General features: G+C 51.5%; 1 protein-coding gene across 4 annotated transcripts; it reads right to left on the bottom strand.

The window, feature by feature from the left end:
• Positions 1-55,628: 55,628 nt before the first annotated feature.
• Positions 55,629-118,560, bottom strand: TBC1D16 (TBC1 domain family member 16; the record flags this gene model as incomplete). 4 transcript variants are annotated; one of them, XM_079725127.1, is made up of 11 exons in its annotated part: positions 55,629-55,877; positions 56,738-56,884; positions 59,480-59,659; positions 61,730-61,916; positions 62,643-62,777; positions 63,520-63,668; positions 64,169-64,336; positions 65,237-65,384; positions 66,404-66,601; positions 114,867-115,464; positions 118,383-118,560. In XM_079725127.1, 11 exons carry the CDS (start codon positions 118,558-118,560, stop codon positions 55,629-55,631), a joined length of 2,337 nt encoding a protein of 778 aa, XP_079581253.1. The 4 variants fall into 4 exon arrangements, with proteins under 4 accessions (XP_079581253.1, XP_079581254.1, XP_079581255.1 ...); XM_079725128.1 differs by having other exon boundaries at positions 66,404-66,565; XM_079725129.1 differs by having other exon boundaries at positions 64,169-64,333; positions 66,404-66,565.
• Between the last annotated feature and the right edge of the window lie 300 nt (positions 118,561-118,860).

Here is a 118,860-nt window from a genome sequence, read left to right as displayed (position 1 = left end):
TCCCTAACTCCAGGCTCCTTGTCTGTGAAATGGATGGGATGGAACCCACCTCCCAGGGATCTGGGAGAGTGAGAAATCGGAGGATGGTAAGCCCTTAGGGCGCTGTATTGCTGCTCTGTGCTATTGTCAGAATTCCTGAACAGGTTGAAGCTCTAGACTGGGTCACTCTGCAGAAAGCAAGGAAAGAAGACAAGCTGATGGCTGCTCTCCGGCACGGTGTGGGGGCTGTTGGAGGACGGGCAGTCGGCGTAGAGATGGACTCAGGTCAGGCAGGACGGGTCCGACGCACACACGTGCACGCATGCACACACACACACACACGTGCATACAGGCTGCAAGGTCGGCCACTGACCACGTCAGGGCAGGCTGTCAGTTAAGAGAAGGTGAAGGGGACTTCCCTGGTGGTGCAGTGGTTAAGAATCCACCTGTCAACGCAGGGGACACAGGTTCGAGCCCTAGTCCGGGAAGATCCCACATGCCACGGAGCAGCTAAGCCCATGCGCCACAACTACTGAGCCTGCGCTCTAGAGCCCGCGAGCCACAACTACAGAAGCCCATGCGCCTAGAGCCCGTGCTCCACAACAAGAGAAGCCATCGCAATGAGAAGCCTGCGCACCACAACGAAGAGTAGCCCCCCCTCGCCGCAACTAGAGAAAGCCCGCGCACAGCAATGAAGACCCAACACAGCCAAAAATAAATAAATAAAAAATAAAATAAAATAAATTTTAAAAAAAAGAGAGAGAGAGAAGGTGAAGGAAGGGCTGTGGCTGGAGGGGCCAGCAGGGGCCAAGGAAAGGTATGTGTGTTTCATGATGGGAGAGAGGGTGGGGGTAGGAGTGGAAGAAGCATTGATGATCAGGGGAAGGGGGTGCTGGGAGTACGAGTGGGGTCCACCTGGGAGAGGAGGAGGTTGGCCAATCCAGAGAGTGGTGGGAAGGAGAGAGGATGAGGCCAGATGTTCTAGAGCGCCAGGAGGGGAGGGTGTGGAGGGGAGGCGCTCCCCCTGGCAGTGGTCTTCTCAGAAAAGCTGGAGACAAGGTCATCTGTGGGGTGTCTGGGGGGAGATGAGGTTGTAGTCAGGGTCACCAGGAGATTAAGGGGAGAATGGCTGCTCAGCAGGGGAGCTGGGCTGTGCTGGAATCTATACACACTACACTGCCCACGCAAAGACCTGCAACCTCCAGACCGAGTGGACGAGGCAGGTCCTGGAACAATGGCCTGGCCTGGCTAGAGTCCAAGGGACCAAGAGCCTGGGTGTCACTGGCGCCTGGGTGTCACTGGGTCGGGCTGGAAGGGATCCTGTTCCCCGTCTCCTCTCCTTGCCTGTTTGGGACCCAGGCTGCTGACAGAGGGATCAGGCTGACCTCCGAGGGGAGTGCAGGTAGCACTGTATACATGTGTGTGTTTACACAAGGAGGTGCCTGGAGGGATGGTCGCCCCTTGTCATCACTTCTGGGCAGTGGTGTCTAGTGATTTTTATTTTCCTCTTTTGGACTTTTGAATTTAGTTTACAACCACCATGCACTGTTTTTTCCAAAAACAATAAAGCAATTTAAGATGTCCCCCACAGGACCCATCATTGGGGTTGAGCTGGAAGGTGGGCCTTCCTGCTTGTGCTGATTATTACACATTCTGTTCCCTGCGAGGGACTCTGGAGCCTCCCAGGTCCTTGTGTGCAAGTGAACTTGGAAGAGGGGGCAGTCAGCATCACCCTGAAAACAACACTCCTGCCCCCAAGCGCTTCCTAGCTGAAAATGCCCTCTCCTTGAGAAATAGGTGACCCGGGTGGGAACTGCGCACCCTCTCTGCACACCCTCTAGCCTGCCTGGCTCTGCAGCCACGAGGCCTCGGGGTCTCATTCCTTCTCGCTCCTCTGAGGACTTTGCCCTTTGCCTGCTGTCTCTTGTCTGCATCACCACTCCTCCCAGTAGAAGGATTTCTGTTCACAAGCTAACCCGCTCTGAGAGTCTCCTCCTGTCACCCCACGACCTTCTCTAGCTGACACCCTTTTCCTCTGCTTCCTCCAATTTCTGATTCAATTCATCTCCAGTGGGGTCTGGGCTTTGGAATTTGATAAAGGCTCCTCAGGTGATCCTCACATGCAGTCAGGGTGCAGACCCACCAAGCTCACAGCCTTCTAGAAATTTCACCCATCCTCATCGCCTATGTTAAAGACACGCAGATAAATGTTTAATAATCAATTCTGGGGGATGAGGACAAAAACCCCAATTTATATCATTTGCCAATTCCTGTGATGTAAATATTCCCACGTGGCCAATTTCAAGCTACCATCATGAAGTTTACCAGCCAGCAAATTCCCCAAAATTTAACCTATGGGGTGGTATCTCCCTGTGGCCTGGCTTTACTCTGAGCTGACTGACCCTGCCCTCTGGATCCTGGTTTGGTGGTGGATGGAAACCAGGCAAGATCACACAGTAACTTGATTATAGAGGCAGCAGCAGGCTCAGGTGCTCTGAGCAGCAGCCCAGGGCCACCACCCTCACCTCCTGAAGGGCATTTCCTGGGCTGGTAGATGGTCAGTTCTGTCTCTCAGTCCAGTTCTCACCCAAGCCTCCTTCTCAAAACCTTCTGTGCAGGATGTGCAGCTGGCACTCAGCAGCCATTCTGCCACCTTCCACTGTCTCAGAGAGGAGGGCAATAAGTTGCCTTCCCAAGGCTTCTCTGCCACTCAGTTTGGCCAGTCAGATGCATTCTTGGGGATTTGGAAGTGGGAAGCGATGGAAAGGCCACACTTCTGCTTTTTTTCCTGGCATGTTTGGTGGTGGATGTGCTGGGCAGCATTCCGGGGACTGGTCACCAGCCCTGGGATTGTTGAGATGCAGGGTGAGGGCTGCCTAGTTTTTGGCCAGTGTGGGTTCAGCAGGTGTTCCAATTACTCCAGATGTTCTGAAGCCTGTGTTTCCACAGCTGTCCTCTTGGTCTCCCACCTTCTTGATGGGGAGGGGGGTGGCTCTCTTTGTGGGCCAGTTTGGTGGTGTCCAGGGCCCCATTTAGGAAGCCAAGGTATAGCCTGCTTCTCCAGTCCTTCCAAGGATTTTTGTAAGCACGTAGTTTCATTTTCTGCCAAACGTAGCCAGAGTGGCTTCTGTTCTCTCCATTTGAACCCTGACTGACACATCTTCTCACCTTGGTCACCTCAAATCCCATGTCCTGTGACCTTCATTCAAGTCTCGGACCCCCAACTCCATGGGGTATGTCCATGTTCTTTCATCGTAGTGGGATTTGGTAATGCATCTAAAAAAATGTAGACTCTGAGATGGGACCTAGAAATATTTTCAATATGTCCACTTATCAGGCAAACACTTCTGGAAAAGTGCAATAATCCAACACCACAGAGAACTCGGAGGTAAGAAGCATTACCACTGTCCTGAGTGACTGTGGAAGCCCAGAAGGACTCATGAAGTCGTGCCCTCACGGCACCCCACTTTTCTCTTAAGAGAGCAACTGTGGTCTCACTCTGAGCCTGCCTGCCCGAACTTCACATACAGTCTCAACCACGGCGTTCACAGAGGTTTGGAAGGAAAACACAGAAGTGAGAATGGCTGTTGGGGGCAGGCATGCAGACGGCAGTGAGTAATGACAGTTGACAGTGATCGAGGAAACTGAACACTATAAAAACAAAAGAAAGTGCAAGGCTCAAAAAGCACAGGCAGGAGGGGGGAGGAGGGGCTGGAGCTGTGAGTCCTTTTCCCCGGCCCCCAGTGGGCTGTGAGGTCATCAGCACCTGGGCCCAGTCCTGATGTGCTGTTGGTGCCCATGACACAGACCCATCAAGAGCAGGATAAAGTACGTCGGTGCCTGTGGCTGGGGAAGCACTGTGCATTTTTTATAAGGATGTTTAGGATGTAGCAGGGTAAGAGGATGGCGTGTGAATTTTTTCTTTCTTTTATTCACTCAGCGGTTAACAATGCAATAGCGATTTTAACAGACTCTCCACATAAGTGATTGACTTAAAATGTATTTTTTTTAATCAAGCAACACTTGTTTACTGAAAAATGTTGGAAAATTTTAAAAAGTGAAAGCGAGAAACCTGCAGTCCAGAGATAGTCACCCTTAACCTATTGGAACTTTCCTCCCAGCCTTTCTTCTGTGTCTGTCCATCTCCTCTGTCTCCATCTCAGGCTCGGTCAGTGTCTGTACCTGGGTTCCTCTCTCTCTATGCGAATGTATATTAAAATTTAAAAACAAGTAATGATCTGTATCCAGCTTTTCACTTAACTTGATCTTGCCTCCTCTCATCAGGGAATTAAAAAAAACAAAACAAAACCCCTTGTTACTGGATAGACTTCAGTTAAAACGGACAGATTTGGGGACCTCCCTGGCAGTCCAGTGGTTAAGACTCCATACTCCCAATGCAGGGGGCACATGTTCGACCCCTGGTCAGGGAACTAAGATCCTGCATGCCTCATGGAGTGGCCTAAAAAATAAAAAATAAAATAAAATTGACAGAATTTGCAAATGAAAATAGAGAGCACCCAATTAAATTTGAATTTAGGATAAACAGTGACCATCCCATGCAATTTCAGGACATACTTAAACTAAAAAATGATTTGTTGTGTATCTGATATTCAGATTTAACTGTGTTCTATATCTTGTCTGGTAGCCTTAAATTCTAGGTGCTGGGTGGCTTCAGACACCGGGGGGCTCAAGCATCCTGGAGGGAGAGTTGGCTCACACCTGGAAGACTGAGTCTGCTCACACCTGGAGGGACTGATACTGCTCACACTATTCCTGATTCCAGGTGATTCTTTGCTTTGGCCTTGTACCTTACTGTCTTCCAGGTACCAGGCCCGGGTATCATTCATTTAACCCTCACAAGAGCTCTGAAGCCCGTTTTGCAGAAAAGGAAGTAATTGCCCAGGGAAATAATTAGGTTAAGTGATTGCCCAGGGATTTCTCAACCAGGAAGGGCATCTGGGTCCAGGTATGCCCGACTTGGGTCCCCCTTGATTGGGCCAAAGAAAATTAAAGGAAGCTAACCAGGTGGACAGCGAGTGGTCCACTAGAGACCTAGACCAGGCTTTGGGGTACTGATGCTACCCTTCTGGGGGATCCTCCTCCCCTGGATAGCAGGCTTGGGCCTCTGAGCTGTGGGAAGGCCTCTGGTGACAGCCTGGAACCCGGGGGGCAGCTGGACAGAAAGCCACTGACTGCCCTCAGGGTTCAAGGCTTTTGAATTGCTGGCAACAATTTCTTCTGAGCCCTCAAGGGCTTATTTAAATGGAGTTGAAGTGCCCGGCCCCTGGTGGGAGAGGTTAAGTAGCAGAGATGGAGGATTAAGTGCTGGTTTGGGGGATGGGCCAGCCTTTGGAAGGCTCTGGCATTGGTCTTTCTGTCTCCCAACTCTTCCCCGGCCCCCTGCACCCCCTCACCCTGCTACCCCCACCAGGCAGACTCCTGGTGTTCACCTCTTTCTCTCTGGTCCTCACCAAGGTTTTTGTTTTGTTTTGTTTTGTTTTGTTTTGTTTTTTGCGGTACACGGGCCTCTCACTGCTGTGGCCTCTCCCGCCGTGGAGCACAGGCTCCAGACGCGCAGGCTCAGCGGCCATGGCTCGCGGGCCCAGCCGCTCCGCAGCATGTGGGATCTTCCCGGACCGGGGCACGAACCCGTTTCCCCTACGTCGGCAGGCGGACTCTCAACCACTGCGCCACCAGGGAAGCCCCCTCACCAAGGTTTTTAAACATGGGTGTACCTGTGGGTCACCTGCAGAGAGGCGGGTACAGTGTGGGGCAGAATAACCTTATTTATTATTATTATTATTATTTTTTTTTTTAGCCTTTTTTATTAAGCGCTTGTCCGTGAGACCCTGCCTGGTAGGCCCGCTCTGGGGGTGGGGAGGGGCTTACCTCTATACCTCCACCCACCAGCCCATTCTCCTTCCTCCCTCCCTCCTTTAGGGAGATGCCCACCTGATTTTGAGGATTAGACATCTCTGGGGAGGAGGGCTGGCTGGGTGGGCACCTCCCAATGGGACCCTGGCCTGGCAGGCTCTCCTCCTCTTCTCCCAGCAACTACTAAAGAGGCAGATGGAGGTGGTCTAACTCTGCCAGCCCCTCCCTGCCCCATGCCTGCCCCTCAGGCACACACACATCCCTGGCCCTCTGCCAGCCTCAGCCTGGAGGAACAGGGCAGGGAGGGACCATCAACACGTTGGAAACCAAGTAGGCATATAGCCCAGCTCTGACTGAGGGTCAGCCTGGGGTGGGGGGCATGGGGGACTGGTCCCTTTGGTCTAGGCCCACATGTCTCAGAGGAGCTGCAGCAGCCGGTGTGGCAGGGGGTTTAATCCAGGGCTCTGAAACTGAGGTCTGTCCCCTGCAGGGTGTGCCAAAGTGCTCGGAGCTCTATCGGAAAATGTTCTAGTGAGATAAGCAAGGGAAGTGGTTAGGCTAACATTGCAACAGCTCAGCCTGGGAGGCTGGTGGCTGGAACCTGGGGCAGGGGGTGGAGAGAAGTACAGGGAGTGGGTCCTTCTGCAGGGTTTGTTGATGAGAAGGTGGGGAGGAATCAAGGTGACAGTACCCATACTCTGGGCACGTGCAGTGGGTAGAAGGTGCGGCCGTTCTGTGCTGGGAAGGCACTGAGGGTTCAGCTCCAAGGTCTGGACTAAGTGTTATTACTGGCTCTATGAGAAAGCCCCGCCTACCACTTGGGCCAGAGGAGAGGGTTGACAGTGCAGCAAGAGGGATTTGAGTGGCATCAAGTGAAGGCCTTGCCTCCTGGACCACATGCATCTAGAAGACAGGACCCAAGTGTGTTTTTTTTCCTCGCCAAATCTCCTCGCAGACTGTCCGGGTCTTGAGTGGGTCAATGAACAGCTCCTCTTAGCTCCACTTAAATTTCACGAACAGAGAGTGAGAGGCAGGCTCTGAAGGGCAGAGGGAGGCACGCTGGGTGGGAGAAGACGGCTTGGTCTGCTTGCTGCTCTCTTCCCACTGTGTCATTAGCTGAGCTGGACCCCTGCCGCTCCCCTGGGTCAGGGCGGCTTCACCGCAGGTGACCTGCCCAGTGGGACGGGCACCCTCCTGCCACCCCTGTTTTAGTGCTCTGCCATCGCTGTCTCGGCATTTAAAAAAAAATATTTATTTTATTTATTTATTATTTATTTTATTTATTTATTTTGGCTGTGCCGGGTCTTAGTTGCAGTACGCGGGACCTTTGTTGCGGCATGCAGACTTCTTAGTTGCGGCATGCAGGATCTAGTTCCCTGACCAGGGATCAAACCCTGGCCACCTGAATTGGTAGAGCAGAGTCTTACCCACTGGACCACCAGGGAAGTCCCTGTCTTGGCAATTTTAATAATTTTTGAACAAGAACCCCAAACTTTCATTTGCTCCGGACCCCATAAACCCCGCATCTGGTCCTGCCCTGGAGGCTGTGCCTGTTTTCCTGGCCCGGGGGACCAGAGGCTCCTGTGTGCCGGGTGCAGCTGGTGAGTTCCACAGAGGGAAGGGGGAGGCTGAGTCAAGTATGGTTCTCTCTTTCCTCCAAACTCACCAGCCAGACCACCTGCTGGAGGGGAAGGCAGGCCAGAGGCCAGGAGAGTTACCCAAGGGAAGGCCGTCTAATGGAAGGTGGGACATGAGCAGCCCCTGACACAAACCGTGACTGAAGGCCACCTGGAGGCAGCAGAAAGAGCCCCAGAGGGATCGTGAGCCGGGGAGGTGAGGAGGCAGAACCCTTCTGGGCCCCACCCGTTTCTGCATTCTCACCCTTGAGGCCCCTTCACTCCTTTGGTCTCATTTAGTACTGGGAGGTCATTGTTATCACCCCATTTCCCAGAGGGGAAACCAAAGGCTTGGCTTTAATGTAGTGGACCCCAAGCATGGGTGTCTGGCTGGCTGTCTCCAGTACCTAGTGTTCTGGTTAAAATTAAAATGCTAGGGCACTTCCCTGGTGGTGCAGTGGTTAAGAATCCACCTGCTAACGCAGGGGACACAGATTCGATCTCTGGTCCGGGAAGATCCCACATGCCAAGGAGCAACTAAGCCCGTGCGCCACAACTATTGAGCCTGCACTCTAGAGCCCATGAGCCACAACTAGTGAAGCCCGCATGCCTAGAGCCCATGCTCCACAACAAGAGAAGCCACCACAATGAGAAGCATGCGGACCACAACGAGGAGTAAGCCCAGCTCGCCACAACTAGAGAAGGCCCGTGTGCAGCAGCAAAGACCCAATGCAGCCAAAAATAAATAAATTTAAAAAAATAAATAAATAAGAATAAAAATGCTAGGGTAAAAAAAAAAAAAAAAAAGCTAGGATTCTTCTCCCAGACAGTCCTTATTGAATAAGCCTGGGATGGGGTGTGAGTTTCATATTTTTAGGAACTCTCCAGATTTGGGACCTCCTATGGTCTTTGCCCAGAGTCACACAGCTGGAAAACAGCATCACAGGATTTGAACTCAGTGCTGGCAGTTCCAGCTCCCAGACAGCATAGCTGCCTCGGAACCCAGGACTTGGACCACACAGGGGAAGGAATTTCGGGGTGGGGGGAGTGGGGGCACTCATTATGGGGTCCCTGCTTAGGCCCAGACACCTGCCAGGGTTTTCCCATTTCACATCCCTATGAGGCAGGTGTCGTGTTCCCGTTTTACAGATGAGCACATGGAGGCCTTTGAGACGTTGGTAACGTGGTAGCAGTAGCTCGAGCTGCAATGGCCCTGCTGACTGGAGTGGGGTCTCCACCTGGGCTGCACAGTAGAAGCATGAGGGCACTTTAAAATAATATCAGCCCAGGGCCCTGACCAGACCAACTGCTTCAGAATCTGGGGGTGGGGGGGGTTGTACAGAATTGCCCAGGTGGTCCTGATGGCATCCAGGGCAGTGAACTGTGATTCAGAGGAACAGATTCCCCATCCTGCTGTGAAGACACGGGTGGGGGGCAGTCTAGATGACCCCGGATGATCTCAGGCTGGGACTCCACAGTTTCCTAGTGGCCTGCAATCTCCACACACCCTTTCTTCTTGGATTTGCAGAAAGATGCCTGGGAAACCCTGGAATGATTTGGGGCCTTGGGTGGATTGGAGGTCCTCTCCTTTCTCTCAGGACACACACATGCCCACCCCACACGTCCTGGATCAGGGTAGCCTTCACCAAGCACCCCCAAGCCCTGGCTGCTGTGCTTTGGGGGACACAGAGTCTGGAAGACATGGAGTGTAGAGACAGACCTGTAACAGAAACCCCGACTCTTGCTTGGCAATGCTGGACACATGCCATAACCGCCTCCCCGATGGGGCTGTGACCCATGACCTGGGGGAGCTCTTGCCACGGTGCTGCAGCCAGAGCCACTGTCCACCCTCATCCTTGACTGACGTACTTTGGGAGCTCAGCCCTTCAACAGGCATGGATTCAGTGAATTCCATCTGCCAGGCCCCTGCTGGCCTCCTGGGTTTTTTTTTTAGGTAATCTCTGTGCACTTTCACTGTGCCGGCCAGGTGCACGGAGACTTTTGATCTCTCTGTGGACTTTTATCTGCGGTGCGTGGCTCGAGTGGGTGGGCATGTGCTGGGGGACACAGGAAGGATTCTACAGAGACTTCAGCTGGGCTCCACATCTTCCCGCCCATGGAGTTTACCAGCAGTGTGGGCCCCACCCCCTTCCCCCAGACCCTGGAGCTGTGGCCTATGGCAAGAGAAGTCATTGGCTTTGAGCTTGACCATAGGTGGAAGGCTCACCATACAACTACTCACGCCAGACGTGGCTGCAGGAAACACCCGGCTTATGAGGCTGCTGTCCCTGACACCCAGTCCCTCCTCGCTCACAAAGTGTTGTCCCCCACATGCTTCCCACCCTGGGGACTGTCCATCCTGGCCTGGGGCAACCTCAGGCTCACCAGGGCAAGTTCTGCCCCGCTCTCCAGCACAGAAGGCCAACTTCAAAGCTTGGGAGGTAAGGCTGTGTGCTTACCAGCCGGCCCAGCCTTGTTGCTCTGGCCTGACATCCCGGTCCCCCTTCCATCGGCATTGGGCCAGCTCGGCTTCTGAGCACTTCTCTCTTGGCTGGATTCAGTCGCTCTAGCCCCTCGTATGGGGGCTTGGGAGCAGGACACACCTGGGTTCCATCATCTTCTTACTTCCTTGGAGAAGCTTCTTACCCTCCCTGGCTCTGGCTCTCTCAGACTGCATGGCGGAAAGGATGCTTCCTGGGCAGTGGCTGAAAGCACAAGGTGCCAGAAAGTGTGAGACAGTTCGTAAGTCAGTGCCCAGCACAGGTAGGCATTCAACCAACATTTACTATTTGCTAACTTTGCCAGTGTCTGAATCAGATAAATGTGTAATTACTAAGCATGACCTGTCCTGTGACCACTGCAGTTGGGCCCTGTTGGGTGGGCTGGCTGGTCAAGAAGGCCCCTCTTAGGACGTGGCCCTTAAGCAGATGCATGTAGGATGGCGCTGGCATGTCCTGCAGGCTGAGGCCGAAGCTGGGGAGGATGGCCGGCTACCTGGCCAGTTTGGAGGGGAGGAGCATCTGTAGTGGGAGTCGGAGGCCGAGGCAAGTAATTGCATTTTGTTCTAAAGCCCACAGACACCATCAGGGGCTCTGTGGGAGGACACGCCCAGCGCTCTGCAGGTTAGAAAGCCCTGCTCTGGCTAGGGTGGGCAGAATGGAGTAAAGACCAGGAGCAGAAGCAAGGAGGCTGGTCAGGGCCCCAGGAGACAGTGGTTGGACAAGGACAGGCGTGGGAGGACAGATGTGGACAGAAGTTCAGCTCTAGTGATGTCTCTGAAGAAGGGTTGGGTGCAGTGAGGCTCTTGGGCTCTGCTGAGCATCTGAGTGGATGGAGTGCTTTCTTGGGAAGAGAAGCCCAGCAGGGGCAGGCTTGTGGGGGAAGCTTGCCAGATGTGCCATGTGCTGAGGCTCCAAGGGGCACCATGGGAGGCTGATGGGTCAGAGGCCAGAGGTGGACACGAGCTTTTCCCTGACTTTCAATCCTGGCCCTTCTCATCTGCCCAAGGTGGGGGAGCCCAAGGGAGCTCCCTCAGCACCCACACACGTGCACCCCACAAGTATGCCCCTCAGGGTCACCCTTGACCGAGAAGGTATCTACGACAAACAAAAGCTTCTCCCCGCTGTGCTCTGTAGGGCCCCCAGGACCAGGCACCGTTGTCCATGGCGATGGCAACTCCATAAAGCTTCCTCTCACTGGGTCGCCTCCTTTCCTGTTTCACGCTTACTCCTCTTCACTTCTGCTCCCTGATCACTTTTCCAAATAAAACACTTGCAAATCAAGCCAAACCCAGGACACGCTTTTTGTTTGGGAGAATCCAGGATAAGCCATAACCTTGAATTTAGTGACATGCTGTAGTCGTTGGGGGCTGCAGCAGGACCGAGCTGGGAGCGGCTGGGGAGCACTGGGGGTGGGGGAGTAGGGGAAGCACAAGGCAGGACTGAAGGTCAGTGCTGTCCGGAGGGAGTTTCATTTGGTTTTGTTTATTTTTTGTTCATTTATTTTTTTAAATTGACCTTTTTATGTTGAGATAATTGTAGATTCACATGCTCTTGTAAGAAGCAACACAGAGAGATCCCGTGTAGCACGTCTACCCAGGGTCCCCCAATGGTAACATCTTGTAAAACTACAGCGCGATGTCACAAACAAGATATCACTATTGATATAATGCCCCCATCTTACTGTTTCCTCAGTTTCACTCGTACTCATCTGTGTGTATATTTAGTTTCAATAATTCTATCACCTGTGTAAGTTCATGTATCCACCACCACAGCCAAGATACTGAACGGTTCCATGACCTCAAGGATCTCTTGTGTTGCTCTTTTTTGTAACCATTCCCAACCCCCCTCCTCCACTCTCCAGTGGCCCCACCCCCACCCCCAGGAGCCACTAATCTGCTCTCCGTTTCTATAATTTTGTCATTTCAAGAATGTTTTATAAATGGGATCATACTCTACGTAACCTTTTGGGATTCCCTGGAGATGAATCCAAGGTGTGCTATGTGTCAACAGTTCTTTTTATCGCTGAGTAGTATTCCATGGCATGGATATGCTGTTCAACCATTTGCCCTTTGAAGGTTCAATTTTTGGCTATTAGGAATAGGCTGTCATGTACATTCATGGACAGGTTTTTGTGTGAACATAAGCTTCCATTTCTCTGGGGTAAGTGCTGAAGAGTGCAATTGCTGAGTCATATGGTAAATGCATGTTTGGTTTTGTAAGAAACTGCCAATCTGTTTTCCAGAGAGGCTGTCTCATTTTGCATTCCCACTCACAGTGCATGAGTGACCCAATGTCTCTGCATCTTTGCCAGCATGCGGTATGGTCAGTATTTTTTATTTTAGGTGTGTAGCGACATCTCATTGTGGTCTGAATTTGCATTTGCCTCATGGCTCACGATGTTGAAGGTCTTTTTCTGTGTTCATTTGTTATTTGTGGATCCTCTTCAGTGAAATGTCTTTGTTGAATTTGAAGTGAGTTTCCTGTAAACAACATATTGTTGGGTCATTCAAAAAAATAGACTCTGCCAATCTCTTCCTTTTAATTGGGGTATTTAAATCATTTACATTAAGGCAAATTATTAATATGTTAGGACTTATGCCTGCTGGTTTTTTTTTTTATGCCTGCTGTTTTATTATTAATTTTCTGTTTGCTTCCTCGGTTCCTCTTCTCTTGCCTTTCTGTGGATTACTTGAACATTAGGGTCCATCTTGATATATTTATAGTGATTTTATATGTATCTATTTGTATGGTTTTCCTAGTGGTTGCTCTGGGTATTACTACACACATGCATAATTTATCTGTCTATGGGTGTCAGCGTTTTAACACTTGCAGTGAAGTGTGGACACCTCCCTCCCACTTAGTTTCCTTTAGCTTTCTCACTTAAAATTTTTTTTTTAGATGGGCTGGGAGGTCTGAGAACACAGAAGGAGTTATATGATGGCGTGAATCCTGGCACATAACGGTGCCCACACCCGAGGGCCCCTCCTTGCCCCACTTTGCCCCTGGACCTGCAGCATGGCGGCGAGAGGAGCTCACATCCTTGCAGAAGCCCCCTGGCTCAGCTCTGCCAGGCGCTGTGAACTGATATCACCTGCACCTGCCAGGCTGAGAGAAGCACTCGCCACGCCCAGAGCCTCTGCGATTAAAGTCTTAAGCGTGGAATCTCATGAGCAGGAGGGAAAAAAAGCAATTTCTCATTCAACATGTCAAAACCTGCTCACACAAAACACCCCAAAGAGACATCAGGCAGGGAAGAAGTCTGCATCGAGGCTCCTCGAAGGGCCCAGCCTTGCTTGCTCACCTGGTGCTGCAACCATCCTCTTGGCAGGGGGTGGGGAGGGTGGAAGCCAGGTGAGGTGGCCAGGGGTGCTGGGGTGTGGGGTGCAGGAGCCCCAGGGCCTCACCATATGGGGGCCAAGAGGTGGTGGAGGCTGTCACAGTGGGCCAAGTTGTCCTCAAAACCCCTTCCAAGGGCTGGGGTGGCTGCTTAGTCCACCCACGGCCCATCTGCCTGCCCCCTGCCTTCCTGTGGCTCCCTGCCTCACCCTGTCCAGGCCCTGGATCCTCCTGCTGGAATGGGCCCTGGGACCCACCCTTCTCCACATGGTGTGCGTGTGATGCACGTGTGTGTATATATGTGTATAAGATGCATGTGTATGTGTGTGCATATATGTGTGTGTAGGCATGTATTCGTACATGCGTATTGTACGAGCATGTGTATATGTACATAAGATGCACATGTATGCATATGTATATATGTGCACGTGTGTATGCATGTGCATACATTTAAGTATATATGTGTGCGTGCACGTACACATGACGTGTGTGGGTATGTGTATACTGGTGTATGATGCATGCATGTAGCTGTGTGATACGTGTGTATGTGTGTACAATGGTTGTGCACATGTGTGACGTGTATGTTTTGTGCTTGCATGTGTGTAATGTATGTGCATATATGTGTGTATCATATGTTTAATTTCTTCAATATGCAAAAAGCTAATACAATTTGATAAGAAACATTTAAACAACCCAACAGAAAAATAGACAAAGGATATAAACAGGTAACTCATAGAAAATAAGATTTAAATGGTCAATTGAATTTAAAACATATATAAACCCCAACAAAAGAAAATAGTATTGAAGGATATGGATACAATGACCACATTGTGTCTAGTGGGCAAAATGAAATAACATTTCACCTCACTGATAGGAAAATTCAAAATGATATATTGTTCAGTCTTTAGGTTGCAAAAATTTAATACAAACACTAAGTTCCACTGAGGCAAAAACATGGGTGACATAGACACCTCATACATGCCTGGTGGAAATAATCTGGCAATATCTACTAAGAAGAAAATAATTCACATACTTTCTGACCCAATGATCCCACTGTGGGAGCCTCTTCTATAGAGATAAAGACAATAGTCTGTGAAAATAAACATAAAAGAATGCTTTTCAGCATTGTTGATGGTGGGCAAAACCAAAGCAAAACAAACAAACAAAACACTGAAGCAACTAAAATGTGCATCTTTAGAGGAATGATTATGCAAACTGTAGTAAATTCACACCATGGCTTATAGAGCAGCCCTGAAAAGGAGTGAGTTAAATCTGTGTTGGTTCAGATGGAAGGAGATGCCCATCAGATATTTGGTAAATAGGGAAAGACCCAACAAGTGGAAGCTGTAAGCCATGATTCCCATCTTAATATTATCAGACAGTAATAATCCCCACCACCTCCGGAGACGGCAATATGAATGTGAGAAACTTGTGGCCAAATCCCAAACTGCCTGATACTGGAAACCTTAGAGAAGTGAGAATGGAGGAAAAGAGGGCACAGTGATTCTGTTTTCATTTATCTTTGCATTGTTTCGCTTGTTAAAATGAAGATGTATTACTTTTTAAGAATAGCTTTGGTGATGCATAATTGGCATACAAAAACTCACATTACTATTTAAAGGGTATAAGTTGATAAGTTTGGACATATGCATTCAAGACAGTGAACACATCCGTGATGCCTCCCCCAGTCTCTGCCCCCTCCCCGCTCCCTGCCTCCTCCTGCCCAGACCTTCCCCAGGCAACCCCTGATCTGCTCTCTGGCACCGCAGATTCTTTTCCATTTTGGAGAGTTTTGTATAAATGGAATCACACAGTACATACTCTTTTTTTGTCCAGCTTCTTTCACTCAGCCTAGTTTTGAGATTTGTTCACACTGTTGTGTGTATGAATAGCCCATTTCTTTTTATTGCCGAACAGTGTTCCAGTGCATGGAAATAACACAATTTCTTTACCCATTCACCTGTTGATGGGTTGATTCCAGCTTTTTGTTATTACACATAAAGCTGCTAAGAACATTTGTGTGCACGTTTTTGTATGGATTTATGCTCTCATTACCTAGGAATGGAATGGCTAAGTCATTTGACAGGGTATCTTTAACTTTCTAAGAAACTGTCAAACTTTCCCAAAGCAATTATGCCATTTTGCATTTTCGCCATCAGTGTTGGGAAGTCTAGTTTCTCAACATCCTCATCAAACACTTGACGTCATCAGACTTTAATTTTCGTCATTCTTATAGGTGTGTGATGCTATCTGATTATGGTTTAATTTGCATTTCTCTAATGACTAATAGTGCTCACCATCTTTTCATGTGCTTATTTGCCATACATATATCTTTTTTGATGAAGTGTCTGTTCAAATCATGAGAGGATTTTTTTGGGTGGGCGGGGAAAGGGGGTTGTCTGTTTTATTATTATGGAGCATTGAGGGTTCTTTCTATATTCTTCATACACATCCTTCATTGGATACGTGATTTACAAATATTTTTCCCTTGTCTGTGTCTTTCCATTCTCTTAACAGTCTTCAAAGAGTGGAAGTTTTAATTTTTTCTTTAAAAAATTCTAACAGCTTTATTGAGATATACTTCGCATACCATGCAATGTCACTTAAGTGTACAACTCAGAGATGTTTAGATATTCACAGATATGTGCAAACACCACCACAGTGACAGAACCTTTAGAAAATTTTCATTGCTTCATACGCATAAGCAGTCACCCCCAGCCCTAGGTAACTCCTAATAAAACTTTTTTACTTTAATGACTCCTATTGATTAAGTTTTTCTTTTATGGATTTTGGTATTGTATCTAAGATATCTTGGCCTAACTCAAGATCACAAATTTTTCTCTCTCTCTCTTTTTTTTTTCTGTAAGTTTCACCGTTTTAGGTTTTCCATTTAGGTCAATGATCTATTTTGAGTTGCTTTTTGTAGTGGTGGGTGGTATGAATTGGAGTGCTCTTTTTGCATATGGATGTCCAAATGTTTCCTTTGTTGAAAAGACTACTCTCCTCACTGAATTGCTTTTGCACCTTTGTAAAAAATCAGTTGTACAGGGATGTAAAAATCTATTTCTGTTCCATCAATCTATTTGTCCATCTTCACGCTAATATCACGCTGCCTTGATTAGTGTAGATTTATGATAAGTCTTGATATTGGGTAATGTTAGCCCTTCAACTTTGGTTTTTTTTTTTTTTCCAAAGTTGTTTCAGCTATTCTAGGTCCTTTTATATTCTAGAATCAGCTTCTCAATTTCTACCAAAAAGAGCCTGCTGCGATTTTGATTGGGATTGCATTGGATCTGTATATAATTTGGGGGGAAGGGAGAGTTTAGTGATACTGAGTCTTCTAAGCTATGAACAAAGTAACTCTCTCCATAGACTTAGATCTTTTAAATTTCTCTCAACAATGACTTGTGGTTTTTAGTGTACAATTCCTAGACATCTTTTGTCAGATTTATCCCTAAGTGTTTCATATTTTTGGTGCCACTGTAAATGATATTTAAACTTTTTAAATTTCTGATTGTTACTATTATATAGAATACAGTTGATTTTTATATACAGATGTTTCTCCTGCGACCTTACTAAACTCACTTTTAAGTTCTAGCAGGTTTTTTTTTTTTTTTGTAGATTCCATCAGATTTTCTACATAGATGATTAATGCTGTCCACAAATAAAGACAGTTTTGTTTTTCCTTTCCAATTGGAATGCTATTTTTCCTTTGCCTTGCTTCACTGGCTAGAACCTCCAACACGATGTTGTCTTGTTTCTGATCTTAGGGGGAAAGCTTTTAGTCTTTCACCATTTATTTTGATGTTAGCTGTGGGGTTCATAGATGCCCTTTACCAGATTGAGGAAGTTCCCTTCTTTTCCTAGTTTACTAAGAATTTTTTTTGTCATGAATGGATGTTGGATATTGTCAAATGCTTTTTTCTGTCTCTATTTTGAGATAATCATATGGCTTTTCTTTTTAGTTTTTCAAAATGAACTATATTGATTGATTTTCAAATGTTAGACCAGTCTTTGCTCCTGGGATTCCTCCTTGGTCATGATGCATTATCCTTTTAATATATCATTGGATTGGATTTTCTAAAATTTTGTTTAGCTCTTTTGCACCTTGTTTATGAGGGATATTGGTTGGTTGGTTTTTTTTTTTTTTTTCTTGTAACGTCTTTGTCTGATTTTTGTGTCAGACTAACACAGGCCTCATAGAATGAACTGGCAAGTGTTCTCCTGCTTCAGTTTTCTGACAAAGCTTGTGTACAGTTGGTATTACTTATTTCTTCAATGTTTAGCATATTTAACCTGTGAAGCCATCTGGTCCTGCGTCTTTTTTTTTTTTTTTTTTTTTTTTTTTTTTTGCGGTACGCGGGCCTCTCACTGTTGTGACCTCTCCCGTTGCGGAGCACAGGCTCCGGACGCGCAGGCTCAGTGGCCATGGCTCACGGGCCCAGCCGCTCCGCGGCATGTGGGATCCTCCCGGACCGGGGCACGAAGCCGTGTCCCCTGCATCGGCAGGTGGACTCTCAACCACTGCGCCACCAGGGAAGCCCTGGTCCTGCGTCTTTTTTGTCGGAAGTTTTCCCCATGGTGTTTTAACAAGTCCAGGAAGACTATTTCTTGAAAGCGAAATGCATAGGGCCAAACCAGCTCATTTATTTGTTTGTTTTTAAAAACAAACTTTAAAATCAAAGTAATACATACGCACAGATTTTTAAACATGGTGCAGAAGGCTTATGATGACCACAGTTCCTCCTTCATCCCTTCCCCTCTTTTGAGCCCATTCTCTGGAGGCAATCACTGTGAGGGCCCTTAGCTCTTTCATAACTTCAGTTGGCACACTGGTCAATAACTTGACAAATATTTATGAAGGGCCTACTGCATGCCGGGCACTGCTCGAGGCCCTTGTGGAACTCTGAACAAGACAAAGGTCTCTGCCCTGCAGGAGATTGACGGGGCTGCCCTCATCCTGGAGTGAATATAATTCCAGCAGGGGCAGACAGACAACAAACAATAAACATCATGAACATGTAAGGTGGACACTCCCCGAAAATGCCCCAGGCAGAGGAATCAGCCCGTGCAAAGGCCCTAAGGTGGAAGGGTACATGGTGTGTTCAAGGATCAGCAAGGAGGTAGGTGAGCTGGAGCAGGGGCTGGGGGAGAGGGTCAGAGATGAGGTCAGAGAGAGGATGGGGAGGGGTGCTCCAGCACTTAGGCCTTGTAGGCAGTTGTAAGGACTTCAGCCTTTTTTTTTTCCCCCCCTGAGTTAAAGGAGTTATTGATGGATTCTGAGCATGAGCTGATTTGGGTTTTCAGAGGAGTGCTCTGGCTTCTCTGTTGAGGGTAAGCTCTGGGGCAGGTAAGGACAGAAGCAGGAAGACTGGCTAGGACAGCAGTCCCCAACCTTTTTGACACCAGGGACTGGTTTCGTGGAAGACAATTTTTCCATGGACAGGGGTGGGGAGGTGGGGATAGCTCAGGCACTAATGTGAGGTATGGGGAGCGATGGGGAACAGCAGATGAAGCTTCACTCGCTGGCCCACTGCTCACCTCCTTCTGTGTGGCCCGGTTCCTAACAGGCCGACAGACCGGTACGCATCCGTGGCCCAGGGGTTGGGGACCCCTGGGCCAGGAGACTGGTCAGTATTCTAGCCAGGATGAAGGCAGTCATGGACAATGGAGGGGAGTGAGAAGTGGCCAAGTTCTGGGTCGATGCTGAAGGCAAAGACTACAGGGCTTGTTGATGGATGGGGAGTGAAAGAAAGGGAGTCAAGGATACTTCAAGTTTTATTTACTTGACCAACTGGCAGGATGGCCTTGACAAAGTCAAGATGGAGAAGCTTGTAGGTGAAGCAGGTATGGGAAAGACTGAGTGTTCAGTTTTGGATGTGTTGAGTTTGGGTTGCTTCCTCGTTGACCTAGTAGGAATGTCAGCTTTATTGTTGGATGTGGTTGACTGGAGTTGGGACTGTGTTTTGGTACAAATTAAAGGTATAAATTAGGAGTTGATGTACAAAGATGCTATTTAAGGCCATGGAACTGGAATAAACCACCACTTACATCTTATCTCTTAATTCATGTTGAGACATTCTGTTGGCTGCCTGCTGTGATGGTTGAGGATTAAACCCAGTTCCACCCAGTTTTTCCAATATAGGTGGACCGCTGCTTTTAGCTCACCTGTTACCCATGTCACTTTGTCCCACCCCATTTCTGGAGCCACAGACGACACTGTCCCAGCATGTCTCGACTTCCCTCTGGGAAGGTTGAGGATATTAGAATTCCTGCCCTGCCCTTCGGGGCTCCCCTCCCTGCACACGTCCCTCCACAGCTCTGCTTCTTGGGCATTGCCAAGGCTGTTGACGTCGGTCATCTACTCTGTAACCATTTATGGTCGATGCTTTCTTTATAGGTTGGTACTAAAAGTGGAAGATCAATAACAGTTATATTATTATGACTGTATATAAAAATTCAGTGCACAGCTGAGCGGCATATAATGATTACGGCTTTGGTGTTTTCCTTGGGCGTCTGTCTTCCCTTTTGCTGGCACTGCCTGCCTCTATCGCATTCTGGGGTTCTTCCAACTTGTCAATAATAGATAAAGTCTCTGAAATGCCTCTATTATGTGAGAAGACCCTCTGGAGTCCTTGCCCCTGCTCTAGCCTGGAGGGTTGCCGGTGGGCGCAACTGCTCAGCTGGCTTCCGGGAATGACCTCCCTTTGTGCCTCACCTGGGGTGGAACCAAGGAGTCCAGGCCCCACTATTCCTACTACTAACTAGTACTACCGATACTACTAACACTGCCAATACTACTAGTACTACTACCACTGCTAATAGTACTAGCACTACTAGTATTATAATACTACTACTATTACAATACTACAAGCACCACCACCACCACCAGCCCTACTGCTAGTTAGCACTACTGCCCCGTTTTTCTAAATTGAGGTGAAATTCACATAACAGAAAATGAATCGTCTTAAAGTTTACAATTCAGTGGTATTCAGTACACTCACAATGTTGTGCAATCATCCCCTCTATTTAGTTCCAGAACTTTTCTTCACCCCAGAAAGAAACTCTGACCCCACTAAGTCATTACTCCCCATGTATCTGCTCTCCCAGCTTCTGGAAACCACTGCTCTACTTTTGCCTCCAGGGGCTCTGCCTATTCTGGATGCTTCATAGAAATAGAATTATGCTCTATGTGGCTTCTGCGTCTGGCTTCCTTCACTCAGCATCATGTTTTCAGTGTTCCATCTGGGTTGGATCAGAACTTCCTTTTTAAGCCTGAATACTATTCCATTGTGTGGATGGACCACATTTTGTTTCTCCATGCAGCCATTGATGGACTGTTGGGTTGTTTTCACCTTTTGGTGATGTGAGTTAAGCTGCTATGAGCGTGTGTATACAAGTATTCATTCAAGTCCCTGTATTCAGTTCTTTTGGGTACATACCTGCGAGTGGAAGCGCTGGGTCGTGTGGTGATTCCCTGTGTACCTGCTGGAGGAAGCCCTGTTACTCCTTGGAGCTCCTTCACTGGGCTGAGCATATCCAAGTCACTTCCTAAGGAGGGCCTGTGAGAGGGAAGCTCTCCGAGGCCCTGCATGGATGCCAGCCCCATCACAGCCTGCCCGAGCTGCTCCTCCCCTCACCGCCTTCTGTAAGAAAGTGATGCCCTCCCCAGGGTGGCTAGGACACAGAGCCCAGCCCTGAATCCAGCACTATTGCACTTGACCAAGACCGATAGAAAATCCAACAGAATAGTGGTCCATCAGGGCTCTGCGCACCCGAGAGCTGACTGCTTTACACCTGACCAGTACTGTCCCCTGTGATGGGTGAGAAAAAGGGGCTCAGGGACACAGATGAGCAGGGAAGGACTGGGAGGAAAAGGAGCAACGGGGTGCCCTATTTTCCCCTTGCCTTTCACATCGTCATTTCAGCGTGAATGGTTGGCTGATACAAGGAAGTAACACAGGTCAGAAAGGATATGATAGGGCTTCCTGGTCATTCTATTTCTTAGAACTGCATTGCATTCTTTCTGTATTCAAAGTAAGTTCTGGTTCGAACAGAAGGCGTGGCCTTTGAGAGCCATCGGTGTTCCCTCTTACTTGGTTGTAGGCATAATGCACTTTGTTCTCACGCTCAATTTCACTGAACTCCCTCAGAGCAGGGTCTACTCAACTCCACGCTCGTGGGCCATTGCCAACGCCACATGCAAGGGGGTGTATATCCAAGTATCTGCTTCTGTGCACACTCCATCATCCCAAAGTCTTCACTTACAAAACACAAGTCCAAAAATAAAATTATTAAGACCCTTAAGCCAAGCACATGTCCCTCCGAGCACGGGGCCCTGCATGGCTGCAGAAGTAGTTCTCCGTGAAACCAACCCTGTTTGTGCCTATGTACACCTGTGTATGTGTGTGTAGTCATGTAAATGTTTTACAACTTGCCTTATAATTTAATCATCTATCTTTGAAAACTTTCTATATATGAATATACTTCATATATTCTGTAAAAAATGTATATAATTCTTTAAAGTGGATGCATAAAATTCCATTAAATGTATCAAAATATATTTAATCAATATTCTATTCATACACAGTTTTCACTCTTACAAATAATACTGCTTCAAATATCTTTGTGCCTTTGAGCAAATGTTTTCACTCCAATGTTTCTGGAGGCTAAGTGTCTAGAAGTAGAACTACTGGTTCACAGTGTATGAAGATGTGACTATTATAAGAGACACAAACAAATTACCATTTTTCCCCCCTGTATATATACGGTTGGGACAAATTACCAATTTCTTCACCCTCAACAACACATGCCTGTTTTCAATACTCCTCCACCAACATTTGGTATAATCGGAGTTTTCATCTTTGCCCATAGGATAAGGCAAAAATATCTCATTGCTGTGTTTACTTTTATTTAGTTATCAGAAAGATGGAGGATTTTTCCATATGTTTATTCACCCATTTGTATTTCTTATTTTGTAATCTGATTATCTGTACCTTTTGAATGTTGCTCCTTTCCTTTTTTTAAAATAAACTTTTAATGTTAGAACGGTTTTAGACTTACAGGAAAAGTTTCAAAGACAGTGCAGAGTTCCCATACACCCCAGCCCTGGTTTCTCCTATCGTTAATACCTTTCACAAGGATGGCACATTTGTCACAATTAACAAACTAATATTGACATATTATTACTAGCTAAAGCCCATGCTTTCTTTAGATTTCCTTAGTTTTTCCTTAATGTCCTTTTTCTTTTCCAGGATCCCATCCTGGAAGCCACGTTACATTATTGGTCACGTCTCCTTGGGCCCCTTTTGGCTGTGAGTTGCTCAAACTTTCCTTGTTTGGATGACCTTGGCACTTTGTGGGAACACTGCTCAGGTACCTTGCAGAATGTCCGCCACTGGGATGAGTCTGATGTTGTTCTCGGGACTGGACTGGGTAGTGGGTTTGGGGGAGGAAGACTGCAGAGGTGAAAGTCCTCACTCATCATGGCACGTCAAGGGCATCTGACCATCACTGCTGATGCCGACCTTGACCACTGGGCTGAGGTCACTCTTATCAGGTTTCTCCGTGTGACGTGACCCTTTCTCCTCTTTGTATTGCTCTGCTGCTTTTGAGTCCTTCTCTCACTTGCTGTGCAACTTAACAGGGAGAACAAGCTGCGGTTTTGCCCTCTGCACCTGCTGGCCTTGCCCACCGTGTCTGGCGTCTGGTCCCACAGTCTCAGGGTTCTCACCACCCCTTCCAGCATCGCCCACAACTCTTAAGGCTCCAGGGTGTTTCCCCATGTGATTGGAGCAAGGGCCTCGGTGTCCTGGCCTCTCGACCTCTGCTTCCAACATCAGCCTCCTAGCCAGTCCGGCAGGGCTGCACAGCAGTTCCTAGCCCCGACAGCCGACCCGGACTTCAGCCTATGTGTCCCAAATGAAACACGTCTTCCCGAGAATGGGTCCCCCTCCGCCTTGGCTTCTCCTGTCCTCATGCCTCTCAGACCCACCGATTCTCCCCAAACACCCCCAGAACCTGCTCCCTCCTTTCCGTTCTCCTTATCTTACCTGATGGACTGCAAAGGCCTCCGGGCCATCAGGCTGGCCGGCTGTGCACCTCGCCCAGGACTGAGGTGTCTTGGGTTGCGGGACTTTCAGTGCCAAAACAGGGTGGTGGGTCACCCTGTAATTGTGTCCCCTCTTCCACGCCAGCTCCCCTCCAACAAATGCTCCTTAACAGCGGCAAGGAAGTTATTCCTGTAACTTAAATCCCATCTCATTTCTCTTCTGCTGAGATGCCAAAGTACCTTCAGGATAAAACAGCACCACAGCACCACAGCACCTGGGGGAAAAGGCAGCTTGTATGGGGCAGATAGCCATCTTTGTGTCTTTAGACCATTTTGCCTTTGAAATTGTGTTAGCTTCATATGGTCGCTGTAACAAACCACCACAAACCGAGAGGCTTACAACAGAAACGTATTCACTAACAGTCAGCAGTGCTGGTTCCTTCTGGAGGCCCTGAGGGAGAACCCTGGCTTCTGGGGGGCGTGGCAACCCTTGGTGTTCCCTTGCTTTTCACTGCATCGCCCCAATCTCTGCCTCCGTCTCCCTCAGCCTCCTCTGCGTGTCTTTCTGTGTCTCTCCTCTTCATCTAAGTCATTAGGTTTAGGGCCCAACCCAAATCCAGGAGGCTCTCATCTTGAGATCCTTAACTAATGACACCTGCAAGGATCCTGTGTCCTCCTCTTCTGAGGTTCTGAGTAGACACGAATCTGCTGGGGGTGGGGGGGGAAATTCAACCCATTACAGAAGTCTTGGAGCTGGATTTGTTGCTGGGAACCCGAGGCAGGCATCTGTGTGGGGTCTTCTCAGGACCTCACAGCTGCCCAGCCTCCTGTGCAAGGCTGAGTGGTCCATTTGCAGGCTGGGCTCCCTGGGGAGCAGACTCTGAGTGGGACACTTGGGGTCAGCAGGTGTGGCAGCTGGGGATCTCACCTGAAGCAGGAAGGGGTGGAGCTCTGAGGAGTCCTGAGGCAGACTCACCTGGGCTCAGGGCTGTCGGAGCTGGGCGGAGCAGGCAGGGCCTCTCTGGTCATTGGATGCCCGCTGCTCTGGGAAGGATGTGCCCTTGGCTGAGGACCTCTCTTCCACTGAGTGAGGGAACCTCCCACAGGGGGCTGGGAGCTCAGGACTGTCTGTGGAAATCAGCCCCTTATTCCCAAAGGTGGATCCGGGCGACCTCCACCCAGCTCCCTGAAGCTCCCTGACCCTCACCGGTCAGGCCTTGTGGCCTTCGCTGTTCTGAGCAAATCAGTGTGCTGACCCCTGACCCACGGCCTCAGAGGGCCCTCCCCAGAGGACAGGGCCTTCCCTAGGGCAAGTCCTTTCCAGAAGGCCCGCAGCCATTGGCCTGCTCGGCCTGCTTCCCAGCAGATCCCACCCAGAAGCTCTCCCACAGCTCCACCCCTTCAACACAGGCCAGGAGGCGTGACGCCCATTTCACAGAGGGGATGCTGGGTCCTGGAGAGGTGGAGCCCCTGCCCCATTCTCCGCTCAGGCTGGGCTGTCTGACTCCAGAGGCCAGGATCTCCCTGGGTTCAGGCCCCCCTGGGGGACTGAGGGCCTCTGAGCATCCCCAGCCTGGGTCCCATTTCCAAAGACACCTGATTCCCTGGGGATTACATTCGTGCTGAGTGATGGCCGCGGGCCTGCCGTCCTGGCCCCTTTTGGGAAGGGATGTAAAAATAGACAGGCTGACCTCGAAGGGCCGAGATTCCTCTTTCCTTGGCCTCTCCCTGAGCCCCCTCCCGCTGCCTGCTCCTGCCTGGCTGGGCCTTGCCAGGGTGTAAGAGGCCTGGGACAGAGCCCAGAGTACCCCCTCCCATGCCAGTCCTGCTCTGGGTCCCTGCTGACTGTGGAGGACACCAGGCCCCAGACATTAGTAAAGGCCATGCCAGAGGTCACCAAAACTGGGGAGGGAGCACCCATGGCCACAGAGCAAGTGGGCCAGTTTGAGGATGAAGCAGGGAGGGCCCTGGGAGCTTTTGCAAAGTCAGAAGAGATTTGGGGGCAAAACCTTTCATAGTCATAAGAAATAGCTTGAAATATCCTAAGTCATCAGGGTTAGGTGTGTGGAAGGGGGAGGAGACTAAACAACTGAGGGGTGGCCCTGGGGACAGATCTAGTCTTGGGATTAGAGATATTAAGATTGGACAGTAATTATATTAATATTAGTTCTATTAATAATAGAATAATAATAGGATAACAACAGCTGCCACTTTTTAAGTACAGACTACATGCCAAGCACTTTGCATGTAGTGTTTATCGCATAGAGCCCTGCGTGGACTCTGGGACTCAGTATTTTTTTTTTTTTTTTTTAGAAGTAAAGTCTCACTTTAAAAAAAAAATTTATTTAATATATTTATTTTTGGCTGCATTGGGTCTTCTTTGTTGTGCGCAGGCTTTCTCTAGTTGCGGCGATTGGGGTCTACTCTTCGTTGCGGTGCACAGGCTTCTCATTGCGGTGGCTGCTCTTGTTGCGTGCAGAGCACGGGCTCTAGGTGCACGGGCTTCCGTAGTTGTGGCAAGTGGGCTCAGTAGTTGTGGCTTGTGGCTCCAGAGCACAGGCTCAGTAGTTGTGGCGCACGGGCTTAGTTGCTCCGCGGCATATGGGATCTTCCCGTACCATGGCTCGAAACCATGCCCCCTGTATTGGCAGGCGGATTCTTTTCTTTTTTTATAAACTTATTTATTTATTTATTTTAGGCTGTGTTGGGTCTTTGTTGCTGCACGCAGGCTTTTTTCTCTAGTTGCGGCAAGCGGGGCCTACTCTTCGTTGCGGTGCACAGGCCTCTCATTGCGTGGCTTCTCTTATCGCGGAGCACGGGCTCTAGAGTGCAGGCTCAGTAGTTGTGGCACACGGGCTTAGTTGCTCCACGGCACGTGGGATCTTCCCAGACCAGGGCTCGAACCCGTGTCCCCTGCATTGGCAGGCAGATTCTCAACCACTACGCCACCAGGGAAGCCCAGGGACTCAGTATTTTTAACCTCATCTTACAGTGGAGGAGACCAGGACTCAGAGAGGTGAGGTAACTTGCCTGGGGCCACACAGCTAGAAAAAGGCAGAGCTGGGCCATGGACCCTGGTTTCTGATGTCTGCACTACTTCCTGTGGCCTCTCTGTGCTGTGGTGAGCCCCTGGCCCATCCACACTGTGAGCTTTCCATCGGCTGGGCCTTCTGTGGGCCAGCACCCGCAGCTGGCTGCACCTGTGATCTTCTGGGCTCCTCTGGGCTCTGGAGGCAGCAGGTGCTGTCAGGCTACCCTTCTTCCCCAAGTGCCAGAATGGGGGGAGTGAAAGGGAGGGCTAATTGTGGCTACTTATTCATGGTCACATCCCTGTCCCCTGAGCCATCCAGAGCCTGAGGAAGGGCTCACTGACCAGCTGCACAGTGCTGAGCAGACCAACCTGCCAGCTTATGCATCCCTGTTAGTGGAACTCAGGCCCTGATTTGGACATGATCCCTGGCCCACTCCAGCAGTCTTCTGAAAACCTCCCACCCAGGCCTCAGACACCCCTGCTCCACTTACTCTAGGGCTGAGCTCCCTGACTGTAGCCTCACCAAGCCCCCGGGTGGCCCCCTTGCTCAGTCCCACTCCCGCCTCAGATGTCCTTGGCGGCCAGGAATAACCAAGTGACTCAGGCAGTGCCTATGGTGCTGACCCCGCTCCCTGGGTCTTTTCCCCTACAAGGCCGTGTGTCCCTCCCACCACCCAGAGGTGACATGCAGGCTGCTGTCCCACTTCATTCATCCATCCATTCGTCCACCACTATTTATGGAGCCAGCTCCTTTGCAAAGCACTGGGATACAGCTGCTCAAAACGGAGACTTCAGGGGCTGAGGTTTTTGCTGGGAGTCTGGATTAAGAGTCAGGCCAGGACCCTAACATTGGTCCCCTAGTGGATTCCCTTCCAGACTAGCCCCATTGTCTGAACCGTCCTGGAGGGTCATGAGCACCTCTGCCAGCTCTGCTGCTGGGCAATGCCATCAGGGTTGGCCGGGGTGCCAGGGGTGACCTCTCTGCTTGGGAATGGAGGGGTGCCAAGACTGTCTGCCTGGTGGATGATTATTGCTCATCTCCTGCCTGACCTCTCCTGCCTGTTTGCCTTGAGGGGAACCAGTTGAAGCTCACAGCCAGAGTGGGACTCACAAGTCATCCTGCCCACCTCACCTGCTGCCCTGCCGGCCCAGCCACATTCCCTCCCCAGGGAGGAGCTGACCCCTGGCTGCCTGATGCATGATGCCTCTGCAGGTGAGTCATGAGGTCCGCCTCCGGCAGGGATGGGCTGGTCCAGGGGGTCCGGTCTGGGGCCTCGGCGTCACCCCCAACTCTAGATGGATCCTGCCCCCTGGCTGTTTGTGCAGGAAAAATAAAACCTCCTCTGATCCCTTTACCCAGACAAAGCCACTGTTAGTGTTTTTAGTGTATTTCCTTCCCGTCTTCTGACTACTTACACTTGTGCACATATTATTTTTATAAAGATGAAATCATGTACATGCTGGTTAATACCATCAGGAACATTTCCCCATGAGACTTAAAATATTTAACAGCTTTATTGAGATGCAATCAATGTATCATAAATTCTCCCATTGAAAGTGTAAAATTCAGTGGTTTCAGTGATGTAGAGTTGTGCAACCATCACCATAATCTAATTCCAGAACATTTTCATCACCCCAAAAGACCTCTGTGCCCATTAGCTGTCATTCCCCGTTCCGCTCCCTCCCTCCAGCCCTCAATAACCACTAATCTTTCTGTCTCTATAGAGGTGCCTATTCTGGACGTTCCATAAATGGAATCACACGAAGGTCTAGTTTTTGGAAGCCCCGAATTAAATGGGTGCTGGGCTTCCTGAACTGGGATACAGCACGTCTCCTTGTGGGGTAGTTCGGTTATTTCCAACATTCCTCTGCATTGGGAGGACCACCCACCGCCCCCACTGGAGGATCTAAAGGTGGGATTATAAAGGCTGAGCTGGAATGAGTTGCCCTCCCATCTTTGTACTCAGCATGTTACCCCACTGGAGGAGCATGCAGTCACTCACCTTTCTCCAGAGAACAGGGACCCCCTCCAGGCTCACACAGTTACCCCCAGTGCTGCCAGGACCCATCCACAGAGGGGCACGGTGGCTGACCACACACAGACCAGGGCCGTCGCCTCGCTAGCACACCTGGCTTTGCTTGTGAGGGGCCACGCGCTGCCCATGCTCAGGACAGGTGGGGGCTCCCCTTCCAAAACCCAACAAATGCTACTGCGATGGCTTTTCTGGCAAGAAATCTTCATTCACTGATGATGGAGATTACTGTCAGGAGGAGACGGCAGATCAGGTGGGAAAAGTGAGCAAAATCCAGCTTGGAAGTAGAATCTGCTGTACAGTCACAAGCCAAACCGAGACAAAACCTGAAGGAGGCTGCAAAGTAATGGGAATGAGGTTTTCACGTGTCTTGTCAACTGATTCTAAAAGGCAACTAGGGCCTCCCTGGTGGCGCAGTGGTTGAGAGTCCGCCTGCCGATGCAGGGGATGCGGGTTCGTGCCCCGGTCCGGGAGGATCCCATATGCTGCGGAGCTGGGCCCGTGGGCCATGGCCGCTGGGCCTGCGCGTCCGGAGCCTGTGCTCCACAGCGGGAGAGGCCACAGCAGTGAGAGGCCCGCGTACCGCAAAAAAAAAAAAAAAAAAAAAAAGGCAACTGCCTTTTCTCAGTGAGAAGGGACCACTAAAGCCACTGCAGATCTCCCCAAAGTGTTGGCTTCTGGGGGACTCAAAGCTGGGTCCTTTGGGGTTCTGTGTCAACTTCCTTTCTGCACATCAGGCAGTGGGGCCAGTTCTGGCCACAGGGCAGGGACTACCTGCCTCTCTGGCTGGACACTGCTTTGGTGTCCCTGGAAAGTCCCCTCCCTTGCAAAGTGCTTAGTGTGTCACCAACCCACACTGGAAAGGCATTTGTCCAGATGTTGCCATGTGTGTGCACACTGTACGCTGAGTGCCTGCCTTTGGATGGTGTACACACAGACACCCCGCCCCCCCCCAATCATCATCCACAGGTGGGTGCTGGTTCCTCTGTGAAGGCACACTTCCCCAAACTATTCACGGCTGCCACCTCCCTTGCTGCACACACAGTGTGGGCTCATGTGCCCTTCCTATCCTCACAGAGCAAGTTGGCCCGTGCAGTTAGTGTTCCTGACCACCCTCCACATGCCCCATGTCCAGCATCCAGCATAGCCAGGACACATGGCGAGTGGACAGCTCGTAGGTCACCACGGGAACAGCCCTGCAGAGAATGCTTTCCTTTTCCACCAACCTCGGGTGCTGGGGAGAGAGACAAATTTGGGTGGTGATCGGTACATTATCCAGGTCAGAGGTGTCCACTTTCCCCAGAAAGGGGCCCTTTCAATGTCATAGTCACTGACCTGCTTGGGATGACACATTTAGTATCTGACAATGACAAGACCTACTCTGAAGTCCAGAATACTGTCAGAGGAATTTGCATTTTAATACAACAGTATTGAGATGACTGAATATTGCTGAATGAATCTTTGATGAATGAATAATCATAGACTAGATACTTCATAGGCCTTCAGCCATATTTGTGGGCACAGGATTCCTGGAGTCTTTTAGAACCTACCCATGCAAGGATCTTGCTGTGGAGCGTAGGGTGGATGCCACAGTCTGGACCACCAGTCAAGACACAGGAGGGGACCTCCCATGGCAGCCTCTGCCAGCTCCCCTAGACTGGTCTTCAGGGGGAGGGGACTAGGGGTAAAAACATGACCTCAGTAAATTCCCTGCTCTCAGCTCCAGCACGTGGCTGGCTGGGTCCCCTGTTTCCAGCCCCACCTCGCTCCCTGCTGCCCCCCTACTCCAGGGGAAGTGAAACAGCCTGGGCCCAGGCAGAATGGCCTGGCTGCACGTGGCAGCCAGTCCCAAGAAGGCTGCATGCACAGCCCTCTCGGCTGACCTCTGCACACCCTCCCCGGAGCTTTGCCAGGCTTTATTCATGCCCTGGCAGTGTCAGGACTGCTCGGGAGGGAGGTGGAACCAAGCAGTGGCTTCCCGGCCCAGCGCCAGGCCCTGGCCTGCACCCCAGGCTCCACTCCTGGATCCAGGAACCGCCCCTTTTTACAGCGGGAAGAGGGCAGCCAGGGAGGGCGAGGGCGCCACCCAGGGTCACCCACCAAGCTACTGAACAAAGTGGACAGTGTGAGGATTATGGGATCGAATCCTGGCACTGCCGGTCCGGTCCCTAGCAGTTAAAACCTCGGGTAAGTTTCCCAACCACTCAGAGCCTCAGTTTTCCTGTAAGGAAATGACCCATCTCCCGTGACAAATCTCCCTTTCCATCCTCCTGGGACCCTAGCAGGCAAACTGCCAGGAGGATGGCAGCCGGGTTGGGAAGGACGAACGAAGTCACAACCGCTTTTTCTCCTGCACTCGCTCAGGGTCGGTGGGCGTGGGGCGGGTTGGCGCTCAAGCCAGGAGGCCCTGGGATGGGCGTCCCGCGGTTCAGCCGCCCCCGACTGTGGAACGGGGGCCAGAGGCCGCCCCCCAGCCCCGAACCTAGAAGGTTGGAGGAGCCCCCGGGCGGTCCCTCCTCGCATCTCCCGCTGTGCTCCCCGCAGCGCAGGCACCCACCGCCCCGCAGTCTCCTGCTTTCCTTCGGCCGCCGTGGGGGAAGTCTGCGTGCGCGTCTCCACTGGCAACGGCGCGGTCGCCCGGCAACCTGCGCGCCCCAGGCCCGCTGCGCCCCCGGTAGCCCGGAGGGAGACTGGGAGGGGGCGTCGCGCGGCTCCGCGCAGCCCCTCCCTCCTGCGGGTGCAGACTGCAGCGGGAACCCTAGCGCCCGCTCCAGACCCCGGCGGCCTCTCGCTGGACCTGCGCACGGGGTCTGGGGCACCTGGGCGGCCACGTGCTGGCATCCAGGGAGGCAGGAAACCCAGGCCTCGCGGAGACCCTGGCAAGCCCCTTCCCTCCGGGGGATATAGAGGCAGCAAAGCCTCCTGGCCCTCTCTCGAGGCTGGGCGAAAAGCAAGGGTGCTGCAGCTGTGAGTGCCTGGTGAGACAGAGACAGAGACAGAAGAGGGGCCAGGTGCAGTGCCTGTGGGTGGGAGAGTTGTGTCAGGGTGTGGGATCCAGAATGTCTGAGGCGACGTTTAGCTGGGGGCTGGTCTCTCTGGGGCTGGTTGGGGGCAGAGGGGAGCCTCTGGGACAGGATCACCCACAGAGCTTGGACAGTGTTTGCGTTTTTTCCCCTTGGGGTGCCTGCATTTTAGGGAGACATCAACCACTTCCTGCACGGGCCTGATTTGGTGTTTAGTCACCACTTGAGGCCACATACTCCAACTAAAAAGTCACAGGATTCCACATCTCCAACCCCCAAACCCAAATCCAGGACTGTGGCCCATGAACACAGAGATGCCCTGGAGGAAGCGGAGATTTGGGCTCCTGCAAGGATCAAACATGGTTTATCCCTCTCCTGGGCCAGCGGCTGGGTCCATTTCCTCAGTACATCTTCGGCACCCGTACACACAGCTCTGGATTTCACAGACCTGGACTCATGTCATTTTCCCAAGGCCCCCAGTGAAGAAATGGACTCCGGGTGGTGAGGGGCACACAGGCTGAGACTGCAGGATGGCTGAGACCCAGCCCACCACCCTGCGCTCGGGGCCTCAGCTTATCTGCTCTGAGCCTCTCATCTGGACACCACGGGTTAGGGGGCTTTGTTAGGCCCACAGTAGCCCCTTGGTGCTGACAGTGACTCAGTAACGGGTCCACCCTCGGGATCCCCCTGCCTGGCCTCAGAAGGGCTCAACTGGGCTTTACCACTTCCCAGCTGGGTGAACTTGAGCAGGTGACGTGACCTCCCTGGGTCTCAGTTTCCTCATTCTATAAAATGGGGACAAAAATAAGGCTTTGTGGGGATTAAATAGGACGGTCAGGCACAGGCAGTGTTCAGGAGAACCCTGACGAGGGCAAATCTCATCCCTTCTCTCCTTTCCCCGGTTCCCTTCTGGGTCCCCATTGCCTTCTTGTCTAGCGTAAATCTCCCTCACTTTTTCACCTTGGTGTTTTTCTCTTTTTGCCTCCTTCCCCTCCCCACACTCCTACTTCATTTCATCTCTGGCCCTCCCTTGTTCACTATCAGTTTCGTTTCTCTGCCCAGACATTTGGTGAAGCCCCCCTGAGTGTGGGCCAGGTCCCTCAGGCCCAGGCCGCTTGGCCCCCAGCACTGCCCTGCCTGCGCCTCAGGTCCTGCCCTCCTGTTGCCCAGGGGTTGGGGCTGGGGGGGGCGGTGGTCGGGGGAGAGGAGTGCTGACGTCATGAGGCGTTTATGCACCCCTCCCCGCCTAACGCAAATTTCATCCTCCTACTCTCTGAATCAATTTACTTTTATTGCCTCAGCTGCTCAAAAGCAATTTTTCAAGAACAAAAAGGTCAGCACGTCCAAGACTAATCAATTCTCCGAGAGCTCCTGCCACCACCGCCAGGGGAGCTGGGTACTGGCGGCCCCCCGCCCTTCCTGCCAGCCCCCTCCCAGCCCCATCACTTTTATTGCTTCATGATGCCTGTCATTAGCGGTGTGTTTGAGACGCCCCACAGTGTTCTTACAACATAAAACCTGGCCCACTTGCGGGGCGGGGTGCGGGGGGTGGGTGTGGGAGGTGGCGGGAGCATTTATGGCCACTCGCTGGCCCAGACAGTAACAGCTGAGCTGATAGATCGCCTGTAAGGGGAGCCAGGACAGGAAGCATCCAGCCACTTGATCAAAAGCTCAGCTCCAGAGGACATGCCGGAGGAGCCAGGGCCATGCCTGCCTGCTCTCAACCCCCAGCACTGTGGCCTTGGGCACCTGCCTGCTGTCACCCAGTCCAGGACTTTCCTCTCAAGGCCACCTTGGTCCCCACTGCAACCCTGCTCGGGCTCTCCCAACCCTCCTGAGCATCTCCCAACCCTCGGCATCGTGCCAGGCCACACCCCCTGTGAGGCCCTGCCATTCCACATGGAGAAACTGAGGCCCAATGCCACAGAAGTAGGAAGGAGCAGGTGCAGACTGGAAGCAGGTATGTGACCTGCCCAGGTAACACGCATGAGCCATAGCCTGTGGAAAACACATCTGCTGTTCCAGGCTTTGCCCTTCCATGCCCCCAGCTGTCCTGTACCACACCATCCGAACATCTGATGCCCATGGCTACAGCAGCTAAAATGCACCCAGGCTTCCAGGGGCAGACCCTGCACTCAGCGCACTGCCTAGATGACCCCTTTATGCCCACGACAACCCTGTTATGAAACACTCTTATGCCCATTTTTCAGATGAGGAAACTGAAGCAGAGGGAGACAAAATATTATGCTCAAGCCCACACAGCTGGAAACACACAGAGGGACCAGATCCCAACTATCTGCTTTTTGCTCTTTTAAAAATGGCTTAGGATATGAAATATCCAGAATGGCAAATCCGTGGATGCAGAAGGCAGATTGATGGTTGCCAGTTGCTGTGAGAAGAGGCATGAGGAGAAACTGCTCAATGGGCACAGGTTTCCTGGGGTGATGAAAATGAGGAACCAGATAGAGCTGATGGTTGCACAACATAATGGATGTGCTAAATGCCACTGAATTGTACACTTTAAAATGGTTGGTTTTATCTCATGTAAACTTCACTTCAATATTTTTTTTCTTTAAAGGCTTAGGTTTTCCTGCCACCTATTCGGCAAGAGGCTGGGTGACTGGCTAGCTCTGGGTGTCCCAGCAGAGGCGGCCTGCCTCTGCTCTCCTGGGGGAGGTATGACAGCAGGAGAGACTCTGAGATGTCCTTCCTGCCCAGCAGGAGAGTCACCTCTCCCAGGAAACCTTCCCGGCTGACTTCACCTGCTCTGATGGCTCCTCCCAACTGCCGTGGCCTCTGTCCCTGTCACATCTGGTTCTGCCCGTGGCTCTGCCCTGTGGCTCATGGCTCTGTCCACAGCACACAGGGCAGGGTGCCCTGGCTCCCTGCCAGACAGGACTTGCACAAAAGCATTTCCAGCATCCCTTGGGTCCCTGGGGGCCCCCTCAACCCCTGGCCCTCCCTTGACTTGAGCCCACCCTCTCCTCCCCCGCCCCCAGGTCTGAGCTAAGCTGTCAGAAGCTTTGGCCTTTTCTCAGGGCTTCAAAGGTCATCCGGCTGACCCCCAAACTTGCTAGCCAGAGCCCCCTCCAGGCTTGCTTGCACCGCACAATGACAGAGAGCTCATGGCTCCCTCACAGGACAACTCTACCTGAAAGTCCTTTCTTGGATTGAATTGCCAGCCCTGCCCAGGGAAGAGCAAGCCTTGTCCCCTCTCTCTAGAACAGACCGGCCCTCCTGTGAAAGCTGCTCCCAGCCCCCACCCCAGTGGTCTCTGAATGTCCCTGACGTGGGCTCCTCCCAGCCTGGCTGCTCCTCTCTGCTCTCCAAGGCCACGTCCACCTGGAGCCCAAACCCTTGAAGGCCCTCTGCTGGGCAGGGTGGTCCAGCCACTTGGGAAGATGACATTGGGCCAGGTCTCTCTTCTGATGTCCAAGTTTTGTCCCACAGGCCTTGGGGAGTCTCACCCAGGGTGAGAAGGGGTCTCAGGGCAGAAATAAAGCCTGGGACCCATGAGCCTCTGTGGCATGTCCCTGGAGTCAGCCAGAGCCCTATTCAGCCCCTGCTGCGAAACTGGCCAGGAAACTGATCAGGGACTTACCTTGGACAAGTGCCTCTCTTTTCCCAGTCAGATCCTGTGGGGAAGGCTGACTGGGATGAAGCCAGTGAAACACCCAGAAGAGAGCAAATACCAATGTCTTTAAGCATATTTGTTTCTTTAACAAAGATGATGACTCCCCTCTTTGAGCCTGCGCACGGTGTCCAATGCCAACTCACCGTTTACCTGTTTCCCCATTTACCTGAACCAGGCAGCCAAGGAAGGCTTAGGCTTTGAGGCGCCACTCTGCAGGTAGAGGCCCTAGGGGGCAGCACGGCAGGAGGTCCACCTGAACTCCCCACAAAGTGACGGTTCCCAGCGTCCATGCCAACACCACGCCGGCACCACACTGGCCCTGCTGGTCTCCCCGCCAGTGCGTCTGGCTTCCAGGTCTTGGAATTCAACCTGCTTCTCTGTTCCGGCTGCTGGGGCCCCTGCCAAGTCCTTCTGAATGTGCAGCAACTGCGGAACGTTCTAAGAAATGCCTCCCAGGGTTTTCTTGGGAGCCCGGGTGAAGCAGGAAGTCCTCTGGGCTGAGGGGACAGTGGTAGCAGGTGGCATCCGAGCTCCGGGCAGGGGCTGTCTCCCAGAGGCCCAGGCTGGTGAACTGGAGGCAGGAGTGCGAGGCCCAGTCCAGGGGCTCCTGCCGGTGGCTGCCACCTACGCGTGAACCGAGGGCCACCCCCCACCCCAGCATGCAGGGCTCCCCACCTATTTATAGACTTTGAGTCCTGGAGGGCAGCGTGCCCAGGGTCACAGAGCTACGCAGGCCAGGGGCTGGGCCTGACTCATTCCCCACCGCAGCTCGTGGCCAACCAAGGGTTGTTATCTGACGGCCTGTTACTTTACGTTCAGATGAATCTGTATCAACTCTATGCAGCTGAGTCCTACTGGCTGGGCTCGAGCTGGGGGAGAAAATTACAATAACTGAAAAAAATTTGGTATTTTGACAAATAAGAACATATTTTCGAATCCAGCCAGTCCAGGCTCTGCTATCTCCAGGTGACTTATGCAAGATGATGCCTTTTTGCCCTTTAAGAAGATTTCCCTTGATTGTCTCACTGGTTGCCTCCAGGTCCCCCCTCTCTCCTGATTCACTTTGTTGTAAAGCAGAAGCTAACACAACAATGTAAAGCAATTATACCCCAATAAAGATGTTATAAATAAATAAATAAATTAAATAAACTCACACTGTCACCTAACCACACCAACCACAATGGCATCATTATAGTTTCAAAGCTACCAATAAAAAAAAAGGTGTGTGTGCTTGGGGAGTGGGGATGGGGGGGTCCAGGCATTTAGCCGCACCCAGGAGAGCAGTACAATCAGCTATTGTTGTGTCAGAAGTTTCCCGGTGATAAGAAGGGGGTTTAGAAATGCCGCTTTCTGAGCTGATTGCAAAACAGAATAGAAAGTTCAAGGCTGAGAGATAGCTGAGAACGTCAGGGAGCAGCCCCTCCAGGAGGCCCCCTGGCCTCAGACAGGCCTCGGGCTGACCAGCCCCTTGGCAACAGGAAGGGGGGCCTGGCTCAATCACCTCCCCTCCCCCATCTTCCGCCCATTCCACAGGGGACCAGGCCATCGGAGAGGCTGCTTCCTCTCAGAAGGTTTTGTCAAAATTCTCTAAAGCAGCTTTGGACAGTTAAGGGCCTGCTTGGTGCCAGGCGCCCACCCTGTGTGGAAGGTGGCAACTTCCTCCTACTTGGATGGGCGGGAAACTGAGGCACACAGATTGGGATGTGAACCTCGTTACACTGCCTCCTGTTTATCCCATAAGCCTGTCCCTTCAGGTGTCAGATTTGTGGGGAGGATGACCTCCTTGAGTGTCCTCAGTCATTTCCAGTTTGTTTGTGCATTCTCTCCCTCGGGACATTGTCTGATGGTATCGGTGGGGCCCAGGCCAGGTTACAGTGGGGGTCATACTACCTCCCTGCTCACTGCTCAGTGCTTTCTGGTGGGAGTCACCCCTCCCCAATTCTGGGACCTGATTTTGGCCAATCTTTCCCAGGGACACCAGTCCTCGAGCTGTCATCCTCCCTTTGGCATTAGCAACCTAGAGGGCAGAAGGTGAGGGCGAGAGGAACTGCAGTGACCCAGCACAGGTCACTAAGCAGCTGTGTGACCTTGGGCAGGTCGCTTAACCTCTCTGTGCCTCAGTTTCCTAATCTAGGAAATGGGGATAATAATAGTCCTAACCTGTATGGCCACTAGGAGGAATAACTGAGAGCGCCTGGCTGGTCCCTGTCACATTTAGGGGCAAAAGCATTTAGGGCCCCAAAAGCATTCACTTCAGCCCAAGCCCCTCACTGTGTAGACTAACCACTGTGGCCCAGAAACTCAGGGCCCCCCTTATTCTGAATCTTGTGCTCTTGTCATTACACTGTGCCAGGTCCTTGGCTCTTCCCTGGCAGGCACAAACCACCCACTGGAAGTGGGTAGCAGCTGGGGTTCCCGGACTACCGCCACAGGCATGGGAGACCTCCACTGCCCGTAGAGCTGTTGTGGGGGGCAGAGAGAGCACTTCTAATCAAGCCTTGTGGCATCCTCCCTCAGCTCTGTGGTGTGAAATTTAATAAACAGAAACCTCATTTAAAGTGGGATTGGGAGGCCAGAGAGGGAGCTCTCATGGTCTATTCAGCGTCAGTTGCAGACCCAACAAGAAGAAGGTTACTACTTTTCTACCCAGCAGAGGACGGAAGAATTTCTCTCCGCCTGGCAACAGCCCAGCCAATGAGAGACTGTCACAACTCAGCCAATGAAAAGCCACAATACCTCCAACTCCTAGTTTCCTCCAATGAGCTCTTTGTTTATAACAGCCTGTGGGGTGGGCGGGGGCTTCTCCTCTATAAAAGAAGGTGCCCCTTGTTTGTTCTCCGGACTTGCCAGTAGTTTGCCTTGGATTGTATCCGTCAAACTGCAATTTTTTGCCATTCCCAAAGAAACCCATTTTGCTGGCAAAATAACTGGCTATTTTATTGTTTTAGGTCAATACCAGCCTCCCAGGTTTAGGACTCCAGTGCCCCTCCCCCAGCATGGTAGCTTCTGGCCAGCAACCCTGTCACCCCCAGTGTCGCTGAGTCCCTTCCCCAGGTTGGAGGCTTTGGCCCAGCTTCCCTGACCCTCCCAGAAATATGAGACCTTCCTGAGGAGGTGCCCCTGCTCCGACAATCCTCTTATCCTTCTGTAGGGCTCCAGGGACCCCCATTCCCCTGCCACCACCTCCCCCAACCTGGTGAGGCCAAACCGCCATAGTCACAATGCTCTGACAGCCCTGTCCCTCAGGTGAAATTCAAACCTGTGAAAGATACAAATCCTATGAGACTGTGGGAAGCCCTTGCTAGCTGCCCAGCTCAGGGTCACATCCAGCAGATGCTGATCTGTGTCATAGACAGTTTCTGTTTCCTGGGAAAATCACCCCCTCAGCCAGAGCAGGGTCTACAGGGGCCCAGGCACCAGTGCTGCCTTGGGGTAGGAAACCCAAGTATCACAGTGGTCCCTCCCCAACCAAGGGGACTGAGCACAGGTTTGCAGCACCCCCAAGCTGTGGCCAGGCCCAGGTCGCCTTCCCATCCTGGGGACACCCATCCCCTTTGCCCCTCTGTGTTCACATACCACCACCACCCCCATTCCCTCTGGGCCGGCCCCAGTCAGGCCAAGTGACATTAGCATGTTCCACAAACTCTCTGTGCCTCCGTCTGCTCATCTGTGAAATGGTCCAGGAACTGCCTGCCTACCTGTTGGCAGGGTGCCGTGAGGGCTGGACAAGCAGTAGAGAGCTGGGCCCACGGTGCAGTCCCTTGTCCCCTGGACTTTGCCTCTCACACCTGCCCTGGGGCAGGCACTGAGACCTTGGTGGGAGAAGCCCAGAGATGGGGTCATGGGTGACAGGGGGCTTGTGCAGGGCAGCAGAGCTGAGGACAAGGGGACAAGCCACTCACTCTCTCCTGCAGCTGTGCACTCCACGTGATGTGAGGAAGACCCTAATGACATGGCTGCAGTTTGAGGGCTTCCAACAGGCCAGGCACGTGTGACAGGATTTATGTGTTACTTCATGCTTTTCATTTAATTCATAATGAATATGAGAGGTGGTTACTGTTACTGTCCACATTCTACAGGTGAGCAGTATAAGGCTCAGAGAAGCTAAGCCATTTGCCCAAGGTCACACAGTGAGATACTGGATTGGAACCAAAGGACCCTCTGTGCACAGAGGATTCTGGAGAGCAGCGAGAATGTTCTCAGACTCCACCCTGCACACCCCTCGGTGACCTGCTGAGCCAGCCTCTACATCTGGGATCTAATCTTATCCGCCCCATCAGCACTTGTCATGCCTCTTTTATGGTCTGTGTACTCTGACATGTGTCCGTATTGGTGGTGACATGCCTTCATTCTGACAATATTTGCTGAGCAACAGGGAGGGGGCCTTGTTTATTAATTTATTATCCTCAAACACCATGAGGCTGCTGTAGGCCAGGCTCCGTGCTGGGTGTGGGGACCATAGGGCCATACCAATGACTCACTGCTGAGGTTGAGGGTCCTGGTGGGAAGTCTAGGGTGTGGTGGGTGGGGGCAGAGGAGCCAGCTCTGGGAGGTAGAACCAATGTCCTGGTTGCTGGCACTCAAGTTCAGAGAAGTCATGTGATGTGCCCAGATTCCCACAGAGTCTTGGATGCAGGACTGTGGGATTCAGACGCAAACACAGCCTCCCACCCACTCCTTGAGTCAAAGTCCGAATTAGGGGAGACCCATGTTGCCTAGAAATGGGCTGGGGCTGGGAGCCCCCATGAAAGATGGCCTCGGAGCCAAAGCTGGTACCCCCTGGAAACTCAGTGTCTATCTTTGCACTGCTTTTCATGGGGACCAGGGCCTGAAGCTGTGGGGTGCTGTGGGGGGTCACAGAGGATTAGAGGGGGGACCATGTGGTCACAGTTGGGCTGGGCCTTGAGGTCCAGTTGGGTGGAGGCGAGAGCAGCTCAATGCCCCCTTGCCTCGCCTGGTCCAGCCTTGGTTCCCCAGGCGTGCTCTGATCCAGGAGTCCTGCATCAGTGGCCCCAGAGAAGGCGGAAGTGGGGGCAGGCAGGGCTGGCCCGGGGGCCGCCAAAGACACGCGGGGGCTTATTCTTCTCTTACAAGAAGTGTGAAGCATCTTGTGGCCACACCAGCTCAGCACTTTGGAAAATCAGCAAGTCTGTGGACCTGTCAAGTTCTAAGCTTGCGGATGCAGGATGGTTCTACTTCTATGGTTTCCAGAATATAAAAGCAGGGGTGGGGGTGAGGTGAAGTGAGCCTCAGGGAGTCCCAGGTGCCCAATGCTCCCACCCAGTGCCTCCCTGGGGAGGAGGGTGGGTACCTCCACACAGCCCCAGAGGTCAGCTTCGGTGGGAAGGGGAGGGAGGGGCAGCGAGGGAGCACCAGGCTTCAACGGGGAGCAGCCCCCTTAGTGGGCAGGGCTGGGCTATCCACGCTGAGGCTCCAGGGGACCTTCAAACAGATAGAGCCTCCCCCATTTCCCCGCACATCTGGGAGAGGTCCAGGCATCCTTGGTTTTAAGTCCCCAGGTGATTCTCATGTCTGGTCAGGGTGAGGACCCGGAAGAGTGACATGACCAGTGAGCATAACCACCTTTCCTGTGCTCTGATCCTGAACTGGCCTCCTGGTACCTGGGATGCGGGACCCCTTTAAGGCAGGTGTGCGTGCCTCGGTTCCAGGATGGCTGGAAGAGGTGACTCCTAGCAGCCAAGCCACATTATGGGTAGGATGCAGAATGCAGGCATCTTCCAGGGTGCAGAAGCTGCGACCTCATTCACAGCCCCCGGTCCCCCAGCCTCACACTCATCGCTCCCTCTGGGCCCTTGTGCCATCAGCGGAGCTTGTCAAGCTTCCTGCATGTATTCTGTGTGATTTTTCTGACAACCATCTCTCGGGCTCACCCAGGTCTCTTCTTTCCGGGCCCCACGCAATAGACACAGCGGACCTGACAGCATCTTATGGGGGCAGGGGCAGTGGCCCCCTGAGGCAGCCCTGTATGCAGGGAACAAGTAGGCAGGAGGAGGAAAGGGGTGCAGGGTGTTGTTAAGAGCCCACCCCACTGGTTCCAAATCTGCCTGTGGCTCTTCCCTGTGGATTCGGGCAAGCAGCTCCCCTCCCCCAGCCTGTTTCTCCCCTGAAAACCCATCCTTTACCTGGACCAGAGTTTTGGTATAAAACAGGTGCTCAGTGCATTGTCGCTACTATTGTCCCTGAGAGGAGGGCGCTAAGGGCCCCATTTTACAGCTGAGGCATTAACCTGGGGAGACTGGGACAGAACCCACAGCTTACTCTCCCCCTCTCCCCACTGTACCCCTTGAGTCAAGGCCAGGGCTGGACCCAGCAGTCTGTGAGAGGCACGGTCTCTGTTACTTTAGAATCGACTCCCCACAGCCCTGCCCTTCCCCATTTCTGCCCTTGAGACCCGATGGGCTCTAGGTGGGCCTGTCCTCACTTCCCCCTTTTTTAAGGGGCCGCCTTCCCTGCCCCAAGGGGGAATCTGAAACTAGTGGCCCCTCCTTCCATCCCAGAGCTGCCCCTTGGGCCCTGGCCCCGCCTCCTCCCCAATCTCAGGACCAAGCCCAGGGGTATATCCAACTCTGGGTGTGTCCCTGTACCCTGAAGTCTCCCAGCCTGGCAGGCAAGAGAGCCTGTGCATTTCTCACCAGCCTGCAGGGGATGGAGCCCCAGGACCTGGCTCCTGGGTGCAGCTCCTGGCAGCCTCAGTCTGGGTGGGCTTGGCTCCTTCCTACTGGGTGCTGGGGTCCCAGTGGAGGGGGTGGGGCCAGGTGAGCCCCTAGAGGAGGTGGGGACTTCTGTCCTCTGGTTGGGGATCACACACCAACCTCCTGCCCCACAGACAGAGGTCCAGAGAGAGGAGGCATCATGCCCCAAGTCACACAGCAACTCCAGCTCACACATCCTGCCTTTCATCCCCTGGGTGGGCATGAGGGAGAAACCAGAGAGAGCACGAGCAGCTCAGTTCAGAGTCAGATAAACTGAGACTCAATGGCCCACTGGACAGTGCTCAGATGTCCCATCCCTGGGGGAAGGATGGCCTAAAGCCCTTGGCCAGAGACTGTCCAAGCACAGGGAAAAGAGAATCAGAAAGACCTGGGCACCAGTTCTGCTATCTACTGGCTGGGTGACCTTGGGCCAATTACTTAACCTCTCTGTATTCTCTTCTAGGAAACAGGGTAAACCCAGCACTGCCCCCATCTGGCTGCTGTGAATATTGAGTGCTCTAATGGATGGAAAGGGCCCTGCAGGGTCAGTGTACCAAATGCCCCTATCCTTGCTACTCACTGGCCTCACCCTCAGGTCTGCCTAGTCCACATAGAGGTCCTGTGGCTCCTGGCCAAAGAGCTGCTTCTACTGACAGGTAGTAAGTTCTCCACCATGGGGTATTCCAGATGACAGGACATGGCTGGGAGGATCGAGTCCCTGCCTGGAGTAGTACTAGATGAACTAACCCCTTCTCTTCCTGGGCCTCCCCAAGGAGGCCTCCTCCCAGCCAGGTGGACGGTCAGCGGTGGCCCACCCCTCCCACGGGCTTCTCCTGCAGACAGCCTTAGGGGAGAAGTGGGGACTGGAAAGAGAGATCTGTTTACCCCAAATACAGAATAAAGAGCCAGTGATGCTGCTGTTCAAGTCCAGAAGCTCAGTAGCCTGCCCCGATAGGCTGTCCATCTGTTTGTCAAGGGCAGGGCCAGGGGCCAGGGGAGGGCGGGGGCTGGACTGCTGGATGGCAAAGCCCAGGAAGGACCTTGCCTGGGCTCAGGGTATTACTTGTCCTCGTCCACAGCTGCCCCGTACCCAGCTCCCCTCACTCCAGCTGGACCAAGCCAAGTTGACGAAGGCCAAAGAACACCATTCACTCACACGAGGGGCCCCAATAAATCTTGATTTCAAGAGAAAGTGGGCCCTGGAAGCCTGTGAATCCCATGATAAGGTACCCATCAGGCAGATAGATTCCCAAGCTGGTTGGACTCTGGGGTCATGGCACGGGGCCACTCTGGCCCTGGGATGAGGACTTTGTCCAAGGCAAGAATGGGCAGCTCTCAGTGGTGGGGCCTGGCCCTGCTGGGAGAGGTCAGGTCTGCATTCCTGAGAGGCCCCATTGCCCCCCAGGGAAAGCCAGGTACCCAGGGAGCCCTTCTGAGGCCTGAGGTTGCCTTTTCTTTGCATTTGGAGGATGGTGGGGGGGCATGGGGTGTTCAGGTTTTGTCAAGAGAAACTATTAGCTGGACACAGAGACAGACAGATAGGCAGAGGGGGAGGCTGAGGGGCTGAGGGTGAAGGTGCTGGAGTGGGGGTGGGCCGGGTGCCCTAGCCTCAGGCTGGTGTCCAGGGCTGGTGCTTGGGAGTGATGAGCTGGGGCAGGGGTGGGGGTGGGGCTCAGAGGGCACTGGAGCCAGGCACCTGCCCTGCCAGAGGCCATGTCCTGCCCATGCTGCCCTGGGTGGGCAGCTGTGGGGAGGGAGGAAGTTTCCTCTCCCTCTTAGGGCCCTCTCGGGGGCTCACGGGTTTCACTGGGAGTGATTCCTTAGTAAAGCTGCCAGCTTGAATGGTGCCCTTTTAATTAGATTATCCCAAATTCCCTCTGTCACCGGGTTATTAATATTTATCTGAAGCACACCTGGTATGATTAGATCCGTGGGCCTGGGAGGGATGGAGGGGGCTGCCCCTCCTTCTCCCTTCCCTCCTGCACCCCTCCCCCATTCCCACCCAAGTCCCCTGCCCTCATGCCACCTCCACTCCCCAAGTCCCCTCCCTCTGGAAGCCCCAGGCACTTCCCTGTCCTGCGTGCCCCTCTCCCTTGGTGCCCCTTCCTTCCCACCACATGGGCAGGAACCCATCCACATGGTGGCCCTGAGGCGTGTGCCGGGCATAGGGCACCCACATGAGGACATGCAATGAACAGGGGTGGGAGGGATCCCATGCAAAATGTGTGGGGGGCTCTCTGCTCCTGGCCCATGGTTGCCACTGCGACACCCTCTGTCCAAACCCAAGGAGCCCATGAGGTCTGGCTCTTTCCTTTGACTGGGGCCCTGGTGCCCAGGCACAGCTGCATCTCTACCCCCATCCTGTCCCTCTGCAGGGAAGCCACCACCACCATACACACACACTCTAACTAGGGTCCCCATGCCTGGACTTGGAGAAAAGGCCCAATGGGTGTGAAATCAAAAGAAGCAGCAGGGCTTCCCTGGTGGCGCAGTGGTTGAGAGTCCGCCTGCCGATGCAGGGGACGCAGGTTCATGCCCCGGTCCGGGAGGATCCCACATGCCGTGGAGTGGCTGGGCCCGTGAGCCATGGCCACTGAGCCTGCACGTCCGGAGCCTGTGCTCCGCAACGGGAGAGGACACAACAGTGAGAGGCCCGCGTACCGCGCAAAAAAAAAAAAAAAAAAAAAAAAAGCAGCAGCAACAGGCTTCCCTGGTGGCGCAGTGGTTAAGAACCCACCTGCCAACGCAGGGGACACGGGTTTGAGCCCTGGTCCGGGAAGATCCCACATGCCATGGAGCAACTAAGCCCGTGCGCCACAACTACGGAAGCCCGTGTGCCTAGAGCCTGTGCTCCGCAACAAGAGAAGCCACAGCAATGAGAACCCTGCGCACCACAACAAAGAGTAGCCCCCGCTCACTGCAAGTAGAGAAAGTCCACGTGCAGCAGTGAAGACCCAATGCAGCTAAAAATAAAAATAATAAAGAAAGAAAGAAAGAAAGAAGAAAGAAAGAAAGAAGCAGCAACAAAGCCCTTCTGCAGAAAATGGGATGGATCTGAGAGACACTGGCCCTCTTCCTGGGGAAATGGGAATTAGCACCAAGGATTATTTTTGAGGAAGCGGTGCCCCACTGTGCCCACACGTGCCACCTTCTGAACAGGCCCCAGTGGGGGCTCCAGGCACAGGGACCCTAGTTCCCCAGGCCTCTTGTGGGCGGGCAGGGGAGCGCCTGCCCACCTCCCTCCCTCCTGGGAGACCAGTTCCTGGTGAGAATCCCAGGCTTTGCAGAGATGCCACTGTGTGGCTGAATCCCACAGCCAGGCCTGTGTCTGGGATTCAGCAGGACAGCTGAGAACAGGAGTGGGGAGCCCATGCAGCCTGCCTCCAGCCTTGTGCAAAGCTACCTGGTGTCCCAGGCCCTAGGGGCAGGGCATACCAAGCAGGCTTCCACCCAAACTTTGGAACCTGTTTTCTGGAAAGGAAAACCCCTATGGGGAGCTCAGTCCTGCCCAGGTTTTGGCAGTCTCTTAGGTACCCATCCTCAGCCTGGGCAGGAGCCACAGGAGTCTGTACCCATCACTGGGACACCCTCTGGTGGTGTGTCCCCTCTAATCGAAGCCAGTTTCTGGGGGCCCAGCAGCTCTACCCTCACTCTACAAGCAGACCTTGGCATTCTGGGTCAGTTTCAGGCTCATGATGGGAGCGGAGGTCTGTGCAGGGACCCAGGAGGCCAGGCCGGTTTGGTGAACCAATAGCTACATTTCAGATTCTGGGGGCCTCCCCCTCTTTTGGGGACCCAGAAACCTCTTCGGGGCTGGCCTGGCGACTGCACTCTGGCCCAACAGATTGAGGGGAAGGACAGTGGCCTTTTTGGTAAGACTCAACTCTGCAGAATCCTTTGGTCACTGCATGGGAGAGGGGTGCAGATGCAGCAGGCAGGGAGGGGGTGGGAGAGACTGCAGGCTGGAAGTCGGGGTGGGGGGACCAACTCCCAGCCTCGCTGCGCTCACCTGCCAGCTCTTGAAGAAACACCTGTGGGAGCAGTGCCTCTTCCTACCTGCACTGGCCCGAGTCCAGTTCCTGGGTCTCACCCACCTGAAAGACCCCCCCACACACACCAATAGCTCTGAGGTATGCATTCCAGGCAACGTGGGGAAGAGCTGAGCTCTTTGTCTCATCCCCCTTCGAAGCCAGCAGTTCACCTCTCCTGGAAATGCCCTCACCCCTGCGTCCCTGTGCACTGGACACCTCCCACCCGCTCCTTGCCACTCTGCTTCAGGCTGCTGACTCTGAGCCCTAAAATTTTGCTGCTATTTATCAGCCTGGCTCAGGCAGTCGTGTGGCCCAGTGGAGCAGTAAGACCACGAATGGGGGTGGGGAACTCCCATCTAAATGAATCATTTGACAGAACCTGGGGATTTATCAGAAGACCCAAAGGATGTCCGGGCTTTGGAGAAAGGCAGAATGTGCCTGGAAATAGAACGGACGCTGCCATTGGGTAGGTGGGTGGGATTCCCCCAGAGGGCACCTGTCCAGAGGTCTGAGGGTCCCCAGCACCTTTTTTCTAAAGTTTCTAAAGTTTTCCAATAGGGGCAGGAGGTGGGCAGAACAGAGGACAGGGCCTGGATACCAGACAGTGCCCTGGGAGGACTGTCATCCCCCTCCCCCCACTGTGTATACTCCTCATTGGTTTTTTGTCTCAGATGGTTGCTTTAAGTACACTTGGATTTCTTTTTACAGAAGGACACTGAGACCCCGTATCGCAAATCGGGCTCCCAATTGAGCTCATATGAACAGCCAGAACTCCCCACTCCGTTACACTCCCTGTGCTCACGCACCTTGGACGGGGTAAGGAGCCCTGCAAGCAATGGGCTTCTCCCACAAGGGGCGAGTCCACACCAAGAGTCCTGGAGGGCAGAGGGGATGGGACACCAAGAGGTCGGTGACTCAAGAGTGGCTCTCCTGAAGCCCAGCCCTTTGGCAGTGCCTCCTGTGACCACGATTGCCTCTGCCCAGCTCTCCCCACCAGAAAAGTGGAGAGTTGGCACTCTCGTCATTAAGTCATAAACTCTTGATAACATTTACTATCCTTCAGTCTTCATTTTGGACAGGGTCCCGTCCTCTACCCTTTGAGGTCTTTTTAGTCATTTGTTGTGCCTCTCAGAATCTTCTATCCATACCCCTGTAGCTGGTGTCCAGACAGGCACTGGCCATAGTTCTCCAGTGAACTGATCTAAAGCTCTGACCTCCTATCCCAGAGGGCTTCCTGGGCCTTGCCCATTGCCATATTCTACTGTTAGGTTTTAAAATTGCCGGACAATTGGGCTCACTAACCATTAACTTGTGGCCACTAGGACCCTCCATGTCTTTTTCTATTTGTGCTTATTCATAGCCAGTAACCAATGAACCCCGTGAACTTTGTGTTTGATCCCTGATGAAGGTTTCCCACTTTGTTGAACTGCACATGTCTCTTACTGGTTGAGGGGGTTTTGAACCTGTTTCTCCCTCCTGAGGGGCTGCTATACCCAGCCTGTGGCACTATCCCCCTGTTGCACCAACTTAATTTCAGCATGCAAACAACCGTTTAGAAAACCATTAAGCCATTCTCTCTAACAACTCAAAATATAAAGTGTTTTCCTTTGTTCAGTGTCAAACTGCCGATGAAAGAGCTTGTGGCATCTGACCTATCAAGGCAGACGTATTATCACATTCAGAGAATGAATAGCATATTTTCAAACCACTTTATCTAAATTACACAGTACACGCCCCAGGAGCCCAGAGGTCTGGTTATTCTCTTGAGATGCAGAGAGAGGAGAGCCTCACAGGTGAGGGAGGGGGTCCACTGAGGAGGAGGGATGACTTTAGGGGTGTCCCAGGGGCAGCAACTGAGTGTGGCCCATGAGGGCACTGGCAGGTGTCCTCCAGTCTGCAGAGAGCATGGCAGTGGCTGGGTGGGACCCTCCCCAATGGCCATGAGGAGGTGGGGGGGTGTGAAGACACAACCCCTTTAACAGTGAGATCGCTCATGTGGCCCAATAACTCACACAGATGATTGGGGCCCTGTTCTCACTGTAGTTTTTCTTCCAAGCATCTCCCAGGCTTGTCAAGCCCTTGTGCTCCTTCCCCTCCAGGTTTCTGCTGAGTGGTGGGAAGGAGCCTGTGGCCAGCCTCCTGTGGGTTCTGTTCTAAAAGCTGGTGCTCCTTGAAGAGAGGTGGGCAATGGAACCGGGGTGGGGGGGAGGGGCTGGCTGAGGCCTCCCCGCCCTGTGTGTGTGTATGGTGGTGGTGGCTTCCCTGCAGAGGGACAGGATAGGGGTAGAGATGCAGCTGTGCCTGGGCACCAGGGCCCCAGTCAAAGGAAAGAGCCAGACCTCATGGGCTCCTTGGGTTTGGACAGAGGATATCTCAGTGGCAACCATGGGCCAGGAGCAGAGAGCCCCCTGCACGTTTTGCGTGGGATCCCTCCCACCCCTGCTCATTGCATGTCTTCATGTGAGTGTTGGGGGGAAGGAGAGACACCAATAACAACTGAGACTTAACTGGGTTGACAGGGCTCATAATGGGATCCAACTTGACTGAAAGAAAATCATCTCAGTGACATTTCTGGCTCACCTGAGTCTCTGCAGCCAAAGGTCACTCAGACCCGAGGAGTTCAAGGTTTGCCCCGGGGGCCCCAAAAGTGCAGACATTGAGTGGCTTCTCCCAGGGCCGGCAAGGCAGTTTTGCTCATGGAGCATTTGTAGAGTACGTGCTGCCCGCCCCAGAAACCCCAGTGACCTGGTGTGCTCAGCCTCGGACCCCTGGAGCAGGTCCCTGGGACAATGGTACCCGTCTCCCTGGTGGGGCTTGCTGAACGGATGCACGAAGGAATGATGGGACTAGGATGGTGCACAGGACGCTCACTCTCTGGTGAATGGTCCCCAGGGGCGGAGCGGGGGTGTCTCTGCCGTTAGCAGGGGTGTATAGCGAGCTGTGCAGATGGCCCATCTGCGCCGCAACAGACAACCTGCTCCCAGGCCCAGCCCTCAGGACCACAGGACAACAGAGGCCAGGTCTTTCCAGGGGCCACCCTGAAGAGTCTGGCTCTAGGGCAGCACACCCCTGTGCCCGTGACTGCACAGCTGTTATCTATGGGAGAACTAGAGCACAGCAAAGACAAACACCTGATGGAGTATCCTGGTTGGGCCAGACCCAGGAAACCAGCTGCCTGACAGGTTTGAAAGGCCCTCTCGGGCAGGGCCATGGCCCAAGGTGAGGGCCACAATGGGCCTCGACCCATTGCAGGGCTGCTCTGTGGGGTGGGACTGCCCCTTTCTGAGGACGAACTGACCCACAGCCGTGCCCTGGAGGGTGGTGATGGTAGGGCTGGCGCCCCTGAACTCCAAGCTCCCTCTCTGTCTGCACTCGGCCGTCAGGGGTGACTTCAGATCCCAGGTTAGGGCCAGGCATGAGGGGGAAGCAGCGCCTCCCACTCCCAAAAGGACAGAGAAGGTTTCTCTAAGTGGAGCCACCAGCCAGGCATGGTAGCTGATGCATCAGCTGGGCCTGCTGCCCCTCCTGGCCACGTGGCCAGCCAGCCTCAGGCAGGGGCACTCCTGGCCTGCAGAAGAGGGGTGACAAAGCTCTCTGTCATCTCAGCCAAGGCCAGGTGGGTGGACGGTGAGACAGACCCTGCAGACACGAGACCTCCAGGGGTGCAGACATTCGGGAGGGCGGCATATGCACCCTCCTCCACTCTCAGGCAAAAGGACGAAAAGGTACATACAAAACCACAGAAAACCAGCTCGCAATCCCACAGGCACGTGTTAGGGCTGGGAGCCCTCCACCCACCAGCACGTTCCAGGAGAACCAGGACAGGCCCCAGCCCCCTTGCCCACCTCCCTGTAATCCCTGGGGCGTGTTCCCTGTAGTAGGGCTCCAGGGGATGGAGATGAGAGAAGCTGATGCCTGAATTCTTCCTTTAACTCCCACCCTTAACAAGGTCAAATTCATTTTCTTTGCCTCCGTAAAAAGTTCACAAACGCAAGGCTTCGGCTTTTCCTGAAATCAGAGCCCTGGCAGCCAAGTCTCAATAAAACACTGTGTGTTTCCAGGTGCTGGGGCCAGTCTTGGGGCCCCCGGTCACTGGGGTTCACGGGCACTTTCCTACTACCTCTCCACCTTGGAGGTGAGCAGCTCCTCCCTGCTGCAGGCCAAGCGCCCGTCCCCTTCAGATGCCTGATGGACCCCTGGGCCTGCAGCCAGGCTCCCCAGAGCAGGGCCTGCTGTGCCACTGGCCAGCCCTCCGGCCCTCCTTGCTCTTCTGTGGGAGCCCTCTTCACCCAGCACTGGAACCTGCCACATTCTGACCTAACAAATCTCGCCGGACCTTTTCCTTAGAGGCGCCGTAGAGCGTGTTTGTTGTCAATATGATTTTATTTACTTTGCAGTGGAATCCATGAGAGCCAGAAGCATAGTGGGGGCCGTGGCCCCAGGGGTCAGGGTGGCCAGTCCCGAGCCTGGGGCATGGCCTGACCAGTGGGCGATTGTATTTAAAAAAGAAAACAGGGCTTCCCTGGGATGGCGCAGCGGTTGAGAGTCTGCCTGCCGATGCAGGGGACGCGGGTTTGTGCCCCGGACCAGGAAGATCCCACATGCCGCGGAGCGGCTGGGCCCGTGAGCCATGGCCGCTGAGCCTGCGCGTCCGGAGCCCGTGCTCCACAATGGGAGAGGCCACAGCAGTGAGAGGTCCATGTACCACAAAAAAAACAAAAAAACAAAAAAACAAGAAAACAAAATGAAATACAGAGAACGAATGCTAGCCACGGACATCAGTAATCTCTTGGTAATGGTGGGAATTTCATTAAATTTTCCCTTAAACAACAGAAACCCTGCCCTCTGACTAACACAAGGTGCTGCTGGAGAGAAGATGACCAAGTCTTGATCTCTGAACTTGAAATGTACTTTCCTACCTAGAAATTCAGCACAATGTGTTTAATGGCCAGATGCCTGCAGGCTGTTTGCATGCCCGCCCTGCCCCCAAGAGGCCCAAGGGACACCCCTCTCCAGTCTCTACAGCCTGACCCAGGAGGCCACAGCCCCCTGCTTGAGTGGGTTTCACAGCCGTGGGGGTCCGAGGCCTGGACCTCATCCCTGATGCAGAGCTGGGCACACGGCACACAGACACATCTCTCGGGGTCACCAAGGTCATGGCTTATGGTTGGTTATCCTCATGGCAGGAGTGGGGTGGCATGGGGTGAATTTCACAGAAGAGGCACAGAGAGGTCCCCCTTAGTCGGGGACATGCAGCAAAGTGGACGTGTAGAAGGGAGCGGGTTTGCTGACTCTCAAAGCAGGCCGAGCTCTTGGGTTGGGAGCATGCCGCCTTTCCGCCAAGGCTGCAAGGCCAAGGTCAGTGGTCTCTTCCCTGAGTGGCAGGTGAAGCCCCCGGGGCTGGTAAACCAGCTTCATGACACCTTCACCTGGAGAGTCCCCACAGCAGTCCTGTGAGGTGGGCTGGGAGGGCAGCGCCGTTCTCATTCTACAGATGAGGGAACTGAGGCTCAGAGTGCAGGAAGGTCAGGCACCTGGGAAGGGTCAGAGGCAGGACAAGAACCAGGTTCCTGACCCCTACGTAAGTGTCTTCCTTCCACACAGCACTGCGCAACCTCTGTAGGGGAGTCCTGTTCTTAGGATTCACAACTTTGGGGGCAGTTCCCTCTGAGCCAAGGACGGGCGGGGACAGAATGCTTTCACTTCGAGGGACGGCCTTGCAGCCTGGCTTAGAAACACAGGGCTAATCAGATCCTGGGCCATCTGGTTCCCCAGGGTCTCCAGAGGAAGCTCCTGGCCTCAGGCCAGACCCGCAGGCTCCTTCCCTTTGCTATGGGTTTGTGGCACAGCTTGCAGGCTGGTCTAGGGCTGCACCTCTGCACGTGTGTGGGGTTTCCCAGGGAAACTCCTCCTCCTTCCTCCGAGGCGGGGCAGCCTCTGGGGGCCTCTGCTGGGCAGACAAACTGGAAGAGGCTTCCTTCTCTCGGCCGGGCGAACCCAGGCGCTCCTGCCACCCTCCAGCCTCCCTGCACGGCGGAAGGGAGGCCAAACAGAGGATGGAGGCTTCCGCAGGTGCAGGGCACAGCCATGAGCAGATTCCCACCACCCTGGGGGCTGCCCTCCTCCCAGCTATTTCTACCGAACAAGAAGCAGACAAGAGAGCTCAGAGGGACCTCACAAAAAACCGAGGGGAGAGCCACAGAGGTCCCCCACTGTGGTCCACAGACTTTGCCCCATTTCCTACCCATCAAAGGTCAGAGCTGAGTGGCCGCCAGCCACTGCCCTCGTTTCAGAACCAGCATCTTCATCCTGTCCAGCTGTCTGCCCCCAGCAGGATTTTACAGAAAACTCAAAGGTCCTGGATTCAAAAATCTGTCCTGCCTGACACTTAGCCAGTCAGGACAACACAGCGCTACCTGCCGATGGCATCCAGACCAAGGCCGCCAATGGAACTGCCCTCTGGACTGCAGACCCTCCTTCTCTGCAGAGATGGGCTGGGGACCCTTCCCACCCTACCTATCCCTACCCCTCTAATTGGCTCAAGAACTCCAATTCCCTTGACTTGTGAGTTCCAAGTCTCCCCTGCTGGGACTTAAGTCAGAACCTTCTGGAATAGCACACTGTTCCCCTCTGCACTTAACAAGACCCTGACCCCACTGTATGCCCACCTTCCCCACACCCAGCTTCATCCTGCCATCATCCGCCTTCCCTGAGGGGATGAACCCCCACTGGGCTGGTGAGTCCCTGCCCCACTGCCCTCTCTGTGCCAGCACATGCGCATCAAAGGTGCCCTCTCTTCCCAGAGGTCCCGACGACATCATGTAACGTCAGCACAGACATTAGCGGTGGGGAAACTTTTAAGTATGCATGCACACGCACCCCAGCCAATAACATTAAGTGTCATTTTAAAAAAATAGGTTAAATAAGCAGTATCGCTGAGGATGGCCGTGCTGGGCTGATTATCCTGTATTTGCACGCTCTGGCGGTGGGAAGGCTAAAAGTCTAATGACTGAATTATCACCCTAATGCCTTTTGCTGGCTGGGAATAATCCTGAGGCAACAGCTGCCGCAGGGTTTTTGGCTGGTTTCCTCTAATTGCATCCAGATTAAGGGAGCCGTGCAGAGGCGGGCCTTCTCCATCCCTCCGGAGCAGCGGGGCCTCGCAGAGCCCACACACCCAGGTCTTCAGCTTTCGAGGTCCTGGCTGCTCCAAGAGGCCCAGATCTCACTGGGACCTCACCCAGCCCATAGGGTGAGAGGTGGGAGGGTGCTGGGGAGCCGTGGGGGTGAGGGGCTGTGGGAGCTGGGAGGTTCAGAATGAGCGTTTTCCACCCAGGACCCTCCAAAGTGAGGGAGCCTGGGACCCCTCTCCCTCCACCCCACACACAGCAGCCCAAAGGCACAAGGTATTGTAAAATGCAGGGACGTTCTTCTGCTACAGAGGATGAGGGGGAACACTCTTTCTCCTCTTAGGCATCTCCTGCCTCTTCAGGGGAAGTCACGCCCCTGGTAGAAGGTGAGTTCCAAAACAGTGTGATCTGGACCAGGACTTTGTTGTGGTGCTGGTAGACTCTTCCAGCCCCATACCAGCCACCCAGTTCCTCACCCCTCCCCGAATCCCAGCCCCTCACCATGTCACTTCTCTTACTGCAGGGGAGGGTCCATTTCCCCATCCCTAGATGCTGAGTCTGGCCATGTGACTTGCTTTGGCCAGTGGGGTGGCAGCACGGGGGGCATCTGTCAAGGCTTGGGAAGGTGCCTGTACACTTCTGATTCTGCACCTTTGCCTTGTCCAGGACTGGCTTGCAGGAAGGATGCAAGAGGCACAGAGCAGAGCCAAGTCTGACCTCTACACACCTCTACATGTGTGAGCACCCCCCTAGGACTTAACAGCTCCAGGCATGGGAGCAAGCCCAACCCAGACCAGAAATGCCCAGCTTGAGCTGCTGCCCCACAGACTCATGTGCTAGGTAAGTGTGTGCTATTTGAGGCCACCATGTTTGGGGGCTATTTGTTATGTAGCATTACTGCGGCAATGGATAACTGTTATGCCTGTTCATGGGGATATGGTCTCTAGAGGAGGGTCAACATAGTGCCTGGGTAACTCAAGCCATTTCCATAATGGATCAGGAGCCATCCTCCAGATGGAAAGGCAATCTTCTTTCCCCAGAAGCAGAGCACAAGTCTACCCCCATCCAGCTGGACCCTGCTGCTGGACTATAATGGTCAGTACCCTAAGGTCTGGGCACTGATGGGGCTCCAGGATGGTCTCTCCAAAAGGCTCTTGGACAGAGGGGCCAGGAACTTGGAAGTACCAGTGTCAGCCTCCTGCCTGCTGGAGGACTTGGGCTCATGGAGAAGAGAGAAGCTGAGAAGGGAGGAGGCTGATAACTTCCTCTTTCCTGTTGATAAACATCTTTTTAAAGTGGCGCCATCCAGCAGCGTCAACTCTCAGTGACAAAAGCTGAGGGCAGGAAGAAGCATTAGTTGGGCTGTGTCTCCACGATGACTCTCAGCACTTCAGGAATTCTTCTCCCCAGAAGAATGTGCAGGAGGATTCAAGGAACATTTCCAGGCTCCTTGCTCCTGCCAGTTCAAGAGGTGGCTTCCTGTGCAAATGGCTCCACCAATTTACACTGGCTGGGAGCCCTCCCATGCCCTTATCTGTCCTTCTCTGAATCCCAGAAGGAGCAACTGATGAGAATCTTGGGAGCAGTGAGAGCTTGCTGGGAAGACCTCGTTCCCACACAGAAAGCAGAGGTGCCCTGAGTGACGGCTACTGTACTGTGGCCACTCTTGCGTCCAACCACCTGAGAAGCTGACTTACAGAAGACTGGCATTCATGGCAGAATGCAGGCCCTGCAGGGAAGTGGGAGTCTTTCTAGCACTTTCAGGTGCCTTTGTCTTGGTTGGTCAGTTAATATAGTACCCCTTCCCTCAAACATTGCAGATTCCCTTCAGAGGATTTTGCGTGCACACACACACACCTCAACCCATCCAGACCCCAGTTGGTTGCAGTATTTGGTGAGGTTGGCCTTAAACAATACCAAATGCAGACATTCCCCAACAAAGGGAGAGGAATCCAACACTTCAACAGTCTGTGCTCAGGCTCACGGGCAGCAGATTCCTTCACATACCAAGAGGACAGGATGTTGAAATGGACAGAGTGTGAAAGCCCCCAGCCCCCTGCTCTTACACCTCTTTACCCTGAAATCAGTGGGGCTTTTTTGGGGGGGGGATCGGGGGCAGATGTCTTCACATCAGCTTTGCAGCTGTGGCTGGAGAAGCTGTGGAGTATGGTTGGTCCTTTCAGAGAATGAAGCCTGATGAGGCGGGTGTGTCTGCCTTGCAGAGATGTCTCTGGGCCTGGACAGGACCCCCTTGTTCTGCACTCCCCGGCACTGGTGGGTGCACAAGACCTCTCCTTCTGTCTCTGCTTTTCCCAGTGCCTGGCAATACCCTTCGGTGGCTGATGAAGCTGGAGGAATTCCTGGGACGTGTCGAGATCCATCAGAGGCAGGCAACACGAGAACCCAGCCAGCCTGCGTCTCCAGGTGGGATGGCCATGCATTCTGGTCCCGCTTTTTTGGGAGGTGACTTTTCTCTGGGCAGCTGGCGGGTTCCACTTCTGTCACTTCTGGACTCCGTTTTTGTCCTTAATATGAAAAGTTTCCCTTCATGCCGCCAAGGGCATTTTCCTTCCGTTTCTACCATCCCATCCCCTTCAAGCCTAGCCCCACCCCCTCCCCCATGCTTGGGACCTGGCTGAGGTTCCCTGACCCCTCGTCTAGCACAGGGAGCCCAACCTATCTGCGGAAACCGAAGCCTTCCCGGGGCGTCTTTGGACCCTTCCTGCCTTCTCTGGGGGGCTTGGGCGAAGGCATCTCCACAGTGCCCCCATATGGGCAGCTCTCAGACCCCGGGTGCTGGCCTGTGCACTCCACGGCGGGCATGTAACCACTGTCCCACATGCCAGTGCCACACAGCTTGCACAGGTCATGCAGGCTGCAGGGGATCCGTGGCAGGAGGCGAAACTGATAGAGCAAACTCCTTGCCTGCAAACAGAGAGGACAGGCAGTGACGAGGGGGTTGGGGGACAGCCTGTGGCCCAAGAGCAAGGGCAGCAATAGCCAGCACCCAAGGGCTCGCCCTGTGCCAGGTCAGGGTGAGGGCTCTGCATGCCCCGTCCCTTTCAACACCGTGATCCAGCTGAGGGACGGGACTCACATGGTTTCCGGAGCAGTGCTCCCATGTGGCTTGACACAAAGAAGGCTCCCCCAATGGCCTTCATATGGAGGGTAAACAGGGCCGGCAAAAGCGGCACAAGGCCCACCCTGTCCCTCCCTGGCTCGGCCTGGCCCCACGGTTCCACCTCTCCGCCCTGCAGGGTCTGTTTCCACCACCCTCTTCCTACCCACCCCACCCTGACCCCAGGCCCTCCTCACTGCCGCTGGGAGACACCAGAGAGCTTTAAGAAGCAGACTCCAGTAGGAGCCTGGGAAGTGGGGAGGTGACAAAGGCCCCCTTTATTCCACTAACTTTGGATGAAAAGTGGCCACCTCCCTTCCCTAAGCCTCCTGCTCAGTTTTCCTGGCTCTGGGCTAGGAGTGAGGTACCCCAGGTGGAGGACCTGTCTATCAAACCGGGTAATCTGTTCAGTCCATGAGGAGAGAGGCCTCTTTTGCCAGGCACCCTGAGCAGCCACCAGACATGCTGACCACTGGGCCTTGGTCAGGAGCTCCCAGGGTGGCTGGAGTGTGGGGGCGGGGCTCTGGAAGTGAAGGGGTGGGGCTCTGTGTGTGGGCAGGGCTCTGCATATGTGGAGGGCGGGGCTTGTGGGGGGCTGCGTGGGGGCGGAGCTCTGGAAGTGAAGGGGTGGGGCTCTGTATATGGGAGGGCCCCCAGACACACTCACCTTCCTGAGAACAAGCTCCCCATTCATGTGCATGGCCAGGTTTCCAAAGTGCAGAAGCATCTGGTCGGTGGCCAGCTGCTGCTCAATGACATCATCCCCGTAGATGGCCACAATGGCCACACAGATGAAAAGGTGGAAGTAATCCGTCTGGGGGGTAGAGAGTGGGTTCAGATAAGGCCCCTGACCCAGCCCCAGGCCCTGCCTGCAGGTAGAGGCCAAGTGCAGAGGTGCGGGGTAAGGGCTCGAGGTGAGGTCGTCTGGTTTCATGTGGCCCTAGCCAAGCCCAGCAACCTCCTTCATCCTCAGTTTCCCCACCTGCAAATGGGCCAGTGTGAGCACCTCCATCCAAAGGCTGCTGTGACATACAAAGGGGCGATGTTGCAGCTGGCCACCCACGGGCTGCTGTTACCCTTCGGGGAGCCCTCTGGGAGGCTTTCCAGCACAGGGACAAAGAACACGCTGCTCTGAAGGCTGGCCCGTGCCCATTCTCTTGAGAGACGGTGCGTCAGAACACGCTCCAGTGGGTCACAGAACACACCAGTGAGAAAGAACTTTCTGGCAGCCACCCACTGGTCATTGTCCTCCTGCCTCCAGCCCAAACGTCCCAACTCGTGCCCCAGAGATGACTCTTAGGTTTGTTGATAAGAAAGTGGGGAGAAGAGCCTCAGAGCAGAGCACGGCAGATCCCGATGGTCCCCATGGAGCTCCCTACAACGAGCCCACCATCTTTAACCAGCTTTACAGAGCCCATTGAGGACTCCGCTGTCTTCCTTGGAGGCTGCCTCATATGGCTGCCCAGAAAGGAAGGTCTGGCCCACAGCAGGAAGCCGGCACTTGGTCCTGACGGGGGTACATCCTGTGTGCTCTCCGGCCCGGACACTTTGAGGGCACACCGCCTTTGAGTCACACTTGCTCCCGGGGGCAGAGGAAGGACAAGGACCACCAGGAAGCCTGTGTTTAGTCTCCTGACGTCGGCCACCCAGCCAGACAGAACTTTGTTCCTTTGCAAACAGGGCCAGGAGGAGCCCTGGATGTGGGCAGAAGTTATGGGCAGCAAACACCCCACACCTCACCCACTCTGAAGAGACCATTCCCAGGTTGCCCAGCCCCTTCCTCTGAATTAATCCAGAATGGTCTTGCTGTGGCTCAGAACGATCCTTCTACAGCTATTTGAACTGTGGCCAGGGCTGGCGGTGGGTTGGGGGTAGCTGGGGAGGACGGAGGAAGGAGCATGTCTACCTCCTCTCAGAGAGGACTCTGGGGCAGAAAAGGTGGGGCACATTCTAAATGGGGCTGGATGGCAGTACAGGACTAATCCCAGTTCACTGGACAAGGCCCAGGGCAGCCCAGCCCCCGAGGGCAAACTAGAAGTATCATAAATGAATGAAACAGAGCCTTTCTCACTCTGGGGACACTTTAAAAGTTAAAGCAGCTGGTAGTGACCACCCTCCTCTCCACAAGCTCACTCTAATGAATTAGCCTACGCCCACTACAATCATCCTACCCCTGCCTTCCAATCTCCTGCCACTAATTTGATCAAGTGGTGGGGCCAAATGTGGCTAAATTTAGCCTTGGAAATGGCCCCATTTGTTGGGTAATGCTCTGAGTTCACTTGTAACATTAGCCTAAATGTGATGTCACGAGGGTGGCAAACTTGCTGCTGGAAAAACATGCAATGGGGCTTTGCAAAGTGGACACAATTTTTTTTTTTTTTTAATGTGATCCAGTGTTTTGGACCATCCTTGCCAATGCTTCCTTGATTCCAGCCTGCAGTGCACGTCGAGCACGCTAATCCACGCAGGAATCACAGCCCAGACCTGGGCCGGGCTGGGGGCAGGGGCAGGAGGCGGGTGAGGATGGATGAACACAAAGACAGCCTGTGGCACCAGCACCACATTTGTTCACACTCACTTCTATCAGACATAATCCTTCTTTGGCATTAGTAAGGAGGGGAAATGCTGATGCACTTCCAAGGGCTGGTGGGCGTGCCCACGTATCAGCGAGGTTTGTCTCATCCAAGCTGCTCTGGCTGCCGCAGGGAGGATGGAGCCCACTCTTGCAGAAAGGGTCCTGGCCACCTCCCGGATACGTCAATACTATTTTTTTTTAAGGCTGATGGATTCAGAGAGACTTGCCTATCCTTTCACGTTGCCAGCTTGTTGCTAATTTGGGCATTAAAGCTGTGTGACAGGGCCAGTTCGACACTCTCAGGGGAATTCGTTGAGGAGACAATGATAACGGTGGACGGCAAGTGGAAATCACATTCCCGGGTGGGGACAGTGGGCCGGGCCCGGGCTCTCAGAGGGGCTGATGGGGAAGCAAGATCTCAGGCCCTTTCTCTGAGCCGTCCCGAGGGGGCAGGCAGGCGGGCACTGGCTCCAGCATGTGGGCACTGGGGTCCTGCTCGGCCCCGCAATGTCTTTCATGCTGATTGGTTGTGACAGGAGCGTGCTCAGCCCCAGAACGTGGTAATGAGTGCAGTCAGTGGGCAATTTGCATCGATTTCAGTTACTTGGGAGGGGAATTGCAGGTCTGAGGCTGGCCACGTGGGACTGGAAGGCAGTCGCCATGTGAGGGGCTGACTGTGGCTTGCAAGGGATCAGGGATGGTGGAGGGGGACCCCAGAGGAGGCGCACAGTTATGTGGGCACCCCGCCTTCCTTTTAGGCTGGGTGCAGGACGGCGACTGTCGCTCTGGAGCCGCTGTCCCAGCCCCCAGCCCTGGGCACCGCACCTGGCTCACCTGGTAGTGGGCCCAGCAGGCCTCCCAGATCCGCAGAGCCTCAGCCTCGGGAAACTCCCGCTTGAAGCACAGCAGCAGCCAGCGGTGGCAGAAGAGCATTTGCAGGCCGTCCTCGCCCAGCGAGACCAGGTGCTGGTAGAAGCGCAGGTGCGTCAGCCGCAGCAGCTCCCGCAGGTACAGCTGGGGGCGAGGCCGAGATGAGTTAGCCCCCCAGCCCCGAGCACGCCTGCCTGCCTGGCCCAGGAAGCCCACTCCCACCGAGGCCCTGCCTCGGTCCACCCCTCCCCCCCGCCAAAGCCTGTGTGCCATGCGTGAGGTCTCTACCTGCTACATGTCACTGCACCCACTTATTTTGTTCTGTCGCTGGAAGTCTGACTCACACCTGTCTTTGTCAGCTTAGCCCAGATTTCAGACTGTTTTGGAGGCTGTGGCGTGGCCCAGGGCAAGGCAGAGCATAACACCCTGATGTGGACCAGGAGGCTAGTGGCAGGTCCGAGGCTAGGAAGACCCCCAGGCCTCAGGCGCCATATGGGGCTGTTTCTGACGCCCCCTCCTTTCTGGGATGTCGAGCAGATCATCCATTGACAACGCCCCCTCCCCCACACCCACTCAACCACCTTCCGCTCTGATCACCAAGATCCATCATCTTCCAGAGCTGATTTAGAGCAGAGAGGGGGTGTTTCTGAACCCCAAGAGGCTCAATTCCTGTACTTAAGGTCACCACCCAGTGACGTGGGATAAGATCGAGGCTATTTCTGGCAACGTCCTGCTTGGGCTGCTGACTTCACCAGCACCGTTGTAAAATCAGTCTCTGGCAGCTAACGAGTCATGGGGCCATGTGCTTCGGAGCCCATCAGGGGCGACTCGCATCAGAGCCCGTAATTGCCTCTGCAGGTACCGTGGAAACCTGACATCACAGGGCCGATGCAGAGAGCACAGAGTGGGCAGGCTCGGCTGAGATCCCAGCCAGATCCTGGGGTGGGGGCTTGGTGACTCACAGGCCCCTTCCCACACAAGCAACCCATTGTTCCTACTTGAGACAGCGGCTGGGATGGCACGGGAACTGGTTCTGAGGATCCTTCCCGACTGGCCAGTCTTTCCACCCAGTGGCCTACAGCAGGGTCAAGGCCACGCATGCAGCTGACCCCCTCCCTCCCTCACGGGTGCCCCTCACCTTCCAATCCCCACCTGCCTGCTCCTGGCTCCCCCTCGTCCAGTCCCCTGCTGTGTTCTGCTCTCCCATCCATAGTCTTCAACGGCTTCCTAATGGCTAGTCGACGGGACACGCTCCTTGGCCTGGCATTTGAGGCCCTCCATTCAGCTCGACCCTCATTGCATGTGGGCCACCAACCTGACCGGGGCGCCCAGTGTCATTGCCCAGAGAGCTCTGCTCAGCCAAGTCTCAGCAGGCCTGGCAGTGTCCAGGGCCAGACCCCATGTGCCGTGGGGTCGGCCTAGTCCAAGGAGACATTGGGACGCCTGTCTTGGTTCCCATCTCTATCGCCAGAGCTCTTTCTGTATCACTCCCTGGCACCCAGCATCCTCTCCTCACACTGTCAGCTTCCAGACCAAGAATCTCTTGCAGACTGGGGACCTGAGACCATCTCCCAGTGCCAGCAGCACCTGGCAGGTGCCTGGAGTGCACAGATGCTAGGTCAGGAAAGAGTGCACACTCCTGCCCTGCCTTACCCAGCTCTGCCTCCTCGCTCCCAATTCTCAGCGCTGCCTGGTCTGTGTAGGTTAGGGGAGGCCATGAAGGGAGGGGTGCCGGCTGCGCACAGCAAGCCTGCTGCCCTCGAGGTACGATTGTGACGACTACCCAGTGGGCCTCGAGGTGGTTTCAGGAGCCCGTCCCATCCCCACCCCCAGAACCCTGGCTATGTTGGACCCCTGCAGGGGGCCCAGATGCACCTGAGGAACCATTTTACAAAGCACAGGGTCAGGTGTGATAGGGACCCCCCCCTTCTTTGTCTCCCAGGGAGCCTGGGTTGGGATGCCACATGCAGGGAGGTGGGAAGCCACAAGGGGAGGGCCCTGCACAGTCCAGACTCTGGACCTGCAGGAGTGTGAGGTGGGGATGGCAACACGTGTCCTGGGACCTGGGAACAGCGTGCGTCCCTCCTGGGGGAGCTGGCCCTATCCCAGAGGCCCAGGGCTAAGCCCCCCATAGTCCATCGGCAAGGCTGACCCGGGCTTTTCTGCTGCTTGCTGACCCACAGCAGCCAAGCCATACACATCTGAGAGCCTCACCAGCTGTTTCTCCATGTCCTCGTCCCGAGGAGAGCTGACAAAGATCGTGTTCTGCATCAAACCCACAAAGCACCAGAAGGTGTCTGACTCGTCCAGGACCTCGGCCAGGATGGGTGCCACCAGGTCCGACATGCCCTGGGAGTAGCCGATGGCTGGATTGTACACTGCATAGTTCAGCAGGATTCTCCTGGAGACGCAGTGCAGAGAGCAGGGAGGTCAGTGGAGGGTGGCCACAACGTAGCAGTGTGTTGTTGTGCAGGCCAGTAGAACCCCAGGCTGGAGACCCTGGGCTGTCCGGGCCCCCATCTTTCACCTTGACCTCAGAGGAAGGAGGGCAGCTCTGGGACCGTCTCCAGAGCCTGGGGAAAGGTAATGGCCTGCAATTAGGCACTCACCAGCCCAGTCCCTCGAGAGCAGGGCAAGGAGGAATGTGGGTCTGATTTTCTTAATTGTCAACTGCCTGTGACAAAGGGTGGACTGGCCAGGAACGTTTTCATGGGCTGCTAATTTTGTGCAATTATTTGCCAGGAGGTAGCAGAACGTCAAAGATGCCAGCCTCAGCCCTGTGTGGCTTTATCATCCAGAAGACCACCCAATGGGAGACAGAGACACTCAGGGGGAGGCTGGCCACGGCTGGTGTGAGACAAGCAAGGTTAAGCTTGGTGGATGTCCAGCGGGTGGGGCCTACAGGCCTTCCCTGGGTCTCTAGGACAATAAGAGACCCACTGACATTGCCTAAAATAGCTAACGACCCTCTGATACTGGGGCATTGAACCTGGAGGAAAGACCCCTGACCCCTGCAGAAGCTGCTGCTCGGCCGCTTCCCAGAGGGTCAACTGAGGCCTGAGGGGTGAGGTGGCAGATGGGAGTGAAACCGAGGGGGGAGGAACCATGCTGGCCCGGGAGGTGGTACCTCATGCTCTCCACATTGGGATTGCCTTCTCCTCGGAAGAACTGGTTGCTTCGATCTGTCCGTACCACATCCTTGTCCACGGTGAACTGCACGTTCCTCCAGAACGCTCTGTGCTCTTCAGGGGTCATGGAAAGCCTGGCATGGAGCAGAGCGCCCGCTGGGGGGTCAGCAAGCAGCACATACGCTCCCGGCTGGCGCGGGCGTCCCGCCCAGCCCTGCTCCCAGATGGGAACTGGGGCCGCTGGCAAACCCTCCGGCTCCCACTGACCTGGGGTGGGGGTGGGGGCGGTGCACAAGGCTTTCCAAACATTAACTCGGCCTCACGGGTCCCAAACAGAGAGCTGACCGCAGCCGCGGGATCAGCGAGGCCCAAACAGACCTCAGCAGTCCCAGTGCCCCCCAAACACCCCCGCCACCCTGGCGTTCTGCGGAAGGATGTCAGCGCCTCGTTAAGTACGTTGAAAAAGAATTCTAAAATCTTGATATGCGAGCTAAAGAGAGCCAGTCCCGGGGCCGGGCGCTGGGGTAATAACTGCACTTATCCAGCCCCATCTCTCACGGTCCTGGGAGACCCATTTTTCAAGGAAACTATGGGTCACGGAACATATTATCAATGCTGAATTGCACCTCAAATTGCCTTTCCAAATGGCATTTCCCTCCGCGGCGCTGGGGTGGGTTTCCCTCCGCGGCGCTGGGGTGGGTTTCCCTCCGCGGCGCTGGGGTGGGTTTCCCTCCGCGGCGCTGGGGTGGGTTTCCCTCCGCGGCGCTGGGGTGGGTTTCCCTCCGCGGCGCTGGGGTGGGTTTCCCTACGCGGCGCTGGGGTGGGTTTCGTTTCCCTCCGCGGTTCGAGTGGGCCCCGGCCGGTCGCCGCGGTCACCTTTTCTGCTGGATCTCGGCGTATTCCTTTCTCTTCTGCATCCGCAGCGCCTCCCTCTCCTCCGACGTCGACTCGTGGCTGTAATAACGCAGCAGGAAGGGCCAGACCTCCCCCCGGATTGACACATCAATGCCGCCGAAGAAAATGGCCTGGAGGAAGCGGCAAAAGTTGGGGAGGGGCCAAAGCAGGGCTGCTCAAAGGACCCCCAAATCCCCGGAGATCTGTGTTTTGGTGGCTTTGCTGCGCCTTCTTGACAACTGATGCCTTGATTCAGATCGCTGCAATTTGCACATGTTTGGAAGGGGAAAGTGCCGGCCCCCCATTCCCATACAGGACACAAACCAGGCTCATTTCAATGTCAATGCCCCCCCTGGTGCGGCACTCAGATTAACCTGTCGTTCTCACGTCAGGGCCTAATCCCGGTTTTGGAATCGCGGCGCGGGCTGCGAGCTCTGCTATACAGGCTGACGCGGGGTCCTCCAAACCCACTCCGGAGGTTGCTTTTTCATCGCAGCGGCTTTGATTGCTCTATCGGGCGCGTTCACACAGCCAGCTCTGGCACCAGCGGACGCACCCCGCGGAGGCGGCCCGTGGGCACGGCCCCGACCCCTGGTCCTGAATCGGGCCCCGCGGGCACACCGGGCCTCACCTTGCGGAGCTTGTACTCCTCCTCCACCTGGCCCAGCGCGTTCAGGTGGCGGAGCCAGGCCGCGACGTCCAGCCGTCGGTACATGCTCTCCTCGGGGTGCGTCTCGGAAGAAGGCAGTTTGGGACGCCGAATGGAGAACTGCATGCACGTCTTTTCGTCGGCGACCTGCTGGACGGAGGACAGTTGGGGATCAGTGTCTCAGCCGCTTCGCTTTCGAAGCCAGCCGCGCTCTTCGAGGGATGTAAGCCTTCCTCTCTCTCTCTTCCGAAAGGAGGGGGACGCCTCTTCCCCGCATACAAACCCCTAAATGGCAAGTGTAATTAGACACAATTCAAAAGAAAATACCGTCCTCTTACCATGGTGCCCCCTCGCGCTCCCGGCTCCCGGCCCCCGGCCCACTCCCATCGACCGCCGCGCCCCACTCTCCCTCCAGCCCCGCTGCAAAGACGGAATTAATGCCTCGGACGGCCAACTTCCCTCTGCCGGGAGGGCCTGCAATAAATTACATGTGATTGGCCACATACAAAGGGATGGCTGTTCTGCGAGCGGGGAGCCCGCCTGTCAGGTTGTCTCCACGGGCAGTCACGGATCCGGGGCAAAACTGCAGCTGACATTTAATTCAAAAATCAAAGGTTGTTCAATGTACGGGGGGGAAAAAGCCATGCTACTGTAATAAGGGAAGCCAGCAGGAGGCTCTGTGGGAAGGAAGGGAATTTTAAAGTCAGCCCGTTTCTAATAAGCACATACAGTATCTTAACCAGATAATTAAAGAGCTCTTATTACATTTGTATGTAGATTGAGCAAAATATGGCAGGAAGCCTTGTCAAAACATGATTTTTCAAGTGCGGAGTACTGCCTTTACAAGAAGCCTGGGCACATGTTTCAAATCCCAAATTGCTGCTCTGTAGGCCCCCAGCGACCACGGGTCACACAGGAGAGGCCTGGGTCTCCGGGGGAGAGAGCCAATGTCCTGGGCCCCCGTTGGAGGGGAGGGGGGAATGGGAGGGGGGGTGTCTCAGCAGCCAGGTGCCTCCAGGGGTGGTGAAGGGCCTCCCTCCTCCGGGCTACCTGGTCTTTGAGGTGCGTCTCTGCGCAGTATTTCCATTGCTGAAGCACGTCGGGCAGCTTGTCCAGGCCACCGTGGTGGAAGTGGAACACCTTGTATTGGCTTTCCCGGCTGGCGACGACCAGCTGGCCGCTGGTGCAGGCCTCATCGCTGAGTGGCCATCGGAGGGGGGAAGAGAACAGACCCATGAATATGTAAACATGGGTTTTTATTTCCAAGTATAATCAGAGGCCCCTATTGCCAACCTCAGAGGCAGGAAACAGAAAGTCCCCGTGGAGTTTGGCTGCTGGAGGCAAGGGGACAGAATTATGCCCCAACAGAAGCCATCACCCCTTTGCTGAAGAAGGCAAAGCAGCTCCCTTCCTGGGAGACCCCAGGTTGTATTGTCCTCACTCCCGCGAGACCTGCCAGAGCAGCCTTCTGTACCCACCCTTGCCTGCCAGGTCATATCCTCCCTTCTCTCCAGGAGTCCTGGGGGTGGATGCCCTGACAGGGAATCAGGTTTTGAACCCAGATGGGGCGGGCGCTAAGGGACGCCCCTCCAGCAGGCTTCCCCATCCGGCATGGAAGGCACTCTGGGAGAATCCTCTGGGGAAATTCACGACACATGCCTCAGGGCCATCGCCCAAACTTGGCTTCCGTTCCATGAAAGGCGGAATGTGGCTCTGGGTCTGGGAACTCCCACAGAGACACGCCTGCTTCTTCTAAGCACCAGTCTTGGTTGGTGCTTTCCTGTGGCTGGGCCACCCTGCCTTTCAGGAAGAGAGACATGAGGTGGCCGTTAGGGAACTAAAAGGGATGGTTCCCCATAATGAAGGAAAGGGTGCCTCCCTCTAGAAAGCCATGGCCTATTCTGAGCACGCTGGGCCTCTGGGTGGGTGACCAGGGGCAGCCTGCAGCAACTGCTCTCTGTGTAGCCCTGGTTCGTCGTCTTTCCCCAAACCAGAGCTCCAAGCAACAGCTGCTTTTACCATCACCCTGAAAGCAGAGGAAAGAGTTTGGGAGCTACCCAGACCCAGCTTCTGTGGGGCAGCCGCAGGGGGCACTGCTGACGAGACTAGTGATGTTGGGAAGCAGGTGTTTGGGGATGCAGGGGCGCTGGACCCAAGCATGGCCCCCCGGGACACGGCACACAGGCAGCTTCCAGGACGTGGCCAAGAGGGCCTCACCTGAAGAAGAGGCGGAGGGAGCGCATGTGACCCAAGTCCACTCGGAACACACCACAGATCTGCTCCAAGGCGCAGGCCCGCTGCGGCTCGTCCCAGCGCGGGGGCTGCAGGAGGCCACTGCTGTCCGGGAACTGCAGGTGGGCGTCCACGCTGGAGGGGGAGCTGGTGGAGCAAGTCATGTGAGGGCCACACGTTTCTCTGTTGTGCAGCCATGAGGGAAGGGCAGGGAGGGCTGGGGAAACCATTTAAACGTGCGTGCACACTCAGAGATATAGTCGAACACGCTGGGCACATAGAGGCTGTCCACGGACACCCATGAATGAATGAACAAATGAATCCTATCATAGGTCTTGCCCAATTACACTTTAATGTGGATGGGAAAGGATTTTTGTGATCAAATTTTGTTCCACCTTAACAGAGATATTAGGTTGTCATAATGGCAGATGAGGTCCTACTGACTGGGTTTGAGCCCTTGCTGTGTGACCTTGGGCAAGTTACCAAGCCTCTCTGAGCCTTTGTTTCCTCTTTTGCACAGCGAAGATAATAACATGGCTTCGTGTAGCATGAACAGTGCTCAGTGCTGGGCACCCTGGTTTTAAGGGCTTGCTAAAAGAAGCTGTTTTGTGACCATTTTAGACAGCGTGGGGCTTCCATTTGGTTTCAAATTGGTTCAGTATTTTCCTGAAAGAACAGTGGTTCCATAAGGAAACAGTTGTGTTATAATACTATTAATACTAATAGTAAACACTTAGCTCTGTGTTAACCACTTTTCATGTGCTTTTTATCACATATAAGCTTCACAATAAATCCTAGGAAATGGGCGGTTATTACCACCATTGTACAAAACAGGAATTGAGGCTCAGAAAGGTTAAGTAATTTGTCCAAGGTCACACAGCTAGCAGGAGGTAGAGCTGGAATTTGAACCCAAGTTTTGTGGCCCACGCCTTCATCAGTATATTCAACTGTTTCTAAGTTCAAAGTTCAGCAATACAAGCCCATTATCTTATTCTGCTTCTTTAAAAAATTAATAATTTTGTTTGGCTCCTCGGTTGCCAAATATTTTATTACATGGATTCAGCTACACCACAGGTTAAATGCTGTCTCTTAAGATTTAATAGTAACATCTAGCAAATGACTGCTAAAATATCGCCAGAGTAAAGGCAAGCATCGGTTCTGGATCCCAACCCTGATATCCCACAGAGGTAAGACTGCAATCACTTTATCCCGCTTTCCTGTTTCAGCCGAGAACATAAAAGTGTCGGAGGCAATTAATCCTGAGGCACCTCTTCCTCTGATGGGCACCAGGTCTCCAAATGAAGCTACTCTGGATTGTTCAAGCACAATCCCTCTAACTCGGAACTTCCTCAAAGAGGAAGACTGGCCTTTTTAGAAACTTGGCTGCTTCTAGAACAACACTGGGCCTGGTGTGCAGTTCTTCCCCACCTGCCTAAGGAAGTGGGCTGAGCCAGGTCCTCCCATTTCTGAGGGGCACCTGCGCTCTCCCAGGAAACAGACTCAGGTAAAGATAGACAGCTGGATGGGAGGGTAGGTAGACAAGCTGAAGCACGCAGCCACACGGCAAACTCGGACCCAAAAAGGCTGAGGGATTCCCTGTCCTCCCGAGGGGAGCCTGACTGGCTGCACTATGCAATGACTGTCTGCAAAACAAGGCAAGCCAAAGGTCTGAAGACAGCCCCCCACCATGCCGCTTCACACAGCATTTCATAATCTGCTTACTGAACAATGAGGCCGCAGTGGCCGGAGAGCATGTGCTTGGCGTGCTTCCCCAGTGGGGCCGGCCCATCCAGGCTCACCTCCAAGCCCAGCCAGAGAGGGCCCACCAAAGGGTGGCATTATTTCCAGCCCCTCTCCCCCAGTTGTCCCCACCGCCACTCCACACGCTCCTCCAAAACCTGCATGCCCTTCTCAACATGCTACATCCTGCTCACCCCACAGGGCAGGCCAAGGTTTGCAGAAACCAGATCCAGGATGGACACTTGCTCCGACAGAGTCCTGGCCGAAGCCACTGCTCCTCTGCTGTGGTGGAAGGACTGGGGTCCTGAGGGGAAGGAGCCCAGGAGAGAGACCCCCCCAACACCTTCCTGCAGCAACTTGCCCCCAGGCAGATGTCTGCCTAAACCCTTTTACAACTCCTGAGGGGGAAATTATTTGCATTAATTAATTGATTGATTAATTAATTCAAGACATTATGTTGGGACCTACAGCTGGGGTTCCACGGTTCAAACTGGAGCAAAGTTGATAGAAGACTTCATTCTCTGTTATTTAGGGCCTGTCATAGCAGATGACTGTACAGTCATCTAGGTCACCTAGGGCCACATCTGTTTCTGCCTGAACACCCATTGCCATGGGGTTAAGGGCCGTATCTCGTTTGCTCTTCTGCATCCCCAGCTCTCAGCACAAGCCTGGCACAGAACACAGAGATTTAATACTCATGCCTGGGATGAAAATGTTAAATGTCTGGGAATTTTGAAGTCATAGAAAAACATGGAAATAAAATCTTGGGAAAATTGAAATATGTACAATTTTTATTTTTTATCTTTTTACACATGCAGAGCAATTTGGTTTTAAGAATACTCAGGGGCTTCCCTGGTGGCGCAGTGGTTGAGAGTCCGCCTGCTGATGCAGGGGATACGGGTTCGTGCCCCGGTCTGGGAAGATCCCACATGCCGCGGAGAGGCTGGGCCCGTGAGCCATGGCCGCTGGGCCTGTGCGTCCGGAGCCTGTGCTCCGCAATGGGGGAGGCCACAACAGTGAGAGGCCCGCGTACAGCAAAAAAAAAAAAAAAAAAAGAATACTCATATGTGCGGCATATATTTGGCTTGTTCATAAAATTATTGTGTGGTACATTAAAATTATAAGGATGGTTTATCTAAGGCAATAACTCCCAATATGCTATAAGTTAAAAATGTTTTATAGGTAGAGGGAGAAGATGCTAAACTCTAAGAAATATAGCATTTTTTCTGAAGATCACCAAAATGCAAAACAGAAATGAATAAGAAAAGCCAGCTCTGCCACAGCAAAACATAGCAAGCGTGTTCTTTCTCCATCTGGCAACTCCTGCAATGTCAGGCACAGAGTTGGAGATTAAATATGGCCCCAAATTCCTAGAGTGGTGTTTGTTTCCCTACCCCTGAATCTGGGCTGGCCTTTCGAGTGGCTTTGGCCAATAGGATGTGGTATGAGTGACATTCTATGAGCTCCAGAGCCTGGCCTCAAGAACCTTCTCTATTCTCACTCTTGGTATACTCCTGCCACCATGTAAGGAAGCCCAGGCACAAATGATGAGAGACCACAAGGAGAGAGAGACACAGCTGACAGCATCAGAGTCCCCAAACCTCATGGACAGAGACCATTTCAGACACTCCACCCAGCTGAGCTCCCAGCTGGTGACAGCTGCCTGAGGAAGCCCCAGAGCACCCAGCAGAACAGCCTGACTTGGCCCAGCCCAACGGGAAGCCCTGTGAGCAAACTGAAGATGGTGGTTTTAAGTTGCTAAGTTCTGGAGTCCTTTGTTACGGGGCTATAGATAACATATATACAGGAAGTGTCTGTTTTCAGAAAAAGCTTGAGCAGGAAGAAAGAAACCTCCAAAATTATTATTTGGGGTTTTTTTTTTTTTTTTTTGGTGATGACGAGGAGCATGCAAGATCTTAGTTCCCTGACCAGGGATTTAACCCATGCCCTCTGCAGTGGGAGCGCAGAGTCCTAACCACTGGACTGCCAGGGAATTCCCTTCCTCCAAAATTATTGAATTGTGGTTCTCAAGGTCAAAGAGACATGGCGGCCAGACTTTAACATTTTTAAAAATCCAAACTTTTAAGTTAGCTCTTGCTTTTCTTCCTTCTGAGCCTTTTGATTCAGTTGAACAGTAAGTCGATGGAACCCCAGCTGTAGGTCCCAAGTATAGTGTCTTGAATTAATTAGTCAGTCAATTAATTAATGCAAATAATTTCCCCCTCAGGAGTTGTAAAAGGGTTTAAGCAGACTTTTGCCTGGAGGCAAGTTGCTGCAGGAAGTTGTTGGGGGGCCCTCTCTCTGGGGCTCCTTCACCTCAGGGCCCCAGTCCTTCCACCACAGCAGGGGAGCAGGAGCCTTTACCCTGGACTCTGTCGGAGCAAGTGTCCATCCTGGATCTGGTTTCTACAAACCTTGGCCTGCCCCGTGGGGTGAGCAGGACACAGCGTGTTGGGAAGGGTGTGCAGTTTCAGAAATTGTGCTGTGTGCATATGGAGTGGCGGTGGGGAGGACTGGGGGAGGAGGGCTGGAAATAATGCCACCCTTTGGTGGCCCCTCATAATTGCCAGAACTTGGAAGCAACCAAGATGTCCTTTGGTAGGTAAATGGATAAACAAACTTCAGTACATCCAGACAATGGAATATTATTCAGCGATAAAAAGCAATGAGCTATCAAGCCATGAAAAAGACATGGAGGAAACTTAAGTGCATATTACTAAGTGAAAGAAGCCAATCTGAAAAGGCAGAGTTGGAAACTTACTATATGATTCCAACTCTATGACATTCTGGAAAAGGAAAAACTATGTAGATAGTAAAAGGATCACTATCCTTTTGTCAGAGATCCTGGTTGTCGGAGATTGGGGGGAGTGGGAAGCGGTAAACAGGTGGAGCACAGAAAAATTTTAGGGCAGTGAAACTACTCTGTATGACATTATAGTGGTGGATACATGTCATTATATTACATTTCTTAAAACTCATGCAACGTACAAGAGTGAATCGTAATGTAAACTATGGACTTTGGGGGATAGTGATGTGTCACTGTAGGTTCATCCAATGTAACAAATGTACCACTCTGGTGGGGATGTTGGTAATGGGAAGGTTTTGCATGTGTAGGGGCAGGGGTATATGGGAAATCTCTGTACTTTCCCCTCAATTTTGTTATGAACCTAAAACTGCTCTAAAAAATAGAGTCTATTAAAATGAAAAGCCAAAAAACAAACTGGGACATATATATGACAAGGATTAATATCTTTAATACAGAAAAAATTATGTAAATTAAAAAAAAATGAATGCCCAACAGAAAAAATGGCAAAGGTACAAGAAAAAACAAATCACTAGAGAATAAATACAACCAGCCAATAAAATTTTCATGTCCAGAGTAATGAAATAAATGCAACTGGAAACAAGATACAATTTGAGGGGAGGTCTATGAAATTGGCGTAATTAAAAAGTTATGAAATATAGTGTAAGTAAGGGTTTGGGGAAACACTCTTGCACAGCTGGGGGCACTGTATGCTGTTCAGATTTCTCTCAATGGCAGTTAGGAAATCAGATGCAAAAGGCTTAAAAATGTTTATGTATTTTGACCCTTTACTTTCATTTCCAGATATTGATCCTAAGAAAACAGCCAGAGATACCTACAAAAAATATGTATGTGAATAGACACAGAAAAAGCCTCTGACAAAAATCTAATGCTCATTCAGGATAAAAGCTGTCAGCAAACTAGGAATAGAAGGGTACCGCTTCAGATTGATAGAGGGCACCTGCAGACATTCTACAGTTCACATCATACTCAGTGGTAGGAGACTGAAATGTTTCCGCCTACGATTGGGAGACTCTACACTTAGCAAGAGGCAAGAAGAGAAACTGAAACACATAAATATTGGAAAAGAAGAAGTAAAACTGTCCCCATTTGCAGATGATATAATTGTTTACATGAAAAATCCCATGGAATTTACAAAACAACTATTAGAACTAATCAGTGAATTTAGCAGAGTTATAAAATAAAGGTTAATGTAGAAAACTTAATTGTATTATTAAAGACTAGTAACACATAATTGGAAAATGTAATAAATAAAAAATTCCACTTATAGTAGCAAAAAGCCCATATAAAATACTTAGAATAGGGACTTCCCTGGTGGCACAGTGGTTAAGAATCCACCTGCCAATGCAGGGGACATGGGTTTGAGCCCTGGTCCGGGAAGATCTCACATGCTGTGGAGCAACTAAGCTCGTGCGCCACAACTACTGAGCCTGCGCCCTAGAGCCCACAAGCCACAACTACTGAGCACACGTGCCACAGCTACTGAAGCCCGTGTGTGCCTAGAGCCTGTGCTCTGCAACAAGAGAAGCCACCACAGTGAGAAGCCTGCGCACCACACAACGAAGAGTAGTCCCCGCTTACCACAACTAGAGAAAGCCCGCATGCAGCAAAGAGACCCAACACAGCCAAAAATAAATTTTAAAATTAATTAATTAATTAATTTAAAAAATACTTAGAATAAGTCCAACAAATGACATTCAAGACCTATACACTGAAAAACATAAAACCTTGCTGAGAGAAATTAAAGGAAAACTAAATAAATGAAGAGATATACCATGATCATGGATTGAAACAGTCACATCGTTAAGATGGCAATCTTGCCAAATAGATCTACAGATTCAACACAATTCCAATCAAAATTCCAGCAGAATTTTCTGGGTAGAAATTGACAAGCTGACTCTAAAATTCATATGGAAATGCAAAAGACCTAGAATAACTAAAGCAAATATAAATAAAAGAAGAAGAAAGCTGGAGGACTTATTATAAACCTACAGTAATCAAGGCAGTCTGGTATTGCTTAAAGAGCAAACTTTTAAATTAATGGAACAAAATAGAGCCCAGAAATAGGTAAATATGATCAGTTAATTATCGACAAAGATGCAAAGACAATTCAATGGAGAAAGAATAGCTTTTCAACTGATGTTGTTAGATCAACCGGATATCTGTATGGAAAAAAAATTAACATCAACCCTTTCTTCATGTCTTACACAAAAATTAACTCAAAATAGATCACAGACCTAGATGTGATACCTAAAACTTTAAAACTTCTAGAAGAATCCATAAAAGAATACTTTTGCAACCTTAGAATAGGCCAAGTTTTCTTAGAAAACAAAAAGCACAAAACATAAAATAAATAATTAATAAATTAGATAACTGAAAATTCTTTTCTTCAGAATATATCATTAAAGAAAATAAAAATGCATCCCACAGCCTGGGAGAAAATATTCATAATACATATATCCAATGAAAGACTTGTATCCAGAATATGTATGAGGAACTCTTAAAACTCAACAGTGTTGTTAGATAAATATTTCTTAGATGTGATACCAAAAGCATGATCTATAAAAGAAAACAAGTGATAAATCAGACTTCATTAAAATGAAAAACTTCTGCTCTTTGAAAGACACTGTTAAGAAAATAAAGAGACAAGCCACAGACTGGGAAAAGATATTTGTAAAACACATATCTGATAAAGGATTTGTACCTAGAATATATAAAGAACCCTCAAAGCTCAGTAATAAAACAAACAACACAATTTTAAAATTGCCAAAAGATTTGAAAAGACTTCGCCAAATAAGCAAATAAGCATATGACATCATTGATCATGTGAGAGAAATGGAAACTGAAACCACAATGTGATATAAGGAGATACAATGTGACACACTACACACCCATTAGAATGATTAAAAAACAAACACATGAAAACTGCTGTTACAGAGTGCTGGCCAGGATGCAGAGCAACTGGAACTCTCATACTTTGCTGGTGGGAATAGAAAATGAAAGAGTCACTTTGGAAAATAGTTTGGTGGTATCTTATAAAGTCAAACATACACTTACCATACAACCTATCAATCTCACTCCAAGAGAAATGAAAAGTGTTCACACACAGATCGGTGTATGAACGTTTATAGCAGTTTTTTCATAATTGCCAAGGCAAGAATCAACAGGTATTTCTTTCAACTGCTGAATGGATAAGCAAACAGCAGTACAACTATACAGTGGAATACTCTTAAGCAATAAAAATGAAGAAACCACTGATACACATAACATGGATGAATCTGAAATGTATTATGTTAAGTGAGAAAAGCTAGACTATACACGAAAAGATATTCAGCATCATTAGTAATCAGGGAAATGCAAATTAAAACCACAATGAGATACCCCTACACACCTGTGAGGATGGCTAAAATCTAAAAGACTGACTATACCAAGTGATAACGAGAATAGGGAGGAACTGGAACACACTGCTGATGGAAATGTAAAATGGTACAACCACTCTGGGAAACAGTTTGGCAGTTTCTTAAAAAGTTAAACACACACCTACCATATGACCCAGCCATTACACTCCCAGGTATTTACCAAGAGAAATCCAAACATTATGTCCATATGCAAGACATCTACACAATGTTTGTAGCAGCTTTATTTGTAATAGCTAAGAACTGGAAACAACCCAGTGTTTATATCATCAGGTGAATGGATAAACAAATTGTGATATATACATGCAACGGGATCAGACTCAGCAACAAAAGTGAATGAACTGCTGATATACACAACAATGTGGATATATCAGAAAAATCACTATGCTGAGTGAAAGAAGCCAGAACAAAAACAAACAAACAAACAAAAACATACTGCGGGCATTCCGTTTATATAAAGTTCTAGGAAACGCAAGCTAATCTACAGTGATAGAAAGCAGATAAGTCATTTTTGAGGTAGGGGCTAGAGGGAGGCATGGGTTACAAAGGGACACAGGAAACTTTGGGGGGTGATGGGTGTTCATTATCTTGACTGTGGTGATGTACACCAGTGTACATATGTCAAAACTCAGCAAATTGTGCACTTTAAATATATGCAATTTATTGTTCCTCAATTATACTTCAATAAAGTTGTAAAAAATACCAATATTCAACTCAGTATTATTACCTAATTTCTAACAATAAGGGATATTTTAATATATTGTAGCACATGCATATGATACAATGCCATTAAGTTACTATAAAACGTTTTATAAAAGTATTTAATGACCAAAGAAAATGCTATTATGTTGAATGAAGAAAGTAGGATGAAAAATTATATGAAATGATAAATATGGTTTTGTATATAATGTATATTTATAAATATTTTAAATCTACATAAATATATGAGTAGAAAACTACACCAAAATGACAATAAAGATCATCTCTAGATGGCATTATAGTTTATTTTCATCTTGTTCTTTTTTTTTGCGGTACACGGGCCTCTCACTGTTGTGGCCTCTCCCGTTGCGGAGCACAGGCTCCGGATACGCGGGCTCAGCGGCCATGGCTCACGGGCTTAGCCACTCCGCGGCATGTGGGATCTTCCCGGATTGGGGCATGAACCCGTGTCCCCTGCATCGGCAGGCGGATTCTCAACCACTGCGCCACCAGGGAAGCCCTCATCTTGTTCTTTGTCTTACACATTTTCTAAAAGGAATAATGTATCATTTTGATAATCAGAAACAATAAGCTAATCTTCTATCTTTTTTTAAACAAGAAGTCCATATTAGCTTTTATATTGCAAAACCAATAAGGATAATTTCAAAAAGAAAAAAAAGAAAAGAAAAAGTGAGGTTTCAAGGACCAATTATCATCACAGTTACCCTTTATTTGAGGTTTCCTATGTGCCAGGAGCTCTGCTGATTGCTTTAAAGACTTTTTCATACCAACACTATGAAGGAGATATTATTAACCTCATTTTATAGCTAAATAGACTGAAGTCAGGAACATCACCCTCAAATTTCACAGATGGTAAATGGCAGAGCAGGGATGGGCCAGGCGTGGCTCATCCAAAGCTCAAACTCGTGACTCCTATGGTGTGTGACTTCCAGAGACAACGGCAACGACTTAAAAGAAAAAAAGGAAGATACAGAGGAAAACAAAATTCTATTTTAAAAAGCACCTCTTAAAGAATGCCCCTGAAAAACACACCTACTGCTCCCCATTGCCCCATGCTCCTGGATCTGAAACCATCAGCAGTCCGGTTTTGTCTGCCAGTAAAGCCCCAGTCCTCAGCCTGGCACGTGATACACTCCACAAGTTAACCTCAGCTCATCTTTGCCTGTTCCTCCTTGTATTACTGCATCACACTGTATGACTTTGAGCAATAGAAATTTATCTCTCCCAGCTCTGGAGATCCCAAGTCCAAAATCAAGGTATCAGCAGGGCCAAGCTCCCTGTGAAGGTCTAGGGGAGGATCCTTCCCTGCCTCTTCCAGCTTTTGGTGGAATCCTTGGCTTTCCTTGGCATGTGGTACATCAGCGGTCCCCAACCTTTTTGGTACCAGGGACCGGTTTCGTGGAAGACAGTTTTTCCACGGAAGGTGGCGGGGGGGTTGTTGGTAGTGGGGGGATGGCTCAGGCAGTAATGAGAGCGATGGGGAGCGGCAGATGAAGCTTTGCTCGCTCGCTATCTGCTCACCTCCTGCTGTGAGGTCGGGTTCCTAACAGGCTGTAGACCAATAGCAGTCCATGGCCCAGGGGTTGGGGACCCCTGTGATACATCACTCCAGTCTCTACCTCTGTCTTCACATGGCCTTTTTCCTTGTGTGTGGGTCTCTGTGTCTCTGTTTTCTCTTCTTATAAGGACACCAGTCATTGGATTAGGGCGCACCCTAATCCAGAATGGCCTCATCATAACTAATTACATTTGCAAAGACCCTCTTTTTAAATAAAGTGGAATTTTGAGGCTCCAGGTGGACATGGATTTAGGGGGACATTATTCAACCAAGTTATACCCCTTTACATGTTCCCACTATATCTTAGGCAAACTGGACAACTCACGTCTTTCCACCCCATAAGGCCCTCTCCGTGCATTTGCCTCCTTGGGTCCCTCCCTCTGGGTTGCCTGCTCTCCTGTCTCTATTCCTGTTCTTTTCACTCTCCAAGACCCAGTTTGTCTGTGCTGTTTTCCTTTGACCTTAGGGAAGCTGCTAAGCAGAGTAACTGATGTGTCACAGGTACCCAATATATGCTGATTTTCCTTTATTTCTTGCAAAATCCTTAGAAATTTATCCTTCCCTTTTGTGTGTTTTGCTTTGGATTTTGTATTAAGTCACTTGCTGATGCCCAAACCAGACAAAGATATCACAAGAACATAACATTCTAGGCCCTAATGAATATCCCTCATGATAGAGACACAAAATTCTCAACAAAATACTAGCAAACCAAATCCAACAACATATAAAAGGGATCATACACCAGGACCAAGTGAGATTTATGCCAGGAATGCAAGGGTGGTTCAACATATGAAGATCAATCAATATAATACACCAGATTAATAAAATAAAGAACAAAAACCACATAATCATCTCAATAGCTGCAGAAAAAATATTTGACAAAAATCCAACACCTTTCATGATGAAAACACTTACCAAACTAAAAATAGAAAGGAACTTCCTCAATCTAATAAAGGGCATCTATAAAAACCCACAGCTAACATCATACTCTAAGGTGAAAGACTGAAAGCTTTCCCCCTAAGATCAGGAACAAGACAAGGATGTCTGCTCTCACCACTTCTATTCTACTGGAGGTTCTACTCAGAGCAATTAGGCAAGCAAAAACAAATGAACTAAAAAGCATCCAGACTGAAAGAAAGAAGTAAAATTACCTGTTTACAGATGATACGATCTTGCATATAGAATATCCTTAGGAATTAAGACCCACACACAAAAAAACCTGTTAGAACTAATACATGAATTCAGCAAAGTTGAAGGATACAGGATCAGTTTACAAAAATTAATTGCATTTCTATACACTAGCAACAAACAATCCAAAAACAAAATTAAGAAAACAATTCCATTTATAACACACACACACAAAGTAAAAGAGTTGCACAACAACAACTACAAAAACATTGTTGAAGCAAATTAAAGAAGACCTAAACAAATGGAAAGTCATCCTGTGCTTATGGATTGAAAGACTTAATATTGCTAAGCTGGCAGTACTCCCCAAATTGATCTATAGATTCAACACAATCCCTATCAAAATCCTAGTTGCCTTTTTTGGAGTTATTGACAAGCTGATCCAAAAATATTATGGAAATGCAAGGGACCCAGAATAGCCAAAACAATATTGAAAAGGAAGAACAAAGTTGGAGGACTCATACTTTTCAATTCCAACACACACCATAAAGTGGTACTCCCATAAGGACAGACATATTGATCAATGGAATAGAATAGATGATCTAGAAATAAACCCATACATTGATGGTCAATTGGTTTTCAACAAGGGTGCCAAAACAACTCAGTGGGAGAAAGAATAGTCTTCAACAACTGGTGCTGGGACAACTGGATATCTATGGGCAAAAGAATGAATTTGGACCCTTACCTCATACCATATACAAAAATTAACTCAGAATGGATCAAAGACCTAAATGTAAGAGCTAAAACTATAAAACTCTTAGAAAAAACACAGGCATAAATCTTCATGACCTTGGATTAGGCAGTGGTTTCTTCAATGACATCAAAAGCACAAGCAACCCAAGAAAATATAGATAAATCAGACTTCATTAAAATTAAAGACTTTTGTGTTTCAAAGGAAACTATCAAGAAAGTGAAAAGACAATCCACAGAATGGGAGAAAATATTTGAAATCACATATTTGATAAAGGACTAGTACCCAGAATATATATATAAAAAAATTAGAACACAACAACAAAAAGACAACTGACCCAATTAAACAATGGATCTATCTGAATAGATGTCTCTCCAATGAAAATATACAGGACTTCCCCGCTGGCACAGCGGTTAAGAATCCGCCTGCCAATGCAGGGGACAAGGGTTCGAGCCCTGGCCCTGGAAGATCCCACATGCCGCCGGGCAGCTAAGCCCGTGCATCACAACAACTGAGTCTGCGCTCTAGAGCCCGCGAGCCACGACTACTGAGCCCGTGCGCCACAGCTACTGAAGCCTGCGTGCCTAGAGCCCGAGCTCCTCAACAAGAGAAGCCACCGCAATGAGAAGCCGCTCACCACAGCTAAGAGTAGCCCCCGCTCGCCGTAACTAGAGAAAGCCCACGCGCAGCAATGAAGGCCCAGCGCAGCCAAAAATAAATAAATTAATTAATTAAAAAAGAAGATATACAAATGGCCAATAAGCACACGAAAAGATGCCCAACATCATTAGCCATTAGGGAAATGCAAATCAAAAGTACAAAGAAATACCGTTTCACATCCACTAGGATGGTTACAATAAAAACCAAAGATGGAAAATGTAAGTGTTGGTGACGTTGTGGAGAAATTAGAACCATTATACATTGCAATGGGAATAAAAAATAGTGCAGCTACTGTGGAAAACAATTTGGAAGTTTCTCAAAAGTTAAATATCGAGTTACCTTATATGACCCAGCAGTTCCACTCCTAGGTATATACTCAAAAAAATTGAAAATATATATCCACACAAAAACTTGTATACGAATTAATGTTCATAGCAACATTTTTCATAATAGCCCCAAAGGGGAAATGACACAAATATCCTTCAGCTGAGAAATGGATAAACAAAATGTAGTATATCCATACAATGGAATGTTATTCAGCCATAAAATTAGTGAAGTACTGATACATGCTATAACACAGAGGAATCTTGAAAACATACTAAGTGAGAGAAACCAGTCACAAAGGCCACACACATATTGTATGACTCCATCTATATGAAATGTCCAGAGCAGGTAAATCCATAGAGACAGAAAGCAGATTAGTGGTTGCTAGGGGCTAGGGGAGGGAGGAGTGGGTTTTAACTGCGATGGATATGAAGTTTCTATTCTGGAGTGATGAAAATATTCTGGAATTAGATTGTGGGGATGGTACAACTTTGTGAATGTACTAAATGCCGTTGCTTTGTACACTTTTAAAGGGTGAGTTTTGGGACTTCCCTGGCGGTCCAGTAATTAAGACTCTGTGCTTCCACTGCAGGGGGTGCAGGTTTGATCCCTGGTCAGGGAACTAAGGTCACGCATGCCGTGTGGCCAAAAAAATAAAAAATCAATAAAGATCTCTGTTTCAATTCATGTAAAATATACTTCAATAAAATATTTTTAAAAAATAAATAAAGGGTGAGTTTTACATCATGTGAATGATATCTCAATAAAAAGAAGTCACTGTGTCCCCACACTCCCCTGTCTGATTCAGCCTGCATATCTCCTGGGAAAGGCACAAAGCATGACCTCAGTCAATACTTGTTTATTCAACACAAAGTTCTCAGCGCCTCCGTGCTCTGGGGACAGCTGGATGCCGTCCCCAGACATGTGGACTTTCATTCTGGTGGAGAATGGAGAGCAGACACATAAGGGAATGACTATGTCATGGGGACATGGGCACAGAGGCGGGAGGCCAAGGGGCTGGGAGCAGACACTCTTGAGGGTGGTCTCAGGAAGCCTGGGTGAGGCCTGAGGTGGGGAGTAGAGCCAGTAAAGCAAAGAGCACAGAGAGCATTAATAGGTCAAATAAGGGCTTCCCTGGTGGCGCAGTGGTTGGGAGTCTGCCTGCCGATGCAGGGGACACGGGTTCGTGCCCTGGTCCGGGAGGATCCCGCGTGCCGCGGAGCGGCTGGGCCCGTGAGCCATGGCTGCTGGGCCTGCGCGTCCGGAGCCTGTGCTCCGCGGCGGGAGAGGCCACAACAGTGAGAGGCCTGCGTACAGCAAAAAAAAAAAAAAAAAGTCAAATAAGCAACACATGCTGGAAAAAGGCACCCATCACTAGGTATGTCCTACAGGGGAAATGGCACCACCCTGGGAACAGAAGTTCATTTTGCTCTTACATTGTTGAGTTTAACTTTCCTCCTAGTGAAGGAATGGAAATGATCTCATATTGTAAATAATTTTACATTGGAATATACTCCTTGCATTTTTTATTGCTTAACTTTTGCAAGTAATAAATAAATTCGTTTTTGTGGTTAAAAAATTCAAAATATACTAAAATGTGCAAAATCAGCAGTGGAAGCACCCCTCCTGACACTTCCCCACTCTGTCCAGTGTGCTCCCCAAGAAGCCATCCTCGTCAGCAGCTTGGTGATTCTTCTCCCAAGCCTTGCTTTGTGTGTTCATGCATCTGAAGGTAGCTTGTAGAAACCATTTTAGAATAATGGCTGAGGCACAATTAAAATAGAACAGTCTAAACTTTTATTCAATTTGACTCATTAAAGTGAATCAATCACTCTTCTCTATAACACTTGACTTCATTCAAGGAGGACTTGAGGAAGCCGGTTCCCTGCCTACCAGAGGATGGGGATCTCATAGGAAAGCTAAGCTGAGGATCATGGGTAAGTGGATGATGACAGCACATGGACCAGGTGCTGCTGTCATTGAAGCACAAAGCGCTGGGAGGTGTCAGAGAAAAGCATCACCCAGGGCAGGGGGTGTGGCCCCTGGAAAGACTCCGTCCCAGAGGAGGTGGCACAGGGGCTGGTCCTGAGCGTCTCTGGGTGGAAGGAAGAGCCTGGGCAGGCGCAGGGCATGTGTGGAAGAAATGATAAGGAAGTCCGAAGGGCTGGCTGGAGTCATTCTCAGAAGGGCCCTGGCACTGCTTTTTTAATCAGGTTGTCCCAAAGAATTGAAGGCAGGGACTCAAACAGATATTTGTAAACCAATGTTCATAACAGCATTATTCACAATAGCCATTTCTCTAAAATATGTGGAAACAAAGTAAGTGTCCATCAACAGATGAATGGATAAACAAAATGTGGTCTATACATACAATGGAATAGTATTCCATCTGAAAAAGGAAAGAAATCCTGACACAGGATACAATATGAATGAACTTTGAAGACATTCTGCTCAGTGAGGTAAGCCAGCCACAAAATGACACGTACTGTAGGATTTCACTTATATGAGGTGCCTGGAATAGTGAAATTCATAGAGACAGAGAGTAGATTATGGGATGCTGGGGGAGGGAGCATGGGGAGTTAGAGTTTAATGAATAGAGCTTCAGTTTTACAAGATAAAAGAGTTCTAGAGATGGGTGGTGGTGACGGTTGCACAACAGTGTGAATGTACTTAACATTACAAACTGTACACTTAAAAATGGATGAAATGGGGCTTCCCTGGTGGCGCAGTGGTTGAGAGTCCGCCTGCTGATGCAGGGGACACGGGTTCATGCCCCGGTCTGGGAAGATCCCACATGCCATGGAGCGGCTGGGCCCGTGAGCAGGGTCGCTGAGCCTGCGCGTCCAGAGCCTGTGCTCCGCAACGGAAGAGGCCACTACAGTGAGAGGCCCGCGTGCCTCAAAAAAAAAAAGGATGAGATGGTAAACTGTATTTTATCCCAATAATAATACTAAAAAACCTCAATGGGTTACTGATTTAGAATTTCTCAGTTTCCTCCACTCCAAAATATATTTTCTCATCTTTCCTATCTCTTCCTGGCTCACTCAGGCAGGATGCCCATGCCAGATCAACTGTAGGACTGGCCAGCCCCTGACCCATGCGAAGGCTACACAGACCAACAGGTGGGAAGGAAGGAAGCCCTGCCACGGAGCTGCGTTATCTTAAGCACTTTGAAGAGTCTGTGGAATAAGTCCAAGAATATTGAAAGAGTGGATAGAAGGCTGGCCATCTTGCTTCCAAAGTGACTGTGTGCAGCATCTCCCTGTCAAATTCCTATTCTGCCTCCATCTCTGGCCTGGTTGGTGGTGGTGACCTCTGCACTGTACCTGGCAGGCTGCCCCGCATCCACTTCTTCTACATTAAAGTGACCCCTGGGAGCGGGGGTGGGATGAACTGGGAGATGGGGATTGACATATATACACTATTGATACTACGTATAAAATAGATAACTAATGAGAATCTACTGTAAAGCCCGGGGAACTCTACTCAGTGTTCTGCGGTGACCTAAATGGGAAGGAAATCCAAAAAAGAGGGGATATATGTATACATAGAGCCGATTCACTTTGCTGTACAGAAGAAACTAACACAACATTGTAAAGCAACTATACACCAATAATATTTTTTTTTAAAAGTGAACCCTGGGAGAAGCTGGGCTGTTCCACTTCTTTGTGACATGAAGTGCTCTGTCCTCAGGGGACCCTGAGAGAAAGCAAGGCCCGCAAAGACCCAGTGGGAGTTCCCTGGTGGCCTAGTAGTTAGGATTCCAGGCTTTCACTTCCGTGGTCCTGGTTCAATCCCTGATCAGGGAACTGAGATCCCGCAAGCCGTGCAGAGCGGCCAGAAATAAATAAATCAATAGACGAATAAATAAATAAATAAAAATTAAAACAAGAAACCAACATTGGTTAAAAAAAAAAGGACCCAGAAAAGCCCCCTCGTCTGGGCAGCATTCCCTCCCCACAGCAGGGCTTTGGGTTTCGGGGAAGCAAGTTTTTTGTTTTGTTTTTTGTCTTCCCGCTTGGTAAAGTCTACGTCAAGAAATCCACCTGAGGGGTTCAAGGAAGAACAAACAACTGGATCTTGTGTAATCCACCCAGTGGGAGCGCTCGGCCAGCTGGCATTGCCGCCGCGCCCACCTGGCAGAGTCACACACTTGGCCCCGCTGGCTGTGAGGTTTTCTCAGAACTCTCGCCTCCTATGGAGCCTACTTAAAGGGCTGCCCTGAACCAGCCAGGTGCTCTACAAGCCCTTGTGAAGATTCCTTGATCGTTACACAAAAAGATTGCTTAAAAGAAGGAAGCCTGGGCAACCAGGATGTTCTGGGAGCCCCAGGCTCCTGATTTTAAGGGATCAATGACATAGGCGGGGGTGTTCAGAGAGCCATGGCCACAACAGGTCCACCCTGACTGGGGAAGACAAAGATCACTTTTACTCCAGTCTGCCACCAACTCGGTCTGCGTGTCACCAACCGTTCATAGCTTCAGGCCCCCAACCACCCCAACTTGCCACTGGCGGCCCAGGAACTCTGTCCTTGAAGCCCTCAGCACAGGTGCAGTTTCTGGCGAAGCCTGCCTCTGCCCATGCATGTGGAGCTTGAGTGCACCTTTGGACCTGGAGAGGGAGGGGCTGTTTCAAAGCTACTTTGGATTGGACGGGGCTCTGCAAAGACCTGGCTAAGCCTCTGGCTAAGCATCAGGGCAACAGTGGCCTTGGGGGCGACTGTCTTGGTCACGAGGGCCAACGTCCTGCACTCCCACAGCCTCCACCCATTCATAGGCTAGGAGGCCAGCCAGGGCGTGGACATCATGCAGGCCAGTACAAGATGCTGGCCTCACAACGCTGGGCATTTCTGAGTTCTGTTTTGTTCCTGCAAAACTAACTAGTCTACACACAGGTCAACCTGTGATCTTGACCTCACTAACTGTACCTTGCCCAGACAAAGCCGAAAGGACAGGATAAAATAAGAACCAACACATACAGAGCAGTTTAAGTCCTAAACGTTTATATGGCAGCCCCACCGCATCCCTACTAGCACGCCCACTTTTCAGATGTGACAACTGAGACCCGGAGAGGCCCAGTCATTGCTCAAGGCCACGCTGTGCCCTGACCACTACACTAAATTATCTCTTGTACAGCAGGAGAAAGCATCTCTTTATCCTCTATCATGTACCAATTTTACAGCTTTTCTCACATAGGGCTTCCAAATGTTTGACTGACAAGCAGCCAACTAAAAATACAGGAAGAAGAGTTCTAAAGAGAAAAGGATACTGGAGGACACGTCACGGCAGCACACACACACGTGTGTGTTTAAATACTGAAACATGAACGGCCACGTCAGGCCATCAGGCATGTTTGGGGTGTGCCTACATCCTTCCTGCCAAAGACAAACCGGATGGGAAATCCTCCCTTTGCACAGCGTGGAGCCTGGAAGACTTGAGACCAATCCTGGCTTGGCCCCTTATCTAGCCTTAGGTCAGTTACCTACCTCTGCTGGGCCCTGGCCTTCTCAGCTGTAAAATGGGGAGATGGGAGGGAGGAAGCACAGGGACAGGGCTGAGGGCCCGAGATAACGTGAGTGGACACTGCTGTTCTAACTGCCTGCTTGTCAGGTGCAGCTCTGCCGTCCTGCCAGCTGTCCGTGGCTGTTGGGAGGTCAGTCCGGAGTGGGACGTCCTTTGCCTTCCAACGCCCCAGTCAGCCCTATCTCCTCCTTGCAAATTCAGGCTCCAGAGTGCTTGCTGTTCCCAACCCCAGTCCCATACCTGAGTCCCTGGCTTTTGCACCCCTCCCCTGACCCCTAATGTCCCCTGCACCTCTCTGCTCCTCATCCTCTGGAGTCTGGCCGAGCCCTCCGTGAGTGAGGACTTCAGGGAGAGATTGTCCCGTCTGTGTTCCCTGTACTCTGACCCTGGGGGACTCCGCAGGACTCTGTTAACCAGGAGGACAGGATGGAGCAGGAAGGGTGGGTGTGGGGCAGCTGCCCTCCATCACTGACAGGGAGCCCACCTTCCCTGACCCCTCATCCCCCAAGCTGTGAGCCTTCCCCAGCCTCTGTGCCACTCTTGATGTGTCATTCTTCCCAGCAGGGATGGTGTCTTAGCCGTCTTTGTAACCTTTGCCCCACAGGGGCCTGGCATGGAAGAGGAGGGTGCGGATGGATGACAAAGGAAGTTTCACTTTCCTCATCTTAATTTTTAGATCTGTAAAATGGAGGTGACAGTGGCTGGATTCTGATCTCTGAGACCCTGTTAGGCTCTCAAATTCTGGCAGTTTGTAAAATGCATACTAAGCTGACTGTTGCAAGCAAAACTGTAGGCACCTCTGCCATAATTAACATCACACACGTCACACAAACACACGAGCACATACACATAGTGGTGGCTGAATCTACCCCCTGGGCTGGACTCTGCCCGGTTTCCGCTGACCACGGAGGCTGTGGGGCCCTGCTCTGGGGTTTGCTGGCAGATCTCAGCCCCCCTGTGCACCCAGAAGACAGTCAATCAATGTCATTTCCGGAACAGCTGGCCAGAGCTCTAAACCTTAGCGATTGTGGCGACTTCCCTTCCCAAGGTTTTCAGAGATCTTGGTGCTGAAGATCACCAAGGGAACCTGGTTCTACTGGGCTCAAGGGGTCATTTCTGACACAAGTGGAAATGGGAAGTTATCAGAGTAGAAGCCCTGCATCCTGTTATTCCAGCCCCCAGAACCTGCCATGGCTGAGCTCAGGGTGTCACCAGCCACACCTGAGACCAACTTGGCTTTCCTGTCCAGAGGGACTTGAGACCCGCAGGATGGACGGGAGGGGCCTGGCTTAAATCACAGCTCTTGGCGCCGAGAGCTAGGCTCTGCTGGGAGCTGGGAGGGCAGCGGCTGAGCTCTGGCGATTAACTCTGCTGGGCGTCCCTGATGCCGCACAGGGCTAATTATGAAAGGTGTAAATCACGGGGAGGAGGAGAGCAGGCACGTTATCCAGGTTTATTACCAACACAATTTAGGAAAAGATAACCAGGCTAGGCCTCTCTTCCTCTGGCAGCCGGGGGGAGTGGTGCTGGCAGACAGGAGGGGAAAATGCACTAGTCCTCAGGGTGCTGTTTTTATTTTAATTTTTTTCTGAGTCATATAGAATGACATTGTCAGATTTCTAAGTAAAATTAAGAAAAATTTCACTTAACCAACCCGACTGCTTTCATGGGTTTCTGAGCATCCATGTATCATATGCATGTATGATTGCTACACAGGTAGACTCAGGAGGTACATGGGGTGCTGTGTGGATCTTTTCCCACTTAACTTTATTATATGGTATCATTCATTATGGGCTGGAGACTCTGATGGCAGGAATCATTTGTTTTTCTTTTTCCCTTAAGGCATTTGCAAATATGCTTGGAGGCTAAGGGATGCTGGGTACATCTAATAAATAAAGCAAAATAATTAATAGCCCAAGCAGCCTAGAGACCACTCCTAGCTGCTTCTGAGCTAGGCTTCTGAGAAGCAATTGTTCTGCTTCATTCCCAGCTGACTCCATCCTTGAGACAGACTTCACTGAGAAGACAACAGCAGCGAGAGCTTTCTAAACACAAAAAGAATGAAAAGCAGAGACACACATTTCCTCCAGATTTTACAGGAACTTAATATGGGTAAGAAAATAAGATATTTCTAAACCAAAGTGCTCTTATTAGCCGCATGTGCTCAGCCCATTCATGGTTGCACCTTGGAAGTTTTGTAGGACCGAGAAAACTATGAGTGACACGAGTTCTGGCAAGAGCCAGACCCTGACCAAGGCAAGGCCCATGAGGGCCACTCAGGCAACACCCTGAGCTGCAGAGACAAGCAAATAATGCACACTCACAGGTGAGGGTGTCCCCAGCATCAGGCCCAGCCTAGTCCACGGCCAGTCACGTGACCCTTTCAAAATGAAGCTACTACACCAGCCCAAACCAACAAGGTGATATTCAAGGAAGACGGGGGAGGGCAGGGAGGACAGGAGAGGGAACACAGGTTGTTACAAACACCCGGGTGTGAAAATGTTCCTGTGTCCTTTCTGTGGGACCAACATTCAATTGTAATCTAAGTGCTGGCTGGAGGTAGAAAGAACCTCGCAGGTCAGGTAATTTAATGCCATAAAAAGACACCTTGTAAGGCTTCCCTGGTGGCGCAGTGGTTGAGAGTCCGCCTGCCGATGCAGGGGACACGGGTTCGTGCCCTGGTCCGGGAAGATCCCACATGCCGCGGAGCGGCTGGGCCCGTGAGCCATGGCCGCTGAGCCTGCGCGTCCGGAGCCTGTGCTCCGCAACGGGAGAGGTCACAACAGTGAGAAGCCCACGTACCGCAAAAAAAAAAAAAAAAAAGGCACCTTGTAAATTGGTGCAGCCACTATGGAAAACAGTACAGAGGTACCCTAAAAAACTAAAAATAGAATTACCATATGATCCAGCAATCCCACTCCTGGGCATATATCCAGACAAAACTATAATTTGAAAAGATATATGCACCCCAATGTTCATAGCAGCACTGTTTACAATAGCCAAGACATGGAAGCAATCCAAGTGCCCATCAACAGATGATTGGATTAAGAAGATGTGGTATATATATATACAGTGGAATATTACTCAGCCATAAAAATGAAATTCTGCCATTTGCAGCTACGTGGATGGACCTAGAGAATATTATGCCTAGTGAAATGTCAGAGAAAGACAAATACTGTATGTTATCACTTATATGTGGAATCTAAAAAATAATGCAAATGAATGTATATGCAAAACAGAAACAGACTCACAGATATGGAAAACAAACTTGTGGTTACCAAAGGGGAAAGGGAAAGGGGAAGGGACAAAAAAAGGGTATGGGATTAACATATACAAACTACTATATATAAAAGAGATAAGCAACAAGGATATATTGTATAGCACAGGGCATTATACCCATTATCTTGTAATAACCTATAATGGAGTATAATCTGCAAAAATACCGAATCAATATGCTGTATACCTGAAACTAACACAATATTATAAATCAACTATATGTCAATTAAATTTTTTAAAAAATTTTAAAAAGGCACCACGTTAATCTTGCATGATTTTTCTGCAAAAATTCCTGAAATCAGCCATCAGCCCCGAAAAGTCACCTACCATCTATTGGGCTCCAAGTCACTCGGGCCTTCCTAGAGTGGGAAGGGACTCTATGCTCCTCCTCCAAAAAGCCCACCCTAGACTGCAGAACCAGCAGAGGTGGAGGCCAGACACTCAGTAACAAGAAGCAGACTCTTGGGGGCCTAGGGGTTCGCTGACCAGGGGCCTTGCTATGGGTGGGCAGGGGGGCTCCATTGGCCAGAGCCTAGGGCTGATGAGGCCTAGGTCGATGTGAGTCCGTATGCATCTGGTATGACCAAATACAGGAAGGCTTGCCTGACCCCACTGTGGGCATCCATTCTGCCCAGACCCTCTGGGTCATGCAGCCCTGAGCCCAGAAAAGTGGCTCACAGTGTGGGTGCCAGGGGTGGTGGCTGTGCAGTAGGTCAGGACCCCTGCAGTCTCCTGGCAGGTCCCCCAGGTCTACAGAGCAGAATCATCATCATCCAGGCTGGTGGTTTCCCAACTTTTTCGGTGACGTTCCCCTAGGCAATTTAAAAATGGAATGAATACTAATAATAAGTTGACTAAATTTAGGTGCTCCCCTTAGGCATCTGATTAAATTTCATGAACTCTTTTTCAGGCTTTCAGCCCAAGTTCGCCTTCTCTCTCAGCTTCACGGCAAGGTCTGCTTGGCCATCCCGTGAATCAGTGGACTCCACCTGTCAGGCTGGACCATCCCTCCCAAGAGAGGCTTCTGGGGGAAGGGCGGTGGGGGGTTGCAGTGCTGCGTCATGGGTCAGGGTAAGCAAGGTCTGTCCAGAGAAAGAGCATGTGGTCACAGAAGCACCTCAAAGGTCAGGAGGCCAATTGTTTCATTTTCCTAACAAGAAACACTGAGGGACGAGCTGAGAAGGACAGCTGTGGGAGGGAGGGCAGAGCTGGGAGCCAGAACCTTCTGGATTCTGAGCTTTGGGCTTTGCACCCTCCATGTGGCTCCTTCCCACTTTCAGCCAGTCTGGGTTCCCGTGGACCATTCAGGAGCCCCAGTAGCAGAGAGAGCCAGTCCTGAAAGGCTCTCCCCAACATGCCATCTGGGACACTCAGAGTGATGGCCCAGGGACAGCCCTGCCGTGCCCTCCTGTGCACAGCCCGGCGCCCTCAGTCCCTGCAGGCTGGAAGGGGAGCCATGAGTGACTCAGGAACCCCATACCAGAGCTGACTTGGAGCTGCTGGTATTGAGGGCAGGAGTCAGCAACTGGGCCCTGGGTGCTGGGGGGCCCTGGAGGGGATGTTGGTTGCCATTCTCTACCACTCCTAACCCCAAACTGCAAATAATAATGACAATAAATAAAAAATCGCTTGCATTCTTGGATGATGTGCTGGCTATTCATTTACGTTCACTTAAATTCCATCCACATGGTTGACCCCACAAACCTGAATTCTGTATATAGCACCATATCCCATGAGTGATGTTGAAACAGAACTTGCTTTGGATCCTTTTCCTCCCCCCCCCCCATGATGCCCCTTACACACCATTCTTATTTCTTTGTCCCCTGGGCCTGGTTTCACGTTGACCAACATCATCCTTTGGCACCGAGCCATGGTTTGCTTGGCTCAGGGCATTTAAGGCAAACCAGGATTGGGATGCTGGCTGACAGAATCTTCTTAGAGCAAAATGGCTGTTCATCAACCTGGGGAGGATGGGCTAAGGTAGCTCTGCTTCTCAGGGTGGCACAGCCATCCTCCAGCAGCCTGACTCAGCCGAACCCTGAAGCTCGCAGTCGGCCTCGACTGCCAAGCAACTGTCTGTCCTTGGAGTTGGTTTACAGGGTACAAGGGACACCGAACATCACGGGTGGCAGATCCGAGGGAGATGGTGTATCTCCCCGCCTCCTGGTCTCCATGTAAATAATCCCCAAATGGTGGTACTGGCGGGAGGCTTTGGGAGACCCTCAGATGAGGGCTTTGTCTCTTGGATGCACTCTTCTATAAAATCAAAGACCCCAGGAGATAAATGGGCCAATTACACATACTTCACAAAAGAAGAAACAACATGAATAAACATACAGAAGTATATTCAAAATCCTCAGTCATAAAGAAATGCAAATGAGCATGGTTTTTAGCCCTTGGATCAGCAATGATTTATTTCCAAAGGGGTGGAAGCCAAGTTTGGGAACTGTACCATGAAGCCGGCACCTCCTCCTGCCCCAGGCGGGGTGAACAGTCAAATCTCTACCCTCTCCATGAGCCCTTCTTTCATAGGAAAAGGAATGTGCTTGTTACAAATTCAGACACTCGGAGGCGTGTAAAGCAAAACTGTAAAGTCTCTTGTTCCTTCACCAGCCGCAGCCCAGACTCAATCCCACCCCTCCATCGTAACTCCAGGTAACAGTACGGCTGTTCTACGTGTGCACACACACACGTGCACACACAGGCACACGCGTTAAAGCAGAAATAGGATCATGCTGTCAATACTATTACAGCTGGCTCTTTCTCAGTTACCATATTCATGGCCTTTGTCCTGTCAGTACGTCGGATCGGCCGCACCTCTTTTTAAGGGCTGCTTCAGGTTCTGTGTATTTATTTAAACATTCCCTATAGACAAAAACTTGGGGGATGGTTCCTGTTTTTATTTTTTTGTAAAATAAACAATACCACACTGAACTTCAGTGTGTGTGCGTGTGTATGCATTAAACCTTTGTGCATGCATAAAATTACACATCAGACCTTTGTACACGTGTATATGTGGAACCTCTGTGTGTATGTGTGTGTACGCAAATATTTACACCTTTTGTGCACATCTGTGAATTTCTCCACAACCAAGGCTCAAGCTTTTAAAGCAATAATTGGCAACATGTTTCAAGAATTGAAAACATTCCCCTCTTTGATTCTGTTTCTGGGAACCCACTGGAGGAATAATCCTATTTGTGTACCAGCACCAAGCCCAGGCAGGTTTCTCATAGGATGAGCAGAAAATTGGAAACAACTTAATGTCCATGAAAGGTGCATGGTCAAGTGAAATGTCACATATCTACCCAATAGGATATTAAGTAGGCATTAAAAATGATGGCCATTAAGAAGACAGGGGAAGAATTTACAATAGGACATGAACTGAAAATAGCAGGACAGAACTCACACAATCCTGGTGGGGGCGAGTGTAAGCCAGCCCATTGCCAGTGTAAAACACGGGTGCATCTTGTGAAGCTGAGCACACACATCCCAGAGGGATTCTCTCCCTGCACCAAAGATGGGCATAAGAATTGTCATAGAGAAAATCCCCGAATACACACCAAATGGCGATTGCCAGCAACATGGATGGACAATCTGGGGAATAGTTACAGCTTGGGGTACCTCACGGCAGTCACAAGAAATGAACAGCGTGATCTTAGACACAGACCTGGGTCACAGAAGGTCGCAAAGGATGCTGACATTTTAATAATTCTCAAAATCAGAACTAAACATGTGTTGTTGGGAAAGGTATACAGATGTGGACAACCTGCCTTAAAAGAGGGAGGAAATGATGCCCATGGCACTCCAGAAAGTGATTCCTTCTAGAGTCTGGATTCCAGGAGAGGAAGTGGCTGCAGTGGCTGGGTCAGTTCGGTCCTGTAGCTGTGCGACGGGTAATGGGGGAGCATTTTATTATTATGCTGCATTGTTTACATGTTATGTATGTTTTTTGCATGTATTCAATATAACAAAATTTTAAATTATTATTTTAAAAACCACAAAACGAAATTTTACAAACAGCATGTCTGCAATTCTGTAAAATAACTTAGGCGTCAGAAACAAAAAAATAAAAACAATCACAAGGCCAGAGGAAATACACCAAAATGCTGACAATGGCTGTGTTGGTCGCAGGTAGGATTTCACCCCCTTGTTTTATCTTTTTCCTATTTTCCAAAATTTATTTAGTAAGTAGGTGTTACTTTTATAATTAAAAAAGAAAAAACCCTCCAAATCATTAAAAACACCAAAGGCAAAAACAAACAAACAAAAAGCAAAAAGATTGCCGCAAGCCACCAACCCACGGTTTCAGCAGGCAAATAAATCAAGTAGGTCAAACGAGCATATGAGAGTTAATACTGGGATGTAACAGAACACGAGGGCGGCCCTGACACCTACCCCGCCCCTCTGGGGCCCCTGGTTTTCTCCTGGCTACCAACCCATCTCTGGCTTCAGACACCAGCACCCATGCCGGGCCTCCCACGGACCGAGGTGGGGCTCTAGTGTGGCCCCTACACTATTCATTTCCCAGGGCTGCCTTAACAAATCATCACGAACCGGGTGCCTTAAAACAACAGAATCTATTCTCTCACACTCCTGGAGGCCAGAAGTCCAAAATCAAGGTGTCCATAGGGCCATGCTCCCTCTGAAGGCTCCAGGACAGAGTCCTTCCTGCCTCTCCCTGCTTCTGGCAGCTCCGGCAACCCCCCACCGCCCGGTTCCTAGATTTGCAGCTGCATCACTTCGATCTCTGCCTCCGTGTCACACAGGCTCCGCCCCATGTCTGGGTGTCCTTTTCTGTCTTTTATAAGGACACTTACTGGATGTAGGGCCCACCCTAATCCAGTATGATCTCGTTTTGATCCTTGGCTTAATTCTATCTGCAAAGACCCTTCTCAAGACGGTTCTGCTCTGAGGTTCTGGGGGACATGAACTTGGGGGGACACCCTTCAACCCAGCACACATACAGTTCCCAGGAACTGAAGGCATATTGAACTAATTTCTATGACTGGGAAGCTGGACAGCAGGTGGGAGGCAGGACAGCCACTCCAAGGGCAGGCGGAGTCTTGGGGGACATCCTGCCCTGCCTGGTCCTGGGGTTCCTGGCCCTCATTCTCAGAGGGGACAGATCCTGGGCACGTGGACTGCGCCATCTCAGGTTCCTTCCCTCCACCCTCGAGGGAACGCAGGCCCCATGTCCTGAGACCCTGGCGTTGAGTCAGGCCCGAGGGGTGAAGTGCCAGTGGCCAGGACCCTCCCCCCCCACCCATCTTGTGGCCGCCATTATTCACTGGTCTCCATTTGCTTTTCAGACATGCATTTCCCATCGTAAACTGTGCTAAATGCTATTTAGTAGCTAATTAACTTTCTGTGTGAAGACCTCTCTAATTGCGTGCTCTCCCCGCTCCGCTGGGGTCCTTGGGGGACGCAGAGCTGTCCTAGGGCATTTGTTCTGCTGCTCCTACCTCGCGGGCATAACTTCCTGCCCGGCAACAAACTGCCAATCAAGGCAGCAGAGGTCAAGGGGGACCGAATTAGGAGCCTTCCGTTGCTGCCAAACTTGCTTGGTGAAGCTTAATTTAAATAGAACCCAAAAAGGTGATGAAAAATAATTTTCCCCAATGAAACTCTTTGCCAGGCGGCGTAAGGGGCGCTGTCCTCTGCTCTCTGGAACGGCTAGTTTCTTTGAAATGTTCCGACTTGAATCTGTTTATATTTTGACTGCACTGGCATCTGACATCCATCAAATGGAGAGATCATCAGAAAATAAAAGCTTTTGATTAGCACTTGCATAAATCACTGCAGTGCCAATTCCTGCATGGTCCCAATGCAGGGGGTGGGGTGCAGAGGCAGCAAAGGTGCTGTTGGGTTCGCATCCACCCACTTTGGGCCCAAAGCCATCACTAGCTTTGTACACTGGTCTCAGACCTTGTACTTCTAGGGCACGCTGGGCATAAGCTCCACATTGCAAGAATGCATTCACTTCTTGAGTGCAAGATCTCTGATCATCCTCCCAGACAGATATCCAGCCCAAGCGGATGTTTTTGATTGTCACAAATGCACAGTTTCGAATCAGAGCTTAAGAGCAGGCCCCTCGGCCCCAAATCCTCAACACAACCACGTGGCTCCATAGCCCCCAGGACATTTTCCAGAGCCCCTGCCTGCAGAACATCCTCACCCTGAGATCTGCATCAGAGGACAAAGGAGAGGACAAAGTCTGCCCCTGCCGCCTGAGAAAGCACGGACTCAGGGCAGCAACTCCTGCTTTGAAGGATGAGTGGGGCCTGCATGCCCACAATGCACCATTCCTGTGTCTTACAAAAGGACGGGGCCGCTCCAGCAAGTGAGTGGGTTTAACCTTGGAAAGCAACATCCCAGTTGGGTTTCCCATTCACCAGGAAGAGCTCGGCAAACCTGACCCTTCAGGAGGCTGTGGCTGAGCCCTGTATCCTGCATCCTCAGTGGGACATGTCGCTCCTGTTAGGTCAGTGGGTAGGTTTGGTTGAATGAGAAGCCTGCAGCCAGACTGATGTCCGAGGCCCTTCCTGGGCAGGCTGGGCAGGATTGGGTTGGGGGCTGTCCAGGCAGGCCCTGGGCTGCCTTTACCACGACCGCTGAGAGGAGCTGGACTTGAGGTCAGCTGTCCCTTTGCCCTGTGGGCTCTGCTGCTGTGTTTCCCAGGCTCCCTTCCTGCAGTGGCCTTGGAGCAAAGTCACCTGGGGTATTTTGTTTACACAGAGGCCCTCGGATGCAAGGTGGAGCCCAGGCACCTCCACCGTGGGCAACAGAAGGTCAGGACTGGGAATGGTGGCGGGGCTGTATCACTGCCCGGAGCAGAATCGGGCCTCCAGCCAGGAGCAGGCTCGCAGGAAGCGTCTTCCAGGCTGTGGCCCCACCCAACCAAGAGAGGGAATTGTCCAGAACATCTTGGTCTGGGGGTGGTGAGGAGCAAGCATTTCTTTAAGGATGGTTATTTTAAAAACAGGACAAACAAGTGTAGGCATGTGCCCGGTGACCAGGAACCATCACTCTCTCCGAGGGTGCAGGCTGCGGGTGGGGCGTGCCCCTGGGAAGTATTTTCCCCCCGTTTTGTGACTGTGGCCTCACTCCGCCGGGAGAACTCTGGGCACTGCTGCAAGCTGGTTCTCAGGGGAAAGGACATTATTTAGGAATAAGGAGATTTGGGTTCAGAGGGGCTTGGGGGCTCTTTCAACAGCAGCTGGCTTAGAGGCAGGCGAGGAATTTTCCTTTGTGGAGCTTTTAATACGGGGCAAACACACGTGTTTGGAGGCCCACAGGCTTGGAACCCTCTGAGGGTCTTGGATGTTATGTCTGTATGAGATCTAGAGGCTATTCAGTCCTTCCTCATGCCCGTGGTGGATTGGCTCCAGGACCCCTGTGGATACCAAAATCTGAGGATGCTCAAGTCTCATATAAAATGGCATAGTATTGGCATATAACCGACTCATATCCTCCTGGATACATTATTTATTTCTTTCTTTATATTGAAGTATAGTTGATTAAGTATAGTTGTGTTAGTTTCAGGAAAGTGATTCAGTTCTATATACATATACATGTATATATACACATATATATAAATATATTCGTTTTCCATTATAGGTTGTTACAAGATATTGAATATAGTTCCCTGTGCTATACAGTAGATCCTTGTTGCTTATCTATTTTATATATAGTAGTATATATCTGTTAATCTTAAACTCCTAATTTATTCCTCCCCTCCTTTTCCCTTTGGTAACCATAAGTTTGTTTTCTATGTCTGTGAGTCTATTTCTGTTTTGTAGATAAATTCATTTGTACCATTTTTTTAGATTCCACATATAAGTGATATCATATGATATTTGTCTTTCTCTATATGACTTATTTCACTTAGTATGATAATCTCTAGGTCCGTCCTTGTTGCTGCTAATGGCATTTTTTCATTCTTTTTTATGGCCGAGTAATATTCCATTGTGTATATATACCACATCTTCTTTATCCATTCATCTGTAGATGGACACTTAGGTTGCTTCCATGTCTCGGCTATTATAAATAGTGCTGCCGTGAACACTGGGGATGTATCCTCCCATAAACTTTAAACCGTCTCTAGATGACTTATAATACCTAATGCAGTGGCAATGCTATCTACATAGTTGTAAATCCAATGTCCATGCCAGGTAAATAGTTGCTGGTATGTGGCAAATTCAAGTTCTGCTTTTTGGAACTTTCTAGAAAATTTTTTTCTCAAGTGTTTTCAATCTGAGGTTGGTTGATCAGCAGATGCTGAACCTGCAGATACAAAGGGCTGACTGTATCTTAAACTTGGAAAAACTAGCCCAGCAATTCCGAAAGTGATTTTCTTAAAAACAGCAAAGGAAAAACTAAACATGTAGAGGAGAATGAGAGGATATTGAATATTTTCTTCTGACTCAAACAAAATACTCTCAAGTTCTTCTCCCTGAAACTGTGTATGTGTATGTGTGTGGGGTGTGTGCATGTCTGGTGTATGTGTATGTGTGTGTGCGCATATATGTCGTATGTCTGTGTACACATGTGTATGTGAGTGTGGACGTGTGTTTTAAGCCAGGATCCCCATTCCCGTCCAGGCCCAGGCCAACCTTCAGTTATGAAAGGACAAGAACTTTCCCTGTGGGGTTCCAGCCCCAGGCGCTGGGATTAGGAAAGAGAGGGGAAAGGTATTATGCACTCCCAGAAATCACTGCATTTATTTACTTTGAACGTTTTCCCTGACACCTGCCAGGGAGGTGCTGACCTGGCCACCAGCCCTGGGCTCCTTGGCAAGTGGACGTCTGCCTAGTCTTTCATGTTCTTTCCAAAGTCACAAAACAAAACACTGCCATCCAAAAAGTCACACCAAGTTGGCGGGCCTCTCCCCCAGCTTCAGCAACGGCTGTGGCCAGTTTGCCCAAACTGGAAATAGTTTTCCTTTGTCAACTACAGAGAGCTGTGTGTTAAGTCCAAACCCTACACCGTCAGCTACCAAGGGGCGCGGTGGGCACCACCCGCTGGGGTTCCCTGGATCTGCCCAATCATTACATGGTGGTGGAAAGTCAGACACACACAGCTTGCCTGCTCCTCGCAGCCGCGGCTGCTCCCCTGTGTTCCGAACCAAGAATTCCACCAGCGCACACCAGCACCTCAACACACCCATTCCACTGCAAAGAGGACAAACCCCAAACCATTCACTTTAGGGGTGAAGGGAGTTTTTCTGGAAGGTTTTATGCATGGAATGTTAGTCCCTTTAATCGTTAATCAGCCACAAAGCAAAACTCAGTGGTCCCTGCTTGTTTTGTCAGTTAAAGCCTCAAAGCTCAGTTCTGCCAAGCACAGTGAAGTGTGCCCTGGCCAGCCCCGTGGAAAAGCCCAGACATGGCCATGCCTCCCACTTCTGCCAGGCTGGACGGTGTACCACATCCCACCCCATGCCTGCCCCCAACCCCGGGCCCTTTCTGGGGACCCAGTATTCTCAGTTCTGCCAAGGAAAAGTCTTTCAATCAATTAAGAGAGAACAAGTTTTCCCCAAAGGACGTTTCTTTAAAAATGGGGGAAAAAGCATAGGGATGAGTGGGGACATTTTCCACCATCCATTATACAAACGCCAACTCTGGGTAAAAGCATGGTGTGAATGGCTAGGGAGCGGTGACCTGCAATCCCACTCACAGATTGGACTCGAGGTGGCCCCAAGGGCACCCCAAATGTGGGGAACCAGTAAGACCCCCACAGGCAGCACCGCTTTCCCCTGACAAAGAGGAACTGTGAGCAAGGAGTGAATTCTGCCCATTAAACAATCGGAGTGGAGTTCTCAAAGCTGGGGGCTACCGCTCTGTACTCGGTTAAACGCCCAAAGCCTTTTAACCGGTTTCCGGTCATCTCCATCAGTGTGGCCTTGAGCAGGTGACCATTCCTCTTTAAGCCTTGTTTGAGTGACAGAGGGGCCTCCAAAATACACGTGGCGCTGGGTGTTCTCGAGGACAAAAAAACATGATTTTTTGCCTGCTGCAGAGAAAGTCCTAATAAGTACAGGTATCTTTGCCACTCCCCTACCCCCGCCAGGGTTAAGGGCCTGTGCAGAGGCCAGAATTGTTTTAAAGGCTTCTCCCCATGTGGGCGGGGCTGTTCTCACCCTGGCTGGACGGGCAAGTCTGCGCAGGCACCGTCTGCAGGGTGACCCTGTCCTGGCAGAGGTGAAGGGTGCTGAGTCATCAGGGGCTCAGGCTCCGCCTGGGCTGTCCCGTGAGGGATGACCCCAGAGGTGGGCCCCAGGGCAGCCTGGAGGTCCTGACCTGTGCCATTAGGGACACTGGCCATTTGGGGCAAGTTCATGCTGATCTTTGGCTGAGCACCTGCCAGACTCAAAGGTCACTCCATGATTAGCTGTTTCTGGAGGCCTGGAATTTGTGTCTGGGTCCCTCTGAGAAGGCAGGCGTGCCCTCTGGGGCAGTTGGCATTGGTCCTGGGACCCACCCCAACTGGTACCCCACCTCCTGCTACTTGGCCCCAGGGCAAGAAGGAGAGGGGTTTGGGCAATGACAGTAGCCACCTCGGAGCCCAGAAGGCTAACAGAAGGTGGGCAGTGGAGGGCAGGCCAGCTTCACCAGCCCAGTTCCCACAAGCCAGGCCCGCCTCCCCAGTGGCCCTCGCTCATTTTGCCTGTGACCCAAGCTGCCTTTAGCTTTGCTGCAGGCTGGGAGGACTCTAGAACATTCATTAATAGAAAAACCAGTGCTCCTGCTGTAAGAGGAGGGGCATAAACACTGGTCCTGGCCAATCTCATCACACGCTATTGGTAGAGGTTACTGGGGGGTGGGAGGGAGACCCTCATGGCTGGCATGCCCCTCCCTGATGCCCCCTTCTGGATTCCCAGTGTCAACGCCCATCCTCTGGGGCAGGAGGTGGGGAGGCTGGGGGCTCGGGGTCCTGTTTAGGGGGACCCATGGTGCCCTCCCTTCAGTGACAGGCACCCAGAAGGGCATGCTCAGTTTCCCAATTCCCAGAAGACGACGGGGAGAGTCTATTTTTCTAAGTTCTGGAAAAGGCTGGGATAGCAGTATCTCCTGATCTGACCTTGACAAGCCTCCGGGAGCTTCCTCCAGGTTTCCCCGCCCACCAGAGTCTCAGAAGAACCAGTTTTCAGGGCCTAGAACTGAATTTGACTTTCCGCCGCCTTCGATTTGGGTTGAACAAGACATGTTGAGAGCAGGCATACGTCCCTCTTACAGGGAGGCATGTGTGGCGACCAGTCTCAGGCCCTGGTCACCAGGAGGAGACAGGTGGTGGGAGCCCAGGCCACGGTCAGCCCTCTGGCCATGGTGCCGTGGCCTGCCTTGACGGCCTCTCCTTCCAGCCTAGACAGAGGTACATGGCAGCTGCACCAGAGCTGGCACAGAGATGCTCCCAGACAGGAGTCCTAGGCCATATGGCCATGACTGCCCAGTGCCTGAAGTTCCAGACCAATGTTGGGGCAGGGGACAATCGACATAGGCTTATGGCTAATCTGAAAAAGTTGGTTCTCAAAAGGTCGGGAAGATGTGCACCCAAGGTGGTTTCTCACAGTCCCAATTACCCTGATGATCTCAACTTCTTTTCCCTTCTTTGTCCTTTCTTCTACTGTGGCAAAATACACATAACATAAAATTGACCATTTTAACTGTATAGTCCAGTGGCATTAAGTGCATTCACATTGTTGTGCAACCATCACCACCATCCATCTCCAGAGCTTCTTCATCTTCCCAAACTGAAACTCTGTCCCCATGAAACAAACTCCCCATCACCCTCCCCCAGCCCCTGGTAACCTCTTTTCTACTCTCTGGCTCTATAAATCTGACAATTCTAGGAACCTAATATGAGTGGAATCATACAATATTGGTCCTTTTGTGACTGGCTGATTTCATGTAGCATAATGCCCTCAAGGTTCATCCATGTTGTAGCCTCTGTCAGAATTTCCTTCCTTTTTAAGGCTGAATACTATTCCATTGTGTGGATGGTCCACACTTTATTTATCCATTCATCCATCAATGGACACTTGGGTTGCTTCCACCTTTCGGCTATTGTGAGTAATGTTGCTATGAACCTGACTGTACAAATATCTGTTTGAGTCCCTGCTTTCAATTCTTTGGAGCACCATCCCTTTATATCTAACACTTCTGTATTAACCACGTATTATTTATATATTGAATAAAAATCATAATTTTTTTAAAAAGAGGGGGTCCAGCAAAGTAAATCTCAAACAAGGCCACCCTTGAGACTCAGCTGGGCTGTCCTAGGGGTCAGCACATCCACAGGGGCAGTGAGAAGGACAGGAACCAGGCTGCATCCCTGTGTGCGACCATATCTGGTTGACCGCTTCCTCACATCCCAGGTCTGACATCAGCCGTGCACCTCTGCTCTGGGGCCAGAGGCCAAGCCTGTCTAGGACCCATCTGATCTCTGGGGAGGCGTGGATGGCGCAAGGTTGGGGGGCGTCATGCTGGCAATACTCCACCCATCAGACCCCCAGAGAGGAGACAGAAAGTCAGTGGGGAGACAGAAGCTGGCTGAAAACAGAGACAGGACACAGGAAAGGAGCGTCTGGCAGCTCCACAGCCAAGGGAGGCCGGCTTGGGTCTGAGCTTGTGTCCCCCTCCCAACAGCACACCCTCAGGGAGCCCCTCGGGAGGGGGCAGTGAGAAGTGAGTGCGGACAGGTGAGCAACAAAGGGCAGATGGAACTTCCTGTCTGGGGAGACCGGGTGGGGGTGGGGTCAGGAGGCACGGCGGGTTCAGCGGGCAGGGGACACCCCTGGCTGATCTGGGGGAAGCCTGCCATCTGCTGGGCACATGGAGAGCCCTCCTCAGCTGAAGTGCCACCTCCAGGAAAATGGAGTTTCAAAGGATGGTGTTTGCCAGTCTCGTCTTTCATGGGGAAGCTGCAGGGCCGTGATGTCCAGACAGACCTGATTCTGGGGCTGGAGGAAACGGGCTGCCACTCCCAGAGAGTCGCGCCCAGGTGGCCCTCGGTGCCCCACGTCCACGCCCGCCCGGAGAGCAGGCTTCTCTGCACGTCAGCCCCGTGGACCCGACAAAGACGGCTCTCTGCAGCCCCTCATGCTCTGCGGGGCACACAATGTGTCCTTTCACCCCAGGTGGGTCTGGTGGAGTGTGGCAACCTCCCTGGGGGGTGCCCGGTCGGGCAGCTGGCCCTACACTTCCCTGCTCGTGGTTTGGAAGCTCAAGGCACTGTCACTTTCAACTACCGTCAGGGGAACTTCTGAGACCTGACATCCATGTTGGTCACGTCAGTTTCACCCTGAAGGTGAAAGCCTATAAGCCTGTGCCTGTCCACCCTCTCCCAAAAGGGGGGACCATGACCCCAATTAAATCGTGGCTGCTGTGGCCGTGCACACGCAGAGCACCGGGGAGCGTGCAGGGAGCCCGCTGTCACTCGACACTCTTCCCAGCAGCCCGGCAGCCTGCCAGGCTTGGAGAGAGACCGTAGCTACCAAAAATAATCCTCCCAGTGTTTAAATATTTACAGAAGCAAGACAGATCCTGATGCCTTTACCATCTACAGGGTCCGGCCCTAACCGCCAGCCCTGGGGCCCCTGGGAGAGGCCAAATCCACCCCACCCCCACCCGCTTTGCTGGGTCCCAGGTCTCCTCCCTCTCCCTTCTAGATGTGTGCGAATCTCCCTTTCTGTGACCCACGAGACAGCCTCCCTCTCTCCTTCCAGAACATTTCCGCTTCTGACTTCTTACTCCCATGTTACCTCGACCCTGGCAGGCACCTCCTTCCTATAGGCCTTTGGGGCCCCAAAACCCCTCCTCAGGAAAGGCCCCCTTCTCTAGAGGGTCTGCATCCCATCTTGGAAACCATCAAATGAAATGTAACAGAAGAGGCACGTGCCATCTAAGCCTGCAGGCTGGTCTCCATGCCTCCTCCTGGGAACCTCCAGGGCACTTAGGGGCCTTGCCCGTGATGGTCTCGTGGGCATGGATGGTCACTGTCCCACTGTGTGGGACAAAAGGCGGGGCAGTGAAGATGGAGACTTGCCAGGGCACAGGGCTGGGCAGAGCTGGGAGGTGACCAGGGGCTCGGCTCCAGGGTGGCCACACTTAAGGACCATCTGTGTCACTGCCTGCCGCTAAGGAAGGTCGGGAATTTGCTCGAGGCCACCTGCTGGCACCAGAGTCCAGGCCTGCTTCCTCCAGCCCATGACTTTCAAAGGGCAGGCGGTTTGCAATGACCAGTGTGGCTGGGCTTCAGCTGTCAGATCGTCAGGGAAACGATACTCTCAGGTTCCCCAAACAGATTCCCTGAAGCAAGGAAGCACATTCTGGATATGGTGGAGGGGCCACCAGGAGCCCTTTCTCCCTGGCACATCACAGGCATTTAGGGAACACTGGTTGAATTGAAAGGAAAATCCAAGTAAAAATGCCTTGTTTACTCTGCTGGGAATGAACGTTAAGGCAAGCAGTAGAGGATACAGGAACGTTCTGATCAAAAGACAAAGGTCATTTGCCCCCCACCCTCGCTTTTAGGGAGGATTTCATCAGGTATTGGGTTACATTGCAACAGCCAAGCGGGAGTCCCGAAAGGCAGAGCTCGGGCTCCCGTCTCACCTGGGAGGCACTGTCACATCATTGCTCTGTGACCTCACGCTCAGAGCTCTCAGAAGCTCAGGTGGGCCCCGGGCCCTGCAGAGTCCCTGCCAGGGCTGCTGATGCAAAAGCCAGGGCCCCCAGGGCCTCTAGCTTTCTGCTCCCGAGTGGGGCTCTGTGCAGTCAGAGCAACACAGCCTGCAGAGGGCATCCCCACTAACCCCTGCAACAAATCGAGGGTTGCATCAGGTACCTCCAGAGGGGCTGTCTTGGTTTATGAGCTGAGGGGGAAGGGCCAACAACAATTTCATTTCCTGTCCTTCGACAGCCATCCTGCAGTGGGCATGCCAATTCCCTGGGGAGCACAGCCTCTCCCAGAGGCTGAACTTCCTTCTTTTCACTTCAGGAGGGTTGATGCACCTATTTCCTCCCTGTCCTGACAGCTTTCATAGAAAGAGGCCAGCTTTGTAAAGAGCTGATGGTCCTTGCGGGGGCGGGGGGAGCAGTAGACAATAGCACGATTTCAAGAAGATCCACCCATGCAAGGGCTCCACCATGCATCTCTTTGGAATCTTGCTTCCTTGGGTGACACACTTGGCTGGTGACTTTCAGAATCCCTGCTCCAAGCCAGGGAGGGGTCAGGGCTACAGAACCTTCCCCACAACAAGCAGGAGCAACAGAATGCTCTCTAGACCTCCTCCTAGAAGCCACACAGCCATCAAGGAAAAAGGAAGAGGGCTGGCCAGAGAACATTAAAAAATATAAAAACAAAAACAAAACAAAAGCAGGACACCAACCAACAGAGACTAGAGCTGGCCAACTCAGCGGCCCTGTGCCATACATGGCATCAAGCACTTGAAATGTGGCGAATTAAAACTGAGATGTGCTCTAGGGTTAAAGCTTGCATGGGATTCCCAAGACTAAGTACAAAGATAGAGAATATTAAACATCTCTCATCAACTTTTAATATTGATCGCATGCTAAAATGGTAATATTTTGCATATACTGGGTAATTATTAAAATTAATTTTACATGTCTCTTTTTTACTTATTAAAATGTGGCTATTAGACCTACACAAATATGCCCAACTGACTTTTGGCAAAAGTGCAAAAGCAGTTCCATGGAGGAGGGTTGGCCTTCTCAATGGTCCTGGGGCAACCAAACATCCCCAGGCTAAAAGACAAACCTTACCCTAAGCCTCACTCCTTCCACTGAAGTTAACTCAAAATGGGTCATGGACTTACATGCAAAATGTAAAACAATAAAATTTTTAGGAAAATAACAGGAGATCATCTCTGGGATTCAGGACTAGGCCAGGAGTTCTTAGACCTGACACCAAAAGCAAAATCCATAAGAAAAAAAACCTGATAAATTGGGTGTCAACAGAATTAAAATATTTTGCTCTGTGAAAGATCCTGCTGGGAGGATGAAAAGATAACTACAGACTGGGAGAAATACTTGCACATCACGTATCTAACAAAGGACTAGTATCCAGAAGATAAAAAGAACTCTCAAAAATGTAACAGTTAAAAAAAAATGGTTAGAATATAAGCAAAAGACATGAAGAAACATTTCACCAAAGAGGATAAACAGATGGTAAAGAAACACATGAAAAGATGCTCAACATCACTAATCATTAGGGAAATGCAAATTAAAACCACAATGAGATACCACTACACGCATATCAAAATGGCCAAAAAATAAAATAGTGACCACACCAAACGCTGGTGAGGGTGTGGAGAAACTGTACCACTCACATACTGCTGGTCAAAATGTAAGATGGCAGAGCTACTCTGGAAAACAGTTTGGGCAATTCCTTTTAAAACGAAACATGCAACTACCATACATATGACCCAGCAATTGCACCCCTGGGAATTTCTCCCAGAGAAATACTCACAACAGCTTTATTCATAAATGCCCCAAACTGGAAACAACCCATCAATGAACTTCCTTCAAAGGGCAGACAGTTAAACAAACTGATCTGTATACACCACGGAATACTACTCAGCAATAAAAAGGACAGAACTACGGATGCATACGATGGCTTGGATGGAGCTCAAGGGCATTATGCTGAGTGAAAAAGGCCCATATCAAGGTTACAGAGAGTGTGATTCCATTTATATGAAAGTCTTCAGAGACAGAGAATAGAGTAGTGGCTGTGACTATGAGGGGAGTGTATGAGCCGTGTGATGATGGAACTGTTCTGTACCTTGACTGTGGTCGTGGTTACACAAAGCTACACATGGGATACAACTGCACAGGAATCTATACACATGCACACACAAATGGGTGCTTGAAAGACCAGCCAGATCTGTGAGTTGTACCCACCTCCATTTCCTGGTCTGCAGCATGTACTATGGTTTTCCACGGGATGCTGCCATCAGGAGAGATTGGATGAAGGATGCATGGGACCTCCCTGTACATTTTTTGCAACTTCCTGTGACTCTATAGTTATGTCAAAATAGAGTTTGTTTGTTTTATTTTTTTTTTGCTATACGCGGGCCTCTCACTGCTGTGGCCTCTCCCGTTGCGGAGCCCAGACTCCAGACGCGCAGGCTCAGCGGCCACGGCTCACGGGCCTAGCCGCTCCGCGGCATGTGGGATCTTCCTGGACCGGGGCACGAACCCGTGTCCCCTGCATCGGCAGGCGGACTCTCAACCACTGCGCCACCAAGGGAGCCCAAAATAGAGTTTTTAAAAACAAGACTACTATAAAATTTTAAATTTTATGTGGCTCACATTACATTTTTACTGGACAGTGCTGGTTTAGACCTGGCATCAGCACATAATGGCCCGCTGTCTGTCTTTGTACAACCCATGAACTAAGAATATTTTTTAATAGACTTTATTTTTTAGGGCAGTTTTAGGTTTACAGAAAAGTTGAGCAGAAGGTACAAAGAGTTCCTAGATACTCCTCCACTCACACACAGCCTTTCCCCTATTATTAACATTTTGCATTAGCGTGGTACATTTGTTATGATTGATGAACCAATATCAATACATTATTATTAATATCTAAAGCCCATAGTTTACGTTATGGTTCACTCTTGGTGCTGTACATTCTATGGGTGTTAACAAATGCATAAGGACATGTATCAGCATTACAGTGTCACCCAGAATAGTTTCACTGCCCTAAAAATCCTCTGTGCTCTATTCAACCCTCCCTCTCCTCTAATCCTTGGCAACAACAGATCTTTTTTTTACTGTCTCCATAGCTTTGACTTTTCCAGAAAGTCATATAGTTGGAATCACACAGTCTGTAGCCTTTTCCGATTGGCTTCTCTCACTTAGCAACATGCATTTAAGTTTCCTCCATGTCTTTTCCTGTCTTGATAGCTCATTTCTTTTTAGCACCGAATAGAATTCCCTTGTCTAGATGGACCAGTTTATTTCTCCATTCACCTACTGAAGAACGAACATCTGTTGCTTCCAAGTTTGGCATTTATGACGGAACCTGCTACAAACATCCGTGTGCAGGTTTTTAATTGAAGAATGGGTTTAAACATTTTTAAATGTTGAAAAGGGCAAAAAGAGGGAAATATTTCATGACACATGAAAATTATATGAAATTCAAAGAGTCCATAAATCAAGTTTTATTGGAACCCAGCCACGCCCAACTACTTCCATATTGCTAGTGGCTGCTTTCTCTCTATGGGCAGAGTTAAGAAGCTACACAGAGGCTGTACAGTTCAAAAAGCTGAAAATACGCACTACATGGCCCTTTACAGAAAAGATCTGCTGACCCCTGAGATGGACAATTACAATCCCCAACTTTGAAAGACCAGAGAGAAGCAAACCAAAATGATAATAGCAATGCCGAAATGATTGATGACCATAAATATTTTCTTTATGCCTTTCCTCCCAAATTTCTAAAATATACATATATTACTTTTGTCACTTTTAAAGTAGATTTCCACAGCATCTTTGCTCGGGCCCCACAAGCCTCTCAGGAGGGCTCCTGAACAGACCCAGAGGGCTGCCAGGGCTGGGCCAGGAGGGGCGACTGATATGCCAAGTGATGATGGAAACAGGGGCTTCACAGGGCCCGATTTTGTTTTGCTTTCTTAACTTCAGAGCTGGTACCTCAGCTAGGAGCCTTCGTTCTGTGACCCTGTGCCTCAGCCTTCTCTACAACAGGAGAAGAACAGCGCTGACCACAGGCATTGTTTTAAGGGTTAAATGGTCAGTACCCACAAAGCACGTGCTGGGTTGAATAGTGTCCCCCAAATTCACATCCACCTGGAACCTCGTAATATGACCCTATCTGGCAACAAGGTCTTTACAGATATAATTAGTTAAAGATCCCAAGATGAGATCATCCTACATTGAGAGTGGGCCCTAAATCCAAGGATTGGTGTCCTTACAAGAAGAGAAGCCACATGACGATGGAGGCAGAGATTGGAGGGGCGCAGCCATGAGGAATGGCTGGAGCACCAGGAGCTGGCAGAGGCAGGATGGATCCTCCCTGGAGCTTCAGAGGGAGCAAGGCCCTTTAGACACCTTAATTTTGGACTTCTGGCCTCCAGAACTGTGAGAATCCCTCTCTGTTTTTCTAAGCTGCCCAGTTTGCGGTCCTTCTTTATGGCGGCCCCAGGAAACTAACACAAAGCACTTAATATCTGGCTGGCACACTGGTAGGTGCCATAAAAGTGCCACTTTTATTTTTATCATCCTGGTAAATGACTACCATTTGCCTACTCTGTGCTGAACCTTTTCGAAGTGCTTTTGCTCTTCGTCTCTCTTTGGCTTCACAACGGACCCATTTCACAGATGAGGAAACTGAGGCAGAGAGATTAAACACCTCGCCAAGCTCATGCCCCAGGGATCACGTGGGACTTGGTTCACATCTGACTGCAGATCTTGCCCAGCCCAGCTGGCCTGCCCCTTCCCTCCCAAGACAGTGTGTCTGAGCCAACAGCTGCCCTAAGTCTCACACCAAGGGACTGGGCACTGTCGAGACCCAGCCTGAATTGCCTGGCAGCCCCTCCAAGCTCCTGGAGGCAGTGGCAGCCGCCCATCAATGCGTTTCTAGAGCTGCAGGGCAGACAGTGAAGGGCCATTCTCCTCCCCAGGCAGTGCCTGGCTTCCCTGCCTAGCAGTGAGGCTCCCAGGCAGGTCCAAGGGCTCAGTCCCACCAGCTGCCCTTCTCGGAGCGGCTTCCTTTGGACCACTGCTACCAGCCATCCCCAGGCACAGAGATGGGGAGTGACGGGTGACTGCCACCTTGGCTGGGGGGGCTTGGAACAGGCGGGCGGTGGGTGTGGAGGGAGAGATGCCGGCACAGAGCCTGCCGAGTGCTACAGAAACATAAGACAAGATTAGTCTTAACGACGCACAGAACAGATTGCAGGGTGTCGGGAGATGGGATGTTTTAAAGAAATAAATCTCAGCTCCCGGTTACAGAAGCACAAACAAACCCAAACAACAGATCTTTGGAAGCTGCCAGCTTCCTGGCTGCCAGGCTGCTGCTGGGGGCCCCGAAGGGGTGAGGGTGGGTGTTCCAGGAGCATCCTCAGGACATCAGGGGGACCCGGGGCACCCGGGCTAACCCAATACTGAGTTACCTCAGATATATCTTCCTGAAATTTGGGGGGTGGGGGGTGCACCCCCCAGCGCCTGGCCATCCTATCTCTCACCAACTCTTGGCCATGCCACCTCCTAAATCTCTCTGGAGCCCACACTCATCCCCCAGCATTCCGTCCCACAGCTCCTCTCCGACCATCATCCTCCCTTCCTAGGCGGCAGCAGCCCCAGGACCTTCCCTCACCCCTTCCCCAGTCCCACTGCTGCTGGAATGGCCTCCAAGGACATCCACTGGTCTAGCCACTGGCCATTCCCTGTTGCTCCCCCCTTCATCTTTTTAGGGTCCCATCCTTCTGGCTCCCCTCTTCTCAGCCTCCCATCCCAGAGGTGGGAGAGGGTTCTTATTTGCTTCAGCTACTATGGGTGGGAAGGGGTGAAAAGCGTCTCCCTCGTTTATATCACCGCCCCCCCCCCCGACCCCGTCTCCAGGAGTGAGTGGTTCTGGATGAATCTCTCACTCCTGCAGGCTTGTCCGCTTCCCCTGAGATGGTTGGACAGAAAAGGAATGGGGCAAGGCTATTTATGAAAACCGCCCAAAGCAACTAGGAATCTCATGGCATCACATAACCTGCCCCAAACCAGGCTTTGGGTGACCCAGAATGACACCCTCTGGGTCCCTCCTGGCAGCCCCCCATCAATGATACTCAGCACTTGGACCTGGCCCACCAAGCTCATGGGCTCCAGGTCCTTCTCAGAGGCTGGATTCTCCCCAGAGCAGGGCCTGTTATACCAATGACAACGAGAAGGTATGAATAATTCAGCCTTTACGGTTGATACTCTGGTGTCACAGAGCCTTTTCCTCCTAAAGGCAAAAAGCACTTAAGCTGCCATTTATTTCAGCCTGGCTCCCTCTGCGGGGTGGGCGCCTTCATCCGTTGTCACCGTCCCTCCTCACTGGCTTCTGCTTGTGACCCCTCCTGTCACCCACCCCCTAGTAAGCCAGCCCCTGCGTGGGTGGGTGGGGGAACACCTGTTCAGTTTTCTGGTCTTTTCCCCTTTTCCCCTTGACAGAGCATTTTGAGGGGCTACTCTTTGCCAGGAGTGTGACTACTCCCTCCATCCCCCTCACAAGCACTGTTTCGTCTGGACCTGCACTGTCCAACACAAAGCCCTTGCTGCCTGTGGCTATTGAACTTTAAATTCAGTGAAGATGAATAAATTAAAAATCCAGTCGCTCAATTGCCAGAGCCACATTTCCAGGGTTCCGCAGCCACATGTGGCCAGTGGCTACCACATGGGACAGCGTTCATCACCACGGAAAGTTCTATAGAACGGCACTGGTCCAGGTGACAGGTAAGTCTCACGGAAAAGCAACAGCACAAGGCGGCATATGTTAAATGCCACACAAATGAGACGCCCGGGGAAAGCAGCAGGAGCTCTGTAGAGCGAGCAGGGGTCACGGAGGAGACCGCAGTCTGGCTGGGGTTTCAGCAGGGGAGGGGAGAACATTCCAGCTGGAGGGAGGCTGGGGAAGGGTGAGCCTGCTGGGGCCGGCTGGCCAAAACACCACGTGTGTGGGAAAAGAGGAGAGGACAGGAGGTCAGGAGGCAGGTGAGCATCGGAGCAAGACCCCAAGGGCAGGCAGCCCGCGGCCCCCTGGCGCTGTACCCGGCTCTCCTGGACCCACGTCTGGGCTGGCTGGACCACTGCACCAATGAAGCCATGGCGAGAGTCCCTGCGTGGCAAGGCCATCCAGCTCGTTCTGTAACCTGAACGCCACCCTTCACTCGGGATGGCCGCCCCAAGAACACACACCAAGAATGACAAAGGAGGGGATGAGAGAGGGGAAACACAGCACACATTTACCCTGGGGGTGGGGGCACCGATGACAACTCTGGGGACGAGGGTGGCAGACCATCAGCATCAGCTTCATGGGAAGGACCTCACAGGGTCTAGGAGGTCTTCTCATTAACAAGCTTGCAAGGGACTTCCCTGGCAGACCAGCGGTTAAGACTCTGTGCTCCCACTGCAGGGGGCACGGGTTCCATCCCTGGTCGGGGAACTAAGATTCCACAGGCCGTGCGGCACGGCCAAAATACTCCCAAAGAACAAAAATAAAAAAACAAGCATGCAAGACAGTGGACAAGGGTGAGCCAGTCTAAGCTGTGTGTGGGTTTATGATTAATATAACCACACTGTAACATTTTTGAAACATGAGAAAAGAAAAAGATTACTCGTAACCACGCTATCCTAACGTATTGGCACAGCTTCCTCTCAACCTGTGCTGTCCAATAGAGTGATCACATGTGCCACTTAAATTTATCTCGATCAATATCACATAAAATAAAAAATGCAGTGTGTCAGTCACACTAGCCACCTTTCAAGTGTTCCCTAGCTGAGCAAGCCAGTGGTGTTATCTCGAAGGCATAGATCTGGAAAGTTCTAGTGGGCAGCACTGCTTGGCCCACCTCATTCATGCATCAGGCCTTTCCATAGATTTCAATCAAAATGTGCACATCATTTGCTACCTGTTTTGTTTGTGATGCACTATAAATTTCCATGCTGCAGCACAGCCTTTACAAATACACATTCTTCTGTCTGGCAGTACCGAGGTTCTGAACATTTTGGGGAGTCAGAGGGTGCTCCCTCCTCAGGAAAATGCACACCCATGAGCATACATACAGGAAGTGGTGTAAGACTTCAGGGGGCTCATGGACCCCTGTTAAAAATCCCTTGATCTGGAAGATAAACTGTAATGGATGGGTCTCCTTCTCTAGATTCTTCCCCTTTTTCCTCCATTGTAAAGAACAGCATGATGAACATCTTCATGCAAATGTGCTTTATTTCTGAGTTTAGATTATTTCTTAGGACGAGTTCCGGAAGAGACCTTTTGATTTAGGGAGTGGGAGCTGTGTTTCAGCTCATACATATTGCCACACACTTCCCCAAGGGGGAGCAATTGACACGCCACATGGGGGTCCACATGCAGGTCCTGTTATATGACACCCTCATCCAACTGGCCCTTGAGACTGGGTACCTCTCAGGACAGAAGCGAATGATGGGATGGCCACTTATCTTGTCGATGGTCATCCTCACCTTCATCTCAATCCAAAGCCTTGATTTCTGACACTGTGGAATGTACGGGGCTGAGAGCCACAGACCCTAAACCCTGCTTGTATAACTCAGATCTCCATGGGAGGAGGGTCCATGAAGACAAGTCAGCAGCACAGCTCTCCTTGTCCACCCATTTCCCAATAGTCCTTGGACACTCATATAGTCAAGGATTTCCAGCCATCACTGTGCTGGGGCTGGTGGGGTGGCTATGGCAGGTGGCCTTGCCATCTAGGGATGAGGCTGTGCCGGGCTATACCCCGCAGGTAGCACACGAATGGACACTGCCTTTCTAACCACTCAGCCCTTCTATGAACTACCAGCCACATAACAAAATGTTTAGGGGACACTCGGATGGGGGCTGCTTCCCCCTCCTCGCCCACCCCCAGCCTCAGGCTCAGCCTCCATGTGTAGTTCTTCAGTTCTGCCACCAGAGGGATCCCATGAGCCAGCCTGCCTGCTCCCCTCCCAGGGAGCCAATTCCCAGTTAAATTAGGAGCCTCTGCTCCAGGAGCCACTATGAGTGCATTCAAGTCCTCAAAGACAAGCTCCCTGAGGGGTGTCTGGTCCAGCAGATGCCAGTTCTCCAGGACCTCGCCCCAGATGCCCTCTGCCTGAGGCACAAGGCCCACGCCTCTCTCCCCGTGCTCCCCACCCCAGCAGCGGTTCTCATACCTGGCAGCACTTTGGAAACCCCTGGGGAGGTCAAACACTGCCCAGGCCCGGGCCCCAACCCAGCCATTCTGGTTCAATCAGTTTGCGTGTGGCCTGGGCATCAGGAGCCTTCAAAGCTGCCTGGGGCATTCTCATTTTTCGCTGGGCTGGGAAGCCCTGCTCTATAGCACCCAGTACTAGTGACCATTTAGTCCCAATTTCCAGGCCCATCACAGGGCAGGAGCTGTGGGAGGGAGGGAGTGGAGGAACACCAGCTTTGCTTCCAGGTCTCAGATGCGGTGGGGAGACAAAACTGCAACTCAGCTCTGAGAGCAAAGAAGCAAGTAAACATGAACTGCAGGGACGGCCTGGCAGGAAATGTAGATTCCAGGGCCCACCCAGCCCCTTTTGAAATCACATCTGTTTTTTTTTTTTAAGCTCCCAGCAACCTGTCAAGCACGGCTGGGTCAGGAACCAGGGTACCTCCCTGTAATACCTCTCACATTCCGTCTCAAAGCCAGGCTGTTTCCACATCAGCCCCTGACTGAAGCACACGCTCCCGGGAGGCAGGGAGGGACCACACTCGTGGCCATTCTGCCCCAGCCCAAAGCCTTGGCTGAATTGGACTGGTTGGGCCAGAAAAGCAAGCAATATGGAATTGTTGGAGCTCCACGGCGAGGGAAGGAGCCCCCTGACAACACTAGTCTTCCAAGCACGTCTTGCAGCTCTAAGCAGAAACATGACCCCTAAATTAAATTGGGTGGAGCAGCGATCTGGAAGGTAAAAGTAGGGCTCCCAAAGCATGACCACAGAAAGGACTCATCGTGGGGCAGCCAAACTTTCACACCTGACAGATGCCACCCAGCTTTAGCTCAGGAGTCTGCACTCGATACAGAATAATGCTTCCAAATCCAACTGGAGGTGGAAATTGTTGGGAATATTAGCCAGACACACAAACGGAGTGCTGACACACTTGGATGGACCTTAGGGAAGGAGCCAGACACAAAAAGACACAAGTTGGATGATACCATTGAGGTGAAATGTCCAGAACAGGCAAATCCATAGAGACAGAAAGTGGCTGAGGGAGGGGGATGGGGAGTGACTGGTAGTGTGGCAGCAGCAGGGGGAGCGCTGACAGAGCCCCACTGGCAGCGGGGACCCAGGCGTGGCTTTGAGTTATGTTCTCAGCCTGGTTTCCTGGTGGGAAACAGCACACGGCTCAGGGAACCTCATGGGGCACTGGAGTCCTCGACTACAGCTGACCGCTCCCCTTACATGCACCCTCCAGTACTTGAGACGGATGTTATCAGTTTACCCTTGGGCTTTAATGGACCACATCTTACTGAGGGGAAGAAAACAGGAATGAATCCATCTCAAATTCCTTCCGGCTGAAGCCAGCAAAGCATTCTGCGTTCCTCCGCCCCGCTCCTTTTCTCCTGGGATTACATCAGTTCATGTGACCTTATGTGCTCTAGGTCTGGTGTAGACCCAGCAGGGTTCGAATCTGACTCAGCTCCTAAATTAGCTGGGTGACCTCCAGCAAGTTCCTTAACCTCTCTCTGAGCCTCGCTTTCCTCTTCTATACACAGGGGTTGATGTTAGCACCTACATCACAGGGTTTGGGATGGATGGTTGTGAGCATAAAAAGAATTAATCCATGGCACACATGCCCAGTGCCCAGGCAAAGCTCAGACCATTCACACTTATCACATGCCCATCTCATCTCATGAGCTCAATAATTGTGTGCTGACTGTTTGATTATGTCAGCGCTTACTATCATCACCATTATTAGCCTAGAAATCTAATGAGAACAAGGACCACAGCCGAGCATGAGAAGGGGCGGCAGAAGCCCCACACCTGCCCATCCCAGGCCTTCCCCAGCTGCTCTGGGTTAGGCCAAGCCTGTGGTTCATGAGCCTTGTGCACACCTACCTCTGGGAGGCCCTGAGGCCCCCTAACGACGCTGTGTGGTGGCCGCCATGAGACTGCAACAACCCTCCCCAATCAGGCAGGGGGCAGGTCTCACTGCTGCCCGTCCTGGTCCCTGCCTGTGTGGCCAGTGAGCCCGCCAGTGTGTCCAGGCATCTGGCTCCCCTGGGCTCTGGGGCTGTACAGTAAATGCTGCCAACTTCCCCCAGGGTTGTGTTCCAGCCTCTTACAGCTTGAGGGTGTGAGAAGTAGCAAGGCTAGGGACGCCTCTGGCGGGCCGGGCCACGTGCCTGGCTTGGCCCCAGGTAGAGCACAGAGCCTGGCTGGCGACCAGGCCTCCCCCACAAGCCTTCAGCCACCACCCAGGCCTCCCTGAGTTTGCCTGGGGGTTGTGGGATAACCGACCATCTCCTCCAGAGATGAGCACAAAAGACACCTGGACTCCTGGGGCCTGGCACCAGGGGGGTTATGGGGCCAGTCAGACCTGGCAGGGAATGTTTAGTCCTAGGGAAGGGGAGAGAAAAGGCAGGGAACCCCCAGCCCCCCTCCCCCGGACTGTGCATCCATCACAATCCCCTAGGGTGGTGTGAAGTGAGGGGACAGCGTACAGAGGCTCTGGTACCTGCGGGATGGGATGCAGGCATCCGCAGCACTCAGTGAGCAGAGCGGGGACAAATGCCACTGCCCTTGGCTCCAGAGAGGCAGTGGGGGGTCAGGAACTCACCCGTTCTCGCTTTCCAGGAACACAGAGCTGCTGCTCTCTGCGAGCGCGGCGCTGATGGGCGAGAGGCAGAAGGGTGAAGAGAAGGCCTCTGAGTCCGAGTCGAAGGAGCTGGCCCTGCTCACGCCCTCGGTCGACAGCTCCAAGGAGCCCTCCTCCTCGCCTGCCTCGGGTCGCGGCTCCCGGCCCTCTTCCGTCCCGTCCTGCGAACTGACCGCCGACAAGATTCCGGAGTCGCTGTGGGCCGGCTGAGAGGCCAGGAGGGAGCTGTCTGTCCCCAAGCCCAGGGCCAGCTTCTCCCCGTCCTCGGGCGAAGGGCTGACACGCTCGGGGTCTCGGATGCTCTGGGCCACCACCAGGATGTCCTCATCTCTGGGGATTAGGGTGGGCCTGGGCTCCATGGGGGACGGTGGGTGGGGGGCCCCCGAGCTCTGGGTATGCCGGCCCCGAGGGCGGGGTGCCTTGCGCACAGGGGAGCTCTCGGGGGTGATGTAACGTAGCGCCTCCTCGTCCTGCTTCTGGATCCGGGAGTTGGGGACCCATGCGAGGATGAGCGTAGCCCCCAGCAGTTCATCCTTCTCCATGTACAAGCACAGGTAGCCTAAGAAGGGTCAGGAGCACAGATGGTTAGGGAGGGCCATGCACGAAGTGCCACTGGCTGGTTTCTCGTAGGAGCCACACCTGGGTTGGTAAAACTGTGGGGCTGTGCAGACTAGCCAGGCTCCAGACACAGCCTGGCCCTAAGAAAACACACCTGAGGGATACAGTTGAGCGCAGGATGAATGAGTGCTGTGGGCATTTTCTAAGCACATACACTTAGCAGATCCAGTGGGCCCGGGACCTCAAGCAGCAGCCCGTCCTGTGCTTTCCCTCCTCCCCTCGTTCAGAGCCCCACCCTGTCCACTGTCTGGGGGCTCCAGAGCTTCCCTGCCTCCATCAGCCTCCCGGTCTGGGCAAGCCCAGGGAATTGGGGAGGAACACAGAGGCCCAGAAGCCCCACTGGCTTCACAGCCTCACCACAGTCTTAGAAGGGATACAGGCAGCAGATTTTATTGTTATGTCCCAAAAAGAATAAATCCAAGACGAGTGGCATTTGGGCCTTTTCCAGTTGGCTGTGGCTTCTTAGCATTTCTTCCTTACCACTGTTTTGGAAGAGGGGGCCATCTCGATGTCATGCCCTGCACTGCTGACAAAAATGAGAAGAGCGATTCTCCAAGGCCGCCGGCAGTGCGTGGGTGGGCTCTTCGGGCCCCTGACTGCTCAGTCTGGGGAAAGGTGGCCTTTCCTCCTGCAGCACCTGCCATTTCGGGGTGTCCTGACTCCTGGGCCTGTTGCACCAGGTTCCCAGGCCTCCTGGTTTCTGTTCTGAGAAGCCCCTGGGGCAGGAACTGGGGTTCCTTTCACGCCCCAGGGCTCTGGCTCAACCCAGAATCCTTAGCCTGGCTCCCATTTCCAAAAGAGGTGGGGGGAACTCCAGGGCTGTCAGCCAGTTATGCAGAAGGATAACATTCGGGTGACGCCAAGTGTCTCCACACCCGCAGATCACGTGGCTTTGGGTTGGGAAGGGAGCCTGAGACCTCTGGTCCCCTCTCCCTTGCCTCCCATCACAACAGGATGATATCAGAAGCCCTCCAAAGGCTGCTGCTATTTTTTTTGTTTTATGCCCAGAACATGTAACACCCTCAGACCCAGGCCCAGAACCTCTGCACCTGGCACCCCAAGTCCTCGGAGTTGGTCCCGTGGTCAGGCGTCCACAGGGTCAAGGTGACATGCCACCCAGAGCCTGCACACCCTTCTAGAGCACACTCCAGGGACCAGGACCCTGGAATCCCCTGCCCTCACAGTTCAGAGTCTGCTTCCAGGGCCTGCTCGGGGCTTCCCACCTGAGCTGTATGTGGGGGCTGTGGATGGGGCTTTGGTGTCCCCAGGAGACCACCCGGGGCCCCTGTAGTGCAGGAAAGAGCTGGGGCCAGAAGCCGGCTTTCCTGCTTTGGAACCTGGAGGGTCTGGTGATTCTAAGTCTGCACCTAACTATCCGGGTGACTGTAAAGATATGCTTATCAAGGCAGGAGGACAGAATACTCTTCAAAGAGTTCATTAGTATAATTTAAACTTGTCTTTTTTTATTAATTTATTTATTCAGTATTTTGTTGACACATAATTTGCATGCATTAAAGTGCCCAGATCTGATTGTAATTCATAATTTTAAATGTATTGACATCTGATGTGGGACCTCTGTCTGGACTCAGGTGGGCTGCAGCCAGGCTGCCGGTGCACTGGGACTGGCGATACGGAAGCACCTTTCAGCAGCCTAAGGAGGCCACAGGACGAGCCCAGGGCCTGCCCTCACCCCACCTCCACCCCAGGCTGGCATTGGGGAGCACCTCTGAGCACCAGCCTCCTTGTCGGAGAGACAGGCCTGCCCAGGCTCCAGCCACTCTCATGAGGTTGTTGTGCAAATTACGTAAAGCGATACATTTGTCTGTTGCAAGTCATTTGTGCAAATGACAAAGGACCACACAGACCTCTAGTATCACTAACCCATCTTTTTGATGCTTCCTCAGAGCAGCAGGGCTGAGGGACTCAGGTGTGAGTTCTGGGCTGCCATAACCAGGTCTAACACCCCCTGCCTCAGAATAGTCACAGTCAGTGACACTCCTGCAAAGAGAATCTGTGCCCACTCCCTTAGTGCACAAGGAAGCTTGATGTTTGGGGGCTCAGAATACAACTGGAGCCCTGGAAAAAATGTAGTTTCTTTCTCTGTGGCTTAGCAAAAGATAGCAAAGTCACCGCCACTACAGGAAAAGTTTCCCACTCCTGGGACCAAGGAAAGCCATGGGCTGGAGTGTCCCAGGAATGGCTCAGGGTAACTCCGGGCTCCCATGTGGAGGGTCAGGAAAGGACCCTCCTCCATCTCCATCCCTGCAGAGTCTAAGAATTTTCTTCCCCGATTTCAAAACAGAGGATTTAAGCACAGAGGGTGTGCAGGATCAAAGATTTCCACGTCCCCAGATTCCTAGGCCTGCTTCATGCCCCACTCAGTCCTCACCCCACACTCTGGACTGCAGGAAGGGACGAAACCACCAAGACTGTCCTGAGGGCTATGTTCCTGCACATGCTCAAGGGGGCCTGGCGGAAAGCCTCTCACTGGGCAGGTTCCTGCAGAAGAGGATGCCCCGCTTCCCTTCTGGTTTCCCTCCCCGCGCACAGGGGGCTCCCTGCTCCCAGAAGCCCTGTAGTGCTCAAATGCCCTCTTCTACTTGCAAATTCAGGCTAATTCCCCTTAAACCATCCTGCCTCCCCTCCATGAGTCAAAGGTCACTGGCCTGCTTCCCAGATGGGGAAATTAGGGCAAATGGAGAAGTGACGCAGGAGCTTGCTAACTTTAGAGAGATCAGCCAGCTCTCCCCAGGCCTGTGACTCCACAGCCCTCCCCTCCCAGGTCTGTGACCCCAAGCCTTCCTCTCCCAGCATGTGACCCCAGGCCTGTCACCCCAGGCCTCCCCACTCTGGGCTCACCTGGGTGGTGCTCCCCGAGCCCCTGCAACCCTTCCGGCGGGTGCACGCAGACATTGTTCTTAGAGTAGATGATCTCCCCATCCAGGACGGAAGGGGGCCCACCGCCACCACCGGGGGTGAGGGTCAAGAGGTCTGAGGCTTTGGAGGAGGCCCGGCGAAGGAGGCGGCCCAGAGACATTGCCGGGGGAGTGTTTCCATCCTCTGCACACTTGGGCCCAGGCGGGGCTCTTCCAGACCTGCCTGGGGGAGGAAGAGAGAGAAAAGGCATGGCCAAGGTCATGAACTTGGACTGGGTATCCCTGGGGCAGCATTCTACCCCACACCAGTAGGCTGGAAACGGAAGCTGTGGAACCACAGAAGGGGTCCTGCTAGCACAAGGCCATATGGAGGGTGAGCTGGGTTCTCAACAGTGGCGCTACGGACACTTGGGGCTGAGTCATTCTTTTTTTTTTTTTTTTTTTTTTTTTGCGGTACACGG

The sequence above is a fragment of the Hyperoodon ampullatus genome (genome assembly GCF_949752795.1).
Source record: "Hyperoodon ampullatus genome assembly, chromosome: 19".
Classification (NCBI taxonomy): Eukaryota; Metazoa; Chordata; class Mammalia; order Artiodactyla; family Ziphiidae; genus Hyperoodon; species Hyperoodon ampullatus.
The sequence above is the reverse complement of the archived record's forward strand: the minus strand, read 5'-3'. Positions and strand labels throughout refer to the sequence as shown.